This window comes from Dreissena polymorpha, chromosome 3, assembly GCF_020536995.1.
Source record: "Dreissena polymorpha isolate Duluth1 chromosome 3, UMN_Dpol_1.0, whole genome shotgun sequence".
Classification (NCBI taxonomy): Eukaryota; Metazoa; Mollusca; class Bivalvia; order Myida; family Dreissenidae; genus Dreissena; species Dreissena polymorpha.
In genome coordinates this window covers 57,663,769-57,794,348 of record NC_068357.1, presented here as the reverse complement: position 1 = coordinate 57,794,348, position 130,580 = coordinate 57,663,769, and the positions used below count along the sequence as shown (strand labels likewise).

General features: G+C 34.7%; 4 protein-coding genes and 1 long non-coding RNA gene across 12 annotated transcripts in view; 3 read left to right on the top strand and 2 right to left on the bottom strand.

The window, feature by feature from the left end:
• The window catches only part of LOC127873110 (phospholipid phosphatase 3-like), a 9,360-nt gene extending 1,378 nt beyond the window's left edge, over positions 1-7,982 (top strand). The window contains exons 2-6 of the mRNA XM_052416750.1: positions 4,970-5,121; positions 5,278-5,498; positions 6,134-6,248; positions 6,563-6,739; positions 6,889-7,982. Coding sequence (XP_052272710.1) covers positions 4,970-5,121; positions 5,278-5,498; positions 6,134-6,248; positions 6,563-6,739; positions 6,889-7,176 — 953 coding nt within the window. The 3' untranslated portion in view covers positions 7,177-7,982. The remainder of the gene's footprint in view (positions 1-4,969; positions 5,122-5,277; positions 5,499-6,133; positions 6,249-6,562; positions 6,740-6,888) is intronic.
• A 22,387-nt stretch (positions 7,983-30,369) lies between these two features.
• LOC127874304 (probable thiopurine S-methyltransferase) lies at positions 30,370-70,637 on the top strand. 6 transcript variants are annotated; one of them, XM_052418549.1, is made up of 11 exons: positions 33,451-33,750; positions 33,994-34,133; positions 37,154-37,335; positions 55,583-55,708; positions 56,376-56,510; positions 58,153-58,279; positions 60,059-60,111; positions 63,377-63,451; positions 66,134-66,219; positions 69,641-69,685; positions 70,088-70,637. In XM_052418549.1, the coding sequence occupies exons 4-11, from the start codon at positions 55,641-55,643 to the stop codon at positions 70,291-70,293; spliced, it is 795 nt and encodes a 264-aa protein (XP_052274509.1). In that variant the 5' UTR covers positions 33,451-33,750; positions 33,994-34,133; positions 37,154-37,335; positions 55,583-55,640; the 3' UTR covers positions 70,294-70,637. The 6 variants fall into 6 exon arrangements, 5 of the variants coding, with proteins under 5 accessions (XP_052274508.1, XP_052274509.1, XP_052274510.1 ...); XM_052418551.1 differs by having other exon boundaries at positions 33,481-33,598; XM_052418550.1 differs by having other exon boundaries at positions 33,451-34,133.
• Positions 38,180-42,052, bottom strand: LOC127874305 (nuclear apoptosis-inducing factor 1-like). Of its 2 annotated transcripts, none has more exons than XM_052418553.1 (7): positions 41,644-42,052; positions 40,902-40,968; positions 39,929-40,030; positions 39,698-39,788; positions 39,394-39,438; positions 38,952-39,041; positions 38,180-38,726 (listed from the first exon to the last, which is right to left on the bottom strand). In XM_052418553.1, exons 1-7 carry the CDS (start codon positions 41,802-41,804, stop codon positions 38,572-38,574), a joined length of 711 nt encoding a protein of 236 aa, XP_052274513.1. In that variant the 5' UTR covers positions 41,805-42,052; the 3' UTR covers positions 38,180-38,571. The 2 variants fall into 2 exon arrangements, with proteins under 2 accessions (XP_052274513.1, XP_052274514.1); XM_052418554.1 differs by having other exon boundaries at positions 38,961-39,041; positions 41,644-42,040.
• Positions 46,428-55,573, top strand: LOC127874306 (uncharacterized). The gene is made up of 4 exons (XR_008046798.1): positions 46,428-46,906; positions 47,489-47,600; positions 50,245-50,325; positions 51,876-55,573. It is a non-coding gene; the product is annotated as an uncharacterized LOC127874306 (long non-coding RNA).
• A 25,421-nt stretch (positions 70,638-96,058) lies between the features above and the next one.
• LOC127874303 (uncharacterized) lies at positions 96,059-101,295 on the bottom strand. 2 transcript variants are annotated; one of them, XM_052418547.1, is made up of 5 exons: positions 100,900-101,295; positions 98,959-99,111; positions 98,406-98,524; positions 98,040-98,115; positions 96,059-97,505 (listed from the first exon to the last, which is right to left on the bottom strand). In XM_052418547.1, the coding sequence occupies exons 2-5, from the start codon at positions 99,029-99,031 to the stop codon at positions 96,997-96,999; spliced, it is 777 nt and encodes a 258-aa protein (XP_052274507.1). In that variant the 5' UTR covers positions 99,032-99,111; positions 100,900-101,295; the 3' UTR covers positions 96,059-96,996. The 2 variants fall into 2 exon arrangements, with proteins under 2 accessions (XP_052274507.1, XP_052274506.1); XM_052418546.1 differs by lacking the exon at positions 100,900-101,295 and adding an exon at positions 99,430-100,875.
• Between the last annotated feature and the right edge of the window lie 29,285 nt (positions 101,296-130,580).

Here is a 130,580-nt window from a genome sequence, read left to right as displayed (position 1 = left end):
ATCAGGAAATAAACACATATGTTTACAGAAAATTACTTTTCAAAGTTTATTTTATCGGTTTCATAGATCAGAAATATGCAAAATCGTGAGATAAAACAAATGTTGAAATAATGAAAAAAAACACTGAATGAAACATGTAAACAAAATATCAAGGTAGAGAAATAAAGAACAATACCACTGCTGCATGTATAGCTTTAGAGCCTCGTTATAGTTATCATCTATCGTAGGTAGGTATTCTTCTATTTAAATTAAAGGAACCATACTGCTGACACGCACATTAATAAGATATTTCTTATATATATATAATACTTTGCTGTCAGCGTACTGTAAAAAGAGAAGTCATAGCATGTGTTAACACATTTGCCGTTGAAAATTTTTGTTCAAAGCAAAACGTATCAGTAATATTGATGATCCACGGTTATGTATTGACACAACTATGTTAGAATATTAAGGATACTGAAATGTATGCTATGTATGCAAGTTTTCGGACATAAATTGAACTAAGTTTCGCTTAGACTTTACGCCATTTGATCTTGTAAGTGTTCTTAGTATTTTCTACGTCATGCTTTCCTTCTAATAAATTATTAAAATATATTCAGCATAGGGCCAATCAATGCAACATATCATGCCAATATTACAGATTTGTATCATATCACATCACGAGCATAAATAGGTTGCAACACACTTGTAAAATTTATGTTAATGATTATTTGACAAGAAATGGCAAACTTTTCAACAGCGTCCTGCGGTTTTTATTGAATTCGCATTTTATCTGTCATGATTTATTGCCTACCTGTTAGATCGGCTCATACCAAAATTAATCGCAAAATCGGGAAAAGCATTTCTTGCTGTAGCAGTCTCTTAAGGAGTCTGTAATCAGAAGTAGAAACACACGTTTTGTACTCGCAAGATGTGATATATACGTTATTACGTCTTGCTATACAGACGTATCAAAACTACTTTTGAAAATAATATCTTCTGAAATTGTACAGAATGTTGCATGTGTTTACTTTGAGTGTGAAAATAAGCACACATTATGTTTACATATTGTTTGCTATTAAATACGTAAAGATTATTATAGAGCCAAAATCAAACAAAACAACTCGAAAATGTTGAAAACGGTATGCATTATACACAACTATATTACATTCGAGCAATAACCCTTCATTAAAGAATAAACATGTGAAACAAAACATGACAATTTTGGTCAGTAACGGTTGATAACATTAACATTAGACATAATGGCTAAGTCATTCAACTTTAATTTTCACAAAAAATCTACCCAAACAAAGCGGTTGATATTTTTGGAGCCAGAATCAATCACAAGTTTTTGAGAAAACCAAACAACAGCAATTTAACATTGGACCAGAAAATACATTTCTTTATTATAATATATTTGTTTCTCAAGTTCATTGAATCTACATGTAATAAACATATATTTATTTATGCTATTTACCAAATAGTTATCAATATAAACTAATGTTAAATAACGTAATATTTAAAATATTCTACATAAAGAACTATGCAATTAGAAATAAATACTCAAATTCAAAAATCATATGTCCGGTCAGTTTCCGAGTGTTTATTTTGTGTCACCGGGTAAATATGAATACACTATTTTTATAGTGGAATTCTGAGTTTGGACAATTTTATAATGACTTGATCCAAACGCACATTAAGTTGATTAACATGCAGCGATAGTGACTATACCTCGACGGCGTTTGCTGTTTTGCCAATAGTTCAAAGTCATGGTTCTTGTTTATCGCTTAAGCATATTAAAAAAATAATCGATCTGATTTATTCACGCATGTGCGTTATTGACCGGTTCTTGTATCAAGGTTGAGGGATGTTTCCTGGCATATTTCTCGTCATTACATGGTAATTGACACGTTTGACTGTATCATGTCATGAAACAATGAACGTGTCATTATTATTTGAAGATGATGAAAATTTGGCATTTAATTCATCTATAGTGGGGATTCATGTCAAGCAGATAATGATAAGCCGTGGAGAGCTTTTCAGCTTTCAGCACTGTTTTAAAAAAGGCAGTTATAATATAATGATTGCAACAGCTTGACGCAATGCAGCAAATACTTAATTTTAAACTTTACTGTTTAGTTACTTCGTTGGTATATCGAAATAAATATTCGAGTTGAAATGTCGGTAGCAACAAAGGCATTCAAAAACTGATTAAGAACTGCTTTATCGATATGCAGCGGGAGAAATCAACTGATAGTCAAGATGGCGACTTCCATGCCGAGACAGGTATTTTTCGCCGTTTGATACTCTTTATTAATTTAATAAATGTTTTAAAGACGCTCATTTTCCAGCCATATCATCAAGAAAGTTACAAGCCTTTATTTCGTAATAATATTCGCTCTCTATCTCGACTTTATTCGCTGCGAAATTTCTTAGCGGGATTACTTAATTACAGCTCCACTAAAACATTCGCAGCGAGTAAAAGTCGAGTTATAAAGCAATCTGTAAAAGAAATTAACGCTAATAACTTGTTTTTACTGAGATGGCTGGAAGGTGAGCGTCATTTAAACATTAAAAAGATATAATACATTGTATACAACAGAGAAAAATACATGTCTCGGCGTGGACGTCGCAATTTTAACTATCACGTGATTACCCCATCTGGATATGTGTCAATTAAAATTGTTACGAATGATAAAGGATTGATGCTGAAACTACACTCGTGAAGGTTAACAACACCGTCAATGCTCTAACGTACGCTAGCTTCGATAGCGCGGTTTAATTTAGTTTTCAAGCTACCATCCACAAATATCCCAAAAATCAAGTTTTTCATACATGTTTCGAGTTCCGTTTTCTAAAATAGTACAATACAAAAACCGCATTGTAATCTTTCAGATAATAACTATTTGGAAAATCTAAATCATATAATTAAACAAATATTCAATATTTTTGCCTGTGGATTAAATCGACTTATATTCACTCGTACATCAAAGTTTTCGAACTGAATTTTATTCAAGTTTGTCCATAAAATGAAACAAGCGTCGTTTCTTATTAGAACGGATTTACTGTCCGCATGCATTTAAGTATGTTTCATAGACAAGCGAATGAAATCAAGACCATGCATCGCATCATTACATACAAAACACATGTATATGCTTTTGTAAATACTTTAAATTGGGTGGATGTTTTAATGTTGGAGAATTATAAAGATACGTTGTTTAATTCATCATTCTTAAAATCCACTAACAATCCATCCAGTGTGACAGATAGTCTCAATGTATAAACGTTTATGACCAATTGTCGAGTACGGCATGCAATTTTGTGTCACACGATAGGGGCGTCATGACAGCCACAGTTTCTGTCTTCCCAAAAGGATAACAACTTAATGTATTCTCAATTTAGACACAGTTTTGTAAAATTAAAATACGCTCGTTTACTTGCAGAAAAATAGTGTTCTCTTTTTGTTTGCATTTTAAAAATTCAGCTTCACTGAACTTAATTCTTATTGTGTTTACAATGAGTGAATGCAACATCCTTACCGTTGATACACTCGGGTGCGAATCAATGTATGTAAGTAAATACTTATGTGAAGAAACAGTGTGTGAAATGTATTTATTGTTTTATATTATATTGGAATCACATTTGTAAGTTAATGTTGAATAGCTGACATGTTCAAGAACAGAGGTAAATTGAATTTTAAAACACCTCACTGCTTCAGTCAAAATTATCAAAACAATGCATGTAGACAACAGCGAGTCAAATTTTGATTTGTTGAAGCATGCTATTGAAACATATTTAACGAATAACTCAAACTCGCATCTTGTATTAGGTTTTATGGTTGTTAATGCCTTGATAATAATGTTTCGCTATTCTTCAACAATGTACAATGACATATACGAGGCATTGCATAATGAATATCGATCATAATCTAAAATAAAGATACGTGCTTTAACAAGTGAAGTTGAAACTCCTCCTAGTAAAAAAATATTCATCTTCAATCACAATCATTACCGCATCCGATTTGGACAAAACATGGTGTATGCGGTCTTTCGTATCAAATAGCTTAACCAGTAAACACATAATTTCAAGGTGTAATGCAATTTCAATATAATACAAATAATGACTCATCGTATTATTTTATATTTAAGAAATAATTCGTGTACGTTATAGTTTGTTGTCGAATAACCCACGGCCGGAAGTTTAGATGCGTACGGATTAAATCACGAGTGCGAAGCACGAGTGATTTGAAACCATGCATCTAAACTTCCGGCCGTGGGTTATTCGACCACAAACTATAACGTACACGAATTATTTCGATTCTAACACGATTTTTACTAAAGATTTATAGAATGTATCTTATTTTTATTGCATACTATTTTATGTGAAGCTCCGCCCATAAAAATAGCTTTCGGCTGTTCTGTCGATCAGATCTCCGCCCTCAGTAACAGCCAAACTGGATGGAAAAAAAACCATTTCATTTCTCATGTTTGGTTAACTAAGAACAACAACTTGCGTAAACTAACATGTTTTCATTGTACTCTTTAAATTAACGCAAGAGTGTTGAATCTACAAGACAACAACTCCGATTCGAACTTCAGCCATTTCAGTATCGAAGCAGCAGACGAACACCGTGGGAAATTGGGTCAAGTTTACGCATTTCTGTTCATAGCGTAGTATTTTGTCACGTGACTTTCATTCATAAAATACCGGATTATTACGCTGGTGGAAAATGTATCGGCATGTTTTGTTTAGCTACAGCGCGTGCTTTCAGTGTATACGCTCCGCCCATAAGTTATTGCAGAATAACCCACGCTTGATTTCCTTCTTTATCTATAGAAAACAAGTCACGTGCCGTGTTAGAATTATTATCAATATTCTTATGTAGCTTATTATATATGAATAAAGACGCATGTAAGCTCGCACACGGCATATATGTTGAATACGATACAATATCGTTTTATATATCAATATTATATCATGCATATTCCAGTTGGTATCCCCAACCTATATCTATTTCTTCGGGGCAAGCCCTTTATTCGGGGTTTCCACTGCGATGACCCCGCCATCTCCCTCCCCTTCAAACCAGACAGCATCAGTACGTCTTTACTTACAGTCGCCGGATTTGGGACCTCAATCTTATGCGTGAGTTACCATTTCCTCTATAAATTATACCAATAAAAACATATTAATCATTGTATTCATAGAAAGCGCATAAGATATGCCATTAAAATAACATGATCAGAAATAAATAAGACAATTAGCGATGTTAATGCTAAATATGAGTATTGTTTATTCTAGGCCGTCATCGTCGAGGTATTAAACTCAATCAGCAGGAAGTGCGTACGCGCATGGCCAACGTGGGAAGACTTGTTGTTTTACGGCAAAAGTTACTCGTTGTTCATAATCGGGTTCGTGATCCAAATGCTGTTCGTGGAATTCGTAAAGAATCAGCTTGGATTCTTAAGACCCAACTTCATGGACGTTTGCCGTCCGCAGTTCAACGTATCGTTATGCCCCGCGTAAGTTGTGTAACTTCTGTTTAAGTCAGCGGTATAAGCCATACTAAAACATAGTCAATTTGAAACACCGTAAACAATTTAAATAAAACAAACACACACATTGAACATACCTGTAATTGCTCGTACACCACATGTAACGGTAAAAATCGATCATTAATAGGGGACAAACTCATTGATTTACCCTCACATATGACCCGTATTAGCCCCTTATGCACACATAGCTGATGAGCGCGTGCGTGATTTTATTGTTCGTATGCCAAGTTTAGACACCATTTGGATCACAGCTTGCAAGTGCTTGTGAAATGTTCAATCGTCGCTGCGACATGATCGGAAATTCATTTTTAAATCGCTCCACGGGGCCGCTGAGCTAACACAGCCTGTGGAAATGCCTGTCAAAGCTAGGCACCATTCAGGTTAAGACCTGCAAAACTTCTACCGTAACACAATACCTTCTTATACATTGTTATATTCTTTTTTGCTCTCTTAATATGCACAATTGACAGTAAACATTTGCAGCTTCGGCATACCAAATTTACGTTAGAATGTGCATGGGGTTTTTTAGTAAAAAATAAAAATCAATATAATGCTATTGAAGGATGCAGTTTTAACAAGTTTTGACTTTTGTCCGTCTGTAGGTTCATAACAGAGTACAAGTGCATCGGACAGGATGCGAAAGAAATTATTGGCAGCCGACAGTCCTTTCCATCCGGGCACTCGACGTTCTCAATGTACGTCGCCGTCTTCTACTGCGTATGTGTTATGCGTTTTTTTAACATAATATTTGTAGTTTTAAGTAAAAATAATACTAAACAGTATGTTAGCGAGATGGTATGTTTATATGATAAGCGAAGTTCTGTTTATATATTTGTATTAATATTATGGAAACAATTATTTGTAACTCTGTGACGAGCGGTTGCGTGTGTATTTAGATTTATTTCGTTGTGTTGGGCGAACCCAGTTTTTACTGTATGTATCCAGGTTTACGTCTAGATCAATGTTGGCGTTTTATTTTTAATGTATTTGAAACAGAGCGCTTAAATGTTTGTAGCAATTCTTTTTTCCAGTTTTACATCCAGAGGCGACTCCACATCAGTTTCTCGCGAATTCTGAAGTTCTTCCTGCAAGCTGCTCTCGTCTTTACTGCATCTATCTGTGGCATGAGTCGTATAAGGGACCACAAACACCATACCTTTGACGTAATCGCGGGATTTGCCGTCGGCGCAATTGTTGCCGTATCTGTGGTATGGACTGAATATTTTTATAGAATAAACATACTTCAAATGCATTATATACTTACTTAAGTGATTAACAAGAACGTCAACTAGTTCCCAAACATTGTTCAACACGTTTACCACATAAAACTATAATATGTTATGTATTTTATATTTAGTACAAGCTTCTTGCGGAATACCTGCTTTTCACAAGTTCCGATGATGATGTCAGTGAATCATCAACGTCATCATCAACAGTGTCACATGACTTGTGTTGCGCATGCGCAACAATGCAATCCGCGAATGTGGAACCTCAGACGCCAGCGCCGTTGCTCCCGAACGATTACTTCAACGATGATCCGAACGCCACTGGCAGGCAAACTTCGATAAAGCTGAAAGTGACCTCTCCCGTTAGCAGCTCTTTGACAACATATTCAGGATTATCTGATCAGCAGGAACTAGTTTGAGTGTTAGTTTAGTTGTGTGTACCTTTATCCGTAAAAGGATAGTGACATATGGTAACTTAAAGGCACCAGTTTTGTAGCTTATAAGAACGCGGGGGCTAATGATCTCTGCTTCAATATTGGGGACTTTTTTTTAGCTTTTATCATATTGTTCCTACTTTATGTAACACATATTGTAGGAATAGCAAATGGAGCTGAAGATTTCCTTGCTAACTCAGAAGATTAATACAATGTTTCAATACTTACAAAGCATTCTTTAGCATAACATTACTATTTTAACTTTTTTATAGACGGTTTAATTATGAATGTGTAGATATAAAATTAAGTTCTATGTTTAACTTTCGCGTATGCTCTTTGTATTGGTATCTTAAAACATTGACAAAATTATCTTTATATCTCAACATGTACATCAAAAGTTATCAAAGTACATCAAGGGTACTGATTAAAATATTCGTTGTTCAACTGTGTGACGTCCCTTGTTTACATGCCTTTAAGAAGTAATTTTCTTTGGAATATGCATCGAATCTTGTTGCAAATACGTATGTAAATACGTCGTTGGTTGCTTTAACATGAAACTAAACAACACGCACAATGTGAAAAACTCAAATATTTTCTGTCGCAATTTTAACGTCTTTAATTTTGCGTAACATGCTTGAATTATTTAATTGTTTAAAATATATTATTACAGACAGTTATTGTATGTCTTCAATGGTAAATGCAACAAAGCACGTTTTTCTTTAACATGTGTCTGGAATCTTACCCTAGTGTTGACTTTTTGATTTTGAATACACATACACTTTAAAAAAACACTTCGTATTTTGTTTCACTTTGTTTCGTGTTCATGGTCTTGTTCATTATATTGATTATGAAATCGGAACATTCTAAATATGCATATCTTCCTCTTAATTCTTTCAACACTCAAAGAATTCAGAACAGTTTAATGAAAGCCATGACTTAAAGCACTCGTCTGCAATGCGTTATGTTTTCTACTACTCATGATATGTTTAATGATACAAACAAACATTTAGTTTAAACCTATTTATTTTTAGCTCGATTGCATCGAAAGCCTTTGGCTAATATAAACGCTCTCGAGTCCGTTTCCTGGGCCTAGAACCAGTACTTGATGTCTTTGGTGGAGATCTAAAGAACGCTCCCACGGTGGGAATCGAACCCGTAACCTCCCGGTCGCTAGGCGGACACCATATCCATTACACTACGGCGACCTTTTCGAAACAAACATTTGACACGCGTCTGAATACTTGAGTTAAAGTGACGGTCATTATAATGATCAAGAGACGTTGCATCAAATAAAATGTTTCAACCCGAAAAATCACATAACTGTTAGTGTACATTACATTAATACAAATAGTAAATGCGTTAAAATTGTATTCTCTAAAGAGGGTTTTTGCTAACAACTTGTTAATGCAAGTCTATTTAACCAAATATCAATCCGATTTATAAATGAAGGAAATTTGCATCCTGAAAACATCATTTATGTTTGGGTCTAAAGAACATAGATGTAAAACAAATATATCTAATTTGTTATATTAGTTGAGTACGTCTATTAAGCACGTGTGAACATTTGCAGTATACAAACTAAAACGGAATAGGACAATTTAATAACAAAAGATATAAATCAGTTAAAACGTGTTTCCTAAAATAATTATTTTAAAAGCTTGATATAAACATATGATAAGATTCCATCAAGGTGTTGGAATATTTATTTTTAGTTGTAAAATATTTCGTTTATGTATTTATTATTTGTTGGTTTATGTTTATTTATTTAATGCAAACACTTAACCATGTAAACTGCTGTCAGAAGAAGCGTTTTAACTGACATTTGCCCTATAAGTTATACAATCTACCATTTTAAATATAACTTACAATTTGTAAAGTATATAAAGGCATATGTTGGAACACCGAATAATGGGTAACACTGATTTTCAGTGGAGAGTGTGGGATGATTTAGAATTCTGGCATTTTTATAAAATCTTTATGGCGATCCAGTATTTGACAGTATCTACAGTAGTACTAAGTACGTGCGTTTACTAATTCCACTGTAATTTTAATACCAAGGGAACAAAATAATGCATTTTGCGTTCTTAACAGTCTTAAGTTTGATTGATGTGCCGTGTCAAGAAATGATCGTTTGGCAATATTTTGAGGTAGAGTTGTAATTGATTCTTTGAATTCTGACTGACATGACAGATTTATGTCACGCCTTGGATTCATCTGTTTACAACGTTCACACTTAATTCATTTCCCCAACTCTGCAGAAAAGCAACATGGTAATATTAGTATAAAGTTCGCGAATGAATGACAGGCGTATTTATTCTGAGGTATTCAAGGAGCGGCATTTTAATTGAAATGTCTTTAGCTGATTAAAAGTGAAACAAATAACGAGAACGAGATACATTTATAACACGCCGATGTTACAGATGGAAGTTGTTATCAACGAGATTGTACATATGTTATTGAAAAGCGCGAACTTATAAAAGCAGTTAATATTATTGCTGAAGAGCGATTACTTAATAACGAGATTGAATTCGACAATATGACAGACGGATATACAAACTCTTCAAATTTATTCGAGACGCTGTATTCGATATTTGTACGCAATACGAAAATTATACGCTAAACAAATCCAAACCGAAGCCGCGCGAATAACATCTGGATGTACACGTTTAGTTTAATTAGAAGATCTGTTTTATAATCTAGATTGGGAAACAAAGACGCATACATAAATATATATGGGCCGTGCTCTGTGAAAAAAGAAGTTGATGAATGTGCGTAAAGTGACGTCTCAAATTAACCTGTGCAGTCCGCATCAAAAAACGCTGAATCGTTCCCATCCTAAAAAAGTCAAATTAACATACATCGACCGATTCCTAATTCTTTATTTTCATACGGCGAAAAACAAATGTTACACTTGCGCCTAAAAACAAAGTGTATCGCCTTAAATTAAGATCTGTTAATATATTCCGTCACCTGCGTTGAAACTATTCTATATGGAGACCACACATCAAAAACGCCGAATCGATACAGTCCTTAAAAGAATGATTAAAATAGATCGACCGATTCCTCATTCTGTAATTTCATACGGCGATAGACGCTCTCAAATGTTACACTCGCGCTTAAAAACAAGGTGAAGCGCTTTAAATGAAGATCTGTTCAGAAGAAATATTGTCTTGACACGACGGCGCATTAGTTTCTTGAATCTACCCAATATATACGTATTTGCGGCGAATTTATGAACCCAGTATCCATATATAGCTCGTGGCTACGTTACCAATAGTATACTTGCTGATTCAGTTCACACATGTATTATAACTAGTAAGAGATTGTATTTGCAACATGCTACAGAACGACCCCCAAACCGTTCTCTTCATTTGCAACAAACAAGTTTTGCAAAACGTCTTTCAGATTATTCCAACACTCTGCAACTCTCTCTCTCTCTCTCTCTCTCTCTCTCTCTCTCTCTTAACTCTTCAAATAAATCTTAACTTTTTATATCAATAAACAATTCGAACTTCTTGCATGTTTTAAATATAGTTATTTATATCATTCGTCTCACTATAATGCATATCTAGTTTAAAAGTATTATGGTTTATTTATAAACAATATGTACAACCTGTTGTTGTTTAATAATTCATATAATAACACACGCTTGCTCAAATATATGAAATTTTATTTGTTAGAACGTTGATTATAAAACACAAATATTAAAGTAATAAGATATATTTATCATAAAATAATTTAAAAGCTGATATTACCAACAGGTATTAAGCCCTCTACATTCAAACGAATGACACACTAATTATACCTGACGTTATTTCTCGAACAAAAACACACGTAAAAGAGTAAAACTTAGTTTTTGCATGGGAACAATCCTGACATTGCATGAGATCCTTTAGGTACGGCATGTGAATAATTGCCAAGTATTATTTGCCATTTCCGGTATATAAGCCATAAATAGGCCAGATATAAATATAATTTTCATACAGGTGTAAAAATTTGCGTTGTAATTCCATATGAACTTCGTTAAAGGATAAAACTTTATTCAGATAAAGCGTTGCAACTGTTAGAACATAAAAAAGAGAATGCTTGAAAAACAAAACAGGTTCGAATTAACGCCTCACATATTAGAAGGCATATCTTTCAACGGAAATGTCAGTTATTACGGAGATTTTTTTTTATTGGAATCTTTTTACTGTGTTTATGTTCACCGCAGTTCATTGTATTCAACATCATTTTACAACACATAAATGTTTGCTGACATAAATGCATTGATGATGATTTTAGCATATGCGTTCTTTGTTTTTGCACATATATCAATGTGCAAATTCACAGTGCAATTAATAATGTATAACGTAGATTTATGTCGTAAAACTCTTAGATTTTAAGGCATCAGACATATCAACAAAACTATTTATAAACCAGTTTTTTTTCATTGCTGTTTAAAACTTTTATGTTAAAAAATAAAGGACATTTTGTTAACAGTTTTCAAATTTTGCATCGAATTCGTTACCATGAGAGCTTGCGGACTAACTAATTCTCGTTACATGTTTGATTCAATATAAAAAATATTATGTATACTATTCTATTAATAGTATCTTCTTAATTGTTACGTGAGCTTTGAAACAAACCATCTTTAAAATACGTTAAACAGACCCTATCTGTAGCTGAAATGGATTATATAGTTATTACATCAAATAAACTGTCTATTACATTAGATTATTGTCGATTGTAATCATTTTATAAACGAATAGAAATAAACAAATAACTCATGACTGAAAAAATAAAGAAAAACAATCTATGGTATTGTGGTACTTTATGTTGTTTACATAAAACTGCGTAGATCAATTATTTGTCGTTTAAAATATAATGTAAACAATAAACTTCGATTTATACAATTTTCATAACAGGAAGGCGATGTATAGTTCGCAACAACATTTAAATGGGTGTAATAAACATGTATGTATCGGTTTTGTTTAGTTTAAAAAGTTTAAAGCCCATAAATCATTACAATCAACGAATAATTCGTACAATATTTCAAAAAATACAGTTAACACATAAAAAAGCAATGTTTCTTATGCAATAGCCATAATTTCAACGCTAGATGTGGTCTAGTAACATATTTAAAAAGATACACAAATCTTATTTTAGTTTTTTTGAGGGACAATATAGTCAACACATGTTCATGAACCAAGTTCGTGTTCGTGTGTCGTATGAATAGATTTCGTTGCGGGAAGTTAACATGGAATATATTGCGCCACACAAATCAAAAACGAGCATTGTGTCTCTCTGTAAATCTATGTTACCATACCACATCCAGCTTTGAAATTTCGGCTATTGCTATAAGGAACACTGCTTGTTTCGGGTTTCACTTTGTTTTACGTATTATTTTGCGAACTATTCGTTGATTTAAAGTATTTATGTAACTTTCAAATATACGTCCAATGTCTCCTATGGAACTTAGGCTGTTCTTAAATACATCTTCAAGGCTTTACAGTGCGCAAAATATCCAAAATATAACGATCAGGGCAAGCATGACTTTAACAGCGTATGGCTGCAATTAGCTATTGCATCGTCTGCAAACACAGACGTTCAAAAGCATTTGATGCATCACTACATAATGTTTTTGCATTGTTTATGTGATGTTTTGGGCAATAATTAGACACACATCCTACACACATAACTATATTCAAAGACATGACATCTTTGTATATGAAGAACGTTACATAAATGTTAAGTTATGCGTTATGAGACTGTATTCCATATAACATTTATGTGCACGTTTATATTGTATGTAAGCCATTAAGTCATGTATTGGTAAAATTTACAAGTAGATGATCACTCCGCCTTGATGAGTGTTCAAGATTGTTTGTTCATAGAATTGACACAATATGTGTTGTATGTTCTCTTGATGTGGTTTTTCATTATTGCATGTGTAATGCACGGAATTCGACACTGCGGTTTTCCGGTTTGTTTATGTTGTGTTGTTGTTTTTAACACATGATATTTACTGTTTAATTTCATTCAACAAACCACAATGGCGTGTTCGATGATAGCAGAACGAGTGATTAAACAGAACCACTTTAAGCAAGTATTTTCGTCATCATCAATTGATTAATTTTTATTTCAAAATCATATTTTTATTTAATATGTTTTCGTTTTTTATTTAAATAAAGCCGTTTTAACTTTGAAAACTTATGCATCAAGTAACACGTTTTCGTTGTTTAAACCAAGTCACAATTGTATATGTAAGTATGATATCAATTCTGAGCCAAATTTGTGTTTAGCTTGTATGAGATTAAACGGTGTTTGCTTTATAACGTTTTCTTATGTTGTCCGCGTAAATTCTCTTAACTACTAAGTAAAAATATTCTAGTTTGTATAATATATTGCAATAAACTAAACTTACTTTAGTTTTTATTAAATCTTAATAAATTCGTAAAGCATGAAGTAAATTTAAAGTGAAAATTATTTTTATTTAGTACATGATAAAGCGCCTAAACGGCATATTTGCCTCGCGTTAAAATGAAACAAAAAACATGAAATTCATGCTTTGTTGACCTCACTGATATTGTACATGCCTGTGCAATTGCTGAAATCGAGAAAAGTGTGAGCTGCAATGAATAAATCAGAACCACTTTCCTAAAACGATACCCATTATGTTTTATCAGACAAATTACTTTGGCCGTGCTTTGTGAAAAGAGAGTTTGATGCATAAATTGTCGTCCCAGATTAGCCTGTGCAGTCCGCACAGGCTAATGAGGGACGACACTTATCGATTTATGAAATTTTCTGTTTAAAGAAAGTCTCTTCTTAGCAAAAATCCAGTTTAGGCGGAAATTGCCGTCCTCGAGTAGCCTTTGCGGACTGCACCGGCGAATTTGGGAGGACACTTTACGCACATGCATTTAATCCCCTTTTCATTGAGCACAGCTAACTTCTTTAAAACTTAAAGTACCTCATTCAACAAATAATGCATACTGCACGATAGCTTAATATATTTGTTTATTGCGTTAACTTAGGCAATTGTCTAAACAATATATCTGAAATCGTATACCATGTTTAACTTTAATCATAACTACATTAATCGTTACATTAATACGAAACGGCAAATTCTTTTTACTATCTGAAGTCCAATCTATTTGCTGTAGACGTGAAATGCGATGCTATATCACAAACAACTGGTAAATGGCATTCGCGTTTGGATTAGCTGGCAAAGTGATAACATCGGTATCATAAGCAGTTACTTGAGAGTTCAAGATGTCAGAAACAATTATTGTGCTTATTACATAACGTCACATAAGCCATTATCGGAAATGTGCTAACATAAAAACACAACAGTCTTCTACTGTCAAGTGTGTTGAAACGTTACATGTTGTTTGAAAAATATGAACAATTACCTCATACCTTTGCTGTTTCGTGGTGACTTGTTTACTCAAAATCCGTAAAACGAACGAATGTGTCTACGTTATGTTGTTACTCTCTGGTATTAGGATATAAAAGTGTCGTACAGTATAATCGATACAAGAAGCAAACAATTAAAATATTCACAATTGTGATTCAAAGTCTTTTTTGAAACTAGATGTGTGTTTTAGCAAACAGCATGCAAAACAAATCCCAACTTGCCATGATCAGAGCATTCAAGTCACAGAATGCAAGGACTGTGATTTACCACTCACACGCAATGCATCGCGTTGTGTTATTTTTATATTTTAATTTTTAATTTCAGGGCGTTTTTTATGATTGGTTTTGTTGTTTGTTGAAAAGAAATGCTTTACACGGAGAAACATTCCAATTTAAAACAATTAAGCAAACATTGAATTTGTTGTTGTTTACAGAATGTATATGTAGCTTTGAATGTGCATAATGTACAAAAATTGTACAAAAATTGCATGTGATATTACCGGTATATATTTATGCAAGATGTATACATTGGAGGTATAGATACTAATAATCATACAGCTACTGTTGAACTGTTATCTAGAATATCGAAGTTTCAATTTGCATGAAATCGATGCTGTTGGTAAATATTCTATAAATTGTGTCTCTATATTCGTCCCTTAAATTTGCTAGAATTTGCTATATGTATCATATACATTTCGCACGTACTTTGTTCTTGGAAACAGTATGTGTGTGTCCCTTTTCAATGATATTAAATATAATCTAATTAAAATTTCACTAACAACGTCGTTGTCTACTCATCATGTGTTGAGTGCTGTATATTAGGCGCATACTATAAGTCAACGCACAAAATATATGTGCGAATTGATGAGTTGATTTGTTTATTTGATAAGTTGTTTCATATTTTTAATAACAGCATGCGATAGTCAAATAGAATAGAGGTAGAATATTTACATATTTAATACAACGTGCGCCACTTACGTCAGTTAAGTTCCTTGGTGATTTGAAAAATAATTTAGCAACGTAGGAGCCGTGTTTAAGAGAAAACAAAACCCGATAAAAGCAATTAAATTAAAAAAAAAAATTATAATATTCCACGTTATGTTCACCAACTAGTATTATTTCTCATGAGGCAATAATCCTATAGGTGAAATAGAATTTAACAGCAAATTTAACTGATTATTTCTGACAAAGGTCCGACAGATTGCGTTTGTATATTTTAAAATATTGCTTCAATCCCAAAAACTATGTATTAACACACACAACTAGCCATTCGTATTACCTGTGCAAACTTTGACATTCTGTGGAACAACAAACTATACCGAAATTTCATAGAAAAATATTATTAAAGCTGTCGTATATAATAAGTGTTGTTATCATTTGCTAGACGTCATCGAAGGCATTCCACTGATTGAATACGGATGAACATTTTACACAAGTGTGTCCGTTCGATTTGTATGCAAATCATTATTAGCTAATGAAAACAATAAACTTGCGAATTAGATATGGAGGTTATAATGATGCACAAGAAGACATTGTTAGAAATTAGCATATGGTTCGATTGTTTTATAACTCTTACACGAAGCTTAATATTTAATATTATGTCGTTTATGATATCCATGCCACAACTGTTAGACTCACAAAATGCATATAATATAACTGTAAATACACCGATGATATTTAAAGTCATGATAACATTTTCATTAATTGACCTTCAACACAATTGTGTTTTTGTACTTTGCCATAAATGAAAGAAAAAATGTCACTGGTTGAAATGCATATATTTCTCGCGCAATAAATCATTCACTAGACTAGCAACTGATTCGTTTTTATGTCTTAAAACGTCTCATAATATATCCAAATAAAGCTAATATAACGCTGGTAAGAAAACTGTTAAACGTTTGCGATTAGATATTACATAAACATTGCGTGCGGTATTGATGTTGAGCAGACCTTTGCGGCATCGGTGCAAATGATTCATAATTCGCACAGCTTTCTAAAATAAACTAACGGTAAAAAAACACCAAACCTGAGTGTTCGTACGTAAACACTACGTTTGGATTATGTGTGAACACATTTTATGTTTATTGCCATGGAATACATGATGGAGTAACATAAAAATACTTAATATAAACTTAGATATAATAAAAACATGTTAAATTCTAGTAATTATTCAAAATTAAGAAGTATGGAACATGACAAATTAGTGGAATAACTTCTTCGTATAATAACTCGTCGTGTGACTTCTTTATTAGTTAAGAATAATATAATGATTATTTATTGAATAAAAATGGTTATAAAGTAATTATTTCTCTGCGGATGATTCTACACAGTTATTTCATGTCTATGTATCTATTGGAAATGACTAATAGAGATGGGATCTATTGATGGTTGCGCTATTTGACTTGTAATACATGAAAATAACACTTCTGCATGCGTTTATCATTTCAACACTATTCATTAGCTTTCGAATGATTATGTATGCATCACAAGATGTAATGACGCCGATGCAATTTTTGTCAACTAAAGCTAACAGGGTTTATGAGGAAGTAAACATATATGTATTGCGTATTATTTCATGAATCATGGGAATGTCGCATCAGAATATTTAATAAATGAATGCAGCCCGCGAACCTTCATAGATTTCCTCAATTTGAGATATGGCAATGCCATTGTGAATATGAAGTTTAAATGCAAAGCTTTGTGAATTACATTTTAAATTAGTTGAAAGGAAGCTAAAGATCCTAAAAAAGTATGTTGTTGTTTTTTAGTTTCTGTGGTTTCGTAGAAGTGAAGACGATCAGAAAATCCCACATAGAACTGATATACTGGCGGTCAAAATGTTATTGTTAACTCTTATTTTCTTCCAAATTAATTTATGTTAACGGTTCGTAGGTATATATGTTCATTCAGTGTAATGTTTCTTTAAAATTTAGCAGCATATACATATTTATTTTTATAAAATAGTATATAAGGTGTACACACTACAATGCTTATTTATACTGTTTACTATATTAATCCGATAAATATAGTGTTCAAAATAAACTTCAAATTTATTTAACAGCAGACGTATTACATTTATTTTAGATGCAAATTTTAATTCGATTTTGTCGGATATAGAATCACACGAGCATCTTAAGATAATGGAGTTTATTTCAGGAAAAGCGAAACGCAATGCTGCATCTATCGTCATGATTGACGATGTGCGTTTGTTGCATCAAAACATGTTTCGTAAAACCGTATCAGTCTGATACGCTGATGCAATTGTTGAATACAAATCTCCGTCTCGTTTTGGTGTCAAAATAAAGGACCTAATGAACATTAACTGTTAAGTTTTAGGATTCTTTGTTTATTGGAAACCAGTCGCCAAATATGTGTTCCATAATTTTAATTTGAAACTGTCCAATCTTAAACAAAACTAAGAACGATTGCTTTAAGTGCGAGTATGGTTCAAAATTGTAATTCTACTTGTTTTATCGTAAATGCTCGTAAACTAAAATACATGTATATGCATCGACTTGTCCCGTTTGAGTAAATGCAACATACATTATTCAGCCGTCTGCTAACTGGAAACACAATTACGTGAATTCACTTGCATGATAAAGAACGCCGGTACAGTTGAAGTGACTGCCGCGATGTCGTGCACCAGCAGTGTTTTTATGTTCTAACAAAATGAGACACACGGTAATAAAAAACAATGCATACGAATTTTTTGAGTGCTTGACATTCGCGGTTTAAAATGCATAGTGATATTACTTTCTATATCATATTGTTCATGAGCGTTCTTAAAATTGGACATATGATATTTTAAACATGATAATCTTTTCAAGAAAGTGATTATACTAACAGGAAACGCTAAGATAGTAACTATTTACAAAAGATACTATTCTTACCATGATCTTAAGCATAAAAGTTAATGGAATGTTTGAGAGCAATAGTACACAAAGACAATTTAAAGATTTTTATTTAAACATAGTGTCCGACATTGAGGTGTCTAATTTTCTCGATTTTTTTTCGTTTGTCGATTTTTAGGTTATCAATTGCATTATAGTAAATATAATCACGGTTCACCTTTTTTAAAACTTCATATAATTTATGAAAATACCGATCTAATTTGTAATTCATTTGTATGTAAAAGAAGTAAAGACATATTCAGTTAGGTCAATATATGGGATGAACAATTATATAAGATATTAATACCGTTATTTAATCCAAGTCGAAACCCAAACAATCGTGACATTCTACCATTTCTTTGTCATGTTTCATAACGTATTATATAAACTACTAAAAATAAATGTAAGGACTCATAATTTCGATGTTTATATCGACCATTAAAGGCTTATTTATGCAACCTCAACGGCTTTGTTCTGCTGACTTTAACATAGCTTTTTTTATCCCATTTTCACCGCGACATTGACCGTATAACACCTCACTGAATATACTAGCCTGTCTCCAACACTGTGGGATATACCTGTCGCGTGCACGGACTACTTTTTAAATTATTCAACCACTGAATGATTTTTCGAACGAAATCTCTAGAGTCGAGAAAACTTTGGATTTACAATTATAAATACAACCTACAACCTTTGGATCTTGTCGCAGGACATAATTTTTTGCCATCCGTACAATGAAGCAGCTGATTGATTGCATCATAAAATGACATACTTATTGCGTCATTTGTGTGATATCATCTTTAGGTGTACACGAAACAAGTATGCGATGTCTGGGAATAAAACATTGAAGACTCGCATTTTTTTCGTGTTTATGTATCGATTCGTGGATGTTATGATGAAAAAGTGCATATTCTATGGACTACTTACCTTGGAGTGAACCGGTGAGACGAAGGATTTAGATCTACATGTAGATCAAGCTTATTCGTGTTATTGATTTTCAGAATAAGCGTGCCTATTTTGATGTTTTGTGTGTGTAGAGCATACTGATGGGTGTGTATTTTGGTTCAGTAGTCTATTCGAATTGTTTTGCTTTTGGAAGTTAGTAAACGGAAGGGTATTTTCTTTGATGAATAAACTTTGTCTTTATGATTTTATCAAAGAAAGTCTATTCAGTAAGAATAACCCGTTTGCAACAAGTGTTTCAAAGCTTAATATATTTTTTACGGATTATCTTGTGTTTGGATCGCAAACTAAAGGATGTGAAGGCTAGATCAAGACGCCATCAAAATCTGCAGCGTCCATGAACAAATAAGGCGAGTAGTTTTTTGATAATTAATGTTAAGAACGACTCTGTGTGTAAATCTACATGTACATGTATGTTGGCATCGACATCATTTTGTCAGGAGCAATTGCCGCCATATTTGATTTTGATCATTTTCTTTCGAAAATAAAATGAATAAAATCCTCCTTTCGCGGTCGTAATGTATTAAAATGTGCATGCTGCGTAAAATTGAATCGAGGCATATGGTGATGTTTTTTTCTCGTTGTACAGTTTTTGTGTGATTTTTTTAAGACTATTTTGCGTACCAGAACAAATACATTGTATACCACTACGCATGGTTGCATTCGTTATATTTTAAGCACTTTTCAGAATGAATTAAAATTATTGTTAAGATTATTGGATCTATTAATTTTAAATGTCACGTAAAAAAAATTGGATAAATAGAATACTAGGTTAGCGTTGAATACAGAGAAGTTTATGTTGCTCGGCTCGAACACCGAAAGCGCTCGCCAAGGCTCGCGCTCCCGGCGTCCTAAGCCTCGCAACATAAACTTCTCTGTATTCAACGCTAACCTAGTATTCTCTATGTAATTCTGTACTGTCTTACTTATTTGATATTCTTGTCATAATAACAGCACATGTGAATAGCAAAAAATAAAAATAGATCAGTGGTAATGCATGTCCTATTGTTTATATGTGTTAAGCACGTATTAAAGCATTGCAATGAGTTCATTATTCCCTAAGGTATTACGTTAAAGAAATGAGATATAAGCCACATGCATTTATTTATTTAATAAAAAACATCCACGCTAAATACTTAATAATAATAATACTTAATAAACGAGAATCCGGCTTGAATATCGCTCTGCCAAGAATGGTGTCGTTTAAAATTGTAACAATACAACGTGGGAACATTTTAATTTTCTTACTGTCAGTGCCCAAAAATAATGTTTGTATAATAAGTAACTTAGCGAAAATAAATATATTTCATCATGTTAAATAAAGATGTGCGATCAGCCTTTGAACATAGAATTTACCTAACCATCCAACGGTTTGGCATCACCATTACAACACAAGGCCAAGAAGCGAAAATTGTTTTACAGCATTATTTAAGATAAATAATTATTTTATTAGTGCATATGCGGGGATGATAAGTTGATTTACCTCAAATCAGAGATATCAACGCAACAACAGTATTGAGTGCAATATTATTGAAAAAGCGTTAATTTATACGCTATCGACTTTATATAAGGAATCGTATACCAGTTACGCGGCGGAATCAGAAACACGCCACAAATATCAGACCCAATTTAACTACAAATTCTGATGTTATTTATTCATATAACATATCAAGCCTTATCATAACATGCTTAAAAAAAATGGAAACCTATCTGAATCGGTTATGCAAGCTACTCTTCTCCTCATATATTTGTCACAGTTTAACCAAATGTTAAAACAATATGAGATAACCCATTTGTTACTTTTAACTTTATATCGTTAATTTCGAACTGATATTCAAGTGCGAATACTTGACTTATAACCGACGTTAAGGACAAAAGCATTTTGCTGTTCTCGCTTTACATATCGCTATATATCTGTTTGAATTTAAGAAAATGATATGCATTAAACTTACAAGCGTTTTATTGGAAGTATAAAAGTCTTATCTGTGAATTGAGCGATGCATTAGAACATAGATACACTGCATCTATATAGTCTCAGCTGCTGTAAGTTATCGCAGCTATTGAAACTGGATTGATTCAAGATACAGATGGCATTCATCAGATAGTGTTTTTAATGTTAGCATATTTGGTTTTATTCGTTTCAAAGTATCATTAAATGTGCACATTTCTTTGCATTTGATTATTAGCCATGGAATCCAGCAGGGAACGTCTATAAAACGTTATTGCGATCACATGTAACGTGAAACAATCGAGACCTTCATTTAGTACACAGATGTACTAAATTATAGAGTGTATTAACCTGTAACGTCTTTGTGTTGGGAGTATGTATTTACTGCCATTAAATATGATTGATGATTTTCGGTGCAAACCAGGACCATGTTGTCAACCGTACACAATTAAGTGTATATACAAACAAATTGTATAATTCGGTTTGTGAGAAATATGCCCACATAAAGGATAATTTAACGTCGAACTTGAACAGAGGATATATCACATAATTGAAACATGTCCGACAACGATATTTTTATTAAACGCTATTTTATTAAGAGTGAAAGTCTTCCTAAAATTATTCGGACGTATATGGTTAAAGTTCTTTTAAAGAAAAAAGAGTATCATTTCACTCTAGAATTGTAAAAACAATACATGTAAAAAAAAGTTCAACGTTGAAAATCTCTTAACGAGATACCAAGCAAACATATTAGTTTTATTCCAGAGGCGTTAATTCCGCAAAACAATTTATACTCACATAGCCTTAAATTTTGATTTATTTAATCGTTTTAATGTTAAAGTGTTGTTGTCGGCTTTATGGCCTTGAGAAACGATTTCTTATCATTAAAATTAATTCAGCGCTTGCGGACTGGGACTTTACATAACCCCAGTGCACCCGAGCATTCGAAATCGAGTTTTCATTATCATGACTGGAATCTGCTAAACTGTTGATTTTTAGGAAAAATGCTACGTCGCAGCTATATCTCCGGATGATTCTGAAACGAGGGTAAACAATAGAAAATAATGACGATTGTTAACAATCAAGTTACAATGTATACAAATGTACATACAAATGTAACAAAACATTCTAGAACTTTGAAAAAGTTGTGCGGTCTGCAATATCGAAATAAACATGTTTACTCATAGTTATGAGTAAATTTATTATTCTCTATTCTCAAAATACTATTAAAATCTCATCATCTTTATAACCCATATCATCATCATTATCATTATCAAACAAATAATAAACCAAAGACAAAATAGGAGTGAGTGCTTGTATTTGACAGGACTTTCAACAAATAAATGCAAAAAACAATTCTTCTGACGCCCGTATATGTTGTATGCGCAATGGATATAGACCTCAACGGCACCGCTCAGTTGAGGAATCTCGAGACGACTGGAAACGGTGTAACATCTTTGTTCAGGTGTATAAAGAACTGAAACGATACTATTTAAATGCTGTAGGGCATGTAATTATGAATACTTCACATACACATGTGTGTCATGTGAAAAGGTGCAAATGTATTCATAACAATTAGACGTCAAGTATATATCTCAAAAAAGAGTTACTATTTGAATAAACTGATCCCCGCCGATGCCCACAGTGCACACAGGACGCCCCCAATGCCCATCAATCACGCTAACTTGCTTAAATATTATAAATAAACAAATGTGAAACATTAATTTGTTCAAAGAAGCTGCTAATATCTGCAAGATTCATCTACCACCACCAATCAAGAGAAGTGTACATGACTTCACGTACACCCCATACAATAATCAGTAGTAATAAACGATTCAGGTAAAACCGCGAGCGGGATACGCAACCCTACTGCCATTTTTGTTTTCTTATTTTTTCTTTTAATGGCAGGGGGACGTATGAGGACCCATGGCTCGAGACCGGTGTCTAGGTGCCTTCATCACCTCCCAAAACCTCTAATTTAGAGAAATCTACAAATAAGCAGCTATTAAGATACTGTAACATTAAGTATTTTATAGTAAAAAATGTAATTAAAACATTATCAATTTCATTGCGCAAGTTAACATAACAAACAAACATCAAAAGCATCCTGCACACTCCCCGGACATCAACAAGAAACAAACAAATCACTCAAACCACAAAATCCATAAAGCATCTATAAAGAATGTTGATAAATCATAAATATTCCGAGAAATATATAAATGCATATGACGAATTTAACAGCTATATTAAACCGACTTCAACATCTAACCAGTCACACCAAAATGAAAATATTAAGTAATCGTAAAATAAAAATGTCTTTAAAATTAAACGTTCATTACGAACGACAACAAAAAATTATAACACTGACATTTAAACATACCAATATTTCAATAAGTATGCTGGAGGTACTATCTCCAGAAATTGTGAGTCTCGAAAAACATGACTCCCATAACTTAAAAGACCTCATTCAAACACAATATTATGTAAAAAATGAGTCGAAATAATCAAGAAAACTTAGCTGCTTCAGACTTAAATGAAAATACACCCATCGTCTTTCCCAGTAAAGAAATCGTTTCGTGTTAAGATCCCATCTCACATGGACTAAAAACCGAACTGAAAATATACTAAATATAGACTTTATAATAGCAAAATTATAAACATAAAAGCAATGTAACCAATTATTTAACCATACATATGTTCATTAAGGGCGGGCGGGGTTATCACCCTTTCGTTTTCTTGCTCCATAACTTTGCCTGTCAAAAACAACCCTCGAATGGCGTCTCACTAGATGTGCAAATCATATATACCCCAAAACGAAAAACTCGTGCGCTTTCGCGCTAAAACATGCACACAAAACCCGTGCATTATACGCGCTAAACCATTACCATAATCTCTCTTCTAAATAACACGTATTCAACCATACTATACCGTATTTATCAAACCGGGAATAATTTCATTCATTCACTTTTACCTGTATTTCACAGCGAACCACCGAGGCCGCGGTGGTCCATCGAGATAATGGTGGTCCACCGTGAGATCGATTTCCCGATAACGCCCGCGGTGTTCAGCCACTGTCGACGCGATCTATCATGATGGAAACACCTTCCGATTGCGGTGATTTTCCACGCTCTCGAAAAATTGTCCACGGTGGGAGTGAGGCGGATGGCAGAAATCGCGCTAGACGTAGTGAAGCTTAAACTGCGCTGAGACCTTTCCCTTCTTTATTACCAGACTACTCGACTTCTTTGGTTTAAAAAACATTCTTGTCCATATCTCATCTATAGCTTTCAGGATCCATCTAGCTTGGATCTGGGTTTCTGTGGTGAAGGTTAGATCATCCAAGAATCATATATTGGCTTGTAGACAGATACTTGCGTTGGTAAGTGGCCCTTGTGTTTCTGTTTCAGCTACTCTGAGGATCATATTCATTCCCATTACAAAGAAAATCACAGAAATAAATTAGCCTATGACAATACCCTTTTCTAGAGATATCCACGATGTCATTCAAGCTCTGGAATGAGAACATAAGGTGGATATTGCAGTAGTTGTTTCGTATGAGGCTTCTAGCATGTTCTGGTACATGGTAAAGCTGGATTACTTCTCTTGGATTAGCTGGTGGGGGATGGAGCCAAAAGCGTTGACGAGGTCTAGTCACACAATAGTCAGGTTCTTGTTATGTGTTCTAGTCTCGTAAAGCAGTTGAGTTAGGGCACTTGTATAGTAGTATTCATCTTCATTGAGTGTCTGATTATAAAACCATACAAGTGCATTGAAAAGCAATTAGTAAATATACATACACAAGTCGAAATGGTATGGAACAGTTATATGTAGGGACATTCAATACAAATGAACAGATCATACCGACAATAATCACTTTCTTATGATACAACTATTTGAATTGATAAAACACATAAAGACTTCTAGTATTGATGGTGTATACAAAACAATACACTAAACTAATATAAAAACATATAATACACCTTAATAACAAGATCGGCTGCTACATACATCGAAAAATAAACCTCGAATTCATATGTGTGACTGTAAATGTTTTTGTTTATGAAACTATAAATATTTCTTTTAATAAGGACAAATAATCTTCAGATAAAAAAAAATTCATTTATATTTTTTTGTAGGTATTCCTGAAGAAACGCCTGACACTAATTTAAAATTAAGTCAAATTTAGTCCAAACCAAATAAAATATATCGTCGGCCGCCGAGTGTAATAATACACCATCAATCTTTAGAATATATAAACAAACGCCTTCAGGATGAATATAATTTACATTCGAATATCGGTATCGATTATAAAACTAGCGATTTACAGTTTGTTTGTTTTTTTGGAAAATCTTTATTTATACATATATACATACATACAAAATGTTTTTTTCTTTTTTATTGAGACGTATCTTTACATAAAATACGAAAATTATGATATTCAATAATAAAATTATATTCAAATATTACTATATTTTGAATGGAAAAGCGCTTTCATTTGACTACATATTTAATGCGTCAAGTAAGAAAATGTTATATAAGTGAAACAAACAATAGCGATTTGAACATTTTAAGACGTGGGTCTATCTTTCACAAGGAAATGTCAGTTAGCACGTCGAGTGCTTATTTGAAATTATTTGTAGAGTAAAATGTGATCGCGCATTAATATTTACTCGAGGCTTGTTGCACACAATATCTTTCACACGATGCGCGTTTTTCATGAAACAAATAAGTTGATGGTGGTTTGAAAACAGGCTCGGTCTACGCTGACATAATTATTGATTAAATCACATTAAGTTTTGTATAGTACATTACAGGCTTACTATGAAACAGCCCTGTCATACAAACATCTAAACTATTGTCTTTGCATTAATACTATAATCATATATTCTTAGCGGTTTTGTGTGCTTCAACTTTAAGTGACTTCAAACGAATGAATGTTGAACTGCACCTGCACTAAATTGTACTTAGTTCAACGTAGATATATTTACGCAGGGCACCTTTAACTTACGTAACACGGGATCATGATGTAGAATTAATTGAGTCTGCGGTCTTACATAAAACCAACAAGTAAACCATGAGATGCGTGAAGCGTTCAAGTGTTTGAATAACCATCGATCAGACAAGACATGTGCTAGAAAGATATGTTATTTATGTGCATACTCTCATGCTAAAAAACTGGGTTACACTAAATATGTATCGCTTCAAACAAAATGTTACAACATGCTCCGTTGTTCTATGAAATTTACATCGGTTGATCATTCCTTTGATTACATACAAACGAGGGCAGACTTAGGATATTTATAGTTTAGCTAAGCATTCAACTGGGTGGTATTACGACTCGTGAACTTAAAGCTGACTGTTCTCTTTACTTTATTGAACATGAAATTAAAAACGGATGTAGAGTGTAATCAAACATTTAAAGAGACCTTTCCACAGATTTTGGCATGAATTGAAAAATCTGTCATTAAATAATTTCATTCGATAAATGTAAACAATGCAATGAAAAAGCTCCAGTTATGACAAAAATAAAATATAAAAAAGAATGTAATCCTCAACTGCACTCGAACCACAGACCATTGGAGTTAATGTCTAGTACATAAACCACTCGGCCATCCTTACTTATGAAGAGAGCAGTGTCTTGTATACTCCATATAAGCAATCCTCGTAATGTCACAAAATACAACGATTCCATTAGAAATCTCCAAATTACTCAATCGTTTAGCGATTGTTATGCTTTATAATTTTCATGGTTTGACTGCCCCTGTAACACTCAAAATCAATTAGTATTTCGTCAAATATTTCGTTAAATAACCCACAACAAATCAGTGACATTATAGCAAAAGCCAACATTTTAAAGCTTGATGTCGTATTGTAACTTATATTAAACGAAAAACATAATGCTCGTTTTTCATATTTGTGTGAAAATATACTGGCCTCCAATATTTTCTCCCATTCTATCTGCCATTATGCCAGATAGATCCTTGTTTCATAAAATGTGTAGATGCACTCGTTGTATTGCGTCTCAACAATCAGGATCATAGCTACAATAGAAATATAACAAATGGGAGAGCGGGTACTTGTCATCATGTTGGCCATATGTGCTGGTGGTAGACGCGATTATCTCCTCCAATTCTCTCTCCATTTTCTGTGCAATATTGCAAGCTATGAGCCTGATTTTTAGCAGCGATTAATGTTAAGGCGCATAGAGATTGTGTGACAAACATGACGATTGCTAAGTGAAAAAGAGGGCGTTACGCGAATAACCCCGCTGATATTCTCTTGGCCAATATGCAACCTACGATTCTTTTTTTAGCATCATATATTTCATAATTGCCGTAACAATTTGGAGGATGCTCATCGTGGGATTATATGCTGGTCATCATGAGCTTATGCAAAAATATTGTTCTCGGGGATGGATTTCTGCTTGGCAAACTGTTGCTGTCATTTGTCCCGGCCGAAGACGATCATACTACTGGTGACGTTACGAAATGCATCTTTTCAATATTGAAAGTATGGTCGATTCATATGTTAATATATTGCATAACTATGTTACGTATAATACCTCCAAAATTATCACCGTCAATTTATAAGTTACAGATTCCTCTTGGTCGACTTAGGCGAAAGTTCACAAGAAATGTTTCATAAAAATGCCAAGCTGAACTAATCAACTTGATGTTGAAATTCGTTATCAAAAGGATCACGTTCCTCTTATTGATTGACTTTGACTTGTTATTTAAGCCAGCTGGTAACACACGCAGACATACAGACTGATGTGAGGCTGACTAATCTCAGACAGTTTACAATTAAAATGATGAATAATCGGTTTACAATTTTAATTAGCTTGTTCTCAATGCAAAAAGTATTCAATGATGCATATTGCGAAAGACAGGTCTTACACGACGAACGTTATTAAAGACCATTTTGCCCTGTGTGGTCGTTTCATTATAGGTCATATGTCGTTGCAACTGGTAGTGTTTCCACATTTGATACGTAGGGTTAATACAAGGGCAACGGAATGTAAAATAGTCGACATTAATTTCCTCGCCGTTTGAATAATTGCAGCAAAACAAATCTAGCGTAAAAGAGTGTTTAGACTCAACCACAACAGCAGCGAAATATGATATCATTTGTACAAAGATTTGCAATATTAATGTAACGTAAACTTATTAAAAAATCTTGTAAACGATCGCACACGTGTTGATATATTTTCATAAACTTAAATACTTTAACAAATTTGTTCAAGCCACTACTTGCAATTTAGTAAGTATTCATAGAATAATTAAAATTTCTTGAATTATTATACAAAAATAGGAAAGTGTTTAATTACCTAGAAATATCTTTATAAAAGCGGTTATTGATTAATAATTGTTTCATTACTGTTTATGCTCTTAGGAAATAATTTAGGAATGGAAAAGTTGCGATGGTAATAAAAGCAGTAACATTATTCAAACTGCGACATATGTAAACACAATGTGTACAAAGAGTTGGCATTTTAATCAACTGTTTTAAAGGAGCCTTTTCACGTTTTAGTAAAATGACAAAATTAAAAAAAAATGTTTCAGATTCGCGTCGTAGTTATAGTATTTGTGAGGAAACGGTTATAATGAGCATTTACAATGCTCTAAAATATCCATAATGTGCATCTTTTGACGATTTTAAAACCTGAAAATTATACAGCTTGACAACGCGAAACGATTGAATAATTTAAAGAGTCCTGTTGTTGTCGTTATATTTTGTGATACTAAGAGGATTGCTTATATTAAGTATAAAATACAACAATCATAGTAAGAGTACGGATTGCCGAGTGGTCTAAGCGGTAGACTTTTACTCCAGGTCTCAAGGGGTCAGTGGTTCGAGCTCCGTTGAGGGTTACTTTTTTCTTTCTTTAATTTAATTCATGTTTTTTTACTGGAGCTTTATAGATCCAATGTTTACATTTATCAATGTAAAGCATTTTAATGAAAAACTTCAATGCATGCCAAAAGCTGTGAAAAGGCCCCTTTAACTAACAAAACAATACTCAAAAAAATATGCGTGTAGTCCGCTGGGTTAAGTATTTTTACAAATAACCTTAATATATTTTGTTCCTTACGTTTTAATAAAATAATAATTACTTAAAACTTTATCTTGAAAAATAGAAAAGTGCGTTATAAATGCGAACTATCTATAAAAAGCACTAATGAAGCACAGTGAAATACTTGAATGACGCAAGATAAATTTGTGACTGAACTTGAAACAAATATAATTTGTGTATATATGAATAAAATTGTAAAACATATATTTCTTGAAAATTTTACATTGCATATTGTATGTATCAACTTTCCAAGAAGTTTTTTACTGAACAGGGGGAAGACCCTGTGTTATTTTTTTCAGAATCCGTGTAAGCGGACCGGCGGAAATATTATATAATGCATTATACAATTCAGTGACAAAAAACATAAACATCGCCATCGGATGGGATTGTCACATTTTTTCTTTCTGGTAATTCAGTCTACGTGTAAATGGAGATGACTTAAATGTCTATTTGAATAAAAGAAAAGTTAACCATTAAGCAATTCACATAACGTCCCATTATACAACTGCAAAGGTTAAAAGCATTGTTTGCCTTTTGTATAAATAATATCTCGCAAAAATGGTATCTCTTTAACGATAGTTGGGTCATCTTCCTATAATTGCAATAAAACGACACATTTTGTTACGAAAGTAACATTTTGGCTCAATGTTAGCTACCTCGGAAAACAGGGTTTCAGCAGTAACATTTCGACAAACGTAAAGTTCTTCATTAAACGAACCACAATCGTTCATCTGTCAATAAAACGCACAAAAAAGATGCTGACACAAATATGATACAGGAAATAATCACAAAAAGAAAGTTGCGATCGCTAAATGGCGTTTAAACAAGAAGAGAAAATGACCTCTAGAAATTGGCACTACTAAATTATTTAGTGGAATGTAATCTTATAACTATAATATATCATCCGATCAGTTATTTCCCTTGATTAGAAAATTGCTACTGCTTCGTTCTCAATTTTAACCTGCTTCGGCCCACATTTCAAGGTTGGTACACTGTATAGAATCCCTGTTCTGTGAATATATTTTGTTCTGATACAGTCTTGACCGTAATCCGCTCGACCGTCGACCGGGTCGAGTGATTTTTGCGTCGGTCGAGTGAAAATTCCAAGCCGGTAGCCCGATGGGTCTAGTGCTTTGTTTCATGTCCGAACTTAGTAACAATTCCGAAATAGCTTCATTGAGACGCTTATTCAATAGTGCATTGGTTGTTTCCCTTGTGCACTTATTGATTAGACGCTTATCGAACAGTGTTGTAAGACGATCTCGCGAGACAGCTTCATATAGACGCTTATTCAATACTGCATTGGTTGTGTCCCTTGTGCACCTATTTATTAGACGCTTATCGAACAGTGTTGCATTAAAGGTTACGCATGCGCAATTAATTTCCTTCTATATTACATATAAGATAGTTGAAGTTCGATATCGATTTTGATCATGATCAAGCGCATACCCATTATATCATCATACATCATTGGAAAGATAAATGCATAATCTTTTAAAAAAAATTGCATGTCATTAAATTCTATACGCGCTAACTCAAAATATTCGCCTTAGAATAGGCAAACCGGTTTTGAAAGCTGTGCAGACAACCATTTTGGGCTCAAATAGTATGACCTTCTTTCAAAGCCGGGAACCATCAACACAAAAAGTAGAGCACAAAAATGGTTTATTTTCTTATTGCTTACAAAAATACCTTCAATTTGATACCAAAACTAGCCATTTGCAATGTATTTTACAAATCCTAGGCAGCATGCACTCAACAATGTGTGCTAAGTATCAAACTGACTGCATGTAACCCATGTAACCCTAAAAACAGGAGTTCCGGTTTGGGGTTATGTGACCTGTAAGACGATCTCGCAAGACGCTATAACAATTATTACTACTGGGCGTAGACCTTGCGGCATTCATATATTTTTATTGTATTTTCTGTGTTATTTCGAGCGCGCATCGCACAAACTTCAACCGCAAAATGAAAATGAAGGAAGCAACACAAAATATGAACAACGAAACGAAAATAATTCCAAACGTCATGGAAAAATAATCGGTCTTTGCTTCGTTTTGATGTCTCCAAGGAATTTGATTATGCGCCTGCATTGCTGACTTGCTGGTATGTGCATGTCATACATAATGTTAAAAAAGCAATTAAATATCATGCACTTTGCAAGTATAGTTTTTTGTACAGATAAAGTTTATCTGTCAAGGTACAAATCCTGAAAGTAAATTCAGAGGTGTATTATACTGCATTTTAGATGCTGGTAAAATCGGCGAATCGGCGATAACTATTTGTGGCTTAGGCAATAGAACTACTGCTACAAATGTCGTTTTAGTTTTAGAATACTCAGAAGTTTGGAAAGAAAAGTTACCTTCTTGTGCTACTTCTTATGCACAGATACTATTGCTAGTTTGACATTTTATTTACTTTATTCAGATATTCGTTCGGAAAATTTATATCATGTTATAACAATGTTTTTTTCAGGCCGCCTTAAGGAGCCAACATAATTATGTTAGACCTGGATGTCGGAGACTCAGACAATTACCATGATTGAATGGAGATGTCTGTTGATATTGTTTTTTATTTTTTGTCAGACATTAACTGTGAATAAAAACAGAATCAAGTGTGTATTTGTTTAATCTTTATTGTACTTTGTTTCTTCAATACAAACATACATGTAGTTGTAAATGTAACAGAATTGTAACTTTTAATTCGGGCTAGTTAAAATTGATTCTAGCTAGTGAAATTTCAAAGCTGGTAGCCCAACCGGGCTAGTGCCTTAAAAAAATTAATGCCAAGACTGCTGATATATCGAGGTTACGGGGCATTTTTCTTTCAGCTTTTCTTTAATATACATACAGTAATTAATGAAGTGAATTCACTTTTGTTTTCAACAATCTTCAAATTTATGTTAAAAGTCTTTAAGTAATCCCTTGCTCTTTCTACCAATGTATCCTTCTGTCCGTCCGCATCTTTTTATTTTAAAAATGTGAAAAAGATAGCGTTGAATATGACCATGAGACTTTGTATACTTATTAAAAATTATGAGACGATTATTGATGGCTCTTTATTCCGCATGTTTTAAATGCCCGGCGACCTTTAATAAAAAAGAAAACACACGTATTGCGACTTTTCGGAAGGACACGATACGCATTTTTTTTTCATTCAAAGAATCAATCACTTGGTGCTTTATAATAAAGATGTGATGTATCTTTACTATTTTCCAGATAAAACTTAACACGTGCTAAAAGATATAACGATTTAATAACAATAATCACAAGCTAATTTCACTGAGTGTTCGTTCGTTAACAGTCGGACAGGCTCACGGCGTCCCCTCAATACGCATGCGCAACGCGCTCCCGATGGGTCAGACGCAACTCTTCAGGTCAGCCACAACACTCCCCCTGTCTTTATTGTTGGAACCGCTCCCCGGACCAGGTACCACCGCCCGAAACAATATTCTGCCATTTGTCTGGTTGTGGTTTGTTGTCCAGGGCCCCGTTTCATCAACGATCGCATCGCAACTTTAATGCCAAAATATCGCACATTTCTTATCGCATCGCAATTTGCGTTTCATCAAATATCGCATCGCCGATTTGAGTTGCGATATTCGCACATCGCCAATAATGAGGCTATTTTGCGTTTCATCAAAAATCGCACATCGCAAGAGCACCTGTTTTTTGCGATATTTTGCTTAAAACATGCGATCACACAAACCCAGTCGCAGACGGTAAAAAAAAATTCAATATGGCCGACGTGTTGTTTTTTTTTATGGAAAATAACGCGAGAAGGACAGAGCGGGAGTTCCGGCCCCGTCTGGAGATAGGCGGGGTTCGCGATATCGACTTTGTGAATCGGTATCGGGTAAACAGAACCACCGCACAGGAGCTAGTGGAGCTTCTGGGGCAGGATCTTGCCAGATCCGAACGTGGCGGAAAAACAATTTCGCCAGAGACCAAGGTAACATTAATGCAATCGACATGAATTTGCTAATTTGTTACTGTATATTTGCTGGGAGAAATTGACACACTAAGTACGGGGATTACGATCGTTATCAAGTACAGCAGAGTGCTGTTTTCTTACATCCGGTCTTAATTTGTTCTCATATCAACAGGTCAACACGGATACTAAAATGACATTGTATGATAATATAACCGTTGGATAAGCAGGCATATATAGGCAAATCGAACAACGATTTAGTTGTAATTCGACTCATTCAAATTATGGATTAATTCAAGGCTTTGTTAACCAACAATATGAAATAAATACAATCTAGGTCACGTACATGTACAGTAAGTTTGAACTGGTATTTTTAGTAGTTTGTATTAATTTATTAGTTGTTCACACATTTTTCATCATCATAATTGTTTTCCTTTTTTCTGATCTTTTCAACTGCAGAGTGGAGTCAGTGGAGTAAAGCTACTAGGGCCAACATGATCGTTTTTTTTGTTTGTTATTGGTCTTTTGATTGTAAATGATATTTCAAGTACTGTGACCAAATTTTATTTATGAATGTTTTAACATTGTTGCTGCAGATCCTCGTCAGCCTAAGATTTCTTGCGAAAGGGGCATTCTATTCTGAACTAGCCGACACCCATGGCATCAGTCGCTCGAGCGTGTCCAGAACTGTGCATAACTTTGTGGAGTCTGTCAACAACAACCTGGACAATATTAGGTACATACTTTAACTGTAAGATAGATTTGATATAATATTATTGTACTTACAGTTACAAACAGACAATCTTAAGTCTACGGTTTTTCTTTTTTTATCTGTCACACTTTAGTGTCCATATTCATTGTCAGACTTTTACCTTATTTTTTATTTTTTTTATAGCAGCTCATAAACCAAGGTCAAGATCAGCAACTGCAGCACAATTTTTATTCTTATAAGTTATCTTTAATTTATTTTTAATAATGCTATGATCTTAACTGTCTAAATATTATAATTGTATATCACATGCCATAGTTCTTTCGTTTTTAACATGTTAAAATAATCACGTTTATTGTATTCAGGTTAATTAATTTATTTATTTATTATAATTGATCTCAACTCAAGGACGATACTGTTTGTTTATATAATGTAAATTTCATGTAATGTTCAATTGTATATTTGTTATATGTTTGTTGTTATATTATGTCGGTCAATAGTGATACATCGCTAATGTTATACTTGTTATGTACAAACCGACTTGAAATAAAATTTGTAATGTATTGTATTGTTACAAATAGACAATCCATTTTTACTTATTGATGTTAAACACGGGCTTGGCACAGACAATTCTTAAAGTTAATAGTCTGCAACAGTAGAAAAATGTAGCTTTCTTAGAAATCCTATATATGAAAACGCAACTCCAGACTCCAAAAGCTTTACCAAATTGCTCATATAACCACTGGTATGTGGAGGTGGCAATGAACAATTTTACTGCAATATTTCACATTTTATATCTCCATTTTGTTATATATTTATCAGCTGATGAGTATTAATTGAAATGTTGAAATTAAATGGTGGCCTTGTAGTTGACAATTCTTACTATGTTTTTTTTTTTTAAATCAATATCATAATCATGACCATTTTATGATACAAGTATGATGCAAGTGAATACAAATGTAAATACATTACTATAAAATATAAAAGATATTTTTTTTCTCAAATACAGCGCTTTCTCAGAGGTGTATTTCTATATATTGGTATATTGGGTTATGTTATTGTTTTTGTTAAAAAAGTAAAATTAATGGTAAAATGGTTATTATTTTATACACATCACAGCTTAAACATATTCTTATATATATAATTTTTCTAAAACAGGTTTCCAATCGACAGAGAAGATGTTGTAAAAGAGAAGAGGGCATTTTACAACAAATGTAGACTTCCGAATCTTGTTGGAGCAGTGGATGGGACCTTAATCCCAATCACTACTCCAACTGTAGATGAGGAAGTCTACGTTTGTCGAAAAGGTTACCACGCCATCAACTGCCAGGCGATTGTAAACACAAGCTTGAAGTATGTATACACTCTTTAATTAATGTAGCAACTCAGTTTTTATTAAACTAATAGATTATATTTTGTTGTGAAATGCATTACCATTTTAAAGTACAAATATCTTAAATCCCTTCACCTATTTTCTTTTTAGTTTGACATATTACAAAATGTTCTAGTGCTACAACCATTACTTCATTATGATTATCAAGTATGAGTTAATTTCATTTATATCCTGAACTCAGGGGTAATTTGCCAAAATTGCTTTCCACTGATTCATGTAGCTCTTATTAGTTATTACTCCTGTTAATTTTTCGTTCCAAAACTTACCCTTTAAAAGTGGGCCATTAATTGAGAAATAATGCATTTCAGGTTCATTAGTGTTGTGGCGAAATGGCCGGGCTCTACCCATGATGGAGCGGTATTTGAAAATTCAAGAATTAAGGTAAAATAAATAATTCTTCATGTATCAAATTTTAGTTACCATAATTAAAAGTGTTGTTAATAATTTAAAAGGATGAAAATACCAAAACTTGTAAGAAAGTTGTGACCTATGATACTCTCACTCATGTCTGAGTATCAATGGCTCACCATTGCTAAAGGTGTGCAAGCAGTCAAATGCTTACAGAGGAAAACTGCCCAATGGATCTGACCGCAGTGATAGGACATTGTTGTTAAAAATGAAGTAAAATCCAACCAACAGAACCAAAAATACATAAATACTACAACTATAATTAACTGATACTGTTTTTAAATTGCAGTACTGAAAACGATTTGTATATTTATTTTTAAGCTCCACTGGCCAGAGGCCAGGGGGGGCTAATGTCATGGTCCTGTGTCCGTCGGGCGTGCATGATTTTAACATTTTCTTTAAACATCTTCTCCTAAACTACAAAACCAATTGTGATAAAATTTATCGCAAATGTTCCTGGGGTTAACCTCTTTCAAATTTGTTCAAATTATGTCCCTGGGGTCAAATTTGACCCCGCCCCGGGGGTCATTTATTGAACATATGCTTATATAAAGCCTATTTTGTGCGAAATTTAAAAATCTTCTTGTCCATAACAATTTGGGCCTAGTGCTACCACATTTGGTATGTAGTGCTATTTAATAGTTCTCTACTTTGTTTGTTCAAATTATGCCCCTGTGGTCAATTTTGACACTGCACCGGGGATCACAAAAATTAACATACGGTTAAATAAGGCCTATTTTGTGCAAACTTTAAAAATCTTCTTGTTCATAATTATAGAGCCTATGGCTACCAAATTTGGTATGTAGTGACATTTAATATTCTCTACCAAGTTTTTTCAAATTATGCCTCTGGGCTCAAATTTGACCCTGCCCTGGGGGTCACAAAAATGAACATATGCTTAAATAAGGCCTATTTTGTGCAAACTTAAAAAAAAAACTTCTTGTTCATAATTATATAGCCTAGGGCTACTAAATTTAGTATGTAGTGACATCTAATGGTCCTCAACCAAATTTGTTCAATTATTCCCCTGGGCTCAAATTTTACCCTGCCCCAGGTGTCACAAAACTGAACATATGCTTATATAAAGCCTCTTTTGTGCAAACTTTAAAAATCTTCCTGTCCATAACCATTGGGCCTAGGGGTACCAAATTTACTTTTAAAAGTACATGAATATAATGTTACTGATACAAAGGCTATAACATGTTATTTATAAGTTGTGATTTGATTTTTACATATTTCACTCTAGGGACATCTTGATGCTACAGCAAATGTAGTTCTTCTGGGCGATAGTGGATATGCCCTGAGCCCCTCCCTACTCACCCCCATAATGAATCCCCGTTCCCAACAGGAAGAGCGGTACAACCGCAGACACAAGATGGGTCGGGAAGTTGTGGAACGGGGATTCGGGATATTGAAGTCCAGATTCAGGTATAGAAATATTTATTCTTCCTTTCATAGATATTCTTATTTAACATATCAGACTTATATATTGTGATATCAAATATACCAAATAATACCCAGTGTACTTTAAATAAATAATCGTATAAACTGAACATAATTGTTAACAGATTAATTGCTATATTTATATAAAGAATATGGAAATGGACAATTGAAAGAAACACATGTCTTGCACTATAGTAATAAAATGTTATTATTATTAATATTAAACAATGGGAAAATATACAACTTGTTGGACATTAATTGGTTGAGAAGCTGGATCTTACTTAATTAGCTCTATGTTTTTAAAGGATTGCACATTTATATGAAAATATGATGTATAATTGCATTTTTATTTTATTTTGGAATATATTTGAGTGTGACAGCAAATGTTGAACTCTTGCAACCTAAGACCCTGTCTGTAAAGTACCTTAAAGGATATAGGGCTATTGAGAAGCGATGACCTCCCAGGGTGGCGTTATGACAATATCTAAAAGGAAATTTAAAAATAATATTTACAGGATAGGGGTAATGAATATTTTGTCGCCAAACGGTCACCTTTATAGGGCCACATAAAAATTTAACAGTAAAACAATGTACTGTACAGTTAAAAGAGACAAAACAATTAAGTTTATACATGAGATTAACTTATAAACATTGTGTACAACATTAAAACAATATGATAGTTATGTTTATAGCATTTACAAATAAGAATAACAGTAATTCTGAACATTTACCATGCTCCAAAATATCCGGTATATGCATCTTTTGACAATTTAATAACCTGAAAATAATACAGCATTACAAATGCAAAATGATTGAATAATTTGGAAAGTTCTGTTGTTATCGTTATATTTTGTGACACTACAAGGATTTTTTATATGAAGTACATGTATAACATATACCACTCACTGTAATAGCATGGATGAACGAGTGGTCTAAAATGCTAGACTCTTATTCCAAGGGTCAGTGGTTCGAGCCCAGTTGAGTTTAACTTTTTTTCTTTAATTGTACATGTATTCACTTTTTTATGGAGCTATTTAGTTCCAATGTTTACATTTATTAATTTAAAGCATTTAATGACAAACTTCAGTAGTTGCATAAATCTGTGAATAGGTCCCTTTAAACAAGGTAGAAATAACAGCAAAATGTATATCATGGTGTGTTATTTCTTTAAACATAATTAACACACATTTTATAGACTAGTTTTGTCTATGGCCCCCGCTTTTAAAAATTTGTGGGATCCAACAAGTTGTCCAGGAAAGCTTTGCCAGCTGTTAATTTTAGTGTTGAACTTATGTCCCGCAGTATTTCATTCCGCTTTACACTCTCCTCTAGCATTTGCCGAGATATGTCAATCATTTCCTGATGACAATCACAATCTGCAAGTGGGATTAAATAAATCTGATATATTAAACTATGTGATGAATCATTAATTAATTTCTTTGTCTTTTACAAAACTGTTATTTTAAGTGACTATCAGTGTTTATTGAAGGAGGTTAAATATGATTATCTCCAAGTATGCTTCATGTCAGTCACCTTTCATAACAAAAATGTTTGAAATCAATCAATTAATGATGGTAAGCATTGTGAGAAATTTGATCTACCCTTCATACTTGTCTTCCTGTTGCTGTTGCTGGCAGGGATGCTGGCAGTGCTTTTGGAGCTTGTTTGAATGGGAACAGGCTCACTTGGAACTAAAACATGAATTCGAACATTAAGGGTAATGTAAAAAAGAAAAAACGTTACCAGTGTGTGTGTATGTGTGTGTGTTGGGTGGGGGGGGTAAATTTTTAAATGTCACCGAAAATTATCAATATCGAAGTAGTCCCACGCTCAATTTCCTTGTGCGCCTCGTTGAAGCAAATCGCTTCATTGAAAAATAAAGCCTAGTCACATGAATACTATAGCCAATCAGAATAATGTTAAATAGTGAAACCAATGGCAATTGTTATTATTTTATTATGAAGACTCAGTCAACAGTCAATTAAAGGTAAGTGATATTTGTTTTTACAAATCTTATAACTTTAATAGATAACAATGACATACCGTTCTGCTTGAGGCGTTTATTTTCCTCTCCTTTGTCTAGGTTATCTGATATAAAAAAGATATTGGGTAAAATATTTATACTTGTGTTTCTATTAATTATGAACAATTAATGAGCATGTGTTTCACTGTTGATTTGTGTTCATGCATGATATATCATATGAGGCTGTCCCCCTTTTAGTATGCCATATTCAATGCCAATTTAAGCCTTACATTATTAATGACATTTATTATTGCATTTAAAGTGCACTGTCAAATACCAAAAACAAAAAAACAAATGTCAAAATTTAAGCATGTTTGTACCCACCATTTTCTTGCATGGATCTCTTGAGTGGACCGGTATCGATCCCTCCACCTTGCACTCCGAACAGCTTTGTTTTGGGCACTAAGGACAATAGCTGGAAAAAGTGAACAACTATACATCATTCTGAAAAAGTTGTTTTTTTTGCAAAATTAAAATAATAATATGAACCATGGACAAATGATAGATCTGCATCATTATTTTATTTAAAATTTGTTATGTTTACAATATGAATACCTTATCCTCCAAAACAGTTAATTGCATTTTTTTTGGAAGAGCTGCCTCCCCAGAGCTTTCCACAAAGCGTCTTCTCTTGGCATCCTTCATAATGGTCCGGCTCTAAGATGAATAAAATACAATTTGAAATAATTTATGAGTACATGGTCTCCCTCCTCTGAATGGTAACAGTATAGTAACATGTCATTTACTTTCAGCTACATATATATTGAAGAAAGTGCATTCAAATACTGATCGTAATGATTTTTTAGTGATTATTAATCACAAAAACTTCATGTGTCAAATGCTAAATGATTGTATAAAAAGTGTGAAAAGGGAAAAAATATTAATAGTAATGGTGGGATTGAACTTACATCCTGACAATAATATAGCCGCAATTTGAATAAAAACAGGTTAAGCAATTATCCCCCTCTTAAAACTTATTACTTGCTTTGAATTAGTTTTTAGACCTTTGAATTTGAAGGATGACCTTAACCTTTCACCACTCAAAATGTGCAGCTCCATGAGATACACATGCATGCCAAATATCAAGTTGCAATCTTCAATATTGCAAAAATTATGGCCAACGTTAACGGACAGACAGACGGACGGACTGACAGTTCAACCGCTATATGCCACCCTACCGGGGGCATGAAAACCTATAATCATGGAGTAGGAAACCGAATATTTACACCTTGCTATTCATAATACATTTTAATTGTATAAATAAACCAATAAGTAATTGTACAAATAAATAAGTAAGATGATAACTTTTGTTTCTATCTGTAAAGTGATTTTTATTATTGACTCTTAAATTTTATGTTATTCATGTTATATGCTTCTGACATGGGCCTGTTTAGTATAGTTGTAAGTGATTCATAATTTGTTATTGGCTTTACGGCAAAGTTTAAGTACAGCTAAGTTATTCATTTATAAAACTTATTACTACCATCATGGATTCTTCTTCCTATACAAACATATAAGGTATATTTACCTTCCAATCACACCACTTTTTCATTGAATCTTCTACGTTCCTCTCGTTCCCCCCTACGGAATTTATTCTGCAAAAGTTTCAAATTAAACAAATGAATACATCTCAATATGTTCTTTCATTTTTTACCAAAAATAGTGGTAGGAGTGAGGGAGAGTACTTGGAAGTCTATATAAGTACAGTAGACATGGTCAATTTATTTTGTTATATTTAATATATAATTCATACAATATATCAGACTATTTCAAGCCAACACTATCAAAAGGTAACCAGTTGTTACTCCCCATGGACGTCACTCCCCATGAACATGCAGTTTGTTAAGATTACAGATTAGATTACAAGGTATGATCACATCTTTCCATGGGCACTTGCACTTTGATGTTAAAACAATTAATACGTTTTTATTCATTAACACTTCATTAAAAGATCAATTCCATTTTTCAGGGTAATTATAGATCAACTAAACTTAGGAGGAGGACAAATTTTCATTAGTGTGAATATACCCTATCACAATGTCAAGGAATATCAATGCTGAAAAGTAAACAATTTCAAAACCTTTCTTTCTGTGCATGGCAGTCACGCTGCATTTGAACTTCGTGATTTTAGATTATTAGGATAATCATTACACACAACCTGTGTAACGTTAATGTGTCCATACCAATTTAATTATGTTTCAAGATGGTCCTCCATTTAATGTAAAAAGAACAAGAAAATTATGACCATGTCAATGTAAATTTTAACTCACGATTGGACGATGTCCGACCATGCACGGTCTTTGTCTTTCTTTGATAATGTGCCGGACAATTTGCCCCACAACACTTCATAATTTTGTTGGACGCCCTCGAGCAGTTCCTCGAGTTCTCTTGGCTGCCAAGAGGCGCTCCTATTCTCTACGAGATCTGCCATTGTTGTTGTTTGATCGTCTGTCAAATATGACAGGTGGCGCGAGATTCAGCAGGTGCCCGTTTTTTACGTCATTTTGATAGTAGACTGTGAGCGATTATCGCTCATAGCACTAAACTACCGGCAAACTACCGGCAAGAATCTGCGATATGTTTGATGAAACGCTTTTTAAAAAATATCGCAATCGCAGGTAAAAGATCAGCAATCGGCGATCGGCGATAATATCGCATCGCAAATTTTGATGAAACGGGGCCCTGGATTGCCAAACTGGCGTATATCGGGGACCATCCATTTCCGAGGTAGATCTACAGGGCAACCTGCCCTGTGGAGATCGCACCAGACAGGTTGACTGCGTTTCTCGTGGTGACCTTCAGGATGTGCTGCGTTGTCACCCCCTGAGGTTCCGCCAACATCGCAGTCACATCCCCATCTTCCGTTGGCGCCGGAAATCGATGATAGGGCCTAGTGAAGTAAGGAGCGTGAATTCACTCCTGTTGTAACAAAAGTGGGTGTTGGGAAAAACTTCCAGCCAACACCCGACACGACTGAGTGAACGGCTCGCCCCCCGGATCCCACGGATATGAATCAGGCTGACTAGCCGATTCCATTCGATTGAAAACATGAGCTAACTGGCCGCTTGGATCGGCCAACTGTCTATCGTAAACTGCTGGCGCATGGACCTTTTCAAATATAACCCCCACGCTGTCACACCCAGGGACACGACAGGTGTGGTTTCTTGTACACTTATCCACCTGGCGCTGGCTCTCCAAGCTCTTCTGGATCTGGGACAAACTGTCCCTTCTTGTGGTCGTGCGACTCCTTAAAGGACTTGTATCCTCGGACTGGTCGCCCTCGACCCCGTCTCTTCTGGTGGTCGTGCGACTCCGAACAGGACTTGTATCCTCGGACTGATCGCCCTCGACCCCTACCAAAGGTAGACATCCAACCGCCCAGGACTCGGTATGACCTTCTGCCTTCTTTTCCGAGAAGTGACACTCTTGGACCCCAACAGTAGCTTCTACCTTGTCACCGCTGGAAGAACTGACATCCATCGGGCAAACTGCCGTCGATGACTTTTTATGACCCTTTCTCGGAATTGGCGTTCCTGACAGGATATCCGGATCCGGACCTATGTTCACTGTTCGTTTGAACATGATAACTTTTGCTACCACCGGTTTATCTCTGAATGTTGTATTCAAAGGTATACTTTCGCCATTGATTAAAAGGCAGTCCGAGTGCAGATCAATCAATGCCTTGAAGTGCCGCAGCAGGTCATGTCCCAGCAACATCTCATCACTGATTGGCGCTACACATACCCCTTCCCTGGAAGACTGCTTTCCAAGCTGTACGTGTAAAGGCTGTGTCACAAATCCTTTGAGAACCGAATTCTTATCAGCAAGCTGCATGTTGATTTCCCTGACCTTGCCTGGTTTCCGCTCTAACTGGTCATAGACTGCTGAAGAAAGTATAGCTATATCCGCTCCAGAGTCTACCCGAGCCCTAACCTGACGGTCTCCTACCAACATATTCACATACGAAGACCCTGCCGTCACAACCATGACTGCTATGGTCTCCACTCCACTTGCTGACACGGATTTGCCCCCTTCCTTTTCAGCCGCCAATCCAGATGAAGCATCCTGCTGCACTTCAACCGGCACTAACAAATGGCCTCTTGCTACATCGGGCTGCGGTGCCTGGCCTTCGCTACCGGCCCTTTGGAGATTAGTCTTCTGTGGACTTTTTTCAGCCACTTGACCTTCAGACGTTGATTTAAGGGATTCCTGGTACACCTTACAATTCTTTTTTATATGGCCCCTGCCATTACAATGAAAACATCTAAAGTCCTCTGTGGGAACGTCATATCCTCGTTATTTCTTGCACTGTTTGATGCTAAACTAGCTTCAAACTTACAAGTCAGCTGCTCGATCGCCTTTTCCAGTTTTTCTAATCTCACATCACACGGGGACTGAACCGCATTGACCGCTATTTCTTGATCATATTGCTTAGCCTTCTTGCCATCCACCACTTGAGTGACATACTGTAGTGTCGTACCAGATCAACAGCATGCTGAATAGATCGTGGTCGTTCAAAACAGGCGTGTTTCCCTGCTTCACTGTCAATACAACCTTGACAGAACTTTGAAACTGCCTCCCTTTGACCAAACTGATCAGGAAGGTCCCTAAAAGCAGGTATTGCCAGAGTTAACACTCTATCCGCCCAATCTTCTAACGATTCCTCCGGTTGCTGTGTAGCCTGCTGGAACTTAGCTCTACTTGTCTCAGGTAGTTCCTTTGAAACAAAGCGCCTTTCCATCTTTCGCATAATGTCACGGAAAGAAAAACTTTCTCCCATATGCGTCTCGATAGTGAAGTAATCGAGAGCCTTCCCCTCGAGGCACCAGTTCAGGTAATCACGGCATTCATGATCAGACCATTTGTAGACTTTCCGATAGCTGTTGAACTTTTGCTTGAATGACAGCCAACTGGTTCGTCCATCATATCGTAGGTTCTTTGGCTGCCTCCTTGGATCACCGTGGACTCTAGAGTGATATTCATTCTCTGATAAACTATCAGATTCTGAACTGGAACTGTAATAGAACCTTGATTGTGATGACCTTGCCCTGTGACGACCTAGTACATGACGATGCCGCCTCCTTGAAACACCGTGTCTTGACCCTGATCTCGAACTGGAGTCGCTGGAGTGATTCCTGTGCTTTGGCTTTTGTGATGGCCTACCACCAGATGGAGCATGACTGTAGCGGAAATGTTTACGAACTGACCGTCTGTTGTCGTCTTCATTTCCCGAGCCACTGTCGTCGTCTTCCTCTGATACCCTATCCTGTGACCGACGACGCCTAAAATGATCATAAGTCTTGGAGTGATTTCCCTTTTGCCTCTTTTCCACCCGCACCGCTGATTCATTGTCCGAGTCACTGCTCTCATTTCTTCTGAATTGTTTCTTCAACGGCTGTTCAACCCCCTGGCTATAAATTGAGGGCTTACAGGGCCTTTCATTGTGTCTTGACTGCTTTTTCTTATCGTTTTTAAATGGGCTGCTGCTCTTCATCTTCATATCTACCGCTACTGATTCCGCTTTTAATATCAGAAGCTATTTGTTTTTCAGATACATCATCAAGGCAATTCCGGGCCTTGCATAAAACTTCTGTGTATTTATTGCATCTTACACAGTTCGGATCACTGCAGAAGTTTAATACCTAAATAGTCCAAACGATGTATTTAAACCAAATTATGTTGAATAATATTGTTAACCAATGTTCACTTAATTAATTGCAACAATAGCCCACCATACCAACCAAACTGGTCAGAAGTATACGAACAGCCAAGTTCAACTCCCTCCGTCTTTACAACTGCAGCATAGTATCTGTTTGCAAACTGCAAAAAAACATCCTGTGTGCCCCCGAAAACTGCAAATGCGAGAAGTCCCTGTGCGCAAACTGCGACGTACCCCTATGCGCCTCCGCAAACTGCGAAAACGGCTAGTACATGTTCACCTGTGTGCTCATAAACTCGTGACGTCACAGCAACAATTTTCTTTTCAAGAGAAACACTTCTTAAACAAATTAATACTGCCAAACTGGCTCAAATTTGTTTAAAAATAATCTGTGCTGGTCGATCTGCACCGACGAACGTACTCTAGACGATCTCAGTTGTGAAATACGATGTTTCAATAGCACGTGGTTGCCAAACTGGCAAATGCAAAAGTTCTTAATTACCCGGAATCCCGCTGTTCTTTAAGTATTTGCCTCGTCGCCAATGATGTATCTTTACTATTTTCCAGGTAAAACTTAACACGTGCTAAAAGATATAACGATTTAATAACAATAATCACAAGCTAATTTCACTGAGTGTTCGTTCGTTAACAGTCGGACAGGCTCACGGCGTCCCCTCAATACGCATGCGCAACGCGCTCCCGATGGGTCAGACGCAACTCTTCAGGTCAGCCACAACAGATGGAAACAACAGCATTTTAGTATTGCTGTGATAAATGGACGATGAGTGTTGTTTTGTTTAACTTTACACTGATACAGATAAAGGGCAATAGGCAAGTCAGACACATTTTAATTGAGAATTTGTTAACCGACTGATGCGTGTAATTGATTGTAATTTTATTATTTAGCTGTGTTTCGGCTACTTTTGGTAAACACAGATTAGGCGTCTCATACCCAGTCTCGAATTTAAATCCAGTCTAGTCTAGTCGAAAAATTGTGTGCCTAATTTGCCTGTGTGTACTGCACCAGCTAATCAGGGACGTATGGCAAGCCAAAGGGGACCCCCGCTAAAATACATATACTTATATAGTAAATATCGGGATTCTCATTTTTCGCGGAACTTTCACTTTCCGCGAAAAACCAATGCCAGCATGGCCATAAAACACTACATACAAATCGAAATATAAAAAGCGCGGAACTTTCACATATTTTCCGTCGGAACAATTATCGTTCAACCCTGTAGAAAAAGCGGGCTCAATTAATCGCGCGGAACCTTAATATTATCTACTCTGTACAAATAGTAGTGTATAAAATCGCGCGGAGATTGTAGAATGCTATTTAAAGCGGGTATATACGATTTTGTCAAATATTTATGAATTTATACAAAATGTGTAAAAAACTTATTATATATATATTACAATATAAATTAAAATAAAAGTTAAGAAGAACATGTGTCGAAAAATGCGAAATAAGCCAGATATTTAATTCTGAAATTGAAAACGGCTGTACAGCCGAATTCGCCAGCATGTATACCATACATGTACGATGTGAATCTAAACTTAGTGTAACGGTTTATTTGAATTCCTGCAACGATCGTCCGCGAAAATTAAGTATTGAATTACTGTACAAATCTCGTGTTGTTAGGTGTTAGAATCCTTAGTTACCCGAAAAATTTGATTGGATCCGATACTTAGAAATAACCAATCAGAAACTTTGTAACAAATGCAACACAATCAGTGCGTTCAGTAACGTTTCAAGATGACAGAGCGAATTGCATGGTTATTGTTTCTACTCGATGGATTCGCAGATAATTCGGAAATAGATCAGATTGGGATCAATAACTTTATTGCATACAATCATTAACATGTATTACCAGGTATGTATTTGAATTTTTTTAATATTGTGTAAAACTATCCGATAATATGCATAATGTTGACAATCGTTAATTAAATGAGCCGCGTTCTGAGAAAACTGGGCTTAATGCATGTGCGTAAAGTGTCATCCCAGATTAGCCCGTGCAGTCCGCACAGGCTAATCATGGATGACACTTTCCGCTTTTTATGGTATTTTTTTTTTTGTTTCAAGGAAGTCCCTCCTTACCGAAAATCAAGTTTAGGCGGAAAGTGTCGTCCAGACCCTGATTAGCCAGTGTGGACTGCACAGGCTAATCTGGGATGATACTTTACTCACATGAATTAAGCCCAGTTTTCTCAGAACGTGACTGAAATAATAACTTATTGTAATGTAATGTACTTGTGTCTTGTATTCGTTCAATTGAAGGTCAATATATTAATAAATTTATTTTTGTTTTCAACCTATTAATTTAAAAAAGGTATTGGTTTTAATCCGTTTTTAGTTTCGTTATAGCTGACATAGATTAAAATATTTCGTCATAAGTTAATAAATAAAATTATAAATAAATTTATGTTTTTATATATTTTATATATAAATTTTGTAGGTGTGTGTTGCCAGTAATGGTTGAAGATATGCCAAACAAATTGTGCCTCTCTATACAGACAGATTTCAGGTCTCAATTTCGACTTCAAAGGTCAACATATCACTGATATCAGGTTTGTCAGCTATTGGTTTGTATTATTTTTATCCACATTGCAGCAAGAATAACTGGATAACTTAACTTTTCAATAGCTATTACATGTATTTTAAATTAATCATGTTTCTAAATCATCCACTAAATGCGGCTAATTCTCTACTTGAAAGTGTTGTATGTTGGAAGTTTTTTGTGACAAAAACTTGGAGTAGATCTATTTTACTCCCAAACTTCCTTTAAGAAAGCGCAGCCGCTGTAGAGTGATGGAAAATCTACTTCTTTAAAGTATTTATAAGTGAATAGACCCTTTATACAATAAGCCAAAAGCGCATAGTCAAATGACTCGCAGAATTCCAGAATGAGGCTTAACGTGTAGAGATTTCTAATAGTGCATCGCAATATCTCTCTGCTTTTGATCATTCGACAACTTAATGATATTGCCAACACAAATTGACTTCGTCAGAAATAGCCTTTAATTACTTAATATATACTTTGTTTCTATTTTAAGTGCCAATATATGAAATACATTTTCTTGATTAAAGTACTTGTTTGTATTCTTTTTTTTTTTTGCACAAATTCTGACACTCCAAGTATGGCTTTCAATTCTTAGTGTGTGTAAATTGACAGTCTAAAACTTATTGGATTATCTGACACTCTTTGTTTGCGCATAATTTGGGCGATTAATCAATTATTTTATTTATTAATAGATGTTGCGTTTAAATTCCCCTGTATTCAGCACAAACCAATAACCTCTTTATGATCAGATACTGTGCAGACAAATACTAAATAACAATGTGATGTCATAAACCACATGTTGCAGATATCTGGTCATTTAACACAATTAATGACACCTCCATGTGACCATGGCTTCTCGTGGTTGTAGCATTGCGTAGCCGTTTCTTGGAATAATTTAACGCCAAATACTCAATTGTTGCTTTTACTGAACATAAAAGATATTGTCAACATTGAAAGTCATCTGTCCAAAAAGATTGTCAGAAACTAAATACTGTATAGATATTAGCCAGTTTTATCATAATTATAAAGTGCTTTATACCTATATATTTTTTATATTTCAAAAATTTAATGCTAAACATTTGTGTCATTTTTTTCTTTTTGATAGGACTTTGTCTGATGCTTTATTCAACTCTAACACGTTCTATGATTCATGAAATAGTACACATCCTACCTTTGAAAATTGTAGTTTGACAATACTTTGTATTGTATACTATTAATTTATGACTTTGATTTGTGCAATAATCGATGTTTAGTCTTCAGACCACATTTACTCTGATGCTTATGGGTAACTAGTAATTGTATGCCCCTGGTAGGGTGGCATATAGCAGTTGAACTGTCCGTCAGTCAGTCAGTATGTCAGTCTGTCCGTCTGTCCGAAAAAAAAGTAACGTTGTCCATAACTTTTGCAACATTGAAGATTGCAACTTGATATTTGGCATGCATGTGTATCTCATGAAGCTGCACATTTTGAGTGGTGGAAGGTCAAGGTCATCCTTCAAGGTGAAAGCTAAAAAAAATATGTATAATTAAAAGCGGCGCAGTAGTGGGCATTGTGTTTCTGATGAACACATCTCTTGTTATTTATAAAGATTAAATATAATTCATTAATATACACTCATATTACTAAATATTATGTCCTTGAATCATTATTTAGGCGTTATAATTTTTATATTTGAATTACTTATCAATTTTTTTGACTTAACACAGCATGACATGTGATGGTTGTCTGTATGCGTATGTTTGACTAAATTGTAACCAGTGTCAGTGCGCATTAAAATCTTGATATTCAACGCAATTGGGATAGCAAAAGAAAAGCAGTTCCTCGTTCAGCCTTGTTCTGCAATTTGACGCGTCAGGTGATATAGATTGATATCTAAAAATAGTATCGGTGTTCATATTGTGAAACTGGTCTATTATTCGATAATGATTAATTTGATGAATCAAGTTAATTTTTGTTAAATATCTGTTAAATATTTATGCCCCCTTCCGAAGAAGAGGAGGTTTATTGTTTTGCACATGTCGGTCCGAATGTCCGTATGTCTGTCCACCAGATGGTTTCCAGATGATAACTCAAGAACGATTTTGCCTAGGATCATGAAACTTCATAGGTATATTGATCATGACTCCCAGATGACCCCTATTGATTTTCAGGTCACTAGGTCAAGGTCACGGTGACCCGAAATAGTAAAATGGTTTCTGGATGATAACTCAAGAACGCTTATGCCTAGGATCATGAAACTTCATAGGTACATTGATCATGACTCGCAGATGACCCTATTGATTTTGAGGTCACTAAGTCGAAGGTCAAGGTCACGGTGATCCGAAATAGTAAAATGGTTTCCGGATGATAACTCAAGAACTTATGCCTAGGATCATGAAACTTCATAGGTACATTGATAATGACTCGCAGATGACCCCTATTGACTTTCAGGTCAATAGGTCAAAGGTCAAGGTCACAGTGCCAAAAAACGTATTCACACAATGGCTGCCACTACAATTTACAGCCCATATGGGGGGCATGCATGTTTTACAAACAGCCCTTGTTAAAAATTTATTTTATGACATTAAAGTAATGTATAGGGAATTTAGTTACCTACACATTCTTTGAAAAGAAATTTGAATTGTAAATGTATACTTCATTTATTTTGTAGGAATTCTGTACAACTGTGGAACCATGTATGGTGCGTGACCGCACAATTTTGGTTGGCAAAAGGATATTGGAATAAGCAAAGGTAAATTGTATGTGAAGGAGTCTTGACAATTGCAAATATGTAAGGCTCGCAGAAAGAGGCCCTAGCCTTCATATATAAATAAAAAGCTGAAAGAGTATTTATGAAAAATCGTGTAATCAAGTTTGCAATATGTTACATTTTATTTATAAGCTCATCTATTTTTTTTTTTTTTAAATGAGCTACAGTCATCATTTTGGCGTCGGCGTCTGCATCGGCTTACGGTTAAGTTTTGTGTTTAGTTTTTTAAGTTTTTCTCATAAAGTATCAAGTATAAAACTTAGTACATTTACTTACTACTATGAGGGGACTGGGCAGGCAAAGTTAGATAACTCTGGCGTGCATTTTGACAGAATTATGTGCCCTTTTTATACTTAGAAAATTGAAAATTTGGTTAAGTTTTGTGTTTAGGTCCATTTTAATCCTTAAGTATCAAAGCTATTGCTTTCATACTTGCAACACTTACTATCATAAGGGGACTGTGCAGGCAAAGTTATATGACTCTGACTGGCATTTTGAAAGAATTATGTTCCCTTTTTATTCTTAGAAAATTGAAAATTTGGTTAAGTTTTGTGTTTTGGTCCACTTTACTCCTAAAGTATCATAGATATTGCTTTCATACTTGGAACACTCGCAAATTATCATAAGGTGACAGTACAGGACAAGTTGAATAACTCTGGTTGTCATTTTGATGGAATTATGGTCCTTTTCTTACTAAGAAACTTTGAATATATGGTTAAATTTTGTGTTTTGATCTACTTTACTTCTCAAGTACCAAGGCTATTGCTTTCAAACTTCAAATACTGTCATGCTATCATAAGTTACTGTACCTGGCAAGTTGAATTTTACCTTGATCTTTGAATGACCATGACTCAAGGTGAAATTTTTAAATTTTGCTAAAATTTCCATAACTTCTTTACAAGCGTTACAAAGCAACTCTTACCTGACATACCACAATAGACTCCACCCAAACCATCCCCCACGCCCCCCCAAAAGAAAAAAGTACATTTTTTTCATTTTGAAAGATCATCTAATAAATGACCACACCCTCACACTATACCCCCCACCCATTTTTTTTTAAACATGGCTAAAAAACACAAATATTTATTTTTATTATTTTTTCATTTTTGGAAGATAATGTAATAAATTACCACACCACCACACTATACACCCTTCTCCACCCCACCTCTCCCTCATTTGTGATTGAAGTATTGAGATAGGTCCCTTCACCTTTAACAAAAATAGATGAGAGGTCTGAACCTGCAGGGCGGTGCTCTTGTTAACAATCAAATGAGACATAACTTAGAAGCTTCACTTCATTTACTTTGTCATGCTGGGGTAGTGGATATGGTGTTCACCTAGTGATGGGAACATTTTGGGTTCAACCCTGTTTATTAGCGTTCTCTTTATCTTCATAGACTTCATATATACAAAGTACTGATTATTCCCAGAAAACAGACTCTAGAATGTCTTAATAAGCCTAAAGCTTTCAATACAATCAAGCATAATTAATATGGCTAAACTCTTGCATGAATTATACTTTTGTATTTCAGGGTCTCAACATTACACAGTCATTTCAACATGAAGAGTCTTGTCAGCAATGATGAAGCAGTACATCAGATTTCAAGAATCTCGTCATGAGCTGAAGATCATTGTCTATGGATTTCATCAATGATGTAAAATGATTGGACTGTTGATGGAACCCACAGTGCATGTCCTGCTTCAACATCTGAGCATAGGTCCTTGTTTATCAGCAGTTTAGTTCCTTAAAGCAGTCTGTGACAGTAACTTGAAATGTTTGGACATATGCCCTGGATGGCCAAGTTCTGTGCATGATGCCCATTTTAATAGGAACGGCCCAGTGGCGCATTAAATGGACAATCTTTCGAATGTTCTCGAGGATTCAGCTTACCGCCTGACAAGAAATCTTGCTTTTTATGTCGTATCGAGGGCATGGCCATTTGTCTCATTTGCAAAAGATACTGCGATATTTGTGCCTTTGTTCATGCTTTATAGTTGATTAACAATTGGAAGCCATAACCTGTTTTATAGGATGGTGTTAGTGGGACAATGAATTTTATAAAGATTTAAAGACTGGAAAAGATAATTAAAAGTCAAAAGAGTTCTGCTATTGTTAAGCATGCTTTATTGATTTGTAACGGGTGTTACACGCATTAGCCCTACCATTAGCCCAAAAAGGAATTGCTTAGGAGTTTTGCCACCTTCTAGAGAAAAATACTTCTCAGAAACAATTGCATTTTGGAAAGTCTATGGCTAGTAAAATTTGGATTCCTTTTGGATACCCAAGGTTACCAATTTATGTTTAATGAATTTGCAATAAAAAGCTTTGACAGAACATAATGTCACAGAGTCGAACACGTGTATGGAATAAAGTGGAAGTTGATTTAATGAGTAATACACATTATATGCTTCTTTGATTCAAAGTTTGTGTTTTCACTAAAACTGCAAACATAGTAAGCTTTATGGTATTTCAACTAAATAAAATATTCAGATTTAAATTGTATTATTTGAATGCGCTGTCTAATACATATGAGCCTCGCTCTGTGAAAAAGGGGTTTAATGCATGTGCACTCCAGATTAGCCTGGGCAGACCGCACAGGCTAATCAGGGACGATACTTAATGAAGCATGCATTAAACCCCTTTTTCAATGAGCAAGGCTCATATATGTTGAATAAACCAAAGATAATAAAAAACAAAACAAGACATTTAACCCTGTACCACTTAAAAACGCACTAAGACACATTCGAGAATAAATTTAATTTAAGACCTTTCTTACTATATTAAAGTTTTAAAGGCTTTGTTTCCAACCCATGGATACTGATGAGCAGCAAACAGCATAAAACCTGAACAGATTGCGAATTACTTGCAGGCTGTTCTGGTTTTATGATGTTTGCATGTAGAAATTTTAAAATTGCCTCAGAGCAGGAAAAGGTTAATAATAACACAACAGCAATTATACTTAAGTCATTTTAAGACTTTGGTTTCAATCAAAGTGCCATAGCACCTATAAATTTGGTATGTAATTATTTCATTTCAAAGAATGGCACAGTGGTAAAGAAGTTTACTCTAGAAGACCCTGGTTTGAATCCCCATGAAACCAAATTATATTTTTCTTTTATCAATACAGCCTGGTTTTAATTGAACCGATGTTCATACTAATGCAAGTAACTTGCAACTGTCTAACCAAAATTGGACATGGTGGAAGGCAAAATGAATGGCTGTGCTACTTAAATTATCTATTCATACTCAAACAATATATTGTTGATTTACAGTATCTTGTACAGCATGCATCTAATACTACAGCCAAATTTGCTTACAAATAATATTACAACTTTACAAGAAGCACAAGTCATTAAAGACTAAACTTTATTGCATCAACCATTTAGCAGGAATAAAATATAAAGAGAAAAATTATGGCAATTTTGTCATCTGAACATACAAGTCTTGAAAAACAATCCCATAGCATATAAAACGACAGTTTACTATTTATCCGTTCTATATGTCAGCATAAAGACAAGATGGTATTGACTGTGCAATGAAACACAAGCAATTTTATTTGGTCAGTATATCAGACATGTACACCTGTTATATGTTAACTGTAAGAGTTTAGAATGTCTTGACAGTCATTGTGTTTGTAATACATTGTGTTATCTTCCAGATTTGTGTGACAGTTAAATATAATAATCAATAAACTTGTTCTGCATGCCGGTCAAATTGTTCCGTGGTAAACACCTACCCACTCGTACCTGTTTTTTAGTAAACTTGTACCTACCCAAACTAAACCCGTACCCGATATACAGAAATAGGTGTAGGATGGTTAGCTTATAAGTCAAACTCATACAGACAATGTTTATTTTCCTCTTAATGTTTCCACTAAAATTATCTAAGCATTTCTCACGCAAGTTGTTTGCTGCAGATATGTATGACGCAGCTAAAGTGTTGATGAAAATTGACACTTGTGTTTGGTGTCTTTCAATGATTTGACAATTGTGACAAAATAAGACAAATGTAACAAGTCGAATAGTTTGAATGAGGTACGAGTTGACAAAAATGGGTACGAGTTGACCAAGGTACGAGTTGCCTTTGGGATGAATTGCCTGTAAAGCCTTGTTCTTTTTAATTGAAGGTGTATACGGTGCTGGACTAGAGCACACGACTACCATAACAATAACTTGGCTCTCTGCTTACTGAGCTTTAGGGAAGATTTTTCTTGCCCACAAACACTATTTCATTTTTTGACGACATATGAGTCTGACGTGTTTATGTTTTACCAGAGACTTTTGCATATCGACAAACCGTGAAAACAACACTCGATACTCTTGATCTGTTTTAATTGCATTCCAATTCGTAATTCATGCATGTTAAATACTAACCTCATGGCTAATGTCATCAAAATTGATCATTCTTTCGCCCTTTAAAGGTTTTGTGTTAATGTGAAACAACCGTCATCATGATGACTGCATGGATGCTAAATAAGACGCAAGTTTTGATTGGTTCATTCTATGAGTCGGAACCAATCAAATTTTATCGCGTAACCACATAGCAACCCGAATTTCATGCAGTTATTCAAATGCTATTGAAAAATCGCGCGGAGTAATGAAACTTCCGCGCGATTTTTCATTAGCAACCCGCAATTTACATAGCAACCCGAGATTTGTACAGTAATTCAATGCTCAATTTTCGCGGACGATATAGACTTCTTAAAATAGCATTCTACAATCTCCGCGCGATTTCATACACTACTTTTTGTACAGAGTAGGTTCAGCGCGATAAATTGAGCCCGCTTTTTCTATACATGGCTGAAAGATAATTGTTCCGACGGAAATATATGAAAGTTCCGCGCTTTTTAGATTTCGATTTTTATGTATTTTTTTGGCCATGTTGTGGTTTTTCGCGAAAAGTGAAAGTTCCGCGAGAAATGAAAATCCCGATAGTTCCTATATAATTATATGTATTTTAGCGGGTGTCCGCTTTGGCTTTCCATAGGGACGATACTAAACGCACATGCTTTTAACCCGCTTTTCCCATTATGCGGCTCATACGTATGAATAGATTGTCTATCCCAGTGCTTTGATTTTTTAAAATATAAACCAGCAATTAGAATGAATGCAACATTCTTACAAAAACAGGGTTTTCTCGTGCATTTGTTTGTTGTATACAGCCGTAGCGGTACAATATGTATCCAGTTTGCGAATGCCTCATCAAACAAACTTGAACATTTTTAGCAATCAATTTCAGTTCCGTATCCGCAAACAATCTTCCGCATAGATAGTGTGTCCTACAACGCTAGGATACCATGTCTGCCAAAGAGGTCGAGACCGACCTTGATGCGGGTGTGCTTCACAACTCCGAGTGGGTCAAGAGGTATGTATACCGAGTGGGTCCGTGTAGGTTATTAGCTCGGCGTTTTCGGAGAAAACCCAGTATATTTTCATAGCCAGCTTGTCGTGTCGTCCGCCGTGCGACGTCTGACGTGCGCCGTCGCGTCGTGCTATAACCTTAACATTGGCTCTAAAATCAAAGTGCTTCCACCTACAACTTTGAAACTTCATATGTAGATGCACCTTGATGAGTTCTACACGCCACATCCATTTTGGGGTCACTAGGTCAAAGTTCAAGGTCACTGTGACCTCTAAAAAAAAATCTGACAAGCTTTTATTTATGCAAAACTGCACCCGTAGCCGAGCGTGGCACCCGTTATGCGGTGCTCTTGTTTTTATGTCACGATTGCAAGTCGCACCTTTTTTAGACGTAAATACGTATGTATACGGCAAGAATCGTCGTTAAAATACCAGTTTTTGATTATCATCCAAATCAGTATTAGCTCGCGGTTTTGATTTGAATATACTGCGCTTTCTCCAAGCTAACGCGTAGACATTCTTGATCAGAATACGATTTATTGCACAAATCATTTTAATAAAAATAGTCAATGTATCACGATTGAAGCGTAGTTTACGTGCTTGCGCAATTAGATACGGGCTTAACTGCATACATTGTGTAATTTTAAAAACAAATCATTTTTTTCCCGCAGATGGGAGGTTGGAGACATAGCGTTCCACCAGAGCCGCTACGATTCTCTGTTCGACTCCCAGGGAGAGGCACTTTTCCCAGGTGGGGCAAAGTCGGTGTTTGTGCCTCTGTGCGGGAAAACTCCGGATATGATATGGTAGTACACACCCACATAATGCAAGTGATTCAGGATATATGGTAGTACACGTCCACACAATTCAAGTAATTCACGATATGATATGGTTATACACCTCCACATAATTCAAGTTACTCACGATATGATATGGTAGTACACGTCCACACACTTCAAGTAATTAACGATATGATATGGTAGTACACGTCCACACAATTCAAGTAATTCACGATATGATATGGTTGTACACGTCCACACAATTCAAGAAATTCACGATATGATATAGTACACGTCCACACAATTCAAGTAATTCACGATATAGTATGGTAGTACACGTCCACACAAATCAAGTAATTCACGATATGATATGGTAGTACACGTCCATACAATTTAAGTACTTCACGATATGATATGGTAGTACACGTTCACATAATTCATGTAATTCACGATATGATATGGTAGTACACGTCCAAATTATTCAAGTTATGCACGATATGGTATGATGATACACGTCCACACAATTCAAGTAATTCACGATATGATATGACTGTACACGTCCACACAATTCAAGTAATTCACGATATGATATGGTAGTACACGTTCACATAATGCAAGTGATTCAGGATATGATATGGTAGTACAGGTCCACACAATTCAAGTTATTCACGATATGATATGGTACTACACGTCCGCACAATTTAAGTAATTCACGATATGATTTGGTTGTACACGTCCACACAATTCAAGTTATTCACGATATGACATGTTAATACACGTCCACATAATTCAAGTAATTCACGATATGATATGGTAGTACACGTCCGCACAATTTAAGTAATTCACGATATGATATGGTTGTATACGTCCACACAATTCAAGTAATTCACGATATGATATGGTAGAACACGTCCACACAATTCAAGTTATTCACGATACGATATGGTAGAACACGTCCACACAATTCAAGTTTTTCACGATATAATAAGGTTGTACACGTCCACACAAATTCAGTAACTCACGATATGATATGGTAGTACACGTCGATACAATTCAAGTAATTCAGGATATGATATGGTAGTACACGCCCACACATTTTAAGTAATTCAGGATATGATATGGTAGAACACGTCCATATAATTCAAGCAATACATGGTATGATATATTAAGAAACGCCTCATAATTCAAGGAATTTAAGATATTATAGGTTAGGATTGTCCACATAATTCAAGATATTCAGTAAGTAAGACACGCCGACATTATTAAAGTAAATCATTGTATGATATGGTAAGACACGCGCACCTTATTCAAATAATTTAGTATATGATATAGAAGGACATGCTCACATAATTCAAGTAATACATTATATGATATGGTAGGCCACGCTCACATTTGTCAAGGAAGTCAATATGCGCATTTTCCTACACCGAACCAAAAACAGACGCAGCAAAGTTAAATAAGATTGTGTACGTAAATTCGTATTATCTATTCATGTAAATCTGTTCTTTTACATTCACAGATAGTTATTTCAAAGGATCGCAGAGACGAGATTTTTTATTCGTTATACAAACATGAAGTCAGCATAGTAGATCACTTGTATGATTTTACGATTCTTCGTTTGAATAACAACATATCGACCTCTTAATACGTGCGTCCGTCTCTGTCGCAGGATGTACAATCAGGGTCATAGTGTAGTTGGCGTGGAGCTATCAGAGCAGGCTGTCCAGGAACTTTTCTCGGAGAACAAGCTTGAAGCTCGCGTGCAGCACGTGGAAGGCGTGGGGCCGCTGTACACGGTATGTACAATTTGGGTCGCACCATGGGGAAGGGGGAAGGGATGAGGCGGGTTAGCATTGCCTTTTCGGAGAACAAGCTTGAAGCTCGCGTGCAGCACGTGGAAGGAGTGGGCCGCTGTACACGGTATGTACAATTTGGGTCGCACCATGGGGAAGGGGGAGGAGATGAGGCGGGTTAGCATAGCCTTTTCAGAAAACAAGCTTGAACTGAACGTGTAGCACGTGGAAGGAGTGGGCCGCTGTACACGGTATGTACAATTTGGGTCGCACCATGGGGAAGGGGGAGGGGATGAGGCGGGTTAGCATAGCCTTTTCAGAAAACAAGCTTGAACTGAACGTGTAGCACGTGGAAGGAGTGGGCCGCTGTACACGGTATGTACATTTTGGGTCGCACCATGGGGAAGGGGGAGGGGATGCGGCGGGTTAGCATAGCCTTTTCGGAGAACAAGCTTGAAGCTCGCGTGCAGCACGTGGAAGGAGTGGGGCCGCTGTACACGGTATGTACAATTTGGGTCGCACCATGGGGAAGGGGGAAGGGCTGAGGCGGGTTAGCATAGCCTTTTCGGAAAACAAGCTTGAACTGAACGTGTAGCACGTGGAAGGAGTGGGCCACTGTACACGGTATGTACAATTTGGGTCGCACCATGGGGAAGGGAGGATGAGGCGGGTTAGCATAGCCTTTTCAGAAAACAAGCTTGAACTGAACGTGAAGCACGTGGAAGGAGTGGGCCGCTGTACACGGTATGTACAATTTGGGTCGCACCATGGGGAAGGGGGAAGGGATGAGGCGGGTTAGCATAGCCTTTTCAGAGAACAAGCTGGAAGCTCGCGTGCAGCACGTGGAAGGAGTGGGCCGCTGTACACGGTATGTACAATTTGGGTCGCACCATGGGGAAGGGGGAGGGGATGAGGCGGGTTAGCATAGCCTTTTCGGAAAACAAGCTTGAACTGAACGTGTAGCACGTGGAAGGAGTGGGCCGCTGTACACGGTATGTACAATTTGGGTCGCACCATGGGGAAGGGGGAGGGGATGAGGCGGGTTAGCATAGCCTTTTCAGAAAACAAGCTTGAACTAAACGTGTAGCGCGTTGAGGGAGTGGAGACGCTTTACAGATTAGGTCATATTGCTAGTTGCTTGTCTGCCATTGTACCACAATGTTGAGTTTTCAATTTAGCGGAATTTATCGACGATGGTTTTTTTCCTATGGTTTTATTCGGATATGAGAACGACAAAAGCTTGAGTTTTTTCTACCTTTATACTTTTTAACATGATCATTATATAATATTATTTAATTTCTAACATTCGTCTCATCTTCACCTGTAGTCCCGTCTATGATATAGGCCGCCGACCAGATTCCTTTAGGAAGTCCTGGCGAGTTTCTCCAGATCTCCCCAGGAGTTACCCATTCGCTCGGCCTCTTCATCCATGTGTTTCTAGCCCGCTTCTTTTCCTCATCCCTTTGGGGTTCCATGTTAGAGATTGCCTTGTCGTATTGATTTCAGGCTTCCGAATGGTATCCAACGCCACCGCCTCTGAAGGATGTCTTCTTTAACCGGCTACCGCTGTGTGTGATTTTTAACATGACCTGCACATCATATGGCATTGGAATGAGAACTATCCTTGACAATGCTGCCTTAATGATCGGGCTTTATTATGTTTTCTTTGTTAATTATAATTGTAAACGACGGAGCGTTGTGCGTAGTCTTTGTAAAATATCGTTAATTTGTATTGTAAAAAACTTATGAAGTTCAACGCTTCACAGAACATTTTATTTCCAGAGCACGGATGGTCGGCTGCAAGTTTACGTAGGAGATCTGTTTGATTTGACCAAGTAAGAACAACATTACGCACATGTCAAACATTTCGCGGAAAACATAGGTTTAAGAAAGCGCCTTATATGCTTTACTGTTTATGTGTGTGCATAAGTAACTCCATCTAAGCATCACATAAGATTTTTCAGCCTGCACGGCACTTAACGCTTAGCCCAGTTTTTACTTTGGATGAATAAAATAAAATCGGAATATCTAAGATATCGATCGGTTCAGTTGGCAGACCAGCGCAATAATGATAGGTAACATCAAGACAAGACAAGACAAGACAAATATTTATTCAGACTTGCACAGTGTACATCGTCTAAACACTAGATATTTCACATACAATTATGTCACAGAGATAAACATAGTAATAATATAAACATAAGGAGCATCGTATACGCTTAGGAAAAGTTACAGAGATAAACATAGTAGTAACAATAACATAATCAGCATCGTATACGGTTACGAAAAGGCAAGGTAATATATGGAGGATTGCTATATAAATTAATTAACAGCATTAGTAATATTATTTCTTAAAATCAGAGCTTCTTTTACAAATTTGGCTAACTTAATAAGTTCAAATTTATTCGTTGTATTCAGCAACTGGTGGAATTTGTAAACAGAAGGCCTATTGTAATAACATTTCTTTAAATAGTTTTTTCTAATATCAACGTATAATGGACATTTACAGACAAAATGGTACTCATCTTCAATATCTAATTCGTTACAACAAAGGCAAAAACGTTCATTTCGTGGTATATTTTGACCAGCATATCTTCCAGTTTGAATTCTCAGTGGTAGGCTGGAAGATCGAAGCTTTGCGACATAGTGTCTTAGTGATTTAGGTAATAAATCTAAATAATTTTCGTATACAAATGTTGACTTAAACACACGGTACATATCTAAAACAGAGCTATCTTCAATGGATCGAAACCACTCTTGTTTATAAGTATCAATGACAACAGTTTTAAACTGTGGTATAACTATTTTAACATCGACGGAGCTTGGATTATTAAACACGTATGAATAACCGTAAGTGTCAAACAATAGTTTAACATTAGATACCCAATTAGAACGACCATTTTGACAATCATTTAATGCTTGTATATAAATCGATTTTAAAATTATGTTATCAGTTTCAATAAGTTTAAACCAATATTTAACCATTTTAACATATCTATGGATAAATAGTGGGTATCTTCCTAACTCGCCATACACTACAGCATTACATACAGTTTGCTTAACGTTTAACAATCTTTTACAAAACTTTAAGTGTATCCTTTCCAATTCCATGGATTTTGCTTTACCCCATATCTCACATGCGTAATTCAGTATAGATCCAACAAAGGCATCGAATAGCTAGAATTGTGTTTTTGGTTTTAAGTCAAACTCTTTACATTTGTTAAATAATATATTCATAGCTTTAAGTGCTTTTCCACATAAATATTCTTGATTTAAATTAAAATTTCCAGTGTAATTAAAAACAGTTCCCAAATAATTAAAATCATTTACTACTTCTATTTGCTGACCTTCAAATGTCCATGTTTCAGATGGCAATAATCTACCCCGTTTGCGAAACACCATTATTTTAGTTTTATCGGTATTAACCTTTAATCCCCAGCATTTACAATAATTTGAAACAAGATCCAAGTGTTTCTGCACTTCCGCGGGCGATTTACCAATTATAGCCATATCATCTGCGAAAAGTAACAAAATCAATACAATGTCATCAATACTTAGGCCGGAAGAGACGTCATTCTGTAAAAACAATTCTAAGTCTTCTACAAATAAGGAAAACAACAAAGGGGACATAACTTCACCTTGCCGTAATCCTACAGCGTAGTTAAAATAGTCTGAGTATGATGAACAATGCTTAACACATGATTTAACATTTTCATACATACTTTTTATTATTCTAAGCAATTTACCGTCTATGCCGGCCTTGTATATTTTCAGCCATAATGCATTACGGTAAACAGAATCAAAACATTTCATCATGTCAACGTATATTACATAAAGTCTTTTATTTTCATTTATATATTTTTGAACCAGGGACATGAGAATGTATATAGCGTCAATTGTTGAGCGCCCTTTTCTGAATCCGAATTGGGCGTCCGAAATTATATTAAAGTTACTACAAAAAGTTTCTAATCTATTGTTAACAACTGAGGTAAATAGCTTAGATAAACAACTTAGAAGAGTAATCCCTCTATAATTGTTCACATCAGATTTATCACCTTTTTTATGTAGAGGTATTATAATACCTTCCGTCCATTTCTCGGGGAAATGACCAGAGTTCAACACAGCATTAAACAAATCACATATATGCAACGCTAAAATATCAATACATTCAATCAAATATTCGTTTAAAATATAGTCACTTCCATATGCTTTGTTGCGTTTCAATCGTTTTACAGACAATGTAATCTCATCAACGGTAAATGGCTGATCTAGTTCGGGGAAACGTGAATTTGGCAACTTGAAATTATGAGTACTACAAAAATGTTCAGCCTCATCATTAACACAATCAAACAAACCATTACTAATATCAGAGAAAAAATGTTGAAAGTCTTCCAAAGGGATATTGTGATTTTTAGTTTGATTATTTGATTTAAAGTATTTCCAAAATTCTTTTGGTCTACGATTTTTTAAACGTTCTATCTCATTGGCCTTATTTCTCAAATAGCATTTTTTCTTTCTATTGATAATTTGTTTGTACTCCTTTTTACATTGCAACAATTGAAGTCTATTGTCTTCCGACTTATTACAGTTAAATTGTTTTAACAGGGAAACATAGTGACCGTGTGCAATTTTACATTCCACATCGAACCAATCAGCATGCCTTACAGCGCTACACTGTTCAAATTTTGATGTATTGGTTATTACATGATCTTTGCAAAATAAAGGATCAGCAACATTACGTATAACATCAGTGAATTTATTTAACGCACTATTTATAGAGTCACAGCTTGTACAATCTAAATCCTCTACAATTGTGTTAAACATAGGTAAGTTGCTAATAATACCCGATCTAAATTGGTTACGCAATGAATCGTTCCATTTAAACTTCGTTTCAGTGTATGACAATTGTTCAACATCACACTTGAACATTTAAACGATAATTATCCCAGATTATAAATTTTCTGTTCGTTGCTGAATCTTATACGACTTAATATCGACAAAGAATCATTATGCAAGCTAGTTTGAGGTTTGATATCGCATTTGATATGGCAGAAATACTTAAAAACTATATTTATACATAAGTAAATTATATATTTTTAGGGATCAACTGAGTGAGTTTGACCGGGTCTGGGATTCCAGGTCACTTGTTGCCATCAACGTGGTAGATCAGGAGAGGTGAGCCTTTGTTAACGTAGCTATTCTGTAATAATCGGAAACTTAAAATTGCTATTGTGCACATGTTGGAAACCTAACATTGCTTTTATGTAATTATTGGAAACTTAACATAGCTATTGTGCAATTATTGGGAACTTAACATACCTTTTTGTAATTATTGAAAACGTAACATAGCTACTGTGTAATTATTGGAAACTTAGCTATTGTGCACTTTTTGGAAACTTAACTTAGCTAAAGTGCATTTATTATACCCCCACAAACGAAGTTTAGGGGGTAATATAGGAGTGAACTTGTGGGTCGGTCGGTCGGTCGGTCGGTCGATCTGTCTGTCTGTTGGTCCGTATTAAGGGTCTGCTCTCTAATTCAAGTAGTTATCATCCGATCTTTACCAAACTTGGTCAGAAGTTGTATCTACGTGATGTCTACGCCAAGTTCGAACCTGGGCTTTGCCGGGTCATAAACTAGGTCACGGGGTCACTTAGTGCTTTTTAAACATTCAGCATGTTGTCCGCTCTCTTATTCAAGTAGTTTTCATCCGATCTTCACCAAACTTGGTCAGAAGTTGTATCTACATGATGTCTAGACCAAGTTCAAACATGGGCCTTGCCGGTTCAAAAACTAGGTCACGGGGTCACTTAGTGCGTTTTAAACATTCAGCATGTTGTCGGCTCTCTAATTCAAGTAGTTTTCATCCGATCTTCACCGAACTTGGTCAGAAGTTGTATCTAGATGATCTTAAGGCCAAGTTCGAACATGAGCCTTGCCGGGTCAAAAACTAGGTCACGGGGTCACTAAGTGCATTTTTAAACATTCAGCATGGTGTCCTCTCTTTAATTCAAGTAGTTTTCATCCGATCTTCACCAAACTTGGTCAGAAGTTTTATCTAGATGATCTGAAGGCCTAGTTCGAACATGGGCCATGTAAGATCAAAAACTATGTCACAGGGTCACTTAGTACGCTTTACACATTGAGCATGGTGTCCGCTCTCTATTTCAAGTAGTTTAAATCCGATCTTCACCACACTTGGTCAGAAGTTGTAACTAGATGATGTGTAAGTCAAGTTCGAACATGGGCCATGCCGGGTCAAAAACTAGGTCACGGGGCCACTTAGTGTGTTTTAAACCTCACCATGTCGTCCGCTCTCTAATTCAAGTTGTTTTTATCCAATCTTCACCAAAATTGGTCAGGAGTTGTATCTTGATAATGTCTAGGGCTAGTTTGAATATGGGTCATGCTGGGTCAAGAACAAGGTCACGGGGTCACTTAGTGCGTTTGAAACATCACAATGTTGTCCGCTCTCTAATTCAAATAGTTTTCATCCAATCTTCACTAAACGTGGTCAGCAGTTGTATCTAGATGATGTCTAGGTCAAGTTTGAATATGGGTCATGCCGGGTCAAAAACTAGGTCACGGGGTATCTTTGTGCGTTTTAAACCCCACCATGTTGTCCGCTCTCTAATTCAAGTAGTTTTCATCCAATCCTCACTAAACTTGGTCACAAGTTTTATCTAAATGATCTCTAGGACAAGTTTGAACATGGGCCATTCCGGGCCTAAAACTAGGTCACGGGGTCACTTAGTGCGTTTTTTAACTTTCAGCATGGTGTCCGCTCTCTAATTCAAGTAGTTTACATCCGATCTTCACCAAACTTGGTCAGAGGTTTTATGGAGATGATCTTAAGGCCAAGTTAGAACATGGGCTTTTCTGGGTCAAAAACTAGTTCAAGGGGTCACTTAGTGCGTTTTAAAAATTTAGCATAGTGTCCGCTGTTTTTTGTGAAGACGACATGCAAAATATTATGTGTCAATGCGGCATGTGGGAGTATTCGTCATGTCTGTGACTAAGCTCTAGTTTGAATCTTAACATAGCTATCGTGCAATTATTTGAATCTAAACATAGCTATTGTGTAATTATTTGAAACTTAATATAGCCATTCTGCAATTATTGGAAAGATTGTATAAGCGTTGTGCAATTATAGGAAAAATTTATATAGCTATTATTGACAAAACATTCCTTAGCCATTCTGCAATTTCTGCAATTTTTACATAGCTATTGTGCATTTTTTGAAAAGTTTACATAGCTTTTTTGCAATATTTCGGAAAGATTACTTAGTCATTGTGCACTTTTTGAACATTTTACATGGCCATTGTGCAATTATTGGAACGATTATAAAGATATTGTAGAATAATTAGAAAGTGTACATAGCCATTTTGCAATAATCGGAAAGTTTGAAACTTTTATGGAATTATTGACGTTAACATAGCGATAGTGTACTTACTGGACATTTTACACAGCAATTGTGAAATTATTTGGAGGGAAGTTCTTACAGCCATTTTGCATTTATTGGGAAAAAAAATACATCTAGTATGCAAAAATTGGTAAGTTTACATATCCTTTGTGCAAACGATTGGAATACTAACACAGTAACTGTGCCATTATTTCGAAATTGACATAACCATTGTGCAGTTTTGACAGTTTACAACAGCATTTCAATATTATATGTGAACTCATGTAATGGGATGCATTACATACTATATTTTACATATTATCAAGGAAATAAAGTTCATTTATTGCGAATTAGTACAATATTATTTTATCTGATTACATGTTTAATAAAATAAATTTGTTAAGCTTAAAACCTATTTCGTAGATTTAACATATATGCTAGACATTTCCATATAGATATCGCAATCTGCTGTTGTCACTTCTGAAGAAAGGCGGAGAGTACTACCTAAAGACATTGGACTATGACCCCACCGTCTGGCCAGGTATGTAGTGTATCCCACAGACTTGCAACAGTTATCTAGTATTATTCTCATGAGTAATGTTGACAAAGACCAACAAGTCTGGCAAGGTATCTCTTGTCTTTTTCATGACACATACATTGGTAACATGGGATATTTCCACACTGTCTGGCGATGTGCCTAAGGTATTTTTCATGATACCTACATGGGTAGGATGAAATATGATTCCACAATCCTTTGCATGACACATACATGGGCAACATGGGCTATTACCCCATCTGGCCATGTATCTAGTGTCCTTCTCATGATGCCTACATGGGTAGGATGGACTTTGATCCCACAGTCTGGCAAGGTATCAAGTGTTTTTGCATAATACAGACATAGATAACATGGGCTATTACCCCATGTATTATGTCATTGATGGTGCTATGTTTATGGTAAAGCCGGATAAAACAAACGCGACAGTATTGGTTAACAAGATAGGATATATACTTCATGTTCATTAAGTACTGCAAAAAGTTTGCTAAACACTTGTATGTAGTGTAATTGAATGTTCGTTTATATTCTGCTGAATAGTGAAGAGTGTTTGTACTAAATGTGTTTTTAGCTCCACTGGCCAGAGGCCAAAGGGGCTTATGTCATGGTCCTGTGTCCGTCGTGCGTGCGTCCGTGCGTGCGTTAACTTTTCCTTAAACATCTTCTTCTCCTAAACTACTTGTCCAATTCTGATCAAATTTCTCAGGAATGTTCCTGGGGTGAACCTCTTTCAAATTTGTTCAAATTATGCCCCTGTGGTCAAATTTTACCCTGCCCCGGGGGTCACAAAAAATGAAAATTTGCTTAATAAGACCTATTTTGTGAAAACTTTCAAAATGTTCTCGTCCATAACCATTGGGCCTATGGCTATCAAATTTTGTATGACGAGACATCTAATAGTCCTCTACCAAATTTTTCAAATTATGCCCCTGGGGTCAGATTCGACCCTGCCCCGGGGGTCACAAAAATGAACATATGCTTATATAAGGCCTATTTTGTGAAAACTTTCAAAATTTTCTCGTCCAGACCATTGGGACTAGGGCTATCAAATTTGGTATGTAGAGACATCTTATAGTCCTCTACCAAATTTCTTCAAATTATGCCCCTGAGGTCAAATTTGACCCAGACCCGGGGGTCACAAAATTGAACATATGCTTATATAAGGCCTATTGTAAAAAAAAAACTTTCAAAAATTTTCGTCAATAACCATTGGGCCTAGGGCTAATAAATTTGGTATGTAGAGACATCTTATAGTCCTCTACCAAATTTGTTCAAATTATGCCCCTAGGGTCAAATTTGACCCTGCCCGGGGGGTCACAAAATTGAACATATGCTTATTTTGGGTCTATTTTGTGAAAACTTTAAAAATCTTTTTGTCCATTACCATTGGGCCTAGAGCTACCAAATTTGGTATGTTGTGACATCTTATAGTTCTCTACCAAGTTTGTTCAAATTATGCCCCTTGGGTCAAGTTTGACCCTGCCCCGAGGGTCACAAAATTGAACATATGCTTATATAAGGCCTATTTTGTGAAAACTTTAAAAACTCTACTCGTCCATAACTGTATGGCATATGGCTACCAAATTTGGTATGTAGTGACATGTAATAGTTCTCTTCTTAGTTTGTTCAAATTATGCTACTGGGGTCAAATTTGAAACTGCCCGGGGGTCACAAAATTGAATATATGCTTATAAAGGTCTTATTTTTTGAAAACTTAAAAAAAATTCTTGTCCATAAACATTGGGCCTAGGGCTACACAATTTGGTATGTAGTGACATCTTATAGTCCTCTACCAAGTTTGTTCAAATTATGCCCCTGGGGTCAAGTTTGACCCTGCCCCGAGGGTCACAAAATTGAACATATGCTATAAGGCCTCTTGTGGAAAAATTTTCAAAATTCTCTTGTCCATAACCGTATGGCATAGGGCTACCAAATTCGGTATGTAGTGATATCTTATAGTTCTCTACCAAGTTTGTTCAAATTATGCGCCTAGGGTCAAATTTGACCCTTCCCCGGGGGATCACAAAATTGAACATATGCTTATATAAGGCCTATTTTGTGAAAACTTCAAAAATCTACTAGTCCATAACCATTTGGTCTAGGGCTACCAAATTTGGTGTGTAGTGACATCTTATAGTGCTCTACCAAGTTTGTTCAAATTATGCCTCTGGGGTCAAATTTGACCCTGCCCTGGGGGTCACAAAATTGAACATACGCTTATATGGAGTCTATTTTGTGAAAACTTCAAAAATCTCCTGTCCATAAACATTGGGCCTAGGGCTACCAAATTTGGTATGTAGTGATATCTTATAGTTCTCTACCAAGTTTGTTCAAATTATGCCCCTGGGGTCAAATTTGACCCTGCCCCGGGGGTCACAAAATTGAACATATGCTCATATAATGCCTATTTTGTGAAAACTTTAGAAACAATCTTGTCAATAACCATTAGGCCTAGGGGGCTACACAAATTGGTATGTAGTGACATTGCATAGTCCTCCACTTAGTTTGTTCAAATTATGCCCCAGGAGTCAAATTTGGCCCTGCCCTGGGGGCAACAAAATCGATTATATGCTTATTTAGTGCCTATTTTGTGAAAACTTTAAAAATCTTTTTGTCCTTAACCATAAGGCATAGGGCTACCAAATTAGGTATGTAGTGACTTCTAATAGTTCTCTACCAAGTTTGTTTAAATTATGCTCCTTGGGTCAAAGTTGACCCTGCCCGGGGGGGGGGGTCACAAAACTGAACATACGCTTATATGGGGCCTATTTTGTGAAAACTTTAAAAATCTTTTTGTCAATAACCATTGGGCCTAGGGCTACCAAATTTGGTATGTAGTGACATCTAATAAACCTCTACCAAATTTGTTCAAATAATGCCTCTGGGGTCAACTTTGACCCTGCCCTAGGGGGTCACAAACTTGAATAAACGCTTATAAAGCGCCTATTTAGTGAAATCTTAAAAAATCTTCTTGTCGAATACCATTCAGACTATGGCTACCAAATTTGGTATGCAGTAACATCTTATAGTCCTCTACCAAGTTTGTTCAAATAATGCCCTTTGGGTCAAATTTGACCCTGACCCGCGGGTCACAAAATTGAACATTATATGCGCTCATATCTTGCTTATTTTGTGAAAATTTTTAAAATATTCTTGTCCTTAACTCTAGGACCTAGGGCTACCATATTTTGTATGTACATGTAGGGAGATATAGTAGTCCTCTACAAAGTTTGCTCAAATTATGCCCCTGGGGTTAAATTTGACCAAGCCCAGGGGGTCACAAAAGTGTACATGTGCTTAAATAGGGCCTATATTTAAGTATTTGCACATGCAGAGAATATTTGTTTCAGCCTTTTTTCAGCAGTGTAGCGATACAGGGCCATCATGACTCTCTTGTTTGTTGTTTCAGGTCCGCCACACAACATCTCCCGTCAGCGGGTCAATGAACTGTACGGTATGTCTCCATTTGTTTCAGTACATGACAATTTACAAGACGGATTGTAAGTTATATGTAACAATATCATCACCGCATTTAAGATGCCAATAAACATGTCCAGAACATGTCATATTGTTGTAGCCAAATGTGATAATACAAGATACTCTATCTGCACTTGTAACGAATGTGCAATGAATATGTGGACAAGTTTGTTTTATAAAGTTTGTTTAAAGACGTAAACGTTTTGAATGACGAAAAATTACACGTTGATACAATTAAAAGTAAATTTCTTTATATTTATGTATATGTATTATATCTTCATATGTTTACAAGTTCAAAACATGTTCCACTTTAAGCAAGTACATTTATAATCATACCTCAAACTTTAAGACGATTTTCGTAAGTAAATTTATTTTGAAGGGGAACATTGCAATATTGAGATACTTGAAGAAACGAATCGCACTGGACTGAACCCAAACACACCCAGAGTACCACATTCCGACGTCAATCCCCCGACTGATCCAAGCGGCGACGTGGTCCCTCAAGCGAAGCCTAGTTCCGCCGGTGCCGCATTAAAAATGTCCTCGTATCTTTATGACCGCTGGTATAAACTATTATTGAAATAGTCAAATTAGACGAGAATTCGAAATTTAAAAAAATTTATAAAAGTTATTAACTTTTACATGTTTTTGATAAACCTTCCATTTAACTTTTTACATGGACATTACATGTACAAGTACATTAAAACCGAAGTTGAACATTGACACAGCATTTAACAGACGGATATAAATGCTTGTACAGAAAAACAAAATTATTCGTTTTTGGTAACACGCTTGTCGATTGTCCCCATGCATATATGCACAAAAGCGTGATTTTATTTACAATTTAAGTCGTTATGTATTAAAATGTGAATGATTGACTGTGTTCTAGTTAATTTTGTTATTCGGTTGAATAAAGTGTAATAAACCTATTTCTCTGTGTTTTTATACAGGTGTAAATCTTTAACGACGAAAATGTTTTCTCGTTTGTTTCTTTTTTATTTTAAATATTGATACTACGAGATTCGTTTGATTGACTTTTGCACGAGCTATACTATTGGTCCAAAAGTCCGCGTCGTTGCTGTTGTCAGAGATATGCTCTAATCAAGGCAATTGTGCAACATTTCCATTTCACTATTTCTACGAACAGTATTGATTTGCAACATCACACAGATGTTCTAGTCATCATGTGAGGTCACCGAAATGTTTGTGTGTAACAACACCTTCTTTAGCTGACATGTGATTGCATTTGGGTTCAGTTCGGTTAAGATCAAGGTCACTGTTTTTACATATAGATACTCAACGTTTGCGCTCATTTAAGTTAGCAAGGGTGGAGATATGGTGTAGAAAGTATGTGCTTAGGGAGATTGTAACTTTTTCTAGTGAGGGATTACTTTTGGGGTCAGTGGGTTCAAGATTATAGTTACACAAAATTGTGTCTCAAATAGGAAAAGGGCCTCGCTCGCTATTTTTTTCAGATGGAAGTATTGCGTTGTAATTTTGGATGCAAGAAGCTTACACGAATACCCTGCTTTAAAACTAAATTCAACTACATTAATTGGTAAACAATTTAAAGTCTAGTTTATTAGCATGGTCGTATTTCTTGATTTAATTTAAAAAAAACGTTGATATAAAAGTTAGCATAAGCAATATAACTACTAAAGATATTTAACATCAAATATTTATCACATGTTATACCCTATTTCCCATGTAATTCAACCATTACATATTTGTTTATATTACACATGTGTAATACAACATTTTAAGCGTTTTCATGGGCTTAGTTTTCGTTTATTGACCAATCGCATTTTACTATTTTGCGGAAATGACGTTGCATCGTCAAATGACGTCACGAAATCTAAACAACATTCGGGATTTATCATTATGTTTGCGTAAATATTTATTAAATTTGCTTATTTAAAAGCATGTGATTAAAAAGATCTGACACTCATTGTCATATCATACCATATTTTATTAAACTCGTCCAGGAAATTCGTTAGGCTCGCTTACTAACACAATTTTTGAACTCGTTTAATAAAATATTGTATGATATGACAACTCGTGCCAGATCCTATATCTATGTGTGGCCTGATCTCGGATAACTGACAGAAATCGTATATTGTACTATCGAAGCGGACGAATTGTCGAGCGCGCTGTCTTTAATGTGTTGTGAATAATTATGGGCCAGATGTGAGGTTTTGAGCTCTATGAAGCCGGTTTACACCCAAATTACATTGCATTGACCGTTTGCGTGTGTTTATTTTGCACTGTTATGTCTTTTCTAATACATACATTTTGTGTCTCATTGTTTGGCTAATGGTTTATCGTCACTTATAATTGACAGCAAGGTTTAATAAGGTGTCTCTTCTGCTGGTGCAGCTTAGTTTTCTTCTGCGTAAATATCGAAACCGACGTATTTCTGTTATTTTTCTCATCTTTTGCGTTTTGGTTTGGGTAAAACAGTTATTTGATACCATCGACCATTTATTAATTAGCAAATCCAGGTCACGTCTTCAATTCTTGTTTGCTGTCGGTTACATATACTGCAATAATAAAACAGAGAGATCGAAAGATTTATGTCATTTCATCCTTCTTCAAGACTAAGGTGTATGATGTATCGTACAGAAACTTTGTGTTGACACATAATATTGGAACACACAACAGAATTTCCTCGTAGAAACGGAGCATCTTAGTATATCTTGCCGACAAAATGATTTCTTTCTGATACGGTATCAGTTTTATCAAGTTAAATAATTTTTATTTCACATAACAATATTTGATTGGTAACGTATACAATTACATTGTAAAAATTCGCGTACATATGTTTAGGCTCGAAAGTTATTGGTACAAACAGAGCGTATACAAATAGTACGCTTGCTACGGAACGTGAAGATCTTACTCGATTTGCTCCCGAGGCGTCACACGCTATCGTGCTTTAACAAATATTACAACTTACTAATTCTCACCAGGTCTGATGTATATATCAGATTTTAAACAATGTTTTTACTCACCTGAGCACAACATCTTTGGTCAAATGGAAGAAGAAAGCTTGCAAACACTATAAAAGTGACATTTTGGACACATCGTAATGAAACTCGATCAGGATATATGTTGGTGTAATATCTCTGCTTGGTTAAAAAAAACATTCGCTCAAAAACATTTCCGCTAAAGGGCTTGACATTTTTTCTTTATGTCTACAGAGAACTTGTGTTAACATTCTTCACGAAATATGTTTATCACATTTATCTTGAAACTTGCCCATAACCTTTGTTATAAGGATATCTCGAATGTTTAAAAAAAAAAGATACATTCGGTTGAAACAAGTACGGCCGCAATGAATCGGGGAAATGTTCCTTTCTTGGTTTTGATGAAATCTTAGGAGTACTCTAGATCAGAGGGGGTAATCACGTGACAAACAAGATGGCGACGTCCATGCCGAGGCAGGTATTTTTCGTCGTTTTATACCCTTTATTACTTGTATTATTTTTTTATTCCGCTCATTTTCCAGCCATATTAGGAAGAAAGTTACTGGCTTTTATTTCATAGTAATATTCGCACTTTATCTCGACTTTACTTGGTGAGAAATTTCTTAGCGGGATGGCCTAATTAGGGCTTCACTAAGAAGATTTATGGGGAGTAAAATCGAGATATAAAGCGAATTTAAATATACGAAATAAACGCTAATCGGCTTTTTACTAATATGTCTGGAAACTGAGCGTCATTTAAAAAATAAACAAGTAATAAAGGGTATAAAACGGCGAAAAATAACTATCTCGCTATGGACATCGCCATCTTGGCGTGATTATTCCCTCTGTATGTTCTTATATTCCCGATCATCATGAAACTGCCTGAGAATATTTTTTAAATTAGTAAATATATCAAGGAAGAGTTGGAAAATGATTCCGGTCCATTGCAAAGTCAAAGCCATGTGGGGTGGTGAAATTTCCATTCCGTTTAATTACAAATTGGTATATTGTAAAATCACACGAAAAAATCGTATTTCTTTAATTGCTATTCTGGGTTTTTTTAAAACAAGTTTGTTTGTCGCATCAGATTTTTTTAATGATGTATTTGCGTAGTTGGCAGTTTTCGATAAAGTAATAAATATATGCAAGTTAATGTGTCGCATTTACTGAACTAAAAGGTTTGTTTTATTTTCGGTTTTATTCTCGGTTTGGTTTGTAAAAAAACGTGTTTCTGTAAAAAGATATTACAATAATAATAATTTCTTTACGCTTGCTACTCATGGAGTGTACTCTCCGATTCGCATTTTAGACCTCACGCCAATAAATTGAATATGTATTATTTATATCGTGCGACGTATTATATCCAAAAGTTAAGTTGGTACCGCCTTCAGGTATATCTATATCTTAATTTATGTCTGCTTTATATTTGAATGTTTTATAATAAATCACTCAAATTGTTTTTTAATTATGTAGTACACAATTACGACATTCATTTTAGAACAGTGTGAATGTCTTCCTAGAAACTATGGCTAATTAATTGTTGAAATAGATGAGCGAAATTTGTATGTAAATAAATTATGCAATGAAGCACAACCTAAACCTAGACAAACTTAAAGCCGTAAAGGAAAATTTGATGATGAGAAGGTTGCTATGGAATACCACAGGACTACCATGCATAATGGTATGTGAATATATCTGGCTAAAATGAACCGTTTACTTTTGAAAAGGGTCGCAGATTTGGAATTTACATGTTAAACGACTCATAAGGCAAAGTCCATGCTTGATGCAGAAATTAAAACCAATCAGAAGTCCGGATTTTTTGGATTTTCCAAAAAAGCTTATGCCAATATTTATTTCGGAACAATCAAAAGATGCAGACAATAATGTTGAGCAAAACATCAATATTATTTTGTATTGGGTGTAAGCTTTTTTCATAAATGTCACGTGTTTTTATTGCAATGCAATACTATATGAACTTGTATTATTATATCACAGTATCTGGTAAAAACGTGTTTTCATATTAATAAATACATCACAATCAGAGTGTCTATTTGATTCAAAATTGACAAATAAATGACTTTTTGTGTGAACACAACTTATTTATGTTGATGTTTGTGTTCAATTTGTGAATTGTTTATTACTTATTATTTATGTTTAAAATTTGAATGTTTGGATTACAATTACAAAAACATTAATTGTTATTCAACTACTAAAATATGCATGTCGAAGAATATTTCATTTAATCACAATCTTCATATCACTTTAGAAAGCCCAGACACTGGACTGAGCTGAAGTAGATATATTTATGTACTTTAAGTGCTGCCTTTGTTGTTGAGTTGGAAGAAGACTCCGTCACCCAATCTAAGGGCGATTTCTCATTTATGCAAATGTCCTAGTATGATGTTGTGATTGTTGCCCCCCCCCCCCCCGTTCAGCTACAATCACATGTTATTTCAATTGCTCAGTCTTAAAAGATTATCACAGCAAATGCAAGACAGCATAATAGATGTCCTTGGCTCATGAGATTGCAACATTGTAGGGTGTAGATATCGAAAGCGATGCGAAAGAATTCCTTTCACGTTTCCACTATCCACTTCCCCTGAACAGGCGATTGGTGAATACTCTCTCGGAATGTACCAGATTTCTTACTTAGAGAACGTTTTCATGAACAATTTTTTCAAGGCGAGTGCGTCATCTACTATAATAGAGAACTGAATTGGTTTGTCGTTTTTCGGTACAGGTTCAGGATCAGGTAGGCAAAACATTTTCTTGTCGATGGTTTGCTTCAGTTCACAATTGATGAAAACATCGGCTAATAAATTGCTGCATACTTCCTAACAAATAAGCTTGTAGTCGGCGTTGACCAAGATCATGCAGCTTACGGAATGGTGATCCTTTTAGTTGTAGTACAAGGAGCCATCTCGTCGAAGACACTGTATGGCAATATGCCACAAAGTTGTGTAGCTTCAGTTGTTTGCGGAACCGCTTGGCGATGTTCATACACGAATCTGGCGTTTCATGACAGGGAACGTTCCTCAGTTAATTCTATCGCATTGCAGACCTGACGGATGGACTTTAAGATTGTCTTATGTGCGTTCCGGAAGCCATATATCAGAGTGTGGTAACTGTCCCCTGATACTAGGTACTGCAATGTTTTGCCAACATGCGCAGGCAATTAAAGAAGCCTTCTAAAGTCTACTTTCTCAAGTTCGACAGTAAGCATGCGTATCGACCAAATGCTCGCCTTCTGGCGAACCATTTTCTGACCCAGATAGTTTTCTTTTTCATTCTTTTCACCGCTTATGATATTTTTGTTTTCGTGTCTTCTCTATTTCTCTGTCGTAGCTTCGCTTTAGTAAGCAGGATACTTGTTCAACTGAGCTTTCGACAAAAGAATGCTGACATCGCATCAGCAGCAGCTGGTCATCATGGTCATCATGGCCCATGTAGTTTTGTCGGTAGCACAGAAAAAAAGTTAATCAATTTTAAAATTGCTAGTATTAATATGAACATAAGCGTAATCGTCGGTAATATTCTGCGTTCCTCCGTGTTTTCACTGGGTTAGCAATCTTCTTTATACGGCCTCCATCGTGTTATGCGTAGTAGCCTCGAGCTGATCCGTGATTGAAGGGATCGGAGACAACCGTTCCTCGCCGTCATGGCCATTGATAGTCCGGGGTCTTATTTCCCAGTCTGTCGCACACGGACAACCAAGGCACGAATACGGCTGTCCGGACCCTATATAAGAGCTAGAAGTTTTATGCCAGATGTTGCCATCCTTTACAAACTTCACGGATCATGCAGTGTTGGCCTCACAAAGCCCCAAGCATTTTCTCGCACGTTATAGTGCCTTCAGGGATCGCACGGAGCTGCCCGGCGGTTACACGATCCTTATGCCGGATCATGCCAGATAAGACCAATGTTGATCCGGTATTATTATGGGGTTTTCGGGGGGAGGGCTTAGATAACAGTGGGTTTATTAAGTGGTGTCGTTGTGCGAAGAAGTTGTTGGCTGATTTACAGAAAAGAAGGAATTTAATTATATGTAAGCATGGAGCTAGTGACGGAAAATTAAATCCGCTCTGAATAGTTTGTATGAGTAAATTTCTAATAGTATGCTTTATCGTTTATGGAAGGTTGAGAGGTGCGAGATGAATGGTGACAAGTATTGCAATGGTGTTTACAATTACAAAAATTGCACCATAAAGAAAGTCATTATTTGATTTGGGTGCAGCATCTGCTATTAGTCTAAGAACGGCCCTGCCAAGATATCATGCTTTGAACAGCATGCATTCACTTCTGTTGCTCAATTCAGGTGTAATACTTAGGACTAAATTTAGTAAAAATACGGATAATCTATTCAATATTCCCCCTTTTACGTGTACATGTATTTCGTACATATTTTTTAATTTCTTTCTTTTTGTGGAAAGCCAAAAATACAGATTCGGTGAAAAGCTAATTAAAAATAAAAATCATTCATTTCATATACTTGATTCATATGACAAAATAGAAAAATAAACATCTACACAAGCGATGTTCTTGTTTTATATTATTAAAGTGATATTATGGGCATCTAACAGTTAATAGGTGTCTATCGCAACCGTTGTTTATTTTTGGTGTTTTCACTTCATCTACATTTATATTTGTTAATGCAGCATTAACATACTAAAACAATATCCCGGAAAGAGAAAAATAATGCATTTGAATATCAACCGTACTTTCGTAACACAACTGATCATGCATGTACGAGGTGAACCTAAATTTAGTTTTAGTGCAGATTTGTTCATACGACACAAAGACACAATTTTGTTTTACGGATCATTTCGGCTTAGAGGACTGGGTGAGTCAGGTAAGAATATCGAATATAAAATATATTTTTATAAACAACTGGTAGCAAGATGAGTTGCTGATAATTGGTCAGGAACCACATTTTAACTAATTCGTTTGACCTGTTATTTCCTTTAAGCTCAATTCCACAGTGAAAATGCCCATAATATCACTTTAAGTTTGCTTGTAAGTAATATAAAAGCAACAGCAATTCTTCATATAAATAAGCATGCAAATGAAGCAATGCCTTTAAAACTAAGTAATATCCGTCAAATTGGTACTTAATGTATTCAAAACAATTATAACAATTTTAATTATATGACGTGTTTATGTTCTAATAAGAAAATTGTGAAGCATCGAGTTTATATGTACGCATGCAAAATGTTAGATATAGCCTAGGGTGAAGCATCAACTCTGGGATATAATTCACATAACTATGTAAATTAATTCCTTTCCTAATGTTTATTTAAACCTTATATATATATATCTGACACATCATTAAAAATGCGATAAAATTGATAAGCTTCAACTTATATACATTTCAAAGAAACGCAACAACGACTTTCACTATCGATATTAAAGCCGTTTGGCTTATAAAAGTTCGTTCAAATAAATCGAATAAAACTACTAAGGAATGTATAACACAACTTGATCTTAAATAATATTTACAATTTAGAAATAAATTTGGTTGTGGCAATTTTGACATTAAATTAAACAAAGTATTACAAAATAGCCTTCCGATATGTATCTTATCATTATGTATAACATTGAGGAAGGAATACATGCTTATGCAGGCTTAAATGAATAAATTACCGAAGTAGATGTACGATTTTTGACGATGCTGCTTCAGCACCGTCTAAGTTATCATACTGTGGAAAAAATCTTCAAAATGGCGAGCTATGTAAAAGACCGAGCTATGTAAAAGATTGAGAATTGTCGTTCATGCCTCAACATAGGGTACGACTAAAATGCGAATATGACTCATATCGGCGGATATGGCTTTTTAAATGTATTTTGCTTTGTTTTGTTATATGAAAATCGTTCTGTTACAAAAATACACGTCGCTAATGTGTAATGTTACGATCGAATGTATTTAAAAGCGTTTTTCATTGGCAATTTAATTTCAGTAACTCCAAATTAATATCCGCGAATATGAACGACCAGTCAGACCACCGCTTTTATTGAATTGCTCTATTTTGAGGCAGTCTTAACATATTTATCACATTTTGTGAATTTTTAATTCAACAGTTATTTGTTCATAACAAAACGGCAAAAAAACGCATAAAGATTGCCTATATTCGTTCATATTCGCACTTTTCGTTCATATCCGCGGATATGAGTCATATACGCATTTTAGACGGACCGCTCAATGTCATACAACAATGGCCGCGCCCATGAGATAATGTTATCACTCGTGTCAAAACTTTCTTACAGCATACATCGGCTATTTCGAAACTGTCATTTAGGAAATATGAGTTATTTATTAACTAAATCTCCACTAATGTCAACAATGGATTGAATTTGAATGATACATTCGATGTGAATGCAGGACTTTCTGGATCGTTACAGCTTGACACGGCAAAACTCATTTTAGTCATCAATTTAAGTCACATTTTGCTTTGGAAACTGTATTCGAGTATTTTGCGACTTATTGAATGACTATGATACCCGAAATCAACATATCACATGGGATTTGCAGATCACCAAGCTGTCCTAAAAAGCTTGATTACAAAGTCTTTACTCATATTACGGTTTTGTTTTATTTCTTCTTTCTATTTTAGTACAGTCGATTGGTGTATAGCGGATTTTAGTGAGTAACGGATAGGTTAAACGTTTTTTGCAAAATACTTTAATTTATGTAAAGATTTATAGTGTTCTATGAAATGAATACAAAATGCCTATCATTGTTCAGTCGATTCATGTTTTAGTTGGCGTGTGTCAATGTTTAAGTTTCAATTGTTCCTTTTTCGAAAGCAAAACAAGGTCACGTTATGTACGCACCGTTTTTGTGACGAATGGAAAAGTGAAGACGTATGGTTTCCTGAATTTTGCAGATTTTGTTTGGTAAACATTATGTTCATTGATGTAATATTGTAGTATAATGTGTCCTTTCAAAAAGTAAGAATGCTCAGAAACCAAATTGATGCGTACCACATACAATAAGCATGAGGGCTGCAACTCGTGATTTAGTGAATAACGGACATGTGGCGACACATATTCGTGAATGTGGGGATTGTCTCAAACTAAATGAAAACTCAATTGAAGTTGTCCAATACACATGTGGGTAGCGCGTGGTTATGATATTTATTAGTAAAAACATCATTTTGAATGAAAAATAATAAAATTATAACGAAAACATCGATTTCTCTGAAAACATAGTTTTCACTATCAAATATATATAACAAGATATTCAACTCAAAACGACCCGAATATAGGGTGCATCGCTTTGAACAGCCATTACTTCATCAATTGTGCAGCGATTTCCACGAACTTGGTCTTATTAAACGCAGACATGAAGTTCCTTTTCTGGAAATGTACATATCTTGCAATATGTTTTACAAATGCTGGGTAAAATTTCAAGAAATAACACGATACACATGTAATCCGATAAAGACCTAAGCGATCCGGTAATTGCTGAATCAGTTTACCCTGAAATGTGCGCTGTAAACAAAAAATATTTGTCAAAATTTTAAAACCGCTGGCATGTTTCAATAGGAAAGACATTAATTTTGTCTTTCGAGGTTTAAAGGTTTAATTACTGAATGCATGGTGTTTACGTTGAAATGAGACTCGAAGTCCTTAGCTATTCGTTATACACCAATCGACTGTATTAAATATCATTTTTAAGTCAAATGAACTGTGTCACAGTAAAAGAGACATTAAGGCGATTGTGGACAGTTTGGATCCAGATCTGCCTGCAGTCAATTGAAAGCTGTTTGCTTAAAAGCGGTTTACCATTATTTGCATAAGTGAGAGGTTAATTCCGCCACGCCAGGTCAATAAATACGCACAATATCTATGAGTTAGCGGTCGACAGTCGCATAATTTGGTATTAATACTAATAATAATGTTCAATAAATACGCTCAATATCTATTAGTTAGCGGTCGATAGTCGGATAATTTGGTATAAATAATAATAACAATAGAGTGTGCAATGTCAAATATCTCTAAAAGCAATAGATGTAAGGCGTCTTCTGATTGGCTAACACTCAAGGGTCAGTAAAGACTGAACGTCGAATTACAATTTTGTACATCGAAGTACAAAAAATGTACTTCGACGTACATATTGTACGTCAAAGTACATTTTTCTTTTCACCTACTAGGTCTTGTTGACTTTCGACCCAAATGGTACGTCATAAATGTGTATTCATACTATTGCCTTCGAGGTACTTATCCGATGTTTGAAGGAAAGGGCCAAGAATGTGCGATTGTGGGTCAAGCTCCCCAGGGGTACTAAGTCCCCGTACCCCCATTTTTTTTTCCGTACCAAATATTTTTCATACCCAATTTTTTTCCGTACCCATTTTTTTGTTCCAAAATTTTTTTCGTACCCAAATTGTGTTCGTTCCCAAATTTTTTTCGTACCCAACTTTTTATCGTACTCTAATTTTTTTTCGTAACCAAATTTTTTTTTTGGCATAATTTTTTCGTTCCCAAAATGTGTGTACCACATTTTTTTTCGTAACCACATACACAATTGTGATGATGTAGATCAACTAAATCGATGCTTTTATATATCCATCCTCTTCAAAAGCATCGTCAAACCGATACTGTCCGTACTTTGATATTGCTAGGGACGTGTTTTTTTTTAACAAGCAGAATAATGCTCATACTCAGAAAATATTAACGTAACGATTCGTTTTGTGACGATCAGCAGTCGAAATTGGAATACAAATAAGCTTTTGTAACGCTTGCCATCGATCATTTAGTACAAACATGGATCACCACGAAAGGGTTTATACTACCGTATGCGATCACAAATCCACCCCAGGAAACCCGATACCTTTCGGGTCGTGTAACACCATAGGGGACAGTGCTGTGCATTTTGGCATGAACTTACATAGGGTAAGTAAATTGGAAAAAATAAATTTTTCAAAGTCCAATTTGAAACAACTGTGTATTAACATTGATAACAAAGGTATTGGCCTACATGTAGAAAAAAAATCCTGACAAATATTCTTAAAAACTGAGCGCAATGTGGCTCCCTGAAGTAGAAGATCGGGCAAAACGGGCCATGTTCGGGCATTTAGGGGAGAAACAACTGCTTTAATTTGCAAGCCACTACAATTATTAAAGGATTTATACAAACTTTCACATGTCTGCCATAACCTCTCAGCAGGGTTTCTCCAGAAAACTATTTATTGTGGAGAAATTTGCGTTTTAAATGACCATGTTGGGAAAACATTGATACCATCTGGGGAGGACCAGGAAACCATATGTGGGCAGTGAATTTATAATTCTTTTTCTGCCATTATGTTGCTATTTCTTTGCTTTGTAGAGGCCTACAGTAAGTGTATGTGGGCACATATGCATTCAATTGTAATTTTAATGCCTTATATATTATCAATAGTGCCTTTTCAACATTCTCGAGTTTTATTTCTTTTTACCATCACTATTTTGGAAAATATAAGGAAAGACTTGACTGCTTTGTCGCATACATTAATTGGTTAGGTACGTAAAATGATGTCTTAATAAGTGTATATGGGGTTTGTTTGTATAATATTTATGTGGCGTGTTCTGAGACTTTTGGTGCTAATTCGGCAAGTGTCATAATGAGAAAAACTCATTTGAAATGAAGTCGCTAAACTTGCGATTAATTTTTGTTTAGATTGCCTTAAGATTTCTGTGATTTTACTGTTTAGCGAATTTAATTAACATAAAAATCGGCACTGACTGGCCTTGGAAAGAATTGTCTATCAAACAAATAGTTGATTTAGACCTTTTAATTTCAATGAGCTGACTTGTTACTCCCCTTTTAACGAATTTGGCCATTGCTAATTTATAGCCGCAAACAAGACTTCAACACATGACGTTGATACCGATTTTATACATTTAACCACACAAAGTACAGTTGATTAAAAGAAAAACACTTACCTTGTTCACAGACAAGTTTAATCATTGTTATGAATTCTTGAAGGATATTTGCTGGAAAACTTTACAGATAAGTTATTAAATGATTAAACGTTTAGTCATTTGTTAAAACATAATGTTTTTGTTATTTAAGTGTTTCAATTTTAACGTAATTCCCTATGTGTTCGATAACTGGTTCGTCCACCACATTGTCAATAATAACCGCAAGGGGAGTTAGACAGGATAGATAGATAGATAGATAGATAGATAGATAGATAGATAGATAGATAGATAGATAGATAGATAGATAGATAGATAGATAGATTGATAGATTGATAGATAGATAGATAGATAGATTAGACAGGCAGGCAGGCAGACATACAGGCAGGCAGGCAGGCAGGCAGGCAGGCAGACAGACAGACAGATACATAGATAGATAGATATCTGACCTTCTTGAAAAGAAGTTTGATTAGTTATTAATACCACACCACCAGAAAACACTAAGCATGTTTGCTAAATGCATGTGATATATAAAGAGAATGAAATGGAAAACTGTGCAAAAGCAACTATTCCTGTCTATCCCTCTTGCAGATGTAATAATGCAAGTTGCCAACCAAAATGGGACTAATAAAAGCTCATATTACAGCTAGTTGCTGTAACAAATTTACAATCACAAGCAGTCTTTGATTTTGTGCAATGACAATGATAGATTCTAGAGTAACAATAGCTCTCATGTTGATATAATATGTTTGAATGTTGAAGACATTTTGCCTATACTCACTTTATTTATACAGTATGCATTTTTAATAATTTATATTCCATTCAACAATAACGGCTTAAAATAACTGCATCAATTTATTAATTTTAAAATGGTTACCATGGTAACCACAAAGTTTTTATCATAGTCATGTAACTAACTCTGTAATATTTATGATTCCTGAATGTTTTGTTTTTTGATAAGTTTTATGATATGAAATTGTAAAATTAAATTATATATATAAAGCTAATAAGGTTGCATCAACATATGAAGTTTGAATGTTGTATGTTCATTTGTTCAAAATTTATTTCATGAAAATAAATCGGGCGGACAAACAGACAAAAAATCGGAACGGACGTAACAAACTGGGACAGGGACGGTCGGGACAAACTGATTCCTATATAGCCCCCAAACAGACTCTGTGGCGGTATAATAATGTGTGTGTGGGGTGGGGGGACACTAGCATTGTGATAAAATGTAATTTAAGCACAAACTGGCAAACGAGTTAGCGAATCAGCTTTACATATCTAAAGGGACATTGAATAACAACATTATATAAAAGACAAAGGATTCAAGTTTCTGAAATGATGTTGGATGAAAGCCAAATAATATCATTGAATGTATTAATAAGCATTAAAAGTAAATTTGTATTCATATGTGCCCACATACACTTACTATAGGCCTCTACAAAGCAAAGAAATTGCATTAAAATGGCTGAAAATTAGGTTTTTTGTCACGAAAAAGAATTAAAAAGTCACTGCCCACATAAGGTTTCCTGGTCTTCCCCAGATGGTATCAATGTTTTCCCAACATGGTCATTTAAACACAAATTTCTCCACAATAAATAGTTTTCTGGAGAAACCCTGCTGAGAGGTTATGGCAGACATGTGAAAGTTTGTATAAATCCTTTAATTATTGCAGTGGCTTGCAAATTAAAGTAGTTGTTTCTCCCCTAAATGCCTGAACATGGCCCGTTTTGCCCGATCTTCTACTTCAGGGAAAATTTGTCAGGATTTTGTCTACATGTAGTCCAATACCTTTGTTATCAACGTTCATACACAGTTGTTTCAAATTGGACTTTGAAAAATTATTTTTTCCAATTTACTTACCCTATGTAAGTTCATGCCAAAATGCACAGCACTGTCCCCTATGGTATTACACGACCCGCAAGGTATCGGGTTTTCTGGGGTGAAATCTGCAAATTGTAGTGGTAGAACGGAAGCCTATCCATTAAATTTAACTTGCATCAAGTGTTCCAATACCGACTTTCGAAATTTTTATAATAACAAGATTTTAATGACGTTTTTTTCCGATTCGCATACGTTTATTAACAGACCTGACTGAAGGAGGATATCTGTATCATCGTCCCTTATTTCTCCCCAACAGCCAAACCGGTCAAAGGATTGATGATGATGATGATGATGATGGTAGTGTTGTTGTTGTTGATGATGATGATGATGATGATGATTATGATGATGATTATGATGATGATGATTATGATGATGATGATGATGATGATTGATGATGATGATGATGATGATGATGATGATTAAATCCCCAGTGCTTTTGCTTTGACCGTTCCAAGGCGATTACGCTAGTTTTGTTCATGTTTTAATTGTTTGGTTATTTGTTCTTGGTTATAAATAATGGACGCTTTTTATAATACGGGATTGTTCTTCAGGCGGTGCAGTCGAAATTAAACTTTATGTATATTGGACAATTTTTGAGTGCACGGCGAACGGTAATTTGCAGAAAAGGTTCAAAACATTATATTCCCGCAAATAAACACAAATAATTGATTTAAAAGTGAACTTTCAGTTTAACGAGCGAGCCAAAAACTTTATTTTAAAATGCTGTCCTTTACTAACACCATTTCAAAATCAAAAGTCACATTATAAATAAACAATAAAACAAATTACAAAAACAAACCATTTTCAAGTTCGGCCCAATCACTTGATTGAAACGGCCCAACCAAAAGAACGGTTGTTAAACAGTTTAATGGACCTCCAAACCTTACCCAAGATTGCATACATACGTAACCACCGACTAAAAACTGTCAAATCTAGACGTATATTGGGCTTTAAAGGGATCTTTTCACGCTTTGGTAAATTGACAAAATTGAAAAAAGTTGTTTCAGATTCGCAAATTTTCGTTTTAGTTATGATATTTGTGAGGAAACAGTAATACTGAACATTTACCATGGTCTAATATAGCCATTATATGCATCTTTTGACGATTTTAAAACCTAAAATTATAAAGCGTTGCAACGCGAAACGATTGAATAATTTGGAGAGTTCTGTTTTTGTCGTTAAATTTTGTGAAACAACGAAGATTGCTTATATAAGGTATAAAATACTTCACGTGTATGTACTCGGCGGAATAGCTCAGTAGGCTAAAGCGTTTTTACTTCAGGACTCTGGCAGGACTCCAGGGGTCACTGGTTCAAAACCTGGTCCGGGCAATGTTCTTTTCCTTTTTTTAATTTTATTCTTGATTTTTTACTGGAGCTTTTACAATCCAATGTTTACATTTATCGATATAAAGCATTTAATGAATAAGTTAAAAAATGCCAAAATCTGTGAAAAGGCCCCTTTAACACCCTTCAATGTACCCTAGACATTGTTCTGGACCCATACGTATCGCCCAATTTAAGTGATTAACAATTAACATTACAGCATAGCAGATCAAATAAAATAACGATAATAGAGAATATTATTCAATTCAACAACCATTTCACATAATATAAATTGTTGCATTCACATCAGAGCAACATGTTTATAAATTTTAGGAATGAAATGAAACTAAAACAAGTGTATCTTTGTCTTCATTTGATTAAAACTTTTGAGGAAATAGCATCATAAGTTTTAAGTTATGTATGCAGATGATCGCAAACCGATTCCAGAAAGATGCCGTACACTTCAGTTGTACAATGTCACAGTACATGTGTTTGATTTTTAAGCTCAGCTAATGATAAATAAAACATTAACTCAATTGTTTATAATTGTTTATTATTCAACATAATTAGAAGCTGTATCGGACGAAATGAAACTTAATGAACATAAAAATGTTGATGTTTTGCAAATAACCAATTTGCAACCTACCACGTTGAGTATAGCAGTTTTCTCGTGTTTGTATCGTATGGAGCTTACAGGTTTAGTAGCTGTACCATTCATACAAAGTTCAAAGAGAAGGAGGGCTTGACATGTTGAAAGAGACGGTCACTAAACACGCGAAATCTTATTTCTAAAATGATGATTGTGACACATTAAGCCTTGGCACACTAATGACATATATAAATCCATTATATAGAGAACAATAATAGCGGAAGGATAGCGATCGAACATTAAAGTAAACACTGTTTTACGTACATAACCGTGTAATCACTTTAGTCAGGTCGGTGATAAATGTTGTATTTAACCTCCGGGTATCATACAAAAATGAATGGCCGTTGTAATGACGGGCGTATTTTGTTACAACAGGGTACATGCCATACTTGACAATAGAGCATCCAGTTAACATACGCTTACCGTACGTTCAATAAAGTGTATGTTCACAGCGATGAGATTTAACACACAATGCATAGTTTAGTTGTAGGAAATTGTTGACGGATTTTGTTTTATTTGTGAAAATGTATTTAAATGAATCGAATATCTGAACTTTAATTATTGGTATTTTTATAGTTACAATAACAAGGTAAACGATGATAAATATTTTAAACATGTTTCTGTCATGGGGCTTCAGCCGGGAAAAAACGACCTCATTTAACGTTTGTGGTATATTTATCTGGCTCCTGATTATTTTTAAATGTTGGGGTTTTTATCCATGTTATTTAAGCAATCAAATGCTGATGCGTAAACATCGCTTGATATCAATGACGATTATATAGAGAATTTTTAACGCATCAAACTCTTAACGGCTTTTCTAACGAAACACTTTTCAAACTTTAATATACACGTTATAAGTAAAGATTTTTATTTTACGTTGGGCATTAAATCAATTGACAACATTTTGAGCAAGCTCACTATAAAGTCACCCGTGAAGATCAGAAGCTTTAGCACGTGGGGTATGTATTCTACACATTTTAAAAGGCGCGGTTGCGTTCCTTATATTATGTTTTAGGTTATTTTTATGTTTTCCTGGTGTGAGAACCCACCTCAAATGGAATAGAATGAAATATATTTTGAATTATATTGCGTTTCACCATTTGAACATGCAAAAAGATTAAACCATACCTAATAAACCTGATAAAGTGTCCGATCGTCAAGGATGAAATTTTTCATCGTGAGCTTGAACAGAATGTAGTCATATTATCAAATGTAAAATTTGAATGTAGGTTATAAAACATAATTGAAGTATCACGAGGTGCAAGAAAACTTGCAACAGCTTAAAGTGCAACAAGTACATTATTTTCGGAAACGGAATTGATGCTGATGCATTTATTTTTATGCATGTGTGTGTTTAGCAAATCGGATATCACGTTTTCGGATGCAAGATATATTTTCACCGACAGCTGCGAAAAGTAACTGTCGATGAGACCACAAGGGTGAAGCATCATTACCGAAAAGTTATCAATCTTCAGTATTAACAAATTATATCTATCCCCCAATTCTTATCAAACCATCATTGAAACATAAAGCGTTTCTGTCAAAACGTGTCAAATAACATATCAATCTGAGAGATATGGAAATAAAATTATCCAGCATCGATATAAGAAATATGAGAACCGGTAATACTAGCATGCGCAAATTATCAGTTGGATTATCGAAAATTAGTCTGCTATAGTGATTAATGGGCGCTGTTTTTACTGGAAATGAGATTTGTTTGTGTATAATTGAGTTTAATATTTACTCGGATTTCCGCATTTAACAGCAGATTTGATTCGCGATAAAAGCCTAAACTGCCCACCTAAAATGCAACGTGACAAAATCGTGCTTGTCGGTCTTAAAACTGATAAAAGATCAACAACTCACGCTGGTGATAAAACATCTGAAACAGGAAAATGCATATAAATGCACTACATCTGTAAAGGCTTTTAATGCCTGTTGAGTTAGGATACATAAACTAGCTCATGCTGTCAGGTTTTTTTCCCATTTTAATCAATGAACCTTATTTTTTGTTGTTCAGGATTCTTGTGGATTGTCGTCTAATAGCGACTTTTATTTCGGCTTTCACACTGATTCGAAAGTCAGATGACTGATTATTTAATAACGTGTACACATATCGAAATAGCGTTGATTTGTTTTGTAATACATGTAATTTATAATGATACGTAGAAAATGGTCTACCAACTAAAATACGGTGCGTATCATATTTTTGTTACTCGTTTAAAGTCTACCGTTTGATGATATCTTGTGATTTTAAACAAAAATAGATCTTAAATATTGAGTACAATTTATGTTTTATCGTTTGCAAAAATCTACTGAAGTAGGTTACAAAACGGGTTTTATTATCAAGCATTCAATAATCGTTTACATTAATGGCATAATAAAATAAAATTTATGATGATATGATACCATTTTGATCATATTGCTCATAAAGCAGCAGTTTATAGCTACGTTAATTGAAGTACAAGTTGAGCATACCATATGTATGATAGTATATATACCATTTCCCACTCGCAGTAGAGAATTCCGGAATGTGTTTCATAGCATTAGTGTTTCAATAAAATGATTATAACTTGTTATCCTAAATATCTGTAGTCGAAAATGTGCACATGTCTGTCAATTGTTACAAAAAAAGCAATTAACGCGGGGGAGTTGACGCGATGTTTATGGGTTTATGGCTTGCCATATACTTGTGAGTATTTATTGTATAATGGTATTCACGTAGAGCCTATATGTCATGGTTTCACAATCGCGTATGCTTATGTATCGTGTTTTATAGTTCATTCTAATATAACATACGATAAGTTTTGTTTTGCAAACAAAATGATTATCTTTTATAATCTCCCCGGCAGTTGCAGAACAATATTCGAATCCCAAGGTCAAATCATTAAAAAAAATTAGCGTTGCATACCTGGTGTTTATTCATTTTTTAATATTTGTTCCTTACCTTAATCTTTACCTCGATTAACTTAACGACATTCCTCAATACCATTTTAATGGACGATAGCTGACAAATTAAAATCAAAAGAAAACTCCGACGTTAACTATTATGAAAGTCAAGACGTATCTACTATTTGATATTGAATTACACAATTGCTTTTACAATTTTCGAGAAAACATTAGCAAATACACGTGATATTTATTGCTGAAAATGAATGAAATGATTTGGATTAAAGTTGTTTAATAAATGTGTTTTGTTTGCCTGATCCCCATGCGTTACGAACTGTTGGTGGTACAGCATGTAATCGACTGTGTAAGGGTACAGTAATTTGAAATTACTTTGTGTTAAAGAAAATTATTGAAAACCACAAAAACTTTATATTTAACGACTGCCTCTTACAATTCAGACATAATGAAGAACGGTGTGGGCTTCTCCCCATCGCAATACCCTACTTTTTAGTCCGAGACCGACCATTCAGTCCAAACACAGATCATCTAGTCCAAACACGACCATTCAATCCACAAACGGACCATTCATTCCAAATACGTTAAACTGACAGTCGCATATTGCTTAGACATGAATGTACTGATAAGACATCTTAGACATCGCCTATTGCAAGCCTGTGAATACAACCAACAAAGTGAGTTTTTCCATGACTATTTTTGCACCTGAGAAAATGCAACTCGTTAATTTAGTTGCGTTCCATCGGGCATTGGACACATTTTTCTATTCAAAATCTTCATAACACAGGCAGGAAAATCTGGATGGAAATTGATGTTTATTGTTTGGTAGATGATATGGCCATTATCGGTAAATCGCCTGGGGAAGTACAGAAAAACTTGGATCTTTTATCAAATTACTGTAAATGCTGGGGATTAAAGGTTAACACTAATAAAACTAAAATTATGGTGTTTCGCAAGCGGGGTAATTTATTACCATCTGAAACATGGACGTTTGAAGGTCAGAAAATAGAAGTAGTAAATGATTTTAATTATTTGGGAACTGTTTTTAATTATACTGGAAATTTTCAGCTAAACCAAGAACATTTATGTGGAAAAGCACTTAAAGCTATGAATATATTATTTAACAAATGTAAAGAATTTGACTTAAAACCTAAAACACAATGTCAGCTATTTGATGCCTTTGTTGGATCCATACTGAATTACGCATGTGAGATATGGGGTCAAACAAAGACAATTGAATTGGAAAGGGTACACTTAAAGTTCTGCAAACGAGTTTTAAATGTTAAGCAAAATGTATGTAATGCTGTAGTGTACGGCGAATTAGGAAGATACCCACTATTTATTCATACATATGTTAGGATGGTTAAGTACTGGTTTAAACTTATTGAAACCGATAACATAATTTTAAAATAAATTTATAGCCAAGCTCTAAATGATTGCCAAAATGGTCGTTCTAATTGGGTATCTAATATAAAAAAAATTGTTAGACATCTACGGTTTGTCATATGTGTTTAATAATCCAAGCTCTGTTGATGTTAAAATATTTATACCACATTTTAAAAATGTTGTTATTGATACCTATAAACAAGAGTGGTTTAGCTCTGTTGAAAATAGCTCTGTCTTAGATATGTACCGAGTATTTAAGCCTAAGTTTGTTTACGAAAATTATTTAGATTTACTACCTAAAGCACTAAGACACTACGTCACAAAGCTTCGAACTTCGAGTCTGCCACTTAGAATTCAAACTTGAAGATATGCTGGTCAAAATATACCTCGAAACGAACGTTATTGCCTTAGTTGTAACGAATTAGATGTCGAAGATGAGTTTCATTTTGTTTGTAAATGCCCTTTGTACATTGATATTAGAAGAAATTACCTTAAGAAATGTTACTATGTTAGGCCTTCTGTTTATAAATTCCACCAATTGTTGAATACAACGAATAAATTTGAACTAATTAAATTAGCAAAATTTGTAAAAGATGCTATGATTTTAAGAAATAATATTTCTAATGTTGTTACCTAACTTCAACAGTTATCCCTTATATTTAAAAGAATATTTTACCTTGAATTTTCGTAACCGTATACGATGCTGCTTATGTTTATATTTTTACTATGTTTATTTCTGTGACATATTTGATTGTGAAATTTATAGTGTTTAGACGATGTACACTGTGCAAGTCTGAATAAATATGTCTTGTCTTGTCTTGTCTTGGTATTAACGCCATATCGATGAAACTTACATTATCACTTTAAAACAATCGCGACAACTTAAAACATTACCAGTCTGATCGCTTCCATACTTCAAAATGATTAAATAATGTGATTGCATACGCATATGATTAATCACATTGGATGTATTGTATCATTTACAAGTGTCTTACATAAAGGATTAAATTACTATCGTACTTTTGTATAAAGAATTGCACATTAGTAAAAACCAGATTTAAGAGAACGGTTTAATGTTCGTCATACATGTAGCGCATTCATTGAAAGACATTCCAGTTAACTGCTTTACAGGGTGCATGATCACGATACCTTTTGGGGCTCGCAAATAAACTTTAATTTATGTGAAACATCGGTAAGTGGTTCTTTATTTCAAATGATTTTTTAAAAACAATTTCTCTTAATAAGTTAAACTAGTGCATAAAGGAAAGTTGTCGATGCGTATGGCATGTGAAATACATCAGGATTCAATGTACACAGCAATTATGAACACGGTTATGCAGCACGCAACGTGAGATTTTGGCACCGATGTCAGACGTATTCAAGGATTTATTCCCTCATCTTTACTGCAAACTGCAAGCAAAACTGTCTTGTATGCACTAAAGATTTTTGCAAATGTATATCAATAACTTCGAATATTTGCAAAAATACAGTTCTTCATATATGCCCCATTATGAAATGCACATAATCCATGAAAAAATGGTCCACGCGATCTTGATGAACGTCGTGGAGGTGTGGGAGTTAGCATCGCAACTGTCGGTGTTTCCGGTTTTGATGGTACACATAGTTGACGCACTGATTGAAGCTGAGCTACTGTGAGTGATTTCGGAGCCACTTGAGTAGGAGAAGTCGGAGGTGAAATGTTGATTGTCACACAGGGGCTTAATATCAAAAGCTATGTCATATGAAACCTGACATTATCAGCTGGGGGTCCAGAATGGCAAATGTCCATAGATACGGGTCAAGGGGCAGGAATCGGCTGAAGAGGCGACAGATAAGTGTGTGACTTATGGACGGGTATGGAAACGCCATCTAAATCAGTGAGAATCATCGGTCGAATTGAGGGTGGATACGCAGACGTATACATCCGGCGGAACTTCCTGTTTCGTGGGGGAAATCGTGCTTAGCCTACTACTTGTATTGCATGTATGTATATATGTGGAATTTGTTCTGGTTTGTCCCATTTTAATGGTATACGACCAGTCTCATTTTAAATCATAACAAAGTCACCAATTTTCATTGGTGGCACGCGCCGGGACGTTTCCCGACCTTCATATGTCTGTTTCTAAGAGCAGCTTCTCGCAGGTTTACGGTGTTTTGGCATGTTTCATGAATAAAGTAGCGGCCTGGAATAATGGGTATACCGTCTTTTACGGCACGATTGCAAACACACAGAGCTGGTAAAAGTTGTGTGGGGGTTCCAGTACTGTAGGATAGCGCGTTCATTGTTGCACTCGCCATTTGGCCCAGTCGTTTCAGCCTTCGTCCGTTTAAATGTTTTGAAAAACTAATTCCGCTCTACAATAACTGGTATGGCATGTCACATATGACAGTCTGTGGTGTACTCCGCAAGATTTTAATAAATCCAGAGTTGACACAGGGGTAAATTCCGGGTCGCCATCTGACATAGATTATCTGGTATTCCGAAAGTGACAAACGTTTTTCTCAATGTTAATGAGACTTGTTGATCCATGTGTAGACTTTTCCACAATCGGCCAGTTGAATATATGTCGATTATCACAAGATAGTTCAGACTTTTAGGATGAAAGAAGTCAGCACATATGCATTGACAAGGGTATTTAGCGTACACCAATTGTGTCAGGGGCGAATTCGGTTGAGATGGTGCCATTCTGTTGCAGTGTTTAAAATTCTTCCTCATATCAATTATGTCGGCTTTGATTCCCGGCCAGGCTACTGATTGTTCCGCTCTAGATCATCGATGTGACACAATGGTGTGCAGAATGAAGCGATGTTAATATATTCTGTCTCGGTGAAGGGCAAATCACCAGTCGATCTTTGTAAATAATGACAACGTCAAACGTAGATAACTAGTCTCTATTCCCATAGAAGCTTCGTATAGAGGATGGAAGATCAGACTGACTCAGTAATCTCTAATAATTGGTGCATGTTCTTGTCATTTGATAAGAACATGCACACTTTGTCACACGTTACCCATTTTAAATTTTCAACCGAGCTGACGACTGAAGAGTAGAGTCAGAAATCATAGTGCAAACGGACTGCGACCACGTCATCAATTATTTCCATATGCTGCTTCTACTGCTAAGCTGCGTTAGACGGCTTATGGTGCTCGATGTACGCACCGGGTATATACAGCATTTAGAATTTGTAACGAGTAATCTTTTCTTTTAAGTTTCGGAGTCGAGCATTCGAGATATTTTCATCGGGTCTGTCTGCTTATAGTTTTATGAGGGGCTTATGGTCCACAGCAATGATAAGATTGGTCCACAGCAATGATAAGATTATTGCATCCGAGCACAAATGAGCTTTTCAAGAGCATCAGCCACAACCAAAGCTTCTCCCTCAATCGGTGAATACCGCGATGAGGTCGCACTAGTAAATATTTTCCCCAAATACAGTGGTTATCCAGCCAGAAGCCCATCGATGGGTTTAGTCTCTAGCACATTCACAATATTTCTGAAAGAGCCAGGACCCTATACCAGTTTTATACCAATCAACGGCTAAGCAAGTTTGAATAGTCGAATCAAATATGCGCACACCATTTTCAATCTCGTTGATGATCATTGCTTTTGATTCGTGGACTTTATCTTCTAAATGTGAGGCCCATGTTAATGATGTACCTTGTTTAAATAGGTGACGAAATGAAACATCCGGTTTGTTATACTAAACGCGTAGGAAAACCTGTTGATAAGACCGCACCGTGAGCATACATCTATGATGTTCTATGGTCTTGGGAAATCGAGAATGGTTTAGATATTTCACAAACATGGTAGAACACAGACCAAACCAGCAAAGTCCACACTATCTTGCGAAAAGACAAACCTATCCGGATTAAGTGTTATACCGTTCTTTCCACAAATTTCTAACCAGATACATTTCTAAAACAAGTGTGTTTGGATACCGTCAGACCAGAGTAAGGTGTCATCAATACATTTTACCTTGTTAACGATGTCGCTGATAATCTCATCGAATCGCCGTGTGTAGCCATCTCCGGAAGCCATAAAACCCTGTGGAGCGCTGAGATATCAGTACCTTCCCCACGGTGTAATAAATGCAGTCAGATGTTTGTCTTCCGGACGAAGGGGTACACTGTGGTACTCATTCCAGGCACCAAACACAGTCTTTTTGTAATATGTGGAACTAATCGCGCTTGATGGAATGGGGCCTGTGTGTGGTGGGTTTCTCGGACAGCATGAGCATTTTAAACCTGCAATTCTACCTTGCATCTAGGTTTGCTATTTGCTAATTTGTGTGTTATAAAAACCTACAACCACCCTATTCCGTCATGAAATTTGAGATGTAGCTAATTCTTTTTCCTTATGTCGTTTCGTTGTTGTTACGATATTGTATATAAAACTGAAATAGAACACTCAATTATTGTATTGCATTTCCGTTTCCAGTTTTACATATGTATGTGAGAGTCGACTCCATATCGGTTTATCAAAAATTATTGAATTCCTCCTATAAGTTGCTCTCTACCACAACCATGTCTCTTACGTCATCGTTGGATTACCATCGGCGCAGTTGTTTCCATCTTTGTGGTAGAAGATTTATACAATTTAATTCAAGGGAACATTTCACAGATTTTGGAATGTATTGAAGTTTGTCATTAAATGCTTTATATTGATAAATGTAAACATTGGATCTAAAAAGCTCCGGTAAATCAAGAATAAAATTAAAGAAAGAAAAAACACACAGTCTTAACTGGGCTCGAACCACTAATCCCTGGAGTAAAAGTCTAACGCTTAGACCATTGGATCATCCGTGCTCATACAATGAGTGTGATGTATTTTATACTTTATATAAGCAATCCAATAAGCAGTGTCCATAAAAAACGACAACAAGAAAACTATTCAAGTTATTCAATCGTTTTGCGTTGCAACGCTTTATTATTTTCAGTTTTTAAATCGTCAAAAGATGCATATGTGGCTGGGAACGAGATTTTGACCCATCTGGTCAAAAAATGACTTTTTCAGTTAAGCATATATTATGAAAGTGCTACATCTGAAAAATCAAAATCTGAAATTTGAGCATTGAATTCCTAAAATTGACGAAGTTATGTCATTTTTTGTATTGCATGTCAGAAACACTGATTTGCGCGATTTTGTACGAAATGACGTTTCAATACAACGAAATGACGTTGTAATTCTACCAGTATTAGTTCATTTTATGCTGATCAGTTTTTGTTGATAATCACTCAATTGTGTGTGTATGGTGATGACAGTCATTAACTATGACTTACATAATTAATTGTATTATTATAAAACATTAAACGCTCATTGTTGCCATGGAAACAGACACTGTTCTTTTTTCAAATGTATTGTCATTTTAAAGAATTTAAGACACAGAATAACAACACATCAACAAAATATCTTCTGGACAGATATTAAACATTACCAACATGTTTATAGTAAAATCAATGTATGAACATTTTCTGAAAATAGGGGTGTATTCAGAAATTGAACATATTGTATAGCAACGAACTTGAAACTAAAATGAAAAAAAAAACTGACATTTTGAATTTTTGTTAAGCATCTATACTGCCATACATGGTTTATTTAGCAATTGTATTTTATTCAAATTAAATTAAGTTAACAGTTGCTATGGAAACAGTAAATTATCAATTTCATTTGTACCTGTTATCAACAATGAAATTGACCATAAGTGTAGATAGAAAATAATATCAACCCATTTCATATATAGAGGTCCAAAAACATGATTTTCAAATAAAAGAAAATTACAGCAATAAGCACATCAATATTCAATGGTAAACGTCACCAAAGATTAAACTTTACACAACAAAATATGTTCGTTTACTTGTAAAATATAATAGATACATAATATGAACACATATGTTTACATCACACATTTTGATGTCAATACAAACTACAACAGTTTAAGTTATCTTTGAACACATGCCAGTCATATTATACAATGTAATAATCATACTGTACAGAATATTTTATAGTGAAATCACTGAGTGAGTTGTTAATTATTAAAAATCTCAGTTCAGCTTATATATGCCCATAAACTATTTTTGATTATTGATTGCTATGTCACTTTCAATAAAAGAAACACACTATTAATAAGATATTCAGCTAATTGTCATACAAATAACAATACCATGTAAATGTTGTAGTCATGAATACTAATCAGAAAACAGTTTATCATAAGTATAATGCAAGAACAACAATTTGAGAAAATGAACAATTGTTAAAAGGATAACAAGCTCTCACATTTTTTACTTTGGAATAGATGGTTTGGGACACACAATGTCTCTGGCAACTTCATTGATAAAGAACGGTGCAATTTTCTCGTAAAGATACCACTGCCTCAGATGATCTAGAGGGGGGATAAACTTAACGGTTGGAAGGCAGCCTGCCTCGGGTCTTGCCTTTAGAAGATTAAATCTTACTTCCTCCGAGTCACAGAACTCTCGACAAATGAGAACCCCTGGCTCATCCGCAGTGCAACGAAAGTGGTAGTATTTTGTGATGTTTTTTAAAAGTTTGAAATAGTTTTCTAAAAATGTCTTCCAGTTCAAAAACACCACCGGTCTAGATGGATCATTTACGCGTTGCGGAATGTTATGCCCGGACCTAGAAGATGCTTTAACTGTGTAAGCAATGTCCTCCATACATTCAGCATCTGATTGGCGCCATTTTATTTTCCACACACCAAAGTGCCAATCTGGCGTGAATTTGGTATGTCCCGGAAGCATCATACTCAAGGAAACAGACTCATGCAGACCTGCAATGATATTCCAAAAAAACAGTAACAATTTTATAATCTTTTTCTTCAGGTTACAACCTCGAAAGATTCATTTCAATATGCTTTATACATTTTGTAATTGATATAGTATAACAAGAGCACCGCCTAGACAGCTCATCTATTTGTCAAAGTATGAATCAAATCTGATCATAAATAAAGAAGTTATGGCAATTTTAGTAAAATCTTTCCAAAATGAAATGGGGGGATTCTTGGGTGGGATGGTTGGACAGTCTTTCAAAAATAAAATAATACAAATAAATATTTGTTTTTTTAAAGGATTTTTCAACAACATAAAATGTTTTAATTGGGGGGGGGGGGGGTTAAGAGGGGGGTATAGTTGGGGTGTGGTCATTTATTAGATGATTAGTGCTGCAAGTATGAAAGCAATAGCTTTGATACTTTAGAAATAAAGTGGACCTAAACACAAACCTTTTCAAATGTCTCTACACACTACACATTATTATACTTTTTAAATGGTTATATTTTAAAGTAAGACAATGACCGTTTTATTACCTGTCAACACTCTCCACATGCAATAGCCCAGAATGGTGTTGTTTTTATTCTGCCCAACAGCATTGTCAAAGTGAATCTGCAAATAAACATTTCTTGTTTAAAATAATTAATATATATTTAAATGGAGATTATTGCTACACCTATGAAAACATTTATGAATTAATGGAAATAGAATTATGTTATGTCCAGCAACAAAATGAAATAATAGTTTTAATTACTTTAATATTTTAAAGTAATTACAAAAACATAGATTAAAGTAACAATTATTACAAAAGCAACTATGTATAAATTTACTTAATCTTTCCAATGAAAAGAAAGACAAAACATTATTTTGTTAATCTCAGAGTATATATAGCAATAAATTACCTCTGCGTGTTTTTCTCCAGCGCCAAAGTGAGAAAAAAAGTGGTGCACCAAACTTGTGACACAAGCGCCACCTTTCCCAGGCATTTCTGACTCGTCAATCATATAGAATCTCTGTATTCCTGTAATATTGTTTTATGTACATAAAAATAATTTTTACAAATAAAAACTATAAAAAAGACTATATTTTAATACGCCATGCATACAAGATTTTCACTTAATGTTTGTGCAAAACACTTGTATTGTTTAATTACAATATACACAAGGCTTGTCAGCAAAGGATGACATATGCCTCCTTTTTCCACATTTTTCTAAACCTAAACGCAAAGTGTTTTTGCACTTTTTCGAAACCTAAACGCAAAGTGTGACAGAATTTCAGACAGACAGACAGACGGACAGTGTGATCACTATATGCCCACCTTCGGGGGCATAAAAACAACAACTAAATAATGCAGTATATTAACAAATGTTTTTCTTATAGTAGTGCAATGTAGTTACAATTAGTTATTATTACATATTGTGAAGATATATAAAACTGATAATTACAATAACATACCTGTTCCTTCAGCGCACATCCCGAACACATGGCACTTTCTTGGTGTCGCAAAGTAGATTGGCCCCACTTGCATGGCGTGATGAGGGTAGTGTACACACTGGGCAAAATCCCATGAGTAGTGAAGTGTGGCATCTAGTGAACATGGTTCTGCACCTGTTAACAAAATGAACCAAATTGTATTAAGTGAATCAATTTATTTAGACATTTTTTATTATATATACATATTTTTATAATTGTTTACCAACATGTACAGCTAGATGCACCATATAAATGAATGTTCAACATTTAAGCTATAGCATGTTCATGGCAAAATGCATAAAATGCTGCGGTTCATCTTCCAGGACAAAGCACAAATGTACCTCATATGAGGTACCTTATTTGTATAACATATTTTTGAATAGTTAATTTACAATTTATGAACTTATAATGGAAATAAAATTTGTTTATTAAAAAATCCTCATTTTTCAAGACCTTCAGTGACATCTGTAGTACTGCACACAGCTTTACTACAAAGAACCGGGTCCTTGAAAAGTTGGCGTTGCCGGTTGGCCTTATGAACATGACATGTATAGTCACTTAGTACATTGTGCCTTTCTTCATCTGACAGATGAGCATTGGTTTTTAATTTGCCCATGAATTTTTGACATTTTTACACACAAATCTGTCGCTGGTGTAGCTACTGCAATGTGGGGGCATAATGAATTCCATTTGTTTCTAAATGTTTTTAAAGACACAACTCTATAGTTTGCTTCCTTTGCACTCTTCATGTATAAGTCATAAATGTCAGTTACATTTTTGTCACATGGAAGAAGCAAAACTGTCTGCTTTGGACAATTAGGCAGTCGTCCGGGCAAAGGTTATGCATTTTTATTTGCATATTCTTCAATGATTTTTTTTATTCTTGTAGTATCGTCGAATGAAAGTGCATGGGCAGGTGTTGTTTTGCAATTAGCATGTTCATTGACACTCAGGCCATACATGTCATAAGACTTACTCATTCTTTTCAAAGTTGACTGAGAAATTGCAAATGCAAAACAGAAAGTTTTCTTACAAATTTGCTGACCATGGAAAAAATATTTCTGAGACGGTCTCGTTCGCAACTTTTTAGATTTTTTGTTTTCAGATGTAAAAGTACTATTTTTTCTTTGGGTACAAAGTTGGGATTTAACTACAAGTTCTTTTTCTCTTGAAGACAGTTCCTGGCATTGGGTCCTATTTTCTAGCAGATTATCAACACCAACTATTGTTGAACATGGTTTACTTCCATAAAAGACAATACACTGGCATGTTTCACGCGTGAAATTTGAAATAATTTCTGCTTCTTTTTGATCTTCTTTTCTAATGTCATTCTGTTTGTGATCCATTTGTATTTGGTCAGACTCGGATTCGCCACACTTAATGTGGTCATCATAAAGTAAGCAATCAACCTGATCACATGTATCACCATCATAATCATCAAAATGATCATCAACATCTTCAAATGAAATACTTGCATGATTTCCCAAATCTACATCACAAGTTTCAACCTGTACAAAATTGGATTGGAAAACTGTCAAGTTATCATTTGATTTTGCAAAAGATTCATGGCCAATGTGGTATAACTCATAAACTTGTGCAAGTTCATTTAAAAATACGTCATCAGTCTGTGACAATTCGTATGGAATTGTAGATTCTTGGGAATACATTTCACTAGTTTGGCTCATCATTCTTATGAAAACTTCACATAACATAAACTATCATTGTATCAAAACCAAACGACATTTTTTGACAACTTCCGGGTGAAAATTCCAATTATCGCATATACTCATGAATCGAGAGCCAAACTAATTTTAACAGTGGTAATAAACACTAGACGTGGTTAAATTTATATGGGATACATCCTTTACCGACTAATTTCACATTATTTGACGGAAAAACAACAAAAAAGAAAGAAAAACTAACCTTTTTGTAAGCAGGAAGTTTATCCATTAATTGATGCAGTCACACGGTGCCGTAGTGTACGATGGGTTATAAATCAGCTATGGTTAAACTATACTAATGTTTTCGTATAAAAACCGTAACATAATCACTGATTGGGTAATTCATAGATTGTTTCGGAAAATAAATAAAAGAAATAAGATATTTATCGCAGTAAAAACGTGTGAAAATTGCGCGAAAAAGTTGTCACGACTTTGCAACGTTATTTCTCGTTAACGACGTCAGCGCCGAAAGGGTCAAAGTCTCGTTCCCAGCCACATATAATTGATATTTTATGGAATAATCAATGTTTAGTATTACTGTTAACTCACATATATCATAACTACAACAAAAATGTGCGAATCTGACACATTTTTTTTATTTTGTCAATTTGACAAAACGTGAAAATATCCCTTTAAAGCACACGTTTCTAATTACTAGTAAATCATATTAATTTATGTTTTGTGACATAGTAGAGTAAATAGATCTAAAAAAACATACGTTGTTTTCGAGTATACATCATTAACAGGTCAATGTTTCATGCACTATTTTCATAACACGCTTCTTGCGGAAAACATGCTCACCTCGTCTTCAAATGATGACATCAGCAAATCATCCACGTCATCATCGATCGTTTCTTATGCCATATTTTTTGCCCATGCGAAACAGCGCACTCTTTATGTCGAACCTCATTTGCTCCCGACCGTGATTTTCAATGATGCCCCGAGCACTTCCTCCACAAGCAGACAAACGACGTTACAACTAAATGAGTGCTCTCCCGCTCGCCGCCCATTGTCTACACTTGTAACATTTTCTCAGCAACAAGAACATTTGAAGTGACGTTATTGTTCTATGTTTGTCAAACCAGTACAATTAGCATAGTGTATAAGTACTTAATGCAATACTTGCATAACAACATTTGACTTTTAAGGTGTCTGCGAGTAAGGTTGACGGATTGTAAGTGATAAAATCCACATCTCTCTCTGTCTGACGTACGTATTATACAAAGTTCACTCTGACTTGTGACAATATTGTTTTATTGTATGAGCTACTTGTTTACAAGGACAACAAATTGCCACACGTATGTTCATCGAGCGATAACTGTATGGAATAATCTGAGGCAGGTATCATTGCCTTGTAGAAAAACAGTATACATGAGGATCACACTGTGCGAGAACGTGTACAGTTGAAGCCCCGACATGAATGTATTTTTATCTCTTTATTATGAAAGAAAACGCGCGAATAGAGCACAAAACGAAGCAAGGTACCACGTTTTATGAAATTAGAAATAGCATGCATGAATAATGTTTTGATATGCAATCAATTGGAATCATTTAAATCACAATTTTACGTTTTCTTGACTTGCAAGACTCTCCTTGATAACGAATCCGAATCGAGACTTTTTGAAGGATACCTTGGATTCCGGCGATGTGCATAGTTAAAACGCTCGTACGCTGGAACATTTTAATGTCGTGATAGAACAGTTAATACAGGCACTATCATACATAATCAAGAGCAAAAATTACAAAGTAACAACAGCTTATCTTTTATACTCAAATCTGAAATATTAAATCACTCATAAAGCAGAACTGTCAGCAATATCATCTCTCCTTGGCACGCAGACGGTTTATCCATTTGCACATATTTTGTGTTTCCCTGCTTTTCAAATCAGCAGGACTGGCAAAACATGATCCAAGAAATAAGTCGTGACACCCTTTCTGGCAAAAACTAGGAGAGGATTAATAGGCAATTTATAAATGACAACGTTTGTGTCACTTTATTATAAAGCAGGAATAATTTACTGACGTAACCGTGATATAATGGTGATAAGAGTATCCTTGGCAGAGGCAACAGAATTGTAAAGATTAACAGAACGAGTGTGGTAGCGATTTCGGCTCTTCGCCTTATTTTTGTTTAAGTGAGTAATCATTCACAACTTAACTTTTATTATTCACGGATATTATATATGCCCTTTTCATGTTTAAACTTTGCAAGTCAAAATATTGTTCGTATTGATAGTCATTATAAAAATAGCATTCTTTAATAAATCATAAGGATTTTTTGTGATAAGACCATGAAAACAATATTTTGGTAAAACTTCACAAACAATCACAAGAAGTTGCGATCGAAAGAAAACACATTTAAAAGTGCCTTTTGGAAAACAAAAATACACCTCGCAAGTTGTTATATCAATTATTGATTCAATATACTTAATCACCGTATTAAAATGTTTGCATTTGGGCATCGATAAACTAATGGAACGAACTGGCTTTAAAAACATGTTATTTCGTAATATGTTTTAATTACTTTAATAATACTTAATATATTCGTGTAATCAACAAATAAATTATATACATGTCATTCAAATGTGTTAATACAAAGTCAAACAAATAAACATTCATTCATTTTGTTTCTATTCTTTTTTCTAGTACATTTATTATATTTCGCCAGTGTAACTTTATATTAAAATACAAAACGGATTCAACCCGATCGACCTATAACGCATACGAACATAGCAAAAACGTACCGGTAATATTCAAATAGGTCGTCTGAAAAGCGATACTACAGTCAGATTTTCCTTTAGTGCGAGAAGAAAATTGTAAAGATCTATCTAGAGAACAAAACATTCTTATCTAATCTATCACATAAGGAATATGCAGGACAATAACTACATCGTGGTAGGAATGCTGCATGTTGATTGCTGAATTGACATCATTTTGATTATGACATGCAGTGTATAAAATTATTCCTTTACATAACACAACATAAAGCCCGACAAAATGACCAGATACCCGCATTTTCATGACAATGAACTCACATTAACAGTTAACAGAATGCACGCATAATAGGTAAAATTGTATTTTGCACTAAAGGAAAATTATGACCGGTGAGTATTGAATACTCAAATCGGAATATTGTGCAAGAATTATCGCTTCCACTATAGCAGATTCCTGAAATTAAGCACAAAACGGACAATACGGAATTATGATTGACGTCATTTTTGACAGCAATTGCGTTGTCATCCTAAAAAAATAAGCTTAATCAAACATTAAAATTGAAAGACAAACTGGCCGCCTAACCCTATCTACGTTGAGGAGCATTACATAATTCTCACCTAGCTCTCGCCACGCACATGATTAAAAACATGATGCATACTTTAAAAGCAATACATTTGAGGAATATAGCTATATGACTATCGATATATTGTATTGGACGTTAAAATAGTCTGCTTTCATTTTATTCATACCATGTTTAAGATATCTCCATCATTCTGGATGAAAGATAACGATTAAAAAATCAGTATGCTTAACTCATTTATGATGGAGATATAGTTTACTTCGCTGTCGTAAACTACCTTACAATATGCCAGAAGAATAATGTTCAATACCAGGCTGTGCTTATGAGACACCTGACTACGAGGCGGCAATCGTAACTGCATTCTTTTACACACATACTACATTTCTCAGCTTTTCCTCATCAACATTAGGTAAGGGTGAGCGTGTAAGACGCTCTACAATCACATCAGCAAGGACCGCTGAGGAGTGGACATATTTCGAAAGCCGATGGAATGACTTTAAAGCCACTAACATTAAAGTCACGGAACTAAGTATTCATTCAGCTCCTTGAATGTTGTTACGTGAAATCGTGCAAGGACCTTACGTGTTCTCAATAAGGCCTATCTTATAAAGGTTACAATATACTAAATACTCGTTTCATGTAGGGCTGTACTCTCTAAAAAATATCATAGTTGACTCGAAGGCATGTTTTACATCTTAAGTAGCGCACCTCTAATGGGCACATATCCAAATATAATCTAATTAATTATTTTCTAAATCAGCATCATTTCACTAAACTACCTGCAAATTTGTAGGCAGGCTTTCCATGCTTTTTAAAAAAAATATACCGATTTTTTCAAAACCACCTCGACGTTCGGCTGTTGTCAAGTTTATTTTCACCGCTGGGGTATATAAAAGTTCCATAATTAATTCAAATTTCCAAATATGGGCATGCAGTTGGTGTGTACAGACGCAGTAAAGGTGTTAACAGTTTAAACAAGATGAAATAAGTATTCTTTTACAGACGTTTTTTATTACAAATCTTTATCTATGGAAGAGCGCCATGAAATGTAAGTGATTTCAGTCAAGTAAAAATTGGGTCGGTTGAAAACAAAGTGTCATCAAATTCAAAATAGTATAATTTAAGTTATATTTCAAACAAATATGATAGAAACACTATATACAGCAAAAAGGCAGGTTTACCGTTTACTTTTTGAAATAAAAATAAAAATGCAACATGCATCATTCGTATTTTCAGCAGTAAATCACCCAATTTAGCCATAACGTTGTTTTAATTATAAAAATTGAAGGATGTGCATAAAAATTTCAACATATTTAACAATAAACATAGCTTATATGCTTTTTAAATCAAATTACGTTAGAAAAGAAATGTAACGCGTCGCAAAAATCATGCGATGTCGGCAGGATTCGAACCTGCGCACGAAGATCCCAAAAACTTTCTAGTCCATCGCCTTAACCACTCGAACACGACAACTTCACATTAAGCCAGCTTAAATAAGATATACATAAGTAAACAGGTAAAAAGGCTCGTCGATCTTTAAAGAAATCGCGAAATCCTATTTTTCAGATGATATTTGGATCAAAGTCAATATTTATTGTGAAAATAATGTATTCTAAAAGAATTACGTAAATATATATCGAAATTAGAAGTTTGAAAAAAATAACATGCATCACTCGGAAATAACTGATCATTGAAGATCGGCAATGCTCGTAAAATAAATCGCGGGAAATCATTAGGGGTGCGCTCCCTTAAACTATTGTTCGGGTTTTATCTTTCGGAGATAATGGTAGGGCATAAATAGGTGTTCATGACCGAATCCCTGAAATATGATTAACTTTGAGACTTTAGTAAAGCCTTGCACTGAAAAAGGTTACATTCCACTAAGAAACGGCCAAAAAAATGTTGCAAAAACAGTCGATTTTGATTAGCGTCAATTCCTTTTTTGGTTTGAACATGACATATCTTTTTTATTGCATAAATCGATTCCGCTTAGAATGGCCTTTAAAGGGGCATTTTCACAGACTTTCGCATGTTTTGAAGTTTGTCATTAAATGCTTTTTATTGATAAATGGTAACCTTGGATCTAAAACGCTCCAGTAAAATAGCAAGAATAAAATTTAAAAAAGAAAAAAGTAGCCCGCAGCAGGGATCGAACCAGTGACCCCCGGAGTCCTGGAGAGAAAAAAACCAATTAGACCGCTCGGCCATCCTGCCAAGTATATGTAAGAGACGTATTTTATACTTTATATAAGCAATCTTTGTAGTTTCACAAAATTAAACGACAACAACAGAACTCTTCCAATTATTCAATCGTTTCGCGTTGCAACGCTTTATAATTTTTAGGTTTTTAAATCGTCAAAAGATGCATAACATGGTTATATTAGACCATGGTAAATGTTCAGTATTACTGTTTCCACACAAATATCATAACTAAAACGAAAATTTGCGAATCCGAAACAACTTTTTTCAATTTTGTCAATTTACCAAAACGTGAAAGATTCCTTTAAGAAAAGGTATGGTTATTGGGGTCTCTATGTACAAAATGTTGAATTTATTTTCGCTCAAAGTTGTCGCTTTTACATTGAATTATATAGGGAAACTATTTAGTATATTATGACCTAAACGCAAATCTGGCCTAGTCACAAAGGAGCTGTATTTACAGAAAATCATCATTTTTGGGGTGGGATATTACGCGTTTTGGCAAATTTCACGGAATAAATGCGTTTGTTTCATGAATTTAATGAGCATTGTGAGTTTTTAAGAACAAAAATGCGTTTTCAGAGGAAAATAAGAGGAAAAATGTACACAAACTCGTCTTGAGCATCTCAAATCGCAACAATTTGTACTGAACGAACTCCTGAACACGTTTTAATAGTTGTTTACTTCTTTTTCTACATAGCTTGTAACAATATAACAGTATTTTGACCGATTGTTATTATTTAGGTTAATCGTTTTACTCCTGAACGCCCGTTATAAATCAAAGCTCCAACCGCGAAAGCCAGATGGCTTATCAGGCGTTATAATAAAATGCATTTTCAAGCATTTCTACGTGAAAGATCGGTCTGCAATTGGGCATGCACATAGAAAATAGGTTTATAAGTATCGAGAAGTGCTTATTTTTCGCGATGTTAACAGTAAACGTTGTCTTATAGCCGGATAAAGCCGTCTAAGTTGCAAATTATCAGTTCGGGAAGAAAACGCCATGGTCGCTAGATAACAAATTGTCACAAGATCGTGAAGTAACTGTTCGTGCATCTAGAGCAGAACTTCATGGACAGACTGGGGTTATGTAAATTTACTCTGGAGTGTGCTCACTATAACCACATTTTTTTATTACACCGATTTTGTGTAACGCGAAGCGCTTATTCGCGGACTATACGATCAACTGACAAAACTTGACTTTCTCGGCGACGAGAACCAAAACATGAGTATTTGGGAAGTATTCAGCTTTGTTTACGCTAAAGAATCTGGGAAGCGTTCTGTGGAGTATAACTATTGCGAATATAGGGTAATAATACGGTCCCTTGATATAATTCCTTATCGCAACTCATTATAAAGTAAGCTAAGAACCGACAATTGACAAATAGAAAATATATCTTTAATTAAAGTGCATTACAATTGATTTATAATCACTTTTGTAAACGTTTAACGTCAATATAAACTTTGTAAAATTGAGTTGCAGTTTCAATAAATTGTGCATAAAAATGATTTTTCTGTTTTATCGAGTCGGACCTTAATGTATCTCTTGAAAAGATTATGCTGTTTGTTCCAGAGTCACGTTTTATTCGCAGTCGCAGTCAAGTTCAACCGTGATAATCCAGTTTAAGTTACTGGAAACTTTATTGTGCATGTTATGACAGTATATTCTAGTACACCGTTGACTGTCTTAAATTAGTTAATCAGTATTTATAACTAATAAAGTAACGAAAGAACAAGCATTATGAGACTTAAACCATAAACGTAACTGTATAACAGTAATTATTCGTGTTACTATGCGTAAATTGTTCATTTCTTTTATACATAAAGGCAATAAGTTTTATTCCGAAAAGCGTATATTATGTTTAAATTTAAATACCAAGCCTTATTTAACACGCCAAGCATAAAATAGCTTAATAGGATACATCATATGAATTGTTTGTACATTTGATGTTTTTTTTAGGCCTTGAGATAAATAAGTGGACCATAACAATGTATAAAAGCCCGATCACTTCACACTAGGTCATGCGGAATGAAAGGGTTTTGTAGCTAAACTTCGGCTTATATAGAACACATTTGTCAGTGTATTGCGAAATGAATTTGAATAATCTACGCTTTTGTATAAGTATATTCCGTTCAAACCATAAGCACATTCTTATTCAAATTCAACAATAAATTAGCTTCAGAGCATATGAAAAATATATTATATCCATTTGTTCCACTGTATCTGTGAGAGAAATATTTGTCATCATAATAATTCCATGTGTATGATGTAAATACTTAAAATCTTAGAATGATAAATCAGTCTCGAGTGAAGTTTTTTATGTATCGCCTAAACGCTCGTAATGAATATGTATTGCTTTCAGTGTGTGATTTTAATTCATATCTGAAATCATCAAAGTATCCTATAAGCTCTATGAATAAACATGTTTAGTGAAGGATCTTTGATATAGTTCATTGATGATGTAATATGATTTGGCTCTTTATTTGTTTAACGTGAAATCTTTTCCCGTTGAAAGCTTGCGAAAATAACAACATAATGGCATATTTTTTATGTATGACGAGAATTATTCTCCTGACGTGAGAAAAATGTGAAAACTGTGCCATGTATGCAAGTCATAATTCGATGTGTTGTCTGCACCAAGTGAATACCACTTCGTCAAGTTTTGAGCATGCGCGTCTTCACATATGTCGTTCAAACTGCATTCGCAAAATATTAAGCAATCCCGGAACAAGGTAAATATTTTGTGTAATGTGAGTTGTATTTTTCTTAAGTTCAGACGTGTTCCAGGGGCTAACTCAAAAAAAATAACAATCTTGCAACGTTGTATTCCGAGATTAAAAAAAAACACACCGCACGTCCGAAAACGCTTTTCAATATTACATGCTGAATGCTTAAATAGAAGCTTTCAGTAATCGTTCTTTTGCGTTTAAAACCCTTGGCATTTTGCGTTATTTGTAGGCATTCTCTCACAAGTTAAAGACTATAAAATAAATTTGTTTACGGATACTGAATAGTATTGTGTTTGTTTTTGAATGGCTTAGTCCATAGTATTTAAGTAAATCCGTATTGTTAATGCTACTACAAAGACGATGGGACGACCCAATATCAGAATTACGCCATACAAGTATTTGGCATACAATAATTCACCGTGTTATTATTCGTCGATTGTAGATTACGTCTTAACATAGTGTGACGTAATTACTCATTGTTCGTGGATAACACACAGTAACAAACAAAGTTCATTTCTCTTTTCATCGCAATTTATTTCTGTTCAATATTGTCTAATACAACACTTGCTAATGTTCGTGAAATACAAATTTACAGCGCGGCGGCCAATATGGCCGCCACGGCAAGATAACGTGACTGCTCTACTCGATTGTAAACTTAGACTCTCATTTACAGAAAAAAATATTCAAAACTGAACCAACAGTCTGTACACGTTTTCCCGATTGGTCATCATAACAATATCGGTTGACCGACTTTTTTATTTTCCGGTTCAATGACGCGCAGACACCCGCTCAACCAAATTATCATGTTTGAACCTTGCAGACAGGATGTTGTGATGGGTTTTCAAGATAAGTTTATTTGGACTGTATTTCTAAACTAATCGTGTTTGGCATCTTTAAGCATATACCTATAGGCAGTCTCGTTTTGATTTGCACAGTGATAACCGTGGTACATTTTAATGAAAACTTCATTACGTTCACTTATGATTTGGTAAATATTTAAATTAAGATTCTATTTAAAAAATAAGCCATTATTTTATCTATAATTAAACATCTATTACATTATGTTCTTTATAATTAAATATCTATAAATAATCTCAAAAATTTAAGAATCCTATTAATGAAATTATGGTTGTTGTGATTAAAGATGTATTAAAAATTTTCTACAATTATTAATGTATAAATACCAACTATGTTACAATTATTACCACAAAGTTGCTCTCCATATGCCGGTATATTAAGTTTGAAATAAACCACCAAGATCTAGTTAACACGTCAAGCGTACTTTAGCTTAATGCGGAACATCATGTGAGTAGTACAATCACGTGCCTATAGTCTTTTTGAGTTCGTGCTTTTAGATTAACGAGAGGAAAATGTCAGTCCGATCGACTCTATTTCGGTCATCGGCTTGGTACTTTTATATTGACATACTTTGTTCAAATTGTATGTTCAAACTCACACAAGTATTTACTACAGAAAATAAAAATGTTTTTTTCAGAAGCACTTAAGATTCATCATCGTTATACAAATACTGGTGTATAATCATATATGTCTTCATCTTTATATTAAATTCATTCTGACATTATGGGATATTGTACGCACGTACTTGAACATGATTTAACTTTATATTAAATACATTTTTATATCATGTGATATGCTATAATTGAAAATATTTTGTTTATAATATATGCTGATATAGAAATTGCATTAACATAAGGTATACACCCGGTATTGTTCCAATTCTACTGTATACGTGATTGGGATTCAAAAGGTGTAGTGTGTGCTTCTTTATTATATGTATTACATATACAGTAAGTATACTTTATTCTCAACTGCGCTGTGCCTACTAAAATAAAATGTGGTTTGGATTTGAATTGTAATAAAACGAATTTCGTTAAAATATATGTTAAGTTTCTCAATTACATTTTTATAACATTACTGCAAAATCCATGTACTATATTTATGAATGTTGTATTATTATTATTATTATTATTAACGCTAGAAACAGTACAGTTTATGCGTAATAAAATCATATTATTTTATATGTTAAGTTCAAATTATATTGCGAAGTATATGTTAATATTTGCCTGCTAATTTAATTTGACCACTTATGATTTGATAAAGAGATGCAAAACTTTTATTTGAAAATTGCTCTTTATATAAACAATATTCTTCCGTTGTAAACTTGTAAACATGACGAAAATGGGGCATGTATTTGATGTATGACGAGAACGATCTCCTTGAAATAAAACGATTTAAGAAATTGCACAATTTAAGCAACGCAACTTTGAAGTAGAGCTGCATTAATAACAATATCCTTAAATGCCACTTAATAACGTTTTGAACAGAAAACGTCAAAGTTCGTTTCGTCTTATCAATAAATTATTTGGATACTAGCCAACTGAACTTAACTTAAACTAGTTACAATAGATAAAATTGACTTATGATGCTTCATGATAAATATATATATTCGTCAATATCGCATTTACAAACCGGGCGGGAGTAGCGGGCTGTTAGAGTGATAAATAGGCTCCGCTGAAACGAGATATGTGATATATTGGCAACTAATTGGGTTTAATATTTACTGGGTGTTTCCGATTCAGCGGCGCATCTAATTTGCGATTCGTGAGAGATAGCCAAGGAAGTCAAAATACAGATTCGTAGATGCGAACATCACACTCAAGGATTTATCGATGTCAACAAGTAAATTCGTGTTTCTTTTAAACATTTTCGTATACGCATACAATGCTTTGAGAGATGAGCTGAAATTATTTGAAAATGTGTTTATTAAATCCTCAGTAGTATCTAGTATGTACATATCGTGTGCATCATATATTTAAATTTTCACAGTCGATTATATAACGTAGTGTTTCCGTGACCCAATCCCCCTTTCCCAGCTATATAGGGGTGCAATCAATATAACGTCAAACCTCAACATGTTAAAGTTACTAACAACAACGATGTTGTTGCCATGCTTTCCAATGAATGTCGTCGATAAAATAAAGTAGTAAACATCCTGCAATCGGTGTTTATAATGGATATGTCTTCTTCCGATTATTCCTATGACAAGAACAAACCACTCAACAAATGACCGGGAATGAATGTTCAAATTGGACAGTTATCTGCGTTTTTATCTTTCACGGTATATAATAATTTTAAGAATGACGTTCTTCAATCAACGACTTGTGTTATAACGTTCCATTTCTGCATGCGTTCTCACAAGTACGCACTAGTACTTGTTATGTGAAGTGCCTGAGTGGTATCAACTACTACATCAAACAGGACACTTCTTGTCATTTGGAGTTGTGTCACGTACTATTTTAGTATAAAAACAATAAGATGTAGTATTATTATGAAGAACAGCCCTATATTGCATATTGGTATGTTAATTCTTGGTATTTTTCATCATACAACGGATATAACAATGATAATGACGTACTGCTCCGTGCAGGTATAAAATAAGTCCATGATTGTTTGTACTAGGTCGTTAAGCTTGTCGTGGATTGGTCGACCTTTGTTGAATACAAATTCACTGTCATCTTCTAAGGGACTGATTCATATAATGAGACATGTATTAAATTATGTAGCTAATTGGCTTAAATGCCACCAAACTATTTAGCACTAGTATGATACAAATAATAGAATTTAAGAAAGAACAAAGTTTGTCCCAAGCGGGTCTAGAGCCAGCGTCCTTCTGATTTAAAAAAAAAAATTACATAAAGACTGCACTATATTGTAAAACATGTTGCACTTGATATACATGATCTACGTTTTGTAGCACACATTAACGAAAACAAGATTATAATTTCACATTATACAAAAGTTCCTCTTTTGAAACTTTGTTGTTTTAATATGAAAATGAATAGATCATGCTGTACTTTCAGTATGAGCCTACGTTATTAGAATAGTTCGCGCTATTATTTGAATCTTTGACACGAGGTTGAATGATTTTCATGTCGAAAATATGTAAATACGAATTTTAAAATGTGGAGAGTAAAGAAAAGGATACTTTGATCTAGCTATGTTCAAACTATAAAAATATTTAAAGTGATGCGCACTGACACTTAAACGTTTAACATCATGATGTTATAAAGTATTTGATGAACGCAAACATTTTAGCAAACATTGCAAAGCAGAAACTTTAATATTTTAAAGCCTCTATAACGCTCAAAATCAACGAAACTTTCGTAAAGTATTTCGTAAAATAAAGTTAACACCTAAACAATCAGTGTTCCTTATAGCAATAGCCACAATTTCAACGCTAGATGTGGTATGATTACATAGAATTTTTTTTAAATACAAAATGCCCGTTTTTATTTATTTGTGACACAATTAATTCTATTTAATTTCCGCGATTATATCTATTCATACGACACAAGAACACTAGAATGGTACTATGTTAGTGTTCATGTGTCGTAAGAATAGATATTGTTGCGGGAAATTAAAATGGAATTAAGTATTCAAAACAATAATAAAAACGAGCATTTTGTATATAAAAACATCTATTTACCAAGCCACATCTGGTTTTGAAATTTCGGCAATTGCCATTAGGAACACTTATTTATAATTATTTAACTTTATTTTACGAAATACTTTACTAAATGTTCGTTGATTTTTAGCGTTAAAGAGTCTTTAATCATATTACATTGCAGTTTGTCAGCACGTTCACAATACGCAAGAGTAACAAACATCAGTGTCTAATGATATATGACGACAGAAATTGAGTACAACGTATATGTTTAGTATATATGCATGTGCACAAAAAGTAAAAGTTTCTCTGTGATAACAACATGTATATTCTTTCATCAAATTCTTAAGGATCCAAGATGATTAGTTCCTGACATGAGTGTACATTCAATATTTTTGTGAACAGCAAATATGTAATTCTATATTATATTGACAATGTGTTGAATTCGTTTTGCACATTTAAGTTTTCAATAGAGGCTCATAGCAACATTCCCCCATTTCTGCGGATAGGTCGGGGATTAGTCAATTAAATGATTGAACATTAGGCGATGCTTATCGTATAGGTATTGATTGGTCTACATTTACATACAAATGGGTTAACGCTCTGTCAAAAAGATACGAATAAATCAAACATCAAAAGCATAATCAAGCCTCTGATATGGCGCTCTAAAAACGTTTAATGTTTCTCGAAGAACAAAACAAACAACAAGCACCCTATCAATCCACTAATCTGACGCTCTTATATTGAGAAAGTATTATCCCAGTTGTTGTAATTGAAATGAATGTTGAACGATGTGCACAATTTAACCTCGTCGGGTGATAATTAACAAAACAGAACTTTATCAGCGTTGAAATGCAAGACATTCTCGCACAGACTAATTTGTGATGAAACTTTCCACTTCAGAGAAAAACTATTCTTAACAAAAATACAGTCTAGACGTACAGTATCGTCCCTGAATAGACTGTATTTCCGAATTTCTGATGTATCGTATTTGACATTAAACTTGGTTCACACGGGATAGTGTATGGGAATGATTGAGTTGGGGATAATTGTATTTCAAGACATATGTTTTAGCCCTTTTAACTATAACAACTAATTAGTATTTTAAATAAATATCTATGTCAGATGAATATATTTTCATAATACATAAGTACTAAATGTGTTCTTTAAATGTTATTTCTCTAACAAGCCTTTGGATAATAAAGCCATCAAACTTTTGTACTATTAAATTACATTTAAAGATGACGAAAACATAAACACATACGTTTTTTTTCCAAATTAAATATCACACCTCGATTCAATAAAGTAAATTTGTTAAAGAAATAACATTTAAAGAACACATTTAGTACTTATGTATAATGAAAATAGTTAATGATACCCATTGTTTTAAATTTCAAACCGAGTGCAATACAGTAATAGCGATAGAGGGTTCAAAATTATTTAGAGTTAGTTCTGTAAGTGCCAATTCGTTCGCAAGATAAGAAAAATACTGAATTAAGAATAAAGGTACATGCGCTTGCGACACCAGACTACACTATTTGTAGAAAAACTAAATGTTTTCATGTCCACCCTATTTATGCAAGACAGAGATAAAAGTTGAATTTATTGAAAATAGATCATGCATAAATAGCCACGAAATAGTTTCATTACTACAACGGTCAAACAGATTACGTATTTCAATAAAAATAATATATAAGTATTTTTATTTACAGAGGTAAGATTCAAGGACATTGCATATCATAATGACTTGTTTACTAACAATGATATATCGTTCTCATAATTTTCTATAATTTCAAACAGTTAGTTTGTCATTACAACATCTGTATCTTACCATTTGAAGTAATACTATGACATAAACATAACCAAATCTTAAACATAAGCTTACAAGTCAATAAGTAGAGCGATCACATTATTCTGTAACCATTACGAATTAAATAAGGTCTCAAAACATTGATAAGATGTTCTTTGGATATGTCACAATAACAAATCGTTGAATAACAAAATGGATTGAATTATTCGATTGCGTCCGCATGTCTATTTTTTTGTTTAATTTTGGTAATGCTTATATAATTTACAATATATTTTGTATTGTTCGTTCAACGATAAAAAGGAAAATTATTGGATGAGAATAGCAAACACTTGTTCGCTCCAATGTGTTTGTAGTAAAATGTCCTGTTGAACAAATGATAAATTTGTGCGGCCTAAGCGTATTTGTTCAACGGATAATCATAATAGCAGATGCAATAAGCGTCATAGTAAGAAGCACTTGACACCGAAGGCGTGAAACACATTTCTCTTGTAGCAAATTGCATCCTGTGGCTTGCGTTTGTATACGTTGGCTTTGAAAGGTGATGCATCGTGATGCATGTGTCTATTATTAGATGAAGCATCTGCAAGAACTTGCTCCATACATAGCTTAAAACGTTTGCTTTAGCAAAAGTGTATTAATAAACTACGTATTTAGACCATAACCAGCGTGGATGCTTCCAAAAAAAAAAATTGAGATGGGTATTTAATAAGGGTGTTTTACATAAATCATGTTGTTGAAAAATATGGCTTAACGTTAAATAAAATCTATCAGAACATGTACTTTCCTTGTCAAACACGTGATAGTCTCTGTGTTCAGTTCATACTTCAAAAGCTTTTTGTTGATGGCAAATATGTTTGCATGTTCGTTTTATTTTTAAAGAATTATTACTGCTTTATCAAAAAACATTGTTGTTCAAATGTTGACTGAAAGTATATTGATAAAAAGTTTGATATTTAAGATTCTACCATTTCTCTTCTTATAATGTCTCATCATACTCATGACGTCATATTTCTCTTCTTATAATGTCTCATCATACTCATGACGTCATATTTCTCTTCTTATAATGTCTCATCATAATCATGACGTCATCGAACAATGCACTAAAGACATAACTTTAAACCGATTATTATAATCACACGTTTCTCTTATTGCGTGGTGTCTTTGATTACAACTGAAACTATATTCCACAAAGCAAGTTGCTTTTATGTGATGGTCAATGCGTTATAGTTTATATTTAGTAATGAAAATTAAATTAATAAAAGAAGTGACGGCAACAATTCGATATTATTTATCAATGGCTCGGTTGTTCAGATAGGTTACAGACAATGAACGTAAGTGACACGATCATATAAGTTTAATGTTTTTATTATATTCAAAAAAAGAGCATCCACCGTACTTTTTGGGTCAACGGAAGTCCACAATGTTCATTTATTATATTAAGAAACACCAATCAAATATTTCCATAAGCTATATGTATCAAAAGCAATTTGAACAAACTGACATAAATAGGTAAATCGTTCCAAATAAAGCAATCGACTGATCTTCCCAAATCACTTAAAACCTTTGAGACACTGAGGTCAAGTTTTGCAACTGTCGACAATACCATGTCTAAAAGACACTGATCTGCTCAGGGATCTTCTGCACATAGCCAACGATCGACTGCCATATATGAAGAAATGTAGGCCTTATGAAATAGTCAGTTATCAAAACAGCAGAACCTTTTTACTTCCTGAGAGAGTGCTTTGAATTTGTGTAAGATAAGTTTATCCTAACTGCCTAACCCACAACCTTTCATGTTTGTGTTAAATTCTGAACGATAACTTCTACATTAAAACATAAACACATTGCTGCAACACTAGTTCTGACGATTTAACATAGACCACTTGTGTAACTTCAAACTAGTTCCTGTTGGTTTGATAATGTTACTGGTGTCACTTTTAGTTTTAAAGACGCATGCCTGCTTGTGGAGATTGTGTTTGGGACGTCATTAAAGTACTCGTTTGGTAGTAACGGGGCTGGCGTCTGCGATTCGACGATGATTACGGTGCTGTGCATGAGCAGCATACGTAATGTGAAACTGTCGATGATGACGTGGATGATTTGCTGACGTCGTCCTCTAAAGATTTGGAGAGAAGGTTTTCCTCAACGAGCGTGTACTGAAAATAATATTTAGACAATTTTAATAATTATGCATTGTAATTGGGAACCGATAATTACGAGATACTGCATTGTATTGTGTTGTTTTAAGAATAAGTTTATAAGCTAACTATTTATTAACTTGCAATTAAATTATACATAGTTCTCTTCCACAAATTCGGCGACAGCTGCACCGACGGCAAATCCGATGATGACGTCTGAGGCATGGTGTTTGTGGTCCCTGATGCGACTCAGGCCGCAGATAGATGCAGTGAAGACTAGAGCAGCTTGCATGAAGAACTTCAGAATTCCTGAAAAACTTATGCGGAGACGTCCCTGTATGTAAAACTTGAAACAAAATTGCAGATATGACAGTGCTCTGGCTCGATGTTATGTAGTATGCAACAACGATGTAATGAATCTAGATATAAACTACATCTCGGATACCATGACGGAAATGGACATGGTAAGGTAATAATAAAGCACAATTGAGTTTCAGGTTATATTTTAAATTATCACTTATAAACTAACGTTTCATGTAAAGAAATAGTTAATGTTTTATTAGTTTACATTTAAATCTTAAATCGAATGGATTTGAGCGGCCGACTGTATGTATACAATTGCATTCAAAAAAGGGTAAAAGTGACGACCTGAATATTTGTATCAGCCCGAAAAATTAGACTGAAAACACGCTAGATCTAAAACAAAGAGTACATACGCAGTAGAAAACGGATATGAACATGGAGAACGCCGAGTGCCCGGATGGAAATGACTGTTGGCTGTCACGAATCTCGTCGGCGTCGTAATCACTTCCGCTGCACGTGTACTCGGTAATGAAGCTGCAGATAAAAAAATATTTCAACATAAAAGTTTGTTATAGAAAACAACAACCATTTTCTGAAAAGGCTATTTGATACGTTTGATCGGAAATGTGACCAATTTAAATATAAAAAAATCACGCTCAGAAAATAACTTCACTTACGATGAAATCACATACATCAATGTTTTGTGCTTTAGAGGAGAAAACATGCTATACAAATATGTATGATAATTGCTTTTAATCGAACAATTTAATTACCTCTAAAGCGGTTCTTATCCAAAATGACGATTTATTATACTTAAAGCTGGAAGAAATATTTTCAAACTTACGAGGGGCAAAGCGATCTGTTAAACTGCGGCTGACATACGTCAATGAAGTTTGGTCTCAAGAATCCAAGCTGTCTCTTTACGAATTCCAAGAACAGTGTTTGAACTACGAACCCGACGAGAAACACCGAGAATCCCTTTGCGCAGAACCGTAAGTCTTCCAATGTTGAGCATGGTCGTAGACACTTCCAGTTGGTGGCGTTTAAAACCTCCACAATAACGACCTAGAAAACAACATATTTTAAATTAGCAAAGACTTGCATTATTGCTTATATTGCCGTTCTTTATTTGTTACGTTTATATCCGGGTTTATGACATTTGAGTCAGGCATGGGACTCGTATATGACTCATAAATCTGGTTATTTGCTACACTGGTCTTCAACTAAATGACTTTGCAAGAACACGGTGGTGTTGTCAATCTAACAGTGCCAAAATGAAAAGACGGTTAGGCAAATCGCCGGCGCACACAAACATATATGGTTAAGAACAAACTTTGTCTCTACTCACGCAAAAGACAGAGGTCCCAAATCCGGCGACGATAAGAACAGGTGTACTGTTTGTATCTGGCCGGTAGGAGAGCGAGATGGAGGGGTCATCGAATTGAAAGCCCCTGATAAAGGGCTGAACCTGAAGGAACAAGTAAAGAACCGGAATGAAAACAAAACAAAAACGTGATATTAAATACGGCGTGTGTGTCTTGGTACATCATTTACTCAATATCATTACATTTAAATTATTAATTTGCGACAGCTACACATGCGTTCCATATTGCAATTGTTATCTTTAAATACAACGAATTTTCTTCTTTTCGTTTATTACAATTCATTAACAGATTTAAAAACAGTTGCAACATTAAATATTTCCGGAAACGGTAATCAAGGTCAATTGTTTTGAACCATTCAAATAACTTCAATCTTACTTATATGTATTAGTTGCATTGACACCGTCCAGTATAATGGTGTGTGTGTTTGAGATTTATTTACAGGTCGTCCAGCGTCTTCGCGACAACAGATGTATCGACCTGCCTCGTCCAGTATAATACAGTAAACCAGTACTTAAATGCTACTAAAACGGCTAATCCAAGATTAGAATCACGCCAGGCAAGTATTTGGCGTACATGTGTAGCCGTGTAATTTTGCAAAAAGTGTACAATACATTGTACATCTATTAATTAATGTCAAAAAGTTTTATTTCGGATACCCGTAAATTAAGTTAGAATTAAACCACCAAGACCTATTGAACACGTCAAAAAAACGTCAGTTTAATGTTACTCACTATTTGAGTGGTTTATTCACGTGAAATCGTTTTCGACCTCATGATTTGAAATGAACGAGTGGAGTATCCCAACCAGGGCCGGTGTTCACCAACCGATTCTTAGACTAACGAATTAGGAATAGACATAGAACCAAGAACCAAGAAAAATTAAACTTGCCTGTGAATAAATACAGTCTACCACTATCAATTATGTCAATTATAAAATGCTCTACATAAAGTATGATAAAGACAGGAATGTATGTTCAATAATGTTCTTTCGTATTGACCTACTCTTCAAAACTATATTGTGAGGTATGGAGGGATAAACTTAGCTCTTTGCGAGAATATTGGTATTTTAAGCAATAGCGAATACATTACAAATTAAATTTGACCAATTATGATTTGATAACAAGGATGCTACAAACACATCTATAGATATCCATTCTTTCAGAGGTAAATCAATCGTGTAAATTTTGTGTATTAATTACTTTTAATATTGAAATCTTGGTCGCTTGGAAATGTGTAAATCTGACAGAAATATGGAATGCATTTCGTGTATGTCAAGAATTGTCTTCTTGATGTTAATCATTTAAGGAAACTGCACCATTTAAGTAGGCTATAAAACAAGCCAATATTTTATGAATGAAGTACATCACTTACAACGTACCTAAATGGCAATTGTATCAAGTTTTGTACAAAGTTAAAGCGGTTAAAATACGTTCTTCGTATAAAATATCTTCCTTTACCTTAAAAATGGACAATATTGTTTAATACTTTTCCCTAGTTAATTTGTTTGAAGTTCATTTAGTCTTCTGGTTAACGAATTTATATAACTACCTACTCCATCTTTATTGTCACTATACTTTGTATATACTTTTAAATTTCTTTAATCATAAAGAGTCACTTCTTTGATAATATACACAATAAACAGCATGATACTGATTTCTAAATATTAATCCAAGTCGAAAATCATCACGTACGAGACGTGTACCCATGCATCAATATTGGGACCCAACGCGCATTTACACATCTTCGGGTGGGGGTAATAGGCTCTTAGGTTGATAAGTGGGCTCCACTAAACGAAAAGTGTGTAAAGTGTCGTCCAAGTTAAGCCTTTGCAGTGCGCTAAACTGGGACGACAGTTTCCGCCTAAACTAGATTTTTGCTAAGAAGATACTTTCTTTAAACGAAAATTATCATAACAGCGGAAAGAGTCGTCCTTGATTTGCCTGTACGGACTACACAGGTTAATATGGGATGACACTATTCGCACATGCATTGAACCCCATGTTCATAGAGCGAGGCTCATATAATTGTTGCTAATTAGATAGAAGTTGTACTGGAAGTTATCGAATCAGCCGCGTATTTGATTTTCGATCCGCGAGAGATATCAAAGGAAGACAAAAACTAATAGTGCGAGGATGCGAATATCACACTTAGAGATTTGTCGAAATATCAACAAGTGAAGACCCTGTTCATTTAAACATGTTCGTATAAAAAAATGCAATGCTATTGAGACATTGGCTCAAATTGTTTGGAAACATCAGACAACTTTAGTTCATGGTCAGTTATTAATAAAGGTTGAGACGATCTTTTGCATCAAATCGTAAAATTTTCACATTCGATGATTTTTCTGTTGTTTGTCCTGCAATATGAAACGCGAATTTGTGTAAACTGTTATCTAGGTTTGTTTTCAATCTTACTTAAATTCTAACACGGCACGTGCCAGATTTCATAAAAACAAAGAAGAAAATCGTCTATGGGTTATTCTGCAATAATTATGGGCGGAGCTTTTGCACTGAAAGCACGCGCTGTAACTAAACAAAACATGCCGATACACTTTCCACCAGCGTAATAATCCGGTATTTTATGAATAAAAGTCACGTGACAAAATACAACGCTATTAAATCAAATGCGTAAAATTGACCCGATTTCCCACTCCTTGAAAATGTAAATAAACAACAACGATCAATGTCATGTTTCAATTTCTGTCGTCATTAAGTAGGTAAGTACTTAGTAGGTAAACATCCTACATTGTTTTTTTTTGCGGAAATCTACTTCTATGACAAGAACAAAGCACTCAACAAATGACCGGAAATAACTGTTTGTATTTGATTGTTATCTGCGATTGTATCCTTTATGGGAAAGAATAATTAAAAATAAAGTTCTACAATCTACGATTTTAGTAATTGCCTTCCGTTTCTACATGCGTTCTTGCAAGTAAGCATGGGCACTTGTAAAGTGAAGTGCCTGGGAAATATCAAATATAAAACCAAACAGGAAATATCATTATGAGTTGTTTCGCTTACTCTTTTCGCATACAAACAATAAGATGCTGTTTTATAAATTTCCATCCTGTATTTTATTCCTTTATTAAATTATGTTCATTCGTGGTATGCTTTATTGACAAAATATATAAGAATGATAAATACGTACCGTATATTAGATTGTTAATTCGTGTTGTGCCTGTCAGGCAAAATATATATGCATGAGAATCACGTACGACCTTTATCGTATATTATTTAATTATCAGCTGTTATGTCTAGCATGCAAGATATATAGGAACGATAATGACGAACTAGCCCATGCTGTTATATAAGCATGTTTAAATCCAATGGGAAGTTCGTGATACAATTATTTTTACGAGGTCGGGTGGCTTTGTGTGGATATGATGTGGAAGGTCGACCTTTTCACAACAAAGACACTGTAATCTTTTAAAGGATATGTTAACAGATTGGGGCATGTTTAAGTACGTACGCAAATACCTTCACCTATTTGATTTTTATCCACGGAACTGCGGAGAACAATTACAATAAAAGGAATAGAATCTAAGAAAAAAGTTTTTATCAAGCGGGTCTTACACAAACGTCCTTTGGGCTATATAATAGGGCTATTGCATAAAATACGCGGACATCAAGGGTGTCATACATTTAATAACATTTTATTCGTGATATAATTACACACTATTTAATTGGTTCGCGTTTGTAACGCTTTATGATTTTATATATAATCTAAATGATCATACGTTATCAACGAAACCATATTTTCAGTATGAATCTAAGTCATTTGTGGTTTTTCACTTTCTGCCTGATTTATAGTGTAATTTTATGTATAGAATGTGTTTAGTGTAATTTTATGTATAGAATGTGTTTGGACAATGGTCATTTTGATAATCTGTTTATACGCCCTCTGAAACGACATGCAACACTTTTAAACTTGAAACTAAACACGGTGTTTTGTGTTGAGTAATGCATGTGTGATCGGGTTTAATAATGTGTTCGAATCATATTAAAAGTAAAAGTGTTGCTCGTTGACACGTAATCTTTACTAATATGATTATAGGAGCTACCTAATTTACGGGCAAATGCTTTTTTTAAACATGTATTTTTAATAAATATATGGACATTATTGTGTTCAAAATATTATAATTTTGTTTCAATAATAAAGTAATGCATCCAAAAAAATCAATCCTCATACGAGTAACATGTTCTTTAAGGTCTAGCATCTTATAATTGTGTGTGTTTTCTAGCCGCAGGAATTTAAAGCTGGTTCAGTGGCTGCAATATACTGGATATGGTGTCTGCTTACTGGCTTGATCACTGGGAGGTCTCTGTATTGATCCCTAAAGTGGGAGCATTCTTTAGATCGCCCTAATGACACTTAGTACTTGTCCTACCAAGGAAACAGTTTGTTTCATCAAATGTCTCAATTCAACTTAACAGCTTGTTAACAAGTTGATTTTAGCATACACTGATTTAACATAATCAAAATTATGTGTCAAATCAATTTTGATTGACAGGATTTTTGTAAATCCAATAAGTTTTAGACTGTAAAATTACACACACTACGGGGTTTTTCCTCGCTTTATTTGGAAAATGCCCTAGTGTATGGATTTTGGGAAGAAATTGCTCATTTTGGGAAATATTCTCCCTAAAATTACTGCTTTGGGAAATGAAAAAGCTGGTATAAGTTAGGATTTTTGGGAAAACTGCATGATTTTAAAGAAATTTTCAATTGGGAAGCGGCCTTTAATAGGCCTCTGTTATATAAGGCTGAAAAGCCCTGCACTTAGTATTGAAAGCCATACCTGGAGCTTTCGTCTGCCATACCTGGAGCTTTCGTCCGTGTAAGATACAAAACTTCACATCATTTATTTGCACATAAAATAATAGTTACACAATTAGTAATACTAAAATACTGCCATCAACTTACAGGAATATTTACGTATATGGAATTACAAAGTGATGTTATCTTCTGAAAAACTGTGGAATCAATGAAGTAACATTTTATTACCTTTTACAAAATTTACAATGTTGGTTTTGTACGAGCGATTGAACATTTATCATGGAACAACAAGTAACAAACAATTTATAAATTACACAATAGAAAGGAAATCATATCAATGTCATTATGCATTGACTACACAAGCTATTTGCTATTGTTTAGAATTACACTATCTTACTAAAAATGATCACAACAGGTACTAAGTGCTTTTACATACTTGTGGTGAGTTTTGTATTACTAGTTTGACATTTATTGGCAGACACATGTCGATATACAGGCTAAATTTGAATGGGAACCTTCATATTTCTTCAGCATAATTGCCTTCAAATTATTAATTTTACAACACTTTGACGATGTTTGCACATCTGATCGTATAATGCCATAGCTGATTTTTTTTTATAGATAGACAGATATAGACTTGTTAAAGTTCTATAAAAGTTCACACATGTTCTATCAAAGTAAACCAACGGAACCAATAAACAAGATCACCACAGCTAATAACAAGATGAGTATTCAAGAAAGGTAATTGCATCGCGAAAATATATGTCGCGTGGCAATGTTTTTTTAGATGCATCCCCTTTTGCCCGTGTGATGGTGGGTTGTAAAGTCGTCTATTAACGCATGCATTTAAGCAAACATAGCATGACTGAAACTACATTATTTTGATAATATTGCGTAACAGGTTGCCAGCACATTCAATCAGTAAAGAGGCATACATAATTGTCTTACGACATAAAACGACATGAATCGGAAACTTTGTATATGTTTGAGTACCCATGTATCTGCAGAAATAGTAAAGTTTCTATGCTAACGAAATATATTGTTATTTTGAAAAATCCTTGAAGTTGAGAAGTTTAGGGGATTAGCCGCTGTCGTCATAAATGTATTTTTAGTCTGATAAGGAGCTGCGTGCACTGATTAACAAAATAAATCACGATTGATAGAAATAGTGTATTTAGTTAGGAGAGCGAGACTTTGTTGAAAGATGTGCAAATATAGGCAATAAATCATATATAGCTCTCTATTAGAAATTTATGGCAGCGACCTTTTTGGCTATTTTCACCAGACATAAATTATTTTCATTATTGGAAGACTCGTTGTTTAAATTGTGGCTTTCTTAGATGGAATTTAAAACAATGCTCTTTGCTCAATATGAACTGGTTTAAACGCATTGTATGGAAATACCATTATCATGAATTTTCTTTTTTTTAAGTATTTGCATTTATATTTGCATTGCTATGATTATGTATGTTATTCATGTATTTGTTCAAACGAAAGAATTTAAGAAAAGGATATCGTTGTAGTAATGCGACTGTTTAAAGTCTGGAATTTGAATTAAAATAAAATAAATTTCCATTTTGGTGCGTTATGACTTACGTTCAGTTTTTACAATAAAATCGGTCTAATACAGTGTACAGATCGATAAAAAAAACTATATCAGTCGACCAGCCTGTACGAAAAGCTGCATTAATCAAACATTTTTTGCTATTTCTCCCATTCTTCTTTTTTCCAATCAATTGTATGATGTCAATCTTTCTGCATTAGTTTTATATTCCCGTTTGATTGATTCATAACTGGACAGTACCGTACTATGCGTTGCAAATTTGATAAAAAAAATGGATTGTATTAATTGACACTTGCCTGATTTTTATGTTATCGTTATCTCTGTGTAAATATAAATGTGCTAATCACAACCGGACATGCACTGATGGCATACATATTAATATTGTCTGATCCGATTGGTCAATAGTTGTATCCCCAGTTCAGTGTAGAATGGAAGATCTAACATTACTCGATGTCAACATGCAGCACAGTGCAAAACCGATCATTGACACGGAAAATAAACTATAATGGTCATTGTATTAACCCTTTTCAGTACTGTTCGAGTTTCAAATATAAAAAAAGATAACAGAAAGATTTTAAAGTTTTATCAATTACAAAACGGCGATTATTTTTTGTGCAGACATTAAATCGTCTAAATTCTCAAGTTTCATTTCATTGGTTGGCCTAAGGTTATTACAAGTATTGTTTTTCATTGTTATAAAAAACATTTGTCGTAAACTCGAAGGGAGTATAATTTTTAAATTATGCGATTAGCGACGCGTATAAATAGTGACACAAATGTTGATTCAATTCTAAATTTACTGAGTGCAATATATAACGCTGTGCGTCAAATGTAATCAATCGCGTAGGTAGTCATATAATCGATGTTGCAACCGATCATAAAAATGTATTCGCGTAGCTTTAAAAATAAGTGCAGAAAGTTAACAAAAACGCACACCATAACACGGACGCTGTGACACGTACTGCTTGAAATCTTCGGGTACCTATGTGTGCATTCAATCTTTGTGTAAAGAGAAAACATAAAATTATGCATAATATCGATAATTTGTTTTATACGCTTGGAAATTGAAGCTTTTGTGTAAGTTTGCTTTGGACTATAATACAGTTTCATATATGTTTTCTTAATTTCCTTACATACATTCCAGCTGTTTTGTCTTCTTTGAATAAGTTATGTGTGTGTATCTCCGTGACTAAATGTTAAACGCGCGGTCAAACAATGGATAACAAAAGCTACTTGCCAACATATTAAAAACGCGGTAATTAAACAAAACTTCCTTGAGGTGAAATTTGTAAGCATTTGTTGTTTATTCTACCAACAAAAATAACAACACTCGTAGTTATTGTTTTGCAGTTTGCCTTATTTACCGAAAGATAACATGGGGTTATGAGAGGACAAATAGACAAATGTTGTGATTCCCGAGCATTGCATAATTAACAAGTTTTGATCCCTGTGTATTCGGCAAAGTTTAGACAGCTTATTAGCGCGGAGCTCAACATCGCTAAGCAAAATATAAACAAAAATACTTTAAATACAACACTCACCATGCAAAAACCATGTGTTTAAGGTTTTATTATACTGGTAAGTTTGCATATGGTGTAATTTTCTGGTTCAAATTATCGGTTAATTAAAAAAATTATCATTATCATCATCATCATCATTTTCATAAGTAGCATATATTATAATTATTATAACTGTTATTATTACCAGTATTATTATTAGTAGTAGTAGCAGTAGGAATAGTAGTAATAGATGTACATGTAATAGTAGTAAAAGAAGTAGTTATGGTAGTAGTAGTATTAAGTGTATTACTTGTATTATTAGTATTATTAGATTATTCAAACAATAGACGTTGATGTTGAATCTGTAAAATAACGATGAGCCACAATGCTCTAAAGTTAATAAAACGTTTGATCTGTTCAGTTCAACTAAATCCATTTAATTAATGCCTTAAAGGGATCTTTACACGATTGTGTTAATTGGCAAAAGAAAATAAAAAATGTTTCAGATTGGCAAATTTTCGTTGTATTTAAGAATTTTTTTTAGGAAACAGTAATGCTGAACATTTACCATGCTCTTAATATCAATTATGTGCATCTTTTGACGATTTAAAACCCTGAAAATTATAAAGCGTTGCAACGCGATTCGATTTAATGATTTGGAGAGTTTTGTTGTTGTTGTTAAATTTTGTGACAGTACGAGGATTATTTGTGTAAAGTATAGAATACAACAAACATAGTATGAGCAGGATTGCCGAGTGGTCCAGACAACAATCATAGTATGAGCACGGATTGCCGAGTGGTCTATACAACAATCATAGTATGAGCACGGATTGCCGAGTGGTCTAATACAACAATCATAGTATGAGCACGGATTGCCGAGTGGTATACAACAATCATAGTATGAGCACGGATTGCCGAGTGGTATACAACAATCATAGTATGAGCACGGATTGCCGAGTGGTATACAACAATCAAAGTATGAGCATGGATTGCCGAGTGGTATACAACAATCATAGTATGAGCACGGATTGCCGAGTGGTATACAACAATCATAGTATGAGTACGGATTGCCGAGTGGTCTATACAACAACCATAGTATGAGCACGGATTGCCGAGTGGTCTAAACAACAATCATAGTATGAGCACGGATTGCCGAGTGGTATACAACAATCATAGTATGAGCACGGATTGCCGAGTGGTATACATCAATCATAGTATGAGCACGGATTGCCGAGTGGTATACAACAATCATAGTATGAGCACGGATTGCCGAGTGGTATACAACAATCATAGTATGAGTACGGATTTCCGAGTGGTCTATACAACAACCATAGTATGAGCACGGATTGCCGAGTGGTCTAAACAACAATCATAGTATGAGCACGGATTGCTGAGTGGTCTAATACAACAATCATAGTATGAGCACGGATTGCCGAGTGGTCTAATACAACAATCATAGGATGAGCACGGATTGCCGAGTGGTATACAACAATCATAGTACTAGTATGCGCACGGATTGCCGAGTGGTATTCAACAATCATAGTATGAGCACGGATTGCCGAGTGGTATACAACAATCATAGTATGATCACGGATTGCCGAGTTGTCTATACAACAATCAAAGTATGAGCACGGAGCCGAGTGGTATACAACAATTATAGTATGAGCACGGATTGCCGAGTGGTATACAACAATCATAGTATGAGCACGGATTGCCGAGTGGTATACAACAATCATAGTATGAGCACAGATTGCCGAGTGGTCTATACAACAATCAAAGTATAAGCACGGATTGCCGAGTGGTCTATACAACAATCATAGTATGAGCACGGATTGCCGAGTGGTCTAAGTATAAAAAACAGCAATCATAGTATGAGCACGGATTGCCGAGTGGTCTATACAACAATCATAGTATGAGCACGGATTGCCGAGTGGTCTAACCGATAGACTTTTAATCCAGGGATTAGTGGTTCGAGCCCAGTAGAGGGTTACTTTTTTTCTTTTTTAATTTTATTATTGTTTATTAGAGCTTTTTACATCCAATGATTACATTTCTCAATACAAACCATTTAATGACAAACTTTAGTACATGCCAAAATCTGCGAAAAGGCCGCTTTTCCATGTTGCAATAGTCCCATAGGACAATTAAGACCGGAGGGTTGGGTGATTCAGTCTCCTTTTATACTTGTGTGACACGACGAATCTGCAGACACGGTTTAAATTCTTCCTGCTGTCCGATTGTTCGATTGCAATAATGTAGTGAGCGTAGTAAACTTCAATCAAGCTGTGCTTCACAGACCAACTAACCACGCTGAATTAACTGACAAGTAAATATAGTGGTTTTAAACCTCCGAGTAAAACAACGACATATGTATACAAATTAACACCTGATTTAAATTATGATTTTAAAAATATGTCTCCGTTCAGTTTTCGTTGAAAATAGTGGTTTGATCACAGATAGAGTGTTGACATAAAAATACGCTTCGTTGTTACAGTACATCGTAGACGCATTCAATTATATCGTCTAGTCTTCAAATCCTCGAACAGTTATCGCATCTGAAAATACACAAAGGAAAAATGTGAAAGTTTGTGTGTATGTATGTTGAAAAGGAACTTACAATCACTTAACTGTCTTTTTTTTCAAAATAACATAATATGTTGTAAACTATTCATGATTATGTTGATAATCACATTTTTATCAACGCTCAGAATAGTATAAATGATACAATGACATGATTAACGAGATTTCCCGTGTGCTGTACATTGAATAGCATTAATACAATCTTATTTATACATAACCAACAATTTTTAACTTTAAACACTTGCTTTGTAAAAACAAAATGATTTATTGTCGAGCCAAAAAAAATAACTAAGCGTCAAAGCGTCAAAGCAGCGATGCGTCTCAGAGGTGAAACACAAACTATCCACAACATCTTGACTCTGTGCAACCATGATGGTGATAAATCACTTTGCAGGTTTTTAACGAATTTTTTTTTTTTTATTGGAGGGCCGTTGTAAGATAAAGGTTGAAATGCATGTTCTCACTCTAATGTTCTCACTTTAATCACTCACTCACGACACAGTTCCATACGAAAACGTGCATGGGGCTTAATGAGAAATTTGAGACTGGCATCTGTTTTTGTTAGGAATGACGCAACCACAAATGTCTTGGGGATACAATATTCTATAGCAATAGCTAAAGTATAGGCACAGTATAATTTTACGACGGACTGCAATGCATAATTCCGATAAAAAAGCAAGTAAATGACCTCGTTTTAACAAAAGTCAATGGATCCCATTCTCGATTTAAAATTGTCTATCGGAAACATATAAAATATCTACTGGTGGGGTAGTTTTAAATAATTCGCGTATGGATATTGTATTGATTGAAAACGTGCATTGTTCTTTTGGACATTTGCAAATTGTATGCACGAAAAGGCTATGTAATCCGTATAATATATAGCTGAACCTAATCATGCCCAGTTCTCAATTATAAACTATTTAATGAAAGTTGTATATCAAATAAATATGTTGAGTCGAATTGATGAAGTAAAAGACAGTCAACAGAAATCGAACGGACGGACAAAAACAGCTGTATAATCAATTATACCCTACTGGAGCAAACTAGCACGCTTTCGTCACCGAATCATTGTAAATACTTATCCTATGCGAAAAAGTGCATGTAATGAAAATATGCATTTTAACCTTGATTACATTCTGT

What these genes read in the sequence shown, in the direction of transcription:
- LOC127874305 (XM_052418553.1), bottom strand. Translation starts at nt 41,804, where the DNA reads ATGGCAGATCTCGTAGAGAATAGGAGCGCCTCTTGGCAGCCAAGAGAA. An exon ending in TGGTCGGACATCGTCCAATC is followed by an intron (nt 40,969 to 41,643) that starts GTGAGTTAAAAT and finishes AAACTTTTGCAG; the next exon opens with AATAAATTCCGTAGGGGGGA. An exon ending in AAAAGTGGTGTGATTGGAAG is followed by an intron (nt 40,031 to 40,901) that starts GTAAATATACCT and finishes TATTCATCTTAG; the next exon opens with AGCCGGACCATTATGAAGGA.
- LOC127874304 (XM_052418548.1), top strand. Translation starts at nt 55,641, where the DNA reads ATGTCTGCCAAAGAGGTCGAGACCGACCTTGATGCGGGTGTGCTTCAC. An exon ending in AACTCCGAGTGGGTCAAGAG is followed by an intron (nt 55,709 to 56,375) that starts GTATGTATACCG and finishes TTTTTCCCGCAG; the next exon opens with ATGGGAGGTTGGAGACATAG. An exon ending in GCGGGTCAATGAACTGTACG is followed by an intron (nt 69,686 to 70,087) that starts GTATGTCTCCAT and finishes TTTATTTTGAAG; the next exon opens with GGGAACATTGCAATATTGAG.
- LOC127874303 (XM_052418546.1), bottom strand. Translation starts at nt 99,592, where the DNA reads ATGGGCAAATTAAAAACCAATGCTCATCTGTCAGATGAAGAAAGGCAC. An exon ending in TACTACAGATGTCACTGAAG is followed by an intron (nt 99,112 to 99,429) that starts GTCTTGAAAAAT and finishes TTTTGTTAACAG; the next exon opens with GTGCAGAACCATGTTCACTA. An exon ending in GATGTGCGCTGAAGGAACAG is followed by an intron (nt 98,525 to 98,958) that starts GTATGTTATTGT and finishes ACAATATTACAG; the next exon opens with GAATACAGAGATTCTATATG.